The following is a 144,179-nucleotide window of genomic DNA, read 5'->3' as shown; positions in this document are numbered from 1 at the left end:
CAAATCCTGCAGAAAACAAAAGCTTCTCCACGGCTTTACCTAAGAAACACACACACACACTCAAATCGGTTTTACCCACTGGAGAGATTGTGTGAAAAGAAAGACGGAGCACAGTACAAGAGTAAATAGAGAACTAATTCAGACCAGTTTTCAAAAGCAAAAGAGCTAGTCATCATGTTAAGTTAGAGTTATTGCTTTTTATAATGTTCAGTGTCATAAAATATATCACAAATGTGTCATCTCAGGAAATGGTGTATTTTTGCTGAAAGTTTAGAGATAATTATGTATTTTTAATAATTTAATTTAAATGATTTATCACTAAACCTTTAAGAAATCATATGTTGTACCTCAGACCCAAAATCTCTCCCCATATGCATCCCATATAGTATTCAGATTAGTGGAGAGCAAATATGGGTTTTGTGCTGTACAGTACTTCACCCTTGTCACAGTAAGTTTAGTCATATGCTTATAATTTTGTGTGCCTTGTAATAAATCACAAACTAAAAGTATTGAAAAATATTCATGACATTCTTCTTCCAAAACATTTCTTTGTGTCAAACCTGATAGAATGTATAGGCTGAATGCTGCAGGTCAGAAGGTCCAAAATGGTTAACTACTATACTGCTTTGTGCTGTGTATTTTTTCTACAAACTTTTATCATCCACCTGGTATTAAAATGAATAAGTAAGCAAGCCATTCAGGTGCAGGTAACATTTTCACCACAAATGCGATGTGGTCAGAATAAGGGATTCAGATCTCACCAAAACACATGGATTATGCTGGAAATCGCTAATGCCATCCATATCTTTTTTAAAAAATTGTTTTGTTTGTTCGTAGGCCCAGCCCGATCGCACGGCAATACGTACATATTTTGTGAGGTGGCTAATTTGTACGATTTCATATGACCTCACTCGTACAAATTAATTAGATTTTTGCCAAATTGTACGTATTTTACGAGTTGCAAAATTCGTATGAATTTGTACGAATGACCTACACCTAACCCCGCCCCTAAACCTACCCATCACTGGGGTTTAGACAAATCGTACAAAATTGTACGAGTGAGGTTGTTCGAATTCGTACGAATTAGCCACCTTGTAAAAAACGTACGAATTGGTCATGCGATAGCGTCGGTAGGCCTCGTATTTGAGCGGCATGTGATGTAGGGTGTGACAAAATAAGAAAAAATAATGTGTTGTAAATAAAACAAAGAATAAGGGAGTCTGTTTTACAAAGAAAATACTATTCCTGTTATTCTGTTAAAAAAATTAATGTTTAATTCAAAGTTTCTTTGTAATTATGTGCGAAATGTAGTAGGAATTTCTGAGCGAAAATTGCTTCAAAATCCTCCACCATTTTTTTGTGATTTTCATAGAAAATGCCTAAAGAATTACAGAAGAATGCAATATTAAAAAGTAAATGTACAAAGTACTTTCAATAAAAGCAAATTTAAGTTAGATTTATATATATTTTAAATTCAATATAATGAATAGTGTAACATTGATGAAAGGGGGCAGTTTACCAATGGCTAATTTTCATTTCAAATAATGTGACGGTGTCTTGTTAATTAAATGTTATATTAGTATATTAGCATCGCATAGCACCCAAATGGCTTGTATTCTGAAGAAAACCCTCCTATATTTGTTTCTCATGACTCACTGACAATGAAATACGCACATTAGGAAAAATGAGATACTTTTTATTTCAGCCTAATAGGTACAAATATACCATCTCAAAAAATATAAATTATGCATTCATCAGAATGCTAAGCAGAAATATACTGCAGCCCTTATTCAAACAGAATAACAAGAACATTCCCTTGTATTTGTAGATTAAATTTCTGACTTGCCAGACAAGTTTTCCCTGGAGAGAGAGGTGCTTCGTAACTTTGGACTGTTCCCACTGAAAATGTTCTAAATATGTATGTGTGTGCTATTCATGAGCCCCTGAAGGGCTGTTTCGGTTAAGGGGCCACGATTGTTTTTACACTCTGTCAAAACCTCTTTTGCCATATGGTTTACAGTGACCCAAATGTGGCTGTTATTGAGCAGCCACTTTTAAACTAATTCTGTCCTTGTGTGTATGTGCTTTGTCAGACCCCCATAGTGGCGCGTCCCGCTGAGAGGTAGAGGTGTCACAGATTGAGTGACAGGTGGATTTTAAACATCGCACACCCTGTTTCACCAGAAAGCTGTTTCTATTCCAGAGATTTTACTGTAGCTGTAAACCGCACTGAATGTTAAAAACAAATTTTTGCACTCCAAATGGACCAAATGATCCGGACGGAATGGAGAGATGAAAGAAAGAACAAAAGTATGGAAGCTGTTTCAACTATGGGATAAAAAAAGGGTAATTTTCGACTTTTTATCTCACAGTTCTGACTTTTATTCTACCAATTCTGAGTTTATATCTCACAATTTAGAAAAAAAAGTCAGAATTGCGAGATATACACTCACCTAAAGGATTATTAGGAACACCTGTTCAATTTCTCATTAATGCAATTATCTAATCAACCAATCACATGGCAGTTGCTTCAATGCATTTAGGGGTGTGGTCCTGGTCAAGACAATCTCCTGAACTCCAAACTGAATGTCAGAATGGGAAAGAAAGGTGATTTAAGCAATTTTGAGCGTGGCATGGTTGTTGGTGCCAGACGGGCCGGTCAGAGTATTTGACAATCTGCTCAGTTACTGGGATTTTCACGCACAACCATTTCTAGGGTTTACAAAGAATGGTGTGAAAAGGGAAAAACATCCAGTATGCGGCAGTCCTGTGGGCGAAAATGCCTTGTTGATGCTAGAGGTCAGAGGAAAATGAGCCGACTGATTCAAGCTGATACAAGAGCAACTTTGACTGAAATAACCACTCGTTACAACCGAGGTATGCAGCAAAGCATTTGTGAAGCCACAACACGCACAACCTTGAGGCGGATGGGCTACAACAGCAGAAGACCCCACCGGGTACCACTCATCTCCACTACAAATAGGAAAAAGAGGCTACAATTTGCACGAGCTCACCAAAATTGGACGGTTGAAGACTGGAAAAATGTTGCCTGGTCTGATGAGTCTCGATTTCTGTTGAGACATTCAGATGGTAGAGTCAGAATTTGGCGTAACCAGAATGAGAACATGGATCCATCATGCCTTGTTACCACTGTGCAGGCTGCTGGTGGTGGTGTAATGGTGTGGGGGATGTTTTCTTGGCACACTTTAGGCCCCTTAGTGCCAATTGGGCATCGTTTAAATGCCACGGCCTACCTGAGCATTGTTTCTGACCATGTCCATCCCTTTATGACCACCATGTACCCATCCTCTGATGGCTACTTCCAGCAGGATAATGCACCATGTCACAAAGCTCGAATCATTTCAAATTGGTTTCTTGAACATGACAATGAGTTCACTGTACTAAAATGGCCCCCACAGTCACCAGATCTCAACCCAATAGAGCATCTTTGGGATGTGGTGGAACGGGAGCTTCGTGCCCTGGATGTGCATCCCACAAATCTCCATCAACTGCAAGATGCTATCCTATCAATATGGGCCAACATTTCTAAAGAATGCTTTCAGCACCTTGTTGAATCAATGCCACGTAGAATTAAGGCAGTTCTGAAGGCGAAAGGGGGTCAAACACAGTATTAGTATGGTGTTCCTAATAATCCTTTAGGTGAGTGTAGTTGCAATTACCTTTTTTTTCTTACATTTTTATTCCATGGCAGACATAAACTCAGATTTGTGGCTGGTTTATATATCTTAGTTCTGTCTTTATATCTTGCAATTCTGATATTTTTCTTCCAATTCTGAAAATTGTTAGAAAACATTATTTTTTTTAAAGTCCTGTGAAAAAACAAGCTTCGGTATAGTAGTGTAAAAATTAAAAGTTGCCTTTTTTCAAATTAATTAAAAGAATAGTTGTGATCCCAACCTGGGCTGTCATTAGCTAACTATGGTCATTAGTTCTATTAAACTCGGTAACGACGGAACTTGCGATCATAGTTGCTTTTGGAAAATGCACCCCTAAAGGACTTTATTTCTTCTGTGAAATACATAAAAGAAGATTTTTCTTAAAGTAGCTCTTCTTAAAATGTTTATTATTATCATTATTATCAATTATTTATTTATTTGTTTGGTCCGTCATTGTTTCTTTGAATGAATGAAAAACAGAAGAAACAACCTGAATGATTTGATTTCTTCTGTGAAACACACAAAAGAAGATTTTTCTTAAAATGTCTTTTGTTGAAATGTTTATTTATTTATTGGTCTGTCATTGTTTCATTGTATGGATGAAAACAGAAGAAAGAAAATGCAAGATTTACTTGTGGGTAAATGATGAGTAAATGATGACAGAATTTCCATTTTAGGATGAATTATCCCTGTACACAATCATTTTGAAATTTAAATCCTGTATGAGAATACGATATTATGTATGGCTTGTCTGTCCTATGATTAATGAGCATGTTTTGTTAAAGGCCTCATTGTTGTAGTTCTGATGACCGTCTGTTTTACTCCCGTAAGAGGCACAATCATCATCCTGTTGAGTACAATGGCTTCTGCTCTTATTGTTAACAGACGCGTGCTAGCATGTGAATTATTGGCACTGCGTCGTCTCTTTGCACGTGTGTGTGTGTGTGTGTCATGGAGTTCTTAGCGCTCTGTGGGCAGTCAGTAAAACATAACAAACAATCTGTAAGACCGTGCAGACACTGACAGCCGGTAGCTGTGTTTATGTGTACATGTGTTCGCGTGCTTGTGTTTGTTCACTCTAAACTTCCTTATCTTCATGTTAGTCTTTTAATCAAGCGCTGCAGCCAGAACCAATCAAGAACTGGCACAAATCACTCTCCTTCCACTCTGGTCTTGTCCTTCTCAGAAAATCGCCAGTCTACTCAATCCTCTCTTTCTTTCTCTTCCTTGTATTGCTCTCTCCTTCTTTAGCAGTTGAAGGCCATAAACAGCCCTTGTGAAGCATACTTTTGAAAAGTTTGCTTATTACAGAAATAATTTACTTTTAAAAGAATATACTTGAGTGTGCACAATGCATTATGGTTTAAATGTATATTAAATGCAATTTTCTGAATTTTAGAATGCTTTTTTGACCAACTTAAGTAGGACTTAAGTACATCTTTATATTTAATGTCATAATTACTTTCATTGTCGTTGCAATATTGTTCAAATGTACTGTCGAATCAAGCATATATATATATATATATTTTTTTTTTGACTTACAAAAAAGAAAGTATGAAGTATCTTAAGAAACAAAGCTCTCTTTTAGTACACATAAGTGGCCTTTTATTTCATTTATATTATATTATATTATTATATTCATATATACTTTTAAGACTTGTATTACACTACTAGTAAACATTCAATCCTATAAAGTGCACTTCTTTTTCACAAGGGACGAGAGAGTTCTTCAGCATTTCCGTCTCAACAGCGGATTCTAATATTACCTTCTTTATTTATAGATGATTATAGCACATACACACACTGTCAGTACAGGATAAAAGGTTATGGCTATTATCATACCAAATCAAGCGGATGTGGAAAAGGGACAAATACACACACATAGTTTTTGGATGCACATTTTAAAAAATTATGCTTGTATGGAATCTCAATCCCGCCTTTATCTCACAAAATGTGTCATAATTGGAACTTTTTTTTTTACTTACAGTCGGACTATGTCAGAAAGTGACTTAATATCCTTCCAGCTGGCGCCTGATGAGCTTCAACATTCAAATGTGGTTAAAACAAATGTCAGGTTTCAGTGGCAAAAGAACATTAAAACAACATTTAATGCTCAGTGGTTTAAAAAATTCTTATAAATCAATATTGAAAATCATCGATGCATTAACAACATTGCAATATCAATGTTGATTCGAATTGCAAAACTGAAACAGCATTCAACAGTGTTTCAATCTTTATCCATGATGTTGATTGACTTGAGATTCATCCAGCTTTTTTTTTTTTTTTATCCCAATGTCACATTTTATCTCACGTGTGACTTAATAGGTGCCAATGTTTTGCTTAAAGTACAAATAAATACTTGGTTTATATGTTATTATTTGTGACCCTGGACCACACAACCAGTCATAAGTAGCACGGGTATATTTGTAGCAATAGCCAAAAATACATTGTATGGGTCAAAATTATCAATTTTTCTTTTATGCCAAACATCATTAGGATATTGAGTAAAGATCATGTTCAATGAAGATATTGTAAATTTCATACCGTAAATATATCAAAACTTAATTTTTGATTAGTAATATGCATTGCTAAGAACTTAATTTGGGCAACTTTAAAGGTGATTTTCTCAATATTTAGATTTTTTTGCACCCTCAGATTCCAGATTTTCAAATATCTCAGCCAAATATTGTCCTATCCTAACAAACCATACATTATTTATTCAGCTTTCAGATGATGTATAAATCTTAAATTTAAAAAATTTAGTTTTGTTATCCAGGGTCACATTTAAAGCAATGACATTCCTAAGAGTGTCTAAAGTGACGGACACATGCACACTCCAAAAGGCCAAGTTATGGTGTGTAACAGGCTATTATTGGACTCTTTGGCGCTCTAAAACAGACAGAGGTTACTCTTTTGGAGCACTTTAGACAGACCCTCATGTTTATGTCTGCCTGCTGCTGGTGAGCACTGACAAACTGCCCTTTAACGATGGCACATGGGCTCAAAGTCAATGTCAAAGCCATGTGTATCTCATAATGCACAATAATAACAGCACTGGTCACTGTGGGAAAATATTTGCACTAGCTACTTTCACCAGTCAGTATTAGCATTAGAGCTCAGGGTCACTAGAAGACAGAGTTAACAAACTGAAGAAATGTCCCCAGAAACGCTGATTTGAAGTTAGGGAAGGAAAAAAGAAAGGTCTCCATACACACAAATACACACACTAACAGCCAAGCAGCTGAGCTCCATCTTCTAAACGCTGACAGCTGCAGTACACCCATCAACACACACACAGACCTCTGTGAGCCTTTTTGTTTGATTATAAACAGATTATTTCTTAGCTGGGAGTTTCACTAAATAATGTGTACAGTGTCCAAACTTGGGCACTTTTGGGACACTTAAAAACCAAACAAACCTCTTTTTGTGATTGGTTTTTGGTTGAAAACCTTATATTTTGTCATATAATTACAAAATACATAGTTTAAAGTGTGTTTAAGCTTCTGAAATCTTTTGAGATCTGCTGTACATTGTTATTCAAAAGTTTGAGGTTTGTAGAATTGTTAATGTTTTGGACAAAAGTCTCTAATTCTCACCAAGGTTGCATTTATTTGATCAAACTAATTTGATCAAAAACAGTAATGTTGTGAACAATTATTAAGTTTTTGTTAAATAAACATTTTATATTTGAATATATTTAAAATGTAATTTATTCCTGTGATGACAAAACTGATTTTTTTCAGTATCTGTAAGCTTTCAATGTCCTTCAGTAATTATTTTAATATGCTGATTTGCTGCTCAATAAACATTTCTGATTGTTATCAATGTTGGAAACAGCTGTGCTGCTATTTATATATATATATATATATATATATATATATATATATATACCAATGATGCATTCTTTTTTCAGGATTCTTTGACAAATAGAAAATAACTAATAAAAAAAAAGGCTGTCATTTGAATCAAAAATCTTTTATATGTTAGAAATATCTTTGTCACTTTTCATCATTTTATCACGTTCTTGCTCAATAAAAGTATTACTTTCTTAAATCAAAACCCCCCCAAACTTTTGAATACCACTGTATTTTTCTGTTAGGGTTAGGTGTAGTTTTAGGGGATTGAAAAAATAACCTAAATATTTGGAAAGTCCCAAGCATGGCTTCACAAAGGGGTAACAAACAACATCATTTCCCATTGACCATCCTTTGTGCATCTGTTTCTGTGTGGATTTGTGTGCTACTCTGTGCTTTATGTCCTGTAATCCAAGTAAGCTTTTAATGGTCCATGACTAGGCCTGGTGGTCTCAAAAAATCAAAAGACAGAGGGAAGGAGACAAAGAATGTGATAAAAAGACTTTACTGATGGATGTAAAAGATTCCCAGTGACAGGTGAGTGAAAGAAGAACTGACTTGAGCTCTTAAAGAAGCTCTCAGCAAACAACAAGAACAGACTTGCTGAAACTAACAACCTCTGCTTCTGCTTCACCTTGCTCTTCACCTTGCTCAGAGGTTGCCCTTTCATTGACACATCAACTTTGAATAGTATGTTTCTGCTTATGAGAAAGAAAGAAAAAACCCAACAACATATGAGACGATTGTTAACATGACTATATTTTGCTTTATTAAAAATACTGTGCTGAAACTAATGCATGTAGCATAGTCCAGATTGTTGAAAACTGAGTTCAGACTGAAATCTCTGATGTTTGATAGCAGAGTGTTGTACAGGTCTGAGCACAATGTGTGACGTTCTGAAACTCTAGATGATATGTGAGATTACTGAGGCCTCAGGAAAAAATAAATAAATAAATCTAAGAAAGCAAGAGACTTCAGTAAAAAAAATCTCCAGTTGCATGTGGCTTAGGAGAAATAAATGAGATCTTATTTGTGCTTTTATTATCATTTTTGTTAAGATGTTCTGATCTTTAAAATATAGAATGCATCATCAAGAACATTTTCGATCTTCAAAGAGTCACAGATCAGCTCAAGAAGACAAGATATTTTTGCTGAGAACCATTGAAGAACCATTCTCCTTAAAGGAATACCGTAGTTCACCAAAGACTGAAAATTTGCTTGAAAAATGTACTCACACTCAGGCCATCGAAGATGTCGATGAGTTTGCTTCTTCATTGGAACAGATTTGAAGAAATTTAGTATTATATCACTTGCTCACCAATGGATCCTCTGCAGTGAATGGGTGCCGTCAGAACCCATACAGCTCATAAAAACATCACAATTATCCACAAGTAATCCACATGACTCCAGTCCATCCTCTCTTGTCCTCTTACATCAAAATTATTCTCTCATGATTCAGACAAGATGACTTTTCACTGAATAAAGTAATATTATGGGAAAAACTTACAAACATGCATCTTTTCACTTCACAAGACTGATGGACTGGAGTGGTGTGGTTTACTTGTGGATTATTGTGTTGTTTTTATCAGCTGTTTGGACTCTCATTCTGACGGCACCCATTCACTGCAGAGGATCCATTGATGAGCAAGTGATGTTTTGCTACATTTCTCCAAATCTGTTCCAATGAAGAAACAAACTAATCTACATCTCATGTGGTATGAGGGTGAGTATGTTGCAGCAAATTTTCGTTTTTGGGTGAACTGCTCCTTTAAGAGTGTATGAATAACTTCTTCTTTATATTTTCATGCTCACATTTGGTCACAATGGCACTCTTCACATGTGTTTTGACAGCAGTCAGACCTTCATGATGGGTTTATATTAGAACTCAGAAAAGAGGCAGATGTGCAGACGATTACAGGATATCGCTCCCTCTCTTACACTCACTGAGATGTTATTTTCCTGCATCTTAAGATGGAAGGAGTTTCCTGTGGCAGTTCTGCCTGTTGCTGATTAGGCATCATACATCATACATCTGAAAAAAAGGCTAAAGAGCAGGAGAGAGACAGACAGAGACCCTCCCTGACCACGTTGCCTTTCCGTTCATATAGTAACCACACAAAACACACATACACACACACACACACAAATGTTAGTATATGTGGTTTACGGGGACTTTCTATAGGTGTAATGGTTTTTATACTGTAAAAACTGTATTTTCTGTCCTCTTCGCCTAACCCTACACCTAAACTTCACATAAAACTTTATGCATTTTTAGATTTTCAATAAAACACAGCTTAGTCTAAGCTATTTTGTTTGCTGGTTATAGTTTGGTTTACTATTTGGTTTAGGGCTTCCTAATAAACCATATAAACCTGTACACACACACACACACAAAGAGATATTTCATCCCCATAATAAGTGGTTTTAGGGCTCATTTCAGACAAGATATTGGACAATAAACAATAAGAGACTGAAATATTTAACCCAGCACAATGGTTAATTGTTTCTATCTGTCCATGAGTTGTTAGCTAAATTTATCAGCCAAAGTGATCTCACTCTTACTAATAGTATCCTTACTAACACAACTATTGTTCATAAATGAGTACCTGAAGCACACACACACACACACACACACATACATACTTATCTTGGAACAAGGAGAGCTCTTTGAATGGAAGTCGATGAAGAAGTTGACTCTTAAAAACACAGTCATACTGCTCCAAACCTGTATGACTTTCTTTTTTGTGGAACATTAAAGAAGATATTTTGAGAAAATTCTTAGTGTTTTGTGTCGATACAATGAATGTAACCAAAATTGTTTGGCTACCAAGATTGTTCTTTTGTTTTTTGCAGAGAAAAAGAAAGTCAAAAATCCTTGAAACATCATAAAGGTGAGAAAATGATCTCAGAGTTTTTATATTTTTTGGGTGAATTATTCCTTTAAATAAACTGATTTTGTAAAAATTAATTCATATTGTAAAAAGTTTTGAAATATTAAATATTAGATGTGATGTGTGAAGAAGAGTAAAAAAAAAAAAAATCCATGTAAGGTATTTTGATAATACACTTTAGACATTGTGCTGTTTAGAGTTAACGTTGCAACTTCCAGTCATTCGAGTATTAGGCCGTCTGCTTAATATATGCTAACACTTCATTTTGATGGTCTCCAAAAGACATTGTGTTATTTTGCAAGTATGTCAACTTATTCTACTAACCATAACGTTAACCCTAACAGTCTAATACTCCAATAATTCTCTAATAAGAGTAACTTGACATGTAGTTGCAAAGTTACTTAAAGTGGACTATCGAAATAAAGTGTAACCCAATTGAAACATCATGTGAAAAAATGTGAAAAATTATATTTCCACCACAGTTTGTGCTGACTTTTTCCAAAAGTCCACCTGGCCAGACTTGGCCAGACTTGAAGAAGCCCATAAACACAAACACCTCTTTTACTCACACAGCAAATCACAGTTTGTCACTTGTGCACATTCTCATAATGTGTCACAATGAAATAGAGTTTAGGGGTCAGTGCTGAAAACAGGACAGAACCCCACCTCAAGGTATTGTGGGAACAATGGCAGGATGGGAGAACTAATTGCACGAGAGAGTTACAATGTGTGTATGTGACAGAGAGAAAGAGAGAGAGAGAGAGTGGTCAGAATCCGTGTGTTTTGTCTAGAGATGTGATTGGGGTATAGAGTGATACATTTGTGTACGTGACTCTTACAGGGCCGCTGCTGGCCAAATGGGTGCCCTAAGCAGATTAGTATCGTTGTGCCCCCTTCCTCAAAAAACAACAACAAAAAAACACCTACTATAAGGGGTCAAAATGGAACTTTAATAAAATATAAAATTAAACTGTATTTAATACAGTTGTCTGAATGATTTTATAGTCTCAAACATTCAGAAATCACAAAAAAAAAAAAAAAAAAAAAATTAAGCAGTTTTACTACGACAAAGCCATGGCTAATTTTGGTAAGGGTTGCGATGTCCACATATTTTTGTTGAAGAAATTAAAGAGGCTGTGTCATTTCTATCGCAAAAAGGTGGCCAAAAATAAAACTAATTAAGTGGACATTTTAATTAAATGTTTGGTCAATATTAAGGATTTGATCATCCTGTAAGTGCAACAACAGCAATTACCAGGCCTTTGGTGCCCTTTGCAAGCATTTGTAATAATGCAAATTGATTATTTTGTATTGGCTACATAATGTATTTTAACAGTGTTATTCAATGAAACCATATGATTATTATTAATTAACCAATCATTATTGCCTCATTGTTTTTATATAATGCATTTTAAGTCATGAAAACTAGAGTATTAAGTCAGATGCGTTGTTGGTGGTGGTGAAATTATTACCGACATTCGTTACTAACACCAACAGTCAAAAAAGTTTCATCACTTTGAAAGTGATGCACGGTCTTCATCTTGGGCTTTTTTCTTTTTATTTTCTCTGCTCCAGACTGCGCTGATGTCTTTTCCCTAATATAAAATAATTTTTTTATAATTATAAATATATAATATATATGTTAATATTTAGTTTTTTATTTATGTATATGTGTATGTTAATATTAACACAGAACGAAAGTTTCCCATTTTTTTTTGGAGCAACTGGGATGATGCACCCCCGGGAGTTGGTACTGCTCTGTTATATATGAATTTCTGTGTGTTTTGATGTTCATATGTGTGTAGGCATTACAGCTCTGTGAAAAAAGGGCAAAAGTTGATCTTGAAACGTTGACTTTTCTTGTTTATTTAATCTGTGAAATCATTACAGAATGAGAAATTGTTCAATTATATTCAAATTGTTAATAAAAATATATATAATATGTTGGGGGTACTTAGTTTTTCACAACTCTGTGTGTGTGTACGCTGTGCTGATTTTGCAGGTTATAAATGACAGTAGATATGCACAAGAGGGAAAGTGTGTCACAGTTCACTCTAATTCAATAAATCATGATAAAATACTTTCACTTATTGCAATTTATCACTGTTGTACTGTCATTTCCTCTCTGTCCTCCCATGAAGCTGCAAACAAGCAGCTCAAGTTTTCCTCTCGGTCTAAAGCAATTTTTCTAGGAGACAAACAGAGGTGAAGAGAGAAGCATCTTCCTAGACGATAATAAGACACAGTTTTTTCTTCACTGAACCCAATTCTCAGAGTGAGAACTGAATCCGCTATAGGTTGTGGGACAGACATGCTATGACCTGTAATCCTCCCCCGAACTTCTCTTTTTGACGCAGGTTAATGAAAGTTTTCAGCGAGACGGAGAGCTGGAGGGCAGATTGGCCTCAACTTTGTCACAGTGTTCAGTGTGGTGTACGCCACAATGCCTGCAGCTTATGGGGTCATCCCAACACACACAGACACACACACACACACTGATCTGAATTCTTTTCTGTTGTATTTGACCCTTCACCTGTATGGTAATTTGTAACAGGAGGGCAGAAAATGGGGCCCCAAAGACAAGCCCCAACACACCTGCTGACTCTCTGCTGCTCTCCCTCTGACTGACTTAACCTTTGGGTGTGTGTGTATGGAAATTGCTTGACACAAGTGACTTATTAGACTAAATGGTGACGATGATGGTGCTGATGATGTGTTAATGTTCTCTCACTAAATAATGCAAAGGAAAGCAGAAAACACGAAACATGCTGTGCAGTATTACTTCTCAAGGAAACTGCTCTTGTTTTAGGGATGTTTAGGTGTTTTTAATGGAAAACAAGATAAAATACTGATTTAAGAAAATGAACATTTAGTGCACAGACAGACCTCTGCAGATGCTATATGACCACACACAGAGCCAGAGTCAAAAATGAACAGGCCTGTCAACACACAACGCCATGTGTGTCTGTTTCTCCACACACATGCACACATTACATGAGCTACCACTTCTTCCATGTCAGCCCACTATCTTATGCATAAGGGACCAATTTACTGGTTTGGCACAAGTCCAAAAAGAATACAAAAAAGAGTGAGAACGTGAGAGAGAGAGAAGCAGAGTTGGAATGAACGGAAGAGAATTGAGATACTTAATTGATATTAAATTGTCGAATTTGTGTGTAATTTCCAAATTACATCCTCTTTTGCCTCAATGTTTCCTGTGTAGATTTATATATAAATTAAAATACATAAACACATTTAGAATGATTTACAGAAGTTACATAAATAAGTAGATCATAGGTTTATTAAAAAGAATTAAAACAAAGTATTAAAATTCAAATAAGGGAAGGGAAAGAACAAAAAAACATTCACAATGTATAATAACAAAATAAAAAGTATAAATTAAAGCCATCAACTGGAATAAAATAGCGTGCAATGATGTAAAAGATGTAAAGATTGCATAATAAATCAAGTCTACCATGCAGATCGTCTCACTGTACTTTAATGTTAATAGCTTCCAGTCAAAGTCTTATTGCAGCATGTGTAAACCAGATATATTGGGAATGGGAAAGAACCCTTGGTGCTCCCTCTCAGTGTCGTTCATCTCTTTTTCCCGTGGCCATAACTCAACCCTTGACTTCCTTTAGGAGGAGAACCATTACACTCGAAGTACACACCCATACCCTCCAATACTCTTCTATTACACAGTTCTTACACCCTAATTATAGGAAATGCACACTCAAAAGCACACTAACTGCATACTAGTATTACAATTCCACTACAAATTACTCCTGGAAGTCTTTAAGTGCCCAGTTGAGCCCTGCAGGCATGTTTGAGATTATGGAAACACTACAAAGGCTCTTGTTTAATCCGGATCAATATTAACTTCTCTTACTTAAGGAAAGATTATTTTAAAACCACTTAGTATATCCTAGTCAGTGCATAAACATGCACTAAAAACAGCTCAGAATACCCAAGCAATCACAAAGCAACGCACTAAAACCCACTCGGAAGACTTTATCAACTGCATTGCAATGCACTAAAAACAGCAACAACAATAAACACCCTTCAAAACAACATAGCAACAGAAAGCAACACACTAGACAGCACCTACAACACTAAAAAACACTCAAAACACCCTAGCAACTACATAGTAACACACTAGAAACCACCTGCAACACTAAAAACATTCAAAACACCCTAGCAACAGCATAGCAACAAATTACAAAATACACAGAACACCATAGCAACTGCATAGCAACAAACTAGAAACCACCTACAACAATAAAAAAACACCCAAACCACCCTAGCAACAGCATAGCAAAACATTACAAAATGCACAGAACACCCCAGCAACTGCATAGCAACACACTAGATACCACTCACAACACTAAAACCACCCAGAACTCCCTAGCAACTGCACAGTAACACACTAGAAACCACACACACACACACGCACTAGAAACCACCCACAACACTAAAAACCACCCAGAACTCCCTAGCAACTGCATAGTAACACACTAGAAACCACCCAAGACACTGAAAATCACTCAACACACCCTAGCAACTGCATAGCAACACACTAGAAACCACCCACAACACCAAAAAACACTCAGAACACCATAGCAACTGTATAGTAACACTCTAGAAGCCACATACAACACAAAAAAACCCTGAACACTATACCTAGCAACGGCATAGTAACACACTAGAAATCATCTGCAACACTAAAACACTCAGAACATCCTAGCAACTGCATAGCAGCACACTAGAAACCACACACAACACTTAAAAAACACCTAGAACACCATAGCAACTGCATAGTAATACACTAGAAACCACCCAAGACACTGAAAATCACTCAACACACCCTAGCAACTGCATAGCAACACACTAGAAACCACCCACAACACCAAAAAACACTCAGAACACCATAGCAACTGTATAGTAACACTCTAGAAGCCACATACAACACAAAAAAACCCTGAACACTATACCTAGCAACGGCATAGTAACACACTAGAAATCATCTGCAACACTAAAACACTCAGAACATCCTAGCAACTGCATAGCAGCACACTAGAAACCACACACAACACTTAAAAAACACCTAGAACACCATAGCAACTGCATAGTAATACACTAGAAACCACCCAAGACACTGAAAATCACTCAACACACCCTAGCAACTGCATAGCAACACACTAGAAACCACCCACAACACCAAAAAACACTCAGAACACCATAGCAACTGTATAGTAACACTCTAGAAGCCACATACAACACAAAAAAACCCTGAACACTATACCTAGCAACGGCATAGTAACACACTAGAAATCATCTGCAACACTAAAACACTCAGAACATCCTAGCAACTGCATAGCAGCACACTAGAAACCACACACAACACTTAAAAAACACCTAGAACACCATAGCAACTGCATAGTAATACACTAGAACCGCACAAAAAACTAAAAAAACACCCAACTCAGAACACCCTAACAACTGCATAGTATCACAATAGAAGCCATCTACAACACTAACAGCTCTCAGAACAACTTAGCAACTGCATAGCAACACATTACAAAATTCACAGAACATCCAGCTTCATAGCAACACACTAGAAAACATCTAAAACTCTAAAAACACCCTGAACACCCAAGCAACATGCATATCAACACACTAGAAACCACCTACAACACTAAAAACACTCATTACATCCTAGCAACTGCATAGCAACACACTAAACCACCCATAATACTAAAAACACTAGCAACAGCATAATAATACACTAGAAACCACCCACAAGCATAAAAACCAACCAAGCAACAGCATAGCAACACATTACAAAATACACAGAACATCGTAGCAACTGCTCAGCAACAGAAAAAAAAAAAAAAAATAACACACTGCGACATTAAAAGTAATAAAAATAAAATAACACACTGCGACAAAAAAAAAAAAAACTTTAGCAAATGCATTTTTTTTACATGAAAAAGTACATTCTAACAAGGAAAATGTCAATGACTAAACTCTAAACTCTGTTTAACATTTATAATATTATATGTTTAATTTTTATCAGATACTTTCTCAATTTTTGTCCTTTTCCTCTTCCATTTCCTCCTAATCTGTGTGTTTTATCTCTTTAGAGGAGGTGTGGGCCCCTCTGATGACATCACAGAACTGGCTCACTGCCATAGCAACATCTGTGCAAACCTGAACCACACGAAACCTGACATCTAACTTATAGCCACAAACTTGTTTTCCCACACACGGTTGTGTAAATTATCTTGCCCTGCTCACTGTTTAGGCTGCAGGCTGAAGTGTGTGATGGGATTCTTCCTCTGGGGAAAGAGACGGTTTGAGGGAAACCTCCAATCGTACGAGATGGAACCCTCCGGTATCACATAACACACAACTGTGTAAGTGTGTATTTGTGTAAGTGTGTGCTTGTGTGAATACATGCAGTACAAATTCATTTTGTTAACCTCTAATGGCACTCTACTGATTGACATCAAAGACAATTTCTCTACTGATTGCAATTTGGGCATTGTGTGGGGTATGTGTCTCAATATGGTCATGTGTGCTTACAATCTGTGTGTGTGATGAAATCTTATGCGCAATTGACCTCAAAGCAGTCAAATATGCACACGCTGGACCCACATGCTCAATCAAGGTTTGCAGGGGCATATGCCTATAATTAGTGGGAAAAAAGAGTAACGGGTTTTATAGACAATCTGATTATAACGGAAGTGTACAAGAGGCAGAGCGCACCTGTGGACACATCTTGAATCGCCATAAAATTATGAAGCTAAATGACCGACCGGATCAGCACATCTGCCAAAAAATATTATTATGAGCATATGGGAAGGATGCTAGCAGGAAACACCTTCACCTTTTCACCATTAAATCTTGCATTACTCTAAAGTACTCATATGCACACAGACATTTGTTTTATTATAGTGGAAACTTCCCATTGACTTCTATTGTCTTAATATTAAGCAGCTCATAGCTGTTCCAGATAATGAGCAGCTTCGATGGCTGTCATGACTGATTTGGAACACTCTCCATTAAATATAATTATACAGTATATAAATATAAAAATTAATTATTAATAATTGCTATTATTACAAAAGCAATAAGATACGAAATTAGAAAAATAACACAACAACAACAACACAATAATAGTAATAATATGAATAATCACAATAATTTGATAACATTTTACAATAAGATGTCATTTGTTAATGTATTATTACTGTATGAAATATTTTTGCACACATGCACAAGTATTATATATATATATATATATATATATATATATATATATATATATATATATATATATATATATATATATATATACTGTATATATTATATATATGCTGTTAAGTTCTTGTCACAGAATCTATAAAACATAGCAAGTTGAGCAACACACACACTTTGCAAAAAAAAAAAAAAAAACTGAAATCTTTGCAAAAAACAGGAACTCTGAACAATGTATCGTCAATGTCTTTGGGCGTCTCACACCTGTTAATTTAGATACTAGTATCCTCTACTGTAAACCAATCCATATCAAATGCACAACACACCTTCCCCAAAACAAACAATCGCAGGATGTTTCATTGATTCAAGGACCATTTTTTAAACAAAACATCTTTAAGAAGAGGAGCCAGTTGGGATGAGACACTTTGGCTGCTTGTCAATAACTGCAGTCAGATTTAGTGCATCTGCATTTAGTGCACAGCATATTTCCTATTCTCACGAGCCACTCTATTTATTAATACATACACAGACACACTCAAGAGCGTCTCCGTACCTGTCACAGCCCACTCAGTATCCGCTCTGCCTTCCCAACAATGCCACTGTGGTGACCTTTGACCCCGGTGGGTCTGAGTTTACTTCCTCTGTTATGTGTTTACTTTGACGTGACCGGAGGACATCTCTCTGCCAGCACAGGAGACTAGTACAAGCTTCCTACTCTTCAAACACACACACACACACACACACACACACACACACACACACACACACACGCACGCACGCACACACACACTCACACACACACACGCACGCACGCACGCACACACTCACACACACACACACACACACACACACACACGCACAACCAACAACACAGGATAAAGTGGTACAATTTGTGCCACACTGGTAAAAGCTCAAAAAAGGAAAAGAGACAGTTGTTTTGCATCCTACAGGATACAGCTTTTTTTGTATATACAGCTTCTACACTTTCACTGCACCCTGACAAACATCCCATCCCATATGACGGATATTCACTCTGAATAAGATTTTTTATTTTTTTGTAATACAAAAGGAAATTGGTGAATGGAAAAAGAATAAATGTAAGCCTGGGAAATTCCCTTCCACATTAAGTAATACTGCTTTAAATTAAGGAGATTGTAGAACCATCAAAACGATAACGTAAAAAATATTATATTATATTATATGATTTTTACATCATTACACACACTCTCTCTGTGTGTGTGTGTGTGTGTGTGTGTGTGTGTGTGAAAAGAAGTCTCTAATGCTCACCAAGGCTAGTTTTCTTTAATCAAGAACTGTTTTCTATTGTAATATATTTTAAAGTATATTATAAATATTATTTATATTTGTTTTTTTACAATCATTTTTGCACTAATAACAGAACCTTCATGTCAATTTTCAAAACTCTAGGCACAAAATTCACAACAGATGATCAAAATGCACATTTTTCAAATCACTTAACACTTTTTCCAAATGCTTGGATACAATACACATGAACCGAAGACCTTTTCTTCATTAATCTAAAATCACCAGTTCAAAATGACACAACTTAACATTAAAGTATTACTATTTCAAAATGTAACTCATACATTACATCTGAACTGAGTGTCTATTCATTTCATTACAATGATTTAATTATGATTTCATCTACAATACAGTTTTTCTCATTTGCTAAGACAGGCTTAATGAAACTGGGATCCACTTGATCTTCATCATCACCTTCTTAGCACAGCAGAAGTCTTCTCTTGCAAATGCCTTAACACTATTTCATGTTTCACACATTTTTAACACCCTTTGTCAAAACAGTCACCACAGATCTCATAGAAAACCCCCAAACTCTATTGGATTCACTGTGTTGAACAAAAGGAAAACATCTATTCACAGCTGATAGAAAGGACTTGCATAATTATGAATCTCTAATGCACCCGTGTGAAACTCGTTCGCACAACTCTTCAGTCAGCAATCGGTCCTCGTCCCTCTACAAAAGATTCCACCTCTGTCCTGCTATTTGCAATTATGGATCAAAGAGGCCAAATGTATGCAAGGAGAGAGACCATGGCAGAGGGCCAGAGAAAGAGAAGTTTGCATACATGGTGGAGGAGCTGCATTACTGAAAAAGGAGAAAATACAGCTCGAGTTTCGAATGAAATTCAGGCAACAATTATTGACCATGTCATCAATCATAGTTGGTCCTTTAGAGACGCTGGACAAAGGGTCCAATCTATTCTGGGTTGGAGCACTGTGGCATCTATTGCCTATTTTTCACTATTTTCAAAATGACAACAGGTAAGCCACAATGTTATGTATACCACTGTGTATTGCTTGCCCTGTTAGCAGAACAAACTGTCTACAGTAATGCAGATGTTTCATCAGTCCAATTTATGTGTTTGTCATGTTTTGTTTGGATTTGTTAAAGTAATGCATTGTTATACCATACAGTTACACTTCCCTTTTTCTTTTTTTTAAGAGAATAATGTACTTGAAGCTGAAGGGGCACATCACAAATGAATTTGTGGATGAAGCCAGCTTCAACCTCTGTAAAGTGAGGAGACGTGGGAGAAACATTTATTGGGCAGAGGGTCACTGTTGCAGTGCCAGGTCAGAGGGGCGCCAATATCATCTCCAATGATGGTATCCTTAGTTGCCACACAAACTATCAATTCAATACAGAATGCCTCATCACATTTTTTATGCACTAAATGAAAGACTGGTTTCAAAAAAGAGAGGGCTGTTGATGGATTCCTGACCCCCACCCATTGAATGTAATTTTGGGGGATCCCATAGCAAAACCAGTGCAATGAGCCCAAGTGCAATCATGGTTTCAGGCCCATTCACAGTTTATCACCTTGTGTTTACCCCCATACTCCCCTTTCCTTACTATAACCCCACTGAAGAATTTATATAGAATATAGAATAGAAATGCCAGAATAATAGCATATAAAAAGAACAGCATTATATATATATATATATATATATATATATATATATATATATATTTTTTTTTTTTTTTTTTTTTTTATATACATATTTTAAAAATATTTTTTTGTAACATTTTGAATGTCTTACTGAATAAAATTATTACTTTTTATTTGTATTTTTCTGCCCCAAACTTTTGAATGATATAGTGCATATTTTGTAATATTGTAAATTATTGGGAGGATGTGCCCCCCACATAAACACCCCCACCACACAGCATCTTTGAGTACTAACATACAGGCTAGAGTTACTGCACGGAGTCTCTTAAGGGAGCATGGAGACAGGATGGGGAGACGGGGAGTTTGAGCACACATCGGGGTGTCTTCTCTGATATCTACCATATGTGTGTTACTCATCACCTTATAGAGTACACACACACACACTGAAAAGTTACTGATGTGAAGCTCTGCAGCTAAATTATAATCAGTTCATTTCTAGAAAATATTTGACTCATAACTTTAAATAACTAGCCTAAGGCCTTATGTGTGAAGATGTCAGTGCAGGTTTTTGGAAGCCTTTGGCGCTGATGAATTGCTTTATTCAGGACATCTGCTTATCACTTCTCTTATCTGGCACAGTCAGACATGATGTCAGAGTCCAGGAGCTGCCATGCTGTGACAACTCAAGCATCCAGTGTCAAGCTGAAGACTGAGACAGTCATGCTTTTAGAAAGAGCTTTTGAGCTCTGCTCTTCATGATGGGGATTCATATTCAGTTCAAAGTAAGTCAGATGCAGCTGAATGGACAGTCTCAGCCATTAGCATCCTCTCTTGTAGACTTCTGCTAAAACAACATTCTTGAGAAACATGCAGAGAGAGTTTAAAAAGCAATACTAACAATAAAGAATCTCAAAGAATCTGAAATCAAAGCAAGGTTTTCAGCATGTGAATATATTTTTATGTCTGTCTGTCAGTGGGTTTTAACACCAAATAAATAAAGGATCTGAAAACTAAATATTAGTTTTCAATTTGTGCACATCATCATCAGAGATTATAGTTAACATAAATGAACAATACTTCTACAGAATTTAGTAATCTTAGTTAATCTTTATTTCAAGCATTACGAACACATTTTTAAACTCAAAAAATGAGTTTGTTAAAATGAGTTAATGCGCTGTGAACTAATATGAACAAACAATTATCAACTGTTATTTTATTAATTGACATTAACAATGATTGTTAATTAAGTGTTGTTAAGTGTAATTATTGCTCATTATTAGTTAATATATTAACTAATGTTAACAAATTAGACATTCTTATAACAATAACTAATAATAATAATTTAACATATAAAGTAATACAAATTATCATGAGTTATGTATTCCATAAATACAGCATATTTTATTATTTATATAATTGAATAATAAGCTAGATTAATAAATGCTGAAAAAATGTTAAATGTTAGTTTATGACAACTAAATTTATTTATAAATTTAACCTAAATGAACCTCACTGCCATGTGTTCCCCTTATTATTATAAAATCTCTTTAATTTATATTAACTTTCATAAAACTGATTAAATCAGTCAGACATTCATATGTAAACTATTACAGAGCAAATAGTTTGAAAATACAATAATGAAATTCCAGGGATTCTTGCCGACTCAGTGTTTAGTTTTCTAGCTGCTTTCTTGCATCTGATTGTGCTTATCCCGCTCTCTGCAGGAGTTTGATTAGTTGGATCAGGTGTGTTTGTGTGGGGAAAAAGCCAAAACCTGCAGCCCCCAATTCCCCCTGCAGAGTACAGACCACCCCTTCTTTGAGAGATAAAAATAATAACTTTATATTCCGACCATATCTCGGTTATTACAACATTATTTTGATCTCAGGCAATGAGCCCACCCAAGACAAGAAAGAAAGAACAGTTTCTTTTCAGTATCATAATAAAGATTATTTTTTGACCACTGCATTGTGAATTGCTTCAGTCGCCAACTCCAAATAGTTTTACTGGCCAAGAATCCTGTTCTGTCCAGCAGAAGTCCTGATTTTTGACTGACAGACACCTGATGGAATTTATTAGGAGAGCTGAGTGTTTTATGTGAGCTGAAAGAAAGATGCTTCTTTTTCAGATTTTTATAGACACAGTGCTTAAACTTCATTTTCATGCAGTTTACAGTGATTCTCAAACGTTTCTTTTACAGCTAGTGTTCCTGAAGCTTTATCTAGTGCTGAAAACTGATCATGCTTTTGAACTGATCAATATGTTTAAAATTGTAATGTTGAGAGTGATGTTTTCAAGACAAATTCTCTTCAGTGTATTCGTCATGGTTAATCATGTTGATATATGAAATCCTTTCATGACGTGTGGAATTTAGAATTTTTTCCTCTGTTCCCTCAGTGCTGTACAGCTGCTCGGCTATCTGTCTGCAGGCCAAATCGGCCAGAATGAAGAATGGAGCTGTTTGAATGGCGCCTGTGCAAATGAGGACCAGTTGATTAAGTCAGACCCACAGAAATATGTGGTATTATCCTGAGGCATGTCTATCTTTTTTCACAGGTAGGAACCTGTAGCACCTTAGGGTGAAGTAAGAAGTGTCATACCATGATACATAGCTTAAAAATGTCTTTTTCTCACCAGCCCACAAGTTAGCCTGTCAAATATTAAATTAATTAATATTATAGATTATCAAACCGTTATTGTGATTTCTGAAAGATCGTGTGACACTGAAGACTGGAGTAATGATGCTGAAAATTCAGTTTATTCAGACTATGTGAGTATGCATTGAACTGATCATCAGCACTAAAACAGCAGTTTATGTAGAGCTGTAGTTTGACCTCAGACAGGCAGGCAGTTGTCACTGGTAATTTGTGACCAGAGACATGGGTTTACACCTCCGACAGAAAAAAAAGTAAGGCGCTCTCTAATTTGCTACTTAGCACAGGCCATCGCAGATGACCCAGAGCATTAAGGTTTCATCTTACACCAGCCTCTTTGATGGCTTTCCTTACGGTAATTGAAGCACAGCAGTGACAGAAAACAGACACGTTCTGTGACCCAGTGGGACACGGCGCCTTCGTCCTGCGCATAAAACACAAGAACACTTTCACAAGATCTTACTATAAGTGCTTTTATTTGTACAAAATCTACATATAACAGGCGTCAGTCAGTTGTTGAGGATTGATTATATATTAGACATACAAATCAAAGTTTTTGCCAAAGTAATTTGTAAGCATTAGTTTAGCATTAACAGCGCTCCCATAATCTCAAATTATAAAATGCATCTGAAAATCTGACAGATTAGAACATTTCAGATATTATTAAAATGTAACGTAAATAAAAATGACTCCCCCAATAACATGTAATCACATCTGTAACCAAAATAAACAGCACTTTTAACTGTGTAACACACTTCTCTTCTCCCAATGTAACAGGTTAACATCTCTGACATTTGAGCAAACAAAATGAATCATCTGCAGGGAACGTGCGCCACCTAGTGGCTTGAGATGAAATAGGTTTACAGTCTTAGTTTCTTATTTTAGCAACGAAATAAATACATCAGATGTGTTAGAGACACTCCAACATCACATCTACTATGTTTGTGACTCCAACATTAACACATAAGAAATGTTTTTGTTTAGCTATGAAGTTTATAAAAATCAGAAGAGAGTATTCAGATATTTCTTTTTTATAAACAACAAACAATCACAAAAAAAGTGTGAAAAAATTGTACAGCTTGTCACTGGAGAAATATCCTTAATGGGATAAATTTATACCTTATTTACACCAAAATGGCTCTCAAAGGAACTAATACGCACCTCTTAAAGGTACAAAGTTGTCATTTCAAAGGTACTGCCCCAGTGTCAAGCTTTAATACACCTAAAGATAATTCTTGCACTTTTTTTTTTCCTGAAAAGTAAAGTTCAAGGATACTTCCACTTCAATTGCTTCTAAGAAAGATTGTAGATTGACAGACCTTTTTTCATTTCACTCACATTTGAATGTAGTTACTGGTAACAGACATGATGTTGAAACACAAAATGCTCCTTTGCGCTTATGACAGTTATACATTAAATGGTTTAGTGAAAAAAATACAAAATAAAAACTTATAATAGTGGCAGTTGTAAGTAAATGTAAGACTGTTAGATTGGAGATTCATCCATTATCAACTCTTGCATTGTGACCTAATATTGGTAAGCAGTGAATAACACGATAACTAGCCAAACATCTTTGATTATAAAGTCTGTTCTGCTTATGATTGAGGAATAATGGAATAGTCAGATTTTTTGAACACTGTAACACAAAGACTGTGGAGTCAATTATGGACCAGCAAAGAGAAAAATGGAGGTTTGTGTGCAAGGACACCTAAATAAAGTCTTGGAGGTCGTGAAGTCATTTGATCCTTGTCATTAAGCTTTATATATTCTTGAATTCTTCACACTAATGAGCGCAAGATACTGATGACAAAGATTCTTGTCAACTCACCCAAAGAAAATCTAAATACATTCATCGTTTTTCCTCCCATCTTGTTCTCATGCATCATGTTCCCAATATTGTTTTCTCCCTGAATGCTGACCTGGAAAGCTACAGGTACGTGTCTTCTGAACCCACGCTCTCACATGAGTTACGTAAACCAAGAACTTTGGGAGTAGCGGCCGAGTTGCCGTTCACAGGTATGTCATCTGGAAGAAGCGGAGTGGGGTCTGTAGTAGGTGGAGGAACTGTCAGGTGGGCTGAGTTGTTGGTGTTGCTCGAGTCTTTAGTCAGAGAGAGTGGTTGGACGGTGACTGCAGGGATCTCGGTCGGATGTGTGGGTTTGGGTTTTGGTGAGGGTTGGGGAGGTGGTGGGGTGCGAGAGAGATTTGGGGACGGTTGAGGTGGTTGTGGAGCAGAGGAGGGTGTGTTTTTGGGTGCAGTGAGGTGGGATTGCTGTAGTGATGGAGGGGGATAGTTGGACTGATTGCTTGAGGCTGTCTCTTGTTTTTGATTATTAAGAGCGGCCGATTTGGGGTCTGTAGGCAGGGCATATGGGTTTGGGATGTACAATGTCGGATTGGGGGCTTTTCGGATAGTGCTTCTCTTCTTGTCGCGAGTGAATTCAGATTTAGTGTCTGAGGGTAGGGGGTACTGGACGACGATGGTGGGCTTCTGACGGAGGTCTTGGCGGGTGTGTGGCTCAGCAGACATGATGGCGTGAGCACCGTGCATTCTGGGAGGGGACTTGTAGCTGAGCTCGCCGTGAGTTTTCCGCCAGCGTTTGAGCTGCATGCGGTGCTCTCGCTCCACATTCCGAGAAGATATGGGCAGCTCTAATACCTGCATGTGCAGAAGATAACCTTCATCATCGTCATTGGCCTTGTTGTTCTGAACACCAATGTCATGCTCATAAACACTTCTACATGACGCAAATAAAATGCATCGATAAGTAAAAGTTCCAGTTTATTGTGAGTTATTGATTTAATATCAAGTAATGCAAATAAATGGCACCGTCTACTGAGTCTTTAAAGAATAGCACCCAGCAAAGTTCATAGTTAAAGTAACTTAAGGCATAGTTCATGTTAATAACATTACAAAATTCTGACATTTATGCATTTTTAATTATTATTATTATGATTAACAACAAAATCAGCTTGAGAAAAAGTCTTCACATAATATGACTGTATGAATATTTGATTATTTAGTTGTGAAGGTTAGGTTAATAAACCTAAACCTTTAGTTTCACATCATTATACTTATACAAAGTTGTAAATTTGTTAAAAAACAACAACAAAAAAAAACAACTTATGCTGCAATAATGCCTAAAATTGATCAAAAGTGACAGTAAATCCATTTATAATGTCACAAAATATTTCTGTTTAAAAAAATGCTGTTCTTTTGCACTATTCATAAATAAATCCTGAAACAAATTTATCAAAATATCCTATTTCCACAAAAATATTAGGCAGCACAACTGTTTTCAACATTTAAAATAATACATGCGTCTTGAGCAGCAAATCAGTATATTAGACTGATTTCTTGATATCATGTGACACTGAAAACTATAGTAATAGCTGCTAAAAATTCAGCTTTACCATTTAATAAATTCAGTTTAAAAAAAATGTTCAAATAGAAAACAGTTATTTTTAAAATTGCATAAAATATTTAAACGTATTTATGATCAAATTATTCTAGCATTGGGGAGCATAAGCTTAATAAATTATTTAAAAAAAATAATCAAACTGACCTCAAACTTTTGCGGTAATGCTTTTGAGGAACAATGTGTGATTATTAAAAAAATTCCTAAAGCTGTAGTTTTATTGCAATTATTATTTAGTTAATAATGTGCAAAACAAGCAATAATAAAACAATTAATAAATACTTGGTTCAGGTTTTAGTTCTAATCATAAAAATTATGACTTAAAAAAAATTACACTTATTAAAAAAAAAAAAATTTATCAACTCAACCCCCAAATGCAGTACAACAGATTGAGAGCATGTGATACCTGATTTACGAGAAAGCCCTCCTGCATGTATTGTGGCTCCAGGGCCCTGAGAAGCTCCATAGTCTCGTACTGACCAGGACAAGCCTTCAGTTTCTCACGAGATCCCAGCATGGATTTCAGCAACACCAGCCCAACACGGAATATTATCTTCACTCCTATTGTAACAGCAAAGAACATACAGTCAGAAAGAAGAAGACAAAGCTGCATGTGTGGTAATATGTGTAAGTGAATCTCACCGTCACACAGGAACATGTCCCACACTCTGAGCACAGACGCCCAGGGTAGAGTTCTGGAAAATGCACACATGAACCACTCCGTCATGTAGAGGATAGGCTCTATCTTGTGTTTCTCAAGATGGCGATATGCCGGAGGGCTCACACGCTTTAATAACGCATTTAAGATCTCTCCATCCAACTGTATGGCCTCCTAAAAACACAAACAACACCGGCATTAGGACGGCATTTTTCTTTGTCTAGGAGAAAACAGTGCCCTTCTTTTCAGATTATATAACTCACAGGTTATATTAATTAATTAAATGAATTAATTAAATTAATTTTGCCCACAGCTATTTAATTTACTACCCTACATTTGTGATACTTACATCACCTTTGAGCAAAAACAAAAGAAGCTTTGTTTTAATTTTACTGGCACCTACAGCATATTTTTCTCGTCTCAGGAAACATGACTCTTTGAGATTGAAAACGGGAACCTCAGATATGAATGCTATGAATAGAATGCAAACTATGAACCTGAGAACGTGTGTGAGGAACCCAGATAAGGTTTCAATTGCCTAAAACTATGAAGTTCATAATAGTTGGTCTTCGTTCACGATGCACATCATTCAAATGCTTTATTACATGGTTGTAAAGTGTAGGACTTTAATAATGTCACCAGGCAATAGATAATGAACCTTTACACACAATGTCTCCTAGATCTCACTTCCTGTTTCCCCTTTTTGGATTAGATTTGAGAAATAGTAACATTTAGAGGTCTTACCAGGCCTGCACTGTAATATCCAGGGAGGTACTTCTCACAAATCTGAACCAGCCCCCAAAATGCATCCTGAATACCAATAAAACATACAAGAATTTAACATTTTAATCATTACTTAATCAATTAAGCATTACAGCTGCTGCTAATGAGAATGTGCACTAGAATAAGCATTGCAAACAACTTTATAACGCACTGTACCTCAGCAGGCATGTGCATCAGAAGCACCGCTGCTACAGGAGCCTGAGCCTGGCAGTAACCCTCATCCGGTCTGTACAGGGTGTAAGCCTTCAACACCCGGAGCAGGTCCTGCTGCCTGTTCAAACAGACAGACCAAATAAAATATAATTTAAAAGACAAACAAAAATGACATACAACAAAAATATAGGTCACGCTTTATTTTAAGGTCCAATTCTCGCTATTAATAAACCATCAACTACGATAAACTACTAATTTGCTGCTTATTAATAGTTGGTAAAGTAGTTGTTAAATAATAATAATTATTTCTTGAGCAGCAAATCAGCATATTAGAATGATTTCTGAAGGATCATGTGACTGGAGTAATGATGCTAAATTCAGCTTTGAAATCACAGGATTAAATTACATTTTAAAATATATTCAAATAGAAAGCAGTTATTTTAAATAGTAAAAATATTTCACAATATTACTGCTTTTGCTGTAATTTTGGATAAAATAAATGCAGGCTTGGTGAGCAGAAGAGACTTCTTTAAATAACATTGAAAATCTTGGTAGTGTATATGAAACTGTGTTGACTAACCCATGACCTCCTCGGGACACAAACATCTCATGGAAGGGGAACTGTCTGTGTAGATCTCTCTCTATCACATCGACCCACTTAGGGTCTCCATCCATGCTATCCAACTCCTGTTCAACAACGACAGAAACACAGGTTCATCTCATTCATAGTCATAAAGTGTGTTTATACAGGTTTAACACATGTATAAACACTTTAAAAAATAGTGGGGCTGTGACTAAGTTTGAGGAGCTTTACAGTAAGAGATGAATAATGATACAACAAGCTCTAGAGTGACCTCTTCAAATCAGCTATAATCATGTGTACACCTGACTCACATTGAACTTTCCGCTGTTCTGTTCTCTTTTCACTTTCCCACCCGACAGGTAGAGCCAGGCTCTGCCTCGCAGTGATGGCGGGATTCCTTTCTGACATCGCAGTCGCACCTGTGGGTGACAGAGGTCTGAACGTCACACAGTGATGTGGAAATATCCAGATAAGCAGGGACCAGCATGCGTTCACTGTGATTACACAAACCTGAGACTGGGCAGGTAACCCAGACGTCATTTTCAAATGTTTATTTGACACATATGTCAGTTTCCCTTTACACAAAAGCCACTTTATGATTTAACATTTAAACTATGCTGGCTCTGATTCTACGTGATGATTTGGGTTCCCTAAAGATTCTTGTCACACAACACTGGCTGCATTGGTTTTGTTGGTACATGTGACCAAGATACCAGCAGAAAAATTGATTTTCTGTTTATTGCCTTTGCATTACTTATTGGATGCACAGTGTGAAATAAAGACATTCATTCTGAACGTGAGTTTTAGTATCACTATTATTATTTTTTTTTTAAATAACTTTAAAGGTTAATAATAATGCTCCCAAAAATGAAAATTATCCCATGATTTACTCACCCTCAAGCAAACCTAGGTGTATGTCTTTCTTCTTTCAGACAAATACAATCAGAGTTATATTAGAAAAAAGTCCTGGCACTTCCAAGCTTTATAATGGCAGTGAATGGGGGGGGGGGGGCGCGCTATCTAGTGCTCCACATGGCTCCAGGGTTAATAAAGGTCTTCTGAAGCTAATCGATGCGTTTGTGTAAAAATAATATCCACTAATTTTTTATAAACTGTAATCATTAGCTTCTGCTGACTGTCGTAAACTCTGATGAGAATATGCTAGTCTCAAGAGTACCAATTTTTGTTTACAGCAAAGGAAAACAAGACTCCTCTTGGCTTACATAAAAATAATCATAATCTATGACAAAAATACTATTATAAACTAGGTTAGTGGATAATTCAGCAGCAAAAGATACTTTAGAAAAATCATTTGTGCAGAATCATTTTATAAAAACTATTGAAACATTTTTATTTACAAATAAAAGAGAATAAGTGTAGGACTAAATCTGGTAAAATGGTACACCTTGCTCTTTGTATTGTTGTAAAATATACATTCATGAAAAAACAAGCAAATGCATTTATATATAAATATATACTATAAAATTAAAAAACATTTATTTTAAATCTATAGCACAGTAATGAAGGCAGCAATATATGATAGATAGGACAGAACAAGAAATACTATTCATAATCTTTCATTGCGCAAAAGTATTATAAAACGAAAGGCTCCGATACAGAGCGGCACAAAGCGCTTATGAGCAATTTCCTAAAAAGTAAGTTGAGAAAACTCAAAAATCTGCTGAAGCTGGTTGCCTTAAAATTGTAAGTTGGCTCAACTTTTCTTTTTTTTTTTTTTACAGCGTAGTATACGCACAATATCGGATTTGGATTGGTTTCGTCTGACCGATACCCGATCCGCAGAAAATGACCGTATCGGAGCCGATACCGATCCTGAGTATCGGATCGATGCATCCCTAATCAAAATCCTCAGACATTTTTCTTGACAAATCCTCGTTTTGCACTTTCACAATTTTGATTAGGGATGTTTTGTTTAGCTCTCTCCTATGCGCTTCCGCATTCGTCACTTCTCACCGGAGCGTATGCTACAAATATGTCTCTCATGAACGTGTGTAAGACAGGAGATTACAGTTTATAAAATTTTAAATATTAATATTTTTCTTAAGCAAACATCTTTTCACTTCAAAAGGCCTTTATTAGTCTGTCTTCACGACTCATTCGCATCGTTGTACATTGAAACATTTGTTGAAAGATGAAGCGGTACTAGATCTGACTGCATTAACCGTAAGCAAATGATTTCATATTGCTTTTTCTGGAAATGACCGTTTTGTTGTCAAAACACTCACATGCAATAGCAAGGGGGCACTGAAACGGTTTCCTATGCAATGACGTTAGCCAATCGTAACAGTGGCCGATTACTGCGAAGCCTTAAAGGATCCGCCCCTTAAAAACAGCATGATAGAGGTTCAGAATGAGGGTTGAAAATAATAATTTTTCCAATTTTTTTTGTGTGCAAAAAACTTGCATTAACATTATAAACAAACCTTGAGGGCTTGAGGGTGAGTAAATCATCTTTGGGTGGCTTTAAGCAAGTGTAAACATGATGAGCAAAGGTAAATACAAAAATAGGTGAAAACGAGCATGCAGTTAAATATCTAATGTGTCAATATCAATAAAAAAATCTCTAATATCAGCCAATAACCTTAACAGCAGAGATATATCTTGCATTATTTTTTTTTTTATTTTATTTTGTATGGGATCTTATATTTAGTAAGAGTAATTTTACATCATAGCAAAGAATAAATAAATGATCTACTATACTACAGGTACATCTAAAAAAATTAGAATATCGTGAAAAACTGCATTTTTTTGCAACTTATTTCAAAAAGTGAAACTTTCATATATATATTTTAGATTCATTACATGTAAAGAAAGACATTTCAAAAGTTTTTTTGTTTAATTTAATTACAGCTCATGAAAGTCAAAATCCAGTATCTCAAAATATTTGAATATTTCCTAAGATCAATAATAAAAAAAAGGATTTGCAAAGCAGAAAAGTTCAAATTCTTTAAAGTATGTTCATTTATGCACTCAATACTTTGTCAGGGCTCCTTTAGCACAAACTCCAGCATCAGTGAGGTGTAGCATGGAAGCGATCAGCCTGTGGCTCTGCTGAGGCACTATTGAGCCTTCAGCTCGTCTGGATTGTTGGATCGACTGCTTCTCATCTTTCTCTTGAAAAAATAACGTCACGGAGTCCCAAATCATCACTGACTTTGGAAACTTCACACTGGACTTCAAGCAGCTTGGATTCTGTGCCTCTCCACTCTTCCTACAGACTCCAGACATTAATTTCCAAATGAAATGCAAAATTTAAATTTATCTGAAAAGAGGACTTTGGACCACTGAGCAACAGTCAAGTTATTTTTCTCCTTAGCCTAGGTAAAATGCTTCTGACGTTGTCTCTGGTTCAGAAGTGGCTTGGCAGCCCTTTTCCTGAAGACGTCTGAGCGTGGTGACTCTTGATGCACTGACTCCAGCTTCAGTCCACTCCTTGTGAAGCTCTCCCAAGTGTTTGAATCAGCTTTGCTTGACAGTATTCCCAAACTTGCGGTCATCCCTGTTGCTTCTGCACCTTTTCCTACCCAATTTCTTCATTCCAGGCAACTCTGCATGTAATATGCTTTGATACAGCACTCTGTGAACAGCCACTCCTTTCAGTAATGACCCTCTGTGAATTACCCTCTTTGTGGAGGGTGTCAATGATTGTCTTCTGGACCATTGCCAAGTCAGCAGTCTTCCTCATTATTGTGGTTTCGAAGAACAAGAGATACCCTGAATTTATACTGTAGAGATGGTCGTTTAATGAAACTCAAATATAAATATTCTAATATATTGAGATACTGGATTTTGACTTTCATGAGCTGTAAGCTCTAATCATCAAAATTAAAACAAAAAACTTTTGAAATGTCTTACTTTACATGTTATGAATGTAAAATATATATGAAAGTTTCACTTTTTTAAATAAGTTACAAGAAAAAAAGAAGTTTTTCACAATATTCTAATTTTTTTTTAGATGTACCTGTAAGTAACTTAACAGATTGATGCACCAAAATAAAAAGATCAAGTTACAAAAGAGCATGGTGCAAACAGTGTTGTAAAAAACAAACAAATAAACAGACAGACAGACAGATAGACAGATAATTATCATTATTGATTATCATTATTATGGATTTGCCATGAAAATGTCCTGAAATTCATCTGGTTTCAGTAACAACCAGTTCTCACTTCCCAACCCTAGACTTGCGTGTCATTGCTTTCAAAGCCAGCATGACACAAGGATAAGCACACACAGTTACAAAGGCATGCAAACATAAAGGCCAACAAAGACTGTTAAGAAATCCTTTGGCATGCTCTTCTGTTGTCTTTACCTGAAGATGCCTCACTCCCAGTGAAAGCTTTATACAGCTTGAGAGAAAAACAGAAGTGAACACTCAGACTAATAGAAACACACATCACTGAAGACCATATAAGGAGAGCCGATGCAATATTAGGCTTGCCCAGACAGGGCTGCGTTGGAACGACTGTGTCATGGTGTCATTCTGCTGAGGTTTTTAATTAACCCAAGCAGCAGTGGGACTGTCTGAGCAAGTCAATGAGAGGAAAAACGAGAAGGGGGAGAAAAGAGAAGGAAGATAACATTTTAATTGAATAATTTAAAGCCCTAAGCCCTGATATATGGAAATGATTTCCTCATGTTTTCACAGTTTGGTGCACCTATGCCTCCTCTCTCAGTTCTAGTGCTTACATGCAAGGCATTAGCAAGCATCTTACATCATTGATCTGATCCTGGGAACATGCAGTGGAAAAGAACGCTAGTGAACGCTGATCGTATTTAGCTATAGCTCCTACCTTCTTGAACCTTTTACTGATCCATTTGTCCCAGTGGCTCAGCATATCCAACCATTTGGCTTCCCTGTGCCTTAACACTTCCAGAGGCACATCTTGAGCCCTGTGTAAGAGACAATGAAAGAATAAGAACTCAAAATGTTTCTTGTCAAAGAAGATGGCAAATGTTATTAGTTCTCATAACCGACTACAACACGGCAAGATGAAATATGCAGAACTGCAAATGAAATTGGAATTAAATTGAATACAAATAGACTTCTTTAATAATACTTCTGTTTTTTAATATTAGCGAATGGAAAATAGCTGCGTAAACATTCTGCTTAACTTCTCCTTTTGTGTTTCAAGAAAGAAAGACATGAAGTCATAAGGGTTTGGATATGAGAGGGAGTAAATCATGACAAAATTTTTATTTTTGGGTCAACCATAAAACTATAAAAACATACTGTCAAAAAAGACTGAGCTATTTGCAGGAAGAACTACAGCTACTAAACCAACAACTAAAATAGATTCTTGTGAGCTAGTGACAATGTCATAAACATGTCACTCATCATGATTTAAGTCCTTCATATAAATTCATATGCTGTTAAGTTTTTTGAAGTTTCCATATTTTTATATGGTATAATAAATTTACTGTAACTTGCATAAGCAATGCATGGAAATCATGTAGTCTAATATGAGCGCCAATATGAATTACCCATTCACACCTTCTGCATTTGATAATAAGTCAATAATAAAGGCATAACAAACCATGAAATGTTTTTCATAAACTACCGGTCAACTATTTGGGGTCAGAGAAATATTTTTTAATTTTTTTTATTTAATTAATTGTTTATTTTATTTATTTACTTTTTTTTTTTTAAAGAAAGTAATGCTATTGTTAAAAAATGATGCATTCAATTGATCAAAAATAAGAGTAAAGAAAATTATAATGTGTATGTATGCATGTATGTATGTATATATATATATATATATATAAATAAAATGAAAAAGATTATAAGTTTTCAACATTGATAATTGTAATCATTATTTCATTGATAATAATTGTAATCATTATTTTTGAAGGTTCATGTGACATCGAAGACTGGAGTATAGTTGAAAGGATCTTAATTATCTGAAATATTAGGGCAGAATAATCTGAAACAATTTCATGACTAATGTAAATAGCCATCCAGTAGATGACGAGACACTATCATCCAGGGAGAATCTCCCTGGGCTGGACCTGTGGTGAACTACTCTGCCTAAGGCTACAACAGTGATGAACAGGCCTGTTATCTTTCCCTTTTGGGTTTCCCCTATTCAAATTTGAACCCTTTAGCTTGTGGCCGAGACATTTAAATATCAGTTTGCCAGCATATCAACCACCAGCTAGCTTCCCCTTTACTCAGATACTGATCCTAACCACTAGAAATTTGTGATCTGAAAGCAATTTTTCTTTAAATATTTTTCCTATTAAGCTATAACTTGCAGGTTTTACTTCCTTTTCATTTTCCAGAGCAATTTGGACCAAAAAACAGAGGAACCTAGAACAGTTTTCATGAGAGTTAGGTTTGGGGCCGCTCACTTTCTCTCCAGTATTTGGCACTCCCATAAACCACAGGAAACGGAAAGCGGCTGTACACTCGGTACAGAGGGACAACTATCACTTACTCATCTATTCCATGCTCTTTAACAATTCACAACGAACAGCCAGGCCTGCTGCCGTCTCAGGCTACTGTTCAAAACCGTTAATTCTTCACAATGGAGTGCAAATCCAGGCGTATCTGTAAACAACATGAACATGTTCTTCTCTGTAGACTTCAGTGTCTTTAATAAAGACGCCTACCTGGGGCAGACGCCTCGCTGATAAAAGACAGGAAGCTTTAACAGGACTGCAACTGACTGCAGAGCAAGTAAGCATGAAACACCCTGACGCGCCATTCAAACCACATCAATGAAAACCAACATTCAACTTTTTAAGCCCATTTTCAATGAAAAGAAAACTGTCAGTTTCATACATCCGTCAAAACTGGTTCAACGAGTTAGCCACATAAAACAGATGTGTAAAGTCTGAAAACACTTGGTTGCATGCTACAGTTTGTTTTGATTTTGTTTGCTTTAGTTTGACCAGCCATCAACCTCCCATTTATTTATTTTAAAAGGGAGGAATTGTGCGGCCTTGCAAAAAGGGTGTAGGAATGTATTACACACAATTACTGTTCAATTACTAATATCATGTGAACATTACACATGGCTGGTGTAAACCGTCACATGACATGAGCTGTATACGGTATATAATTAATTACATACAACAGAAAACAGATATTAAATAATTTTGTAATTCACAACGGTATTTTACGGTAAAACATAATTTATATAGAATTATCATCATTTGATATATTTAAAAATATTTTCAAACAAAATAGAACAGATATTAAAATAGAAAACAGTTATTTTACAAACAGTTTTTGTAATAATAATTGTAGAATGAATAAATGACAATATACACACACAAACATTAGATATTAAATACAGAATTTTTTAAAACACACAAAAAAAGGCTTTGATGATTCCAAACTTTTGACTGCTACTAGTGTATGTTATTATTATTATTACATTAAGGGTTTAACTACAAGGCTACATGTCTTCTACCAGGAGTATATATATATATATATATATATATATATATATATATATATATATATTTACTTTCTGAAGAGATGTTGTTATTTATTTATTTGCATTGGGCTACATAATGAATAATAAGCCTGCACAACATATATAATGCATACATACAGTATGGCAGTGAATAGGTTAAGCAACAGTAATTCATTAACACAGATTCTTTAGTTTTGAATGCCTCTGTTTAAGTGTGTCACGAATCTAAAATATGCTGCTTTCTTACTACTCACACACATCCATTAAAGTCCAAACATGCAGTATTTTCTGCTCCACGCTTCGTCACGTGACCTCGATCACACAAAATCAAGCAACACAAACAGGATCTGATGGGAATCCACATTACAGCCTTGCAAACCAGTGCACTTACGATTCAACTGAATACTTCTGGGCTCCTCCGATGAATCCATACTTGTCAATTTGTCTCGAGCTGGGGTACCCGTTGATTTCAGAGTCCGATCCGAAAGAGCTCTCCTCATCAAACTGACTGCCCAGAGTCCTCACACTCATAGTGTCCTCAGACGACAGACGTCCATTCTCCTGCTGAGCCATCATGATCCTCTAACACACACCCGATGATAAGTTCACTCACAGGTCATCACCGGCACCCGTTAAACATCCCAAGAGAAAACGCTTCAGCTCTAATTGATCCCAAAACAGGCCAGCCAAATCTACACAGTCCCAGCACGACTTTAGTAAATCACTTTAACTTTATTGTCCGTGTTTTGTAACGTTTGTGCGTCTTTTAAAGCTACAACGTCTTCTAAACGGATTATTGCGCGTCTAAATCGCCCGAGTTAAATGCTAAATTAGCTTAGCGCGCAACGTGTCACTATCAAACCCACAGTTAAACAAACAACGATCACTGAAAATGGACTTCACACGAGCAGAAACGTCGTCCAAAAAATGTGTAAACAACCGGACGAGCGAAACTACGCCTGAATTTCCTGAATCACATTTTTCCAGCCCAACGGCTTCAGCGGACTGTTTTCATTCAGCACGCAGAGGTTTGAGGAGGAAACCCGATTATATTCCCTGTCGAGATGCACCAGCAGTGTTGTTTTCGTAATTTAAGTCGAGGTCCCATGGTTGAAAGGTAAATAATAAAGTAATTGACACATCAGTCGAGCCGTGTTTTTAGTGTGGTGATGATGACGACATTAGCGCCGAGTTTCCAGTCTTTCGCCTTTGACAGTTCTGCACACTTCCGTCTGTGTCACTTCCGGAAAACACAGGTTATCAATTTTTTTTTTTTCTTTTTTTTTTTTTCAGGTTATCATATTTCTAAGGAATGGATTTGGGCCGTTTTTGAGGTTTCATTTGAATGATAAATTTAATCTTTATGTGACACGTGTCAATCTTTTCTGTTTCAAAGCTGTATGATTTGTGATCCTGGACCACAAAACCAGTCATAAGGGTATTTTATTTTTTATTTTTTTAAAATTGAGATTTATACAACATCTGAAAGCTGAATAAATAAGATTTCCATTGATGCAGGTTTGTTGGGACAGGACAATATTTGGCCGAGATACAACTATTTGAGTGTGTGAGGGTGCAAAAAAAATCAAAACATTGAGAAAAATCGCCTTTAAAGTTAAGTTTTGATATATTTACGGTAGGAAATTTACAAAGTATCTTCATGGAACATGATCTTTATTTATTATCCTTATGATTTTTGGCATAAAAGAAAAATTTATCATTTTGCCCCATACAATGTATTGTTGGCTATTGCTACAAATATACCCGTGCTACTTATGACTGGTTTTGTGGTCCAGGGTCACATTTTCTTTCTTGTTTGTTCCATAGATTTTTTTTTTCAAAACAGACAAAATTGCTCTGTTGGCTGTGGAGTCAAGACATTTGCAAATATGATTAAAATATGAATATGAGACAAAACTACAGAATGTCAGGTTTTATTATTAGCAGTTTCAACACATACATGTTTTACCAAATAAAAAGAACAGCACTTTTAGAGTTCATCCCACTCATTGATGTGAGCATAAGTATTGGGACAGTTGAACATAAGGCAGATATAAAAGATTAAAAGCTATTATTTAGTTGCAGATCCCTTGCGCACAATCACAGCAGTGAGTCTGTGACCCATAGACATCACCAGACTCTTGGTCTCATCCTTTGAAATACTTTTCCCAGCCTTTAATGCAGCCAATTCCAATTGTTGCTTGTTTTCGGGATTTTCTGCCTTTACTCTCATCTGCAGCTGGTGAAATTCATGTTCAATCAGATTTAAATCTGGAGATTGACTTAGGCAATCTAAGACTTTCAATTTCTTTGCCCTTATAAATTCCTTGACTGAACTGGCAGGGTGTTTTGGGTCATTGTCCTGATGCAATATGAAGCACTTCTCAATGAATCTGGTGGCATTTTCTTGAATATTGGTAGGCAAGAAGGTTTTGTACCTTTCCAAATTCATTCTGCTACTGTCATCATACATTAAGTCATCAGTAAATTGAGAGGGCCTGTTCCAGAGGCAGCCATGCATGCCCATGCCATGACAACACCTCGACCATGCTTTACAGATGAGCCTGTATGCTTGGGATCATTGCAGTTCCTTTTTTTCCTCCACATGTTTGCTTTCCCATCACTTAGATAAAGGTTAATCGTTGTCTCATCGGTCCATAAACACAGTTCCAAAACTCTTCTGGCTCACGTTTGTGCTTTTTTGCAAACTTTAATCTTGCCTTTCTATTTTTGGTGCTGGTCAGAGGTTTGCATCTTGCTGTGTAGCATCTGTAATTCTGTGTCAGTCTCCTGAGGACAGTAGATTGTTAGAGCATCACCCCAGCTTTCTGGAAGTTGTTGGTGATTTTACAGACACGTCTTTTAGGATTCATTTTCATAGCTTTTATGATTTGTCTGTCATCAACTACTGCTGTTTTCTCAGCCGATCAGGTCTTTGTTGGTTGCTGGTGTCGCTGGTTGTTTCCAAACTCTTGATTTCTTCATGCTCTTTGTTTTTGCTATAGCTCTAACTGACTTCCTCTTTTCTTTTAGCATCCAAATCACTTGCTTTTCTCTCAGAGTCAGCTCCCTCGTCTTCATCCTGGTTTGTGTGTGTCATCATCGAATGCAAGATTCAGAATGCAGAAGTAATGGATATAACCGATACAATACATTCCCTGCTTTTAATATCTGAAGAATTGATGCAACAGGACACAGCTGATCTCTTAGAAAGACCTGTGAGGCAACTGTTCCAATACTTATGCTCACATCAGATAGAGGGATGAAACTCTAAAAGTGCTGAACTTCTTAGCTGGTAAAACATCTGTGTTTTGAATCACCCGATAATAAAATGTGACATTCTGTAGTTTTGTCTCATATTCCTCTTTTAATCATATTTGTAAATGTATTGACTCCACAGCCAACAAAGCAATTTTGTGTTTACTGTTCCAATACTTTTGGAGGGCACTGTAAGTAAACAGCCAAAAAGACAGCCATTCTATGAATATGGCAAGCAATCACTTTCATTGTATAAAAATGGCTATTATATATCATTAATGCCACGGTAGCAGTAAAAATAGTGGACATATATCTAAGACTGGCAGAATGCACATTCTAGCACACCATTTTTACAAATGCACTGAAAAAAGAGACATTTGTTTAATATAAATTGCTAATACATTTCTCAATTAATTACAAAGAAACAGCAAGTACCACAATTAATTAAACATGAAAATTTAGACTGAAACTATTTTCTTGTGAAACGTACTGAAACAGTCTTGGTAACACTTTAGGGAACATTCACTATTAACTAAGAGTTTTCCCTCAATAAACTCCTAATTTGTTGCTCATTAATAGTTAGTAAGGTTGTTAAATTAGGTATTGGGTCAGGTTAAGGGATGTAGAATATGATCATGCAGAATAAGGCATTAATATGTGCCTAGCAAGTACTAATAAACAGCCAATATGCTAGTAATACATGTGCTAAGTATAATCGGTGTTATCATAATCTTTGTTTTATTTACTACTTTGAAAACTCGTTTTTCACACTGTTGCAACTCTTTTGAACAATGAATCTTCAGTGACATTTAAAGAGGTAGTCCAAGTAATTCCAAGCTTGTTTGCATTTCTTTCTGAACACAAACATTGATATTTTGAAGAACATTCACTTTTCAACAGAAGAAAGTCATAGGTTGAGTTTATCATCTTTAAAACACCTCTCACACATAATACATTATTTCAGCTACATTTGAAAGAACTAAACAAATCATAGCAACTGTGTATAAAGTTTATTAGAGGTTTGAGAAAATGTGTCCAAAAATTCAAGGGCCTCACAAAGTTCTAGTTACTAATTGCAGTTTAACAAACTGTCTGTGGGGGGCAGCAATTACAGACAGAATTTACAAGTGAGCAAATATCCTACCCTTGTGGTCTTCTCTAATGTTCAGTTAGTTATGCTCAGTATATTATGTATGTATTCTGCATAATGATAATGAAAATGAAATTTTATAAAACTGAGCTAGCCTTCATATCATGCAATTTGTTCTGTTAAAAACTTATGAAATTGTGTTGTCTTGTAGTGCACTGCTCCTAACAGTACAATTACGTGTGACAGCAAGCAATAGATTTCCTTGCCTTTATTATATCTAGCACTACAACAAATCTTGTTTTGAAATGCAAAACAAAGGTTTTAATAATGAAAGCTGTTGATATGCCTGAGGGGTTACATGAACAGAATGCAAACTGTGGAAGTTCAAATGAAAGATTTGTCTTTATTCAAGACTCCTCCTTTTCATCGCCATGTGTGATAATGTAGCAAAGTGATTTATAGTCAATATTCCCAGCCACATCTATTGGAGCCACTGCAAAAGCCTGGTCAACCTGAGAGAGAATCAAGTAGATTAGAACATCACTAGAACAAGTGATTCTGTAAAAAGTACACATTCTTATAACAGCACCTGATAATATAGGCTATCAAATGCCCATTGTTTGTGAAAGATGGGGAACAATATCTGTATCTATTGATTTTTAATGCATTTTGTCTGACAAATTTTTTTTTTAAATGCTATTAGTATTTATGAATGCAAATATTAACCTCTTCTGCTGTGAATTTATCAGCTTGGTTCATTAGCAGCCTCCTGAACCTGAAACAAAATGATATCCATCAGCTGTTCTTAAAAATACAGTAACGATTTTTGATCTGTTTTATACACTTACTCATCCTTATTGACAGCTCCTGTAGCATTTAGGTCAAACAGTTTAAAAGCAGCAAGAATGGTTTCTTCTGGGTCTGTGCCTGTTTGGAGAGAGGAATATTGCACAAATTATAATAAATCATCTTGTCAAATCCATTATAGACTTGTTCATATTCATCAAGGCCTTAAAATCTTGAAAGTGTAGTTGTCATGCCATTGAGCTTTTCTCCGAAGAGAGTGAGGAAGACAGTAAAGTTGATGGGCCCTTTTCCCTCTGCTAACATCGACTCCAGCTCTTCATCACTTACATTCAGCTTTCCTGCACAAATACAGTACTCAGTGCTTATCTAAGAAGCTGTCTGCTTGTATGATGTTTCAGATGCATAATGAACGTATTCTAAAACTCTCCAATGTATTTTATATACCTAGTTGTGCATACGTTTCCTTCAGATCAGCTTTGTTAATAACTCCATCCCGGTTCTGATCTATGCAGCCGAATGCCTGTAAAAAGCATAGTTGCATGATAGTTATTATATCTAAGCAATCCAGCCTGATATCAACTGCTGCTGGTGTCTATATGTGATTTTTAAACAAATAAAGTACATTTTATTTGTATAGTGCTTTGCACAATTCCCATTGTTTCAGAGCAGCTTTAAAGAAAATCATTCTTTAAGATCTTCATGTTAGTCCCACTTAGCAGATTACAGCTGGACAATAAATTAGTTGACATTATGAAATAAACAATCAAGCAGATGAGATTTGCTATATATACAGTATATCGCTTTGCATGAGTATATTGTATGTATTAATTTGTTATTCATTTTTGAATTTTATTTTTGGTTTTAAGATAATATAAAGGCTGACCTCTTTAAACTCCTGTATTTGTGATTGCTCGAACATGGAGAAGACGTTGGAGGAGCCCCTTTGAGCAGTTTTACCCCTCTTAGCTGCAGCTTTCTTACTAGCCTGTAAAAAATAAAAATAATAATAATAATTAAAGCACACAGTAGAGTGTTTAATCCACAGTATTAAATATACATATTTAGGCTCTTTAAAATTACTTTTTTTAAGATGAATGTCACAGTTTGATAAAATATTTATGCTTTTTAAATTATATATATTATATTATATTTATGCCTATATTATCCATCAATATTAATAGATAAATTACTTTTTAAAAAAGTGTATAGTGCTTCTAGTTGCATTATTATAAATCCATTATAATACATTTAACATTAATTGTCATTATAAAAAGTAGCTCTGTTCACTCACCATGTTGACTGTCTCTGTGTTTGTGCTCCTGGGTCAGTGGTGTTGCTAATGCAGTCTTTAAGTATGAGGACTCTTATCACTCATTCCTCTATAAATGTCCGCAGTGCTTCTGTTAGTCCCCTACATGGGCACCCAGAGCCTCCTAAATACAGGAGCCCTGATAACTGCTTAAGTACTCAGATTCCAATGGGGTGGAAAATAAGATAAAGTGACTGGATAGGAAGGGGAGACTAAATGGGGAACTATTTAAGAGATGAAAATACTGGATGGATGCAATGAAAATGAGAAAGAGGGAAGCAAAGGCCTGAGGCAGTGGTATATGTGAGTTTACGTGATCTGGGTGGCAGTACAAATGTTACATGTCAAAATTAGGGCAGCTCATGACCTGGAGAAGTACAGAGCTCGCGTATCAACATAGTGTCCTTGAGTTACACGCACAGTCCTTGTGACTATTATATTTAGGGTTTGCCTGGATTGTGTTGAATTGGGTACAGTGTGAAGAAAATAGACTGTGCTGTGTGACAGCATTGTGCATGTGGAGTCATTTTCAAGGACTAACCCCAACTTAAAAAATGAATTACTCTTTTGAGACAATTCATTTTATGAATGGGTCAAACGGGTTAGCAAAGATTCAAAATTCAGTTTGAATAATTTGGACAGCTCACTTGTGTACTGCATAAAGCAGTGTCTTAGGGTCATTCACACAGAAAGGGTTTTCACCTTTAAATACATATGATGCATGACAGTGGAATAAAAATGAAAGAAAAAAGGATGCGCTGTTAAGGACTGGCATTTTTGCCAGAAGCAATGTTAAAATGTTAAGTTAAAATACCTTAATGGTGAATTCGTTTTTTAGTTTTTCACTTTACAAGATGGTAACTGATGGACTGGGGTCGTGTGGATTATTTTGATGTTTTTATCAGCTAGCCTATTTGGACTCTCATTCTGATGGCACCCGTTCACTGCAGAGCATCCATTGGTGAGCAAAGTGATGTGATTATTAAATACTTTATTAATCCTTCACAGGCAATTACAGCAGCAACCACAATTTAATCCATGCACACAGACATATACCTAAAACACCTAAATAAGAATCTCACACACACACACACACACACACACACACACACGCACACACACACACACACGCACACACACACACACACACACAAATAAATTATTGCATATTATGTGTAATGCTACATTTCTCCAAATTTGTTCCAATGAAGAAACATCCTCATCTACATCTTGGACAACCTGAGGGTGCACACATTTTCAAGTAAATTTTCAGTTGATCGCTCAAGTATTTATTCATGCAGAATGCTAGTAGCTGTTCCTCAATCAGCAGGGCATTTTCAAACCATGATGGGCATTTTCAAAAGCTTTATCAGTAGTCATATATACAGTACTCTTGTTTGTTTAACTGCCTCACATTTAATAATAGGAGGACAATGGAAGTTTCTGCTTTGAACATGTGGCTACTAAATATAGCCAATACATTAACAGTAGTGTTAGCTACTTTGAAAAACGTATAGGCTATATTTAGTAGCCACATGTTCAAAGCAGAAACTTCCATTGTCCTCTTAGAATTAAAATGTTTTATGGTTTCATAACTAGGTACAATAGCTAGGGTATATATATATATATATATATATATATATATATATATATATATATATATATATACTAGAAGCTGGGTGTGTTCCCCAATAGGAGTAGGTCTATATAGACTATTGTACATTTATTACAAGTCTTATTAATTATATAGGCTATTATAAGGCAAGGTGTGCAGTTCTTCAAAGTAGCTAAAACGACTGTTAATGTCTTAATATGAAAGATAATAAGTAAAAGAAATGTAAAAACTTAATACTGATCTTCATGATGTTAACGTGCTTGTTAACTGATCAGCGCCGCACTGGTGAGATTAGTTCGCGCTGCGCTGTCTGATCGGTGGCGCTAGCAAACACGCCCTCCCTGTCCAGTCCATCACGCAGCTCGGTCCATTCTCTTTAATACCGCACTGTTTCGTCCCACTTTTAGGTTGTTTGGCTTCCCATAGATAAACCTGAAACTATAAACGAAGGATTGGAGATGCATTTAATTTACAAATAAGGTATGAATGTGCATACTTTTAAATTGACACCTGCCACGGTGTTTTCCTCTTTGAGTGTGTTTTAAAAACGATGAAACATTAGCATATTGCCCGCCCACTTGTTGCGCGCGCAGACCTGGGAAAACTTGATTTTCGTGTTGGTCTGAATGAAAATGCAGATTCATTCTTTGCCACTAGTTGCCGTTTTCGGAGCGTTAAAAACTCACAAACACTGCTTTAAATAAAATCCACCAATCACTGCAGATTAGCGTCACGCAAAAGAGGGGTTTGGAAAAATAAATCGTTGAAGAATGTATTGGGAGTGGTTGTGCAAATAATGTAAAAAAAAAAAATAACTGCATATTTTAAGAAAATGAAATAGTTGTTTTTGACCTTGAATGCATGTCAACCTGTTGTTGGTGACTCCCAAAAACAAAATATGAACCTTTCATAACCCGTAATAGGTGCACTTTTATCTCTTTAATTATCACAAAATAGCTAGACTATGTCTCTGTCACTCTCATAAACAAAAGATTTAGGCAGGAACAGGCTAAACTGAAGATCAGTTTTCTGGTATTTAATACTCATTCAGGAGAATGAATGATTACCTAATAAAGCAGTAATCAGGGAACAAGAGATAAGGCATGGTTTAGCATCAAATCCCACGTCAGATGATATGCTGTCAACTACAAATCAATGTATAATCAGATCAGACGTGCCATGTATGAAGTGCTCACTTATTCCACTTTCACAAATGTTGTTGGACCTTTGTTAATCGAGACATACCCAATACACTTCTGGAAGGTTTATTCAACACTTTAATAACATTTAAAATCAATGCATTTAATTACAGTCACTAATAATACACATAGCAAAACTCTCTCTCTCTCTCTCACACACACACACACACACACACACATAAATAAATCAGTAAAAGCAAAGAACAGAGAAATAATAAGATAAAGTCATATGCATACTGTATGTGAGGCGGTTAAACAAACAAGAGCACTGTGTATATGACTACTGATAAAGCTTTTGAAAATGCCCATCATGGTTTGAAAATGCCAGCTACTAGCATTCTGCATGAATAAATACTTGAGCGATCAACTAAAATTTACTTGAAAATGTGTGCACCCTCAGGCTGTCCAAGATGTAGATGAGGTTGTTTCTTCATTGGAACAAATTTGGAGAAATTTTGCATTTCAAGCAAAATGCAAAAATGTATTTGTGTGTGTGTGTGTGAGATTCTTATTTAGGTGTTTTAGGTATATGTCTGTGTGCATGGATTAAATTGTGGTTGCTGCTGTAATTGCCTGTGAAGAATTAATAAAGTATTTAATAATCACATCACTTTGCTCACCAATGGATGCTCTGCAGTGAATGGGTGCCATCAGAATGAGAGTCCAAATAGGCTAGCTGATAAAAACATCAAAATAATCCACAAGTAATTCACACGATCCCAGTCCATCAGTTAACATCATGTTAAATGTGGAAATTGTAGGGATACTACTGATGTTGATAGGCTAGATTAAATAAAAAAGACTTCACTGATGCTAAATCCATAGTTCTAATTTTGTGTTGAGCAAACTGAAAAAATCAGTTATATTGTTAACATTCCTGTATCTGACTTGTTTTTGTTAAAATTTCAACATTGGTTCCGCATTAAATGAGGCCAAAAAAGTGATGATGAAACAACATAATTTTGTAATGTTGATTCAGTGACATTACCATTGATTTTATTGTTGAAATTTCCATTGTTTCAACATCATGGCGCAAAAGTGATATTGAACCAATATCAATTTGTAACATATATTCAATGCAATTACCATTGACACATCAGCACTGATTTGCCAGTGTTTCAGTTGTTGCTTGCGATCTGGGTAAAGTATTTGCAGACAACCATTTTTTAAAGAGCATATATTATTATTTTTTTAAACCTTGCAGTTTAACTAAAACACAAGATGCTTACATGAGTTTGGTAATAATTCAGTACAGTCAGAGTACAGGCACTGTCATTGTAATTTACTATTTAGTTGTAATTTATACACTTAATGCAATTTTACATGAATGCTATGATACATAAATTTACCAAGCAGTGTTTGTCGTCTAGGATGCAAAATAGGGCAGGATGAGGACAGCTGTCACATGGCCCATGCCTTGTATAAGGGAGAGATTCTCTCTTTCAGTATCTGTATTATCTTTAAAAGCTGATTTGATAAGAAGTTGCAGCAGTGAACTATGAATCCTTTGTTCTCGGCTATAAAAGGCATTCTCAAGGAGGCTTTGTATCATCACATGACCATTTTAACTTGGCCCACAGTTAAGCTTTAAATATGACATCTCATCTTTTGTTTTAATTATCATTGGCCTATATAATATTGAATAATTTCTCTGTAATTCCATACTACAATATGAACTGTCCTACTGTCTATGAAGGTTCAAGTTAAATGAACACATAGACTGTCACTCATTTTCACCAAACAAGACTCATACTCCTCCAATGTTTTCCTAAGTAATTTTGCCTCATTTAACAATTTCCCTTTGGGCACTTAACCAAGGGCAAGCAAAGTATTTTCCATATCAGTAGTGTGTGGTCTTCACAGATATCCAAGGTGACGAGTTTGCCACAGCAACAAGAAGCAGCCTGCAGCGTAGAGGGAGACAGGTGTGGGTATTTTTCTACAAATATAGGAGGAAACAGTCCTTTTGTTGCCCTAGATACAGGGAGTCAGGGAGGGAGAAAATTATGAATGAAACCCTTTTTCCTCTACAGAGTATTAGCGTTTCAGAGGAACACGAAACCCTGTTTCTTGTTATTTTTTAAGTTAAAAGTAAAAAGTTTACTCAATATTGTCTCATTGGGTCAGACAGCTGTAGTGGTGCAAGGTAAGCTGGTCGAGCATCCTTTGTTGATACAGCTCTCATGCCGGACAAGGAATTGGTGACTTTCTGAAAAAACTGGAATGAAAACAAATTTAGACTACAAAAATATTTGGATTTTGGTTTTGGGACACGTCTTGGATGATTGAAAATGGACCACACAAAGGACCATCCAGTGTGACTGACTATTGCAATATCCAAAGTTGACCATGAAGAAGGTTGGAGAAGTTGATTGACGGTTTATGTATAAATATATTTTTTACATTTAATTTGAGCCATTTGCATTGAGCTATTGTTCAGGAGGAAAACCTGCACCTTCTTTAAAATGATGCATCCATGAAGAAGACACACCATGGACCTTCATACCACGGATAAGGTAAAATATATTTTATTCTCTCTTTTTTGTATGGTCAGCATGTGTTGTCTAAATTGGCGTATGCTTGATGTTTATGAAGCTTTACCTATAATTTACTTTCTTTACTATGTAGCCCACGTTGTCAAGAGCACATTCTTAAATCAGATATCTTTTTATGACCTATACTTAATTGCACCTGGTTTCTTTCCAAGACATTGCCAGGAATGTAGCGTTTATCAAAGCCTGCTGCAATGTCCTGCAAATATCTCTTGAGCTTGCGTTGGTCCTCCCCCTCACGCCACAGTAGATGTCTTTGTTGCGAGTTTGCTCTATGACAGTCTTATATGGCTCATGACCTTGGACAAACTCCATGTGTGTGATTTGTTTCACTCTTGCTGCATGTTTAATTCATGGCATGATTGCACAATTATGTGATGGCCTGCCAACTCAATCGGCCTGCATTTTTATAATATAACAGTGCTTTGAATGTGTACCAATAAACAGTTCTTATGATAAATAAAACCTGATAACGAGTGATTAACTCTAGCTAGAGTTGTCACGCCCTCTCGTAAAATGATTAAAATTTAACATACTTTTTTTTTTTTTTTTTCTGGAATAAGCCTAGACAACATACAGAAGCCACAGCTGTAAAAATATTATGATACTGATATCTGTCTGTCTTGATTACGTTAGGCTGAGGACGGGTCTTCTTAGAATAATGTAGGCTAGTGCAATGTGTGTTTAATAACAATGAATCATTTGCATTCCAATCAATTACATGTCATGTGTTTAAGTGTTTTGTTATCCATGTTATGATACAAATTCATATGATTTGTATGATAAAGATTCTAGTGTAGGGAAGTTTAACAGTGTTGGAGAGTATGATTAAATATCACTTCTTTAGTTGAACTATTTAAAGCAAGAATAAATGATAAATGTCTCCAAAAATAACGTTCTGTTTGCACTGATAAGCACCTTTCGCAATGTTAGTATATTGTGTCCGTAACTCAGCGTGGGAGTTCAATGGGTATCTGACCATCCAGAACACATGACTTTTTAAGGTCTTGATATGCATACACATAAAAAAGGCATTGTTTAAATATGTAGCACACATTTATATATTATAAAATCTGTGTGTGTGTGTGTGTGTGTGTGTGTGTGTGTGTGTGTGTCTGTTAATGAGTGCAAATGACATGATCATGAATTGTGGTAAGTAATTTGTAACATTAACATTTTAGTAATATAATCTGACTACTTTCTGATTAATTTTAGATTACGTTTGATCAAAGTTGATTATCACATTAATTCGAATAGTATAATCTTGTCCCATATATAGGGGCTATTTAAATTAACATATTAGGTCAAAAAAAAGTTTGGGAATCCCTGCATTCTTGTAAGTAAAATGATTTCTGCAAATCCAGAGGTTAAATGCTGTGTTGACTATCAAATTTCTGTTTAATTATGATAGTGGCTGGTCTCTGTTTGCAATTCCTACTGTACAAACTATATATACATGACCTGCTTTTTTAGGAAGTTTAAAAAATAAAAAAGAGAAGTATTAGAAACAATAAATTATGAACAATTTGCTGCCAAATAACATACAATCCTGCAAATAATAAAAAGTAACTGCATTATGATTATTATAAAACAATCTACTTACAAGAACACACATAGGCTAAGAAGCCTATTTATGAAATATTGTGTGTCATCAAGCATGATGACACACAATGATGAGTCTGCAACCTTTACTCAGGTTGCAGACTCAACCTGAGTAAAACAAGCAAAGTTTCACAAAAGTAAAATATTTCATTGTTTTTGGGGCAAATATCTGCACTCCTTGAATGCCGAATTTGGGGGCTGTAGCTAACTGCTGTAATCACTGTAAAAAAAAAAATACATTGTTGTTTCAACTTAAAATAATTAGTTACCCCGCTGACTTTATAAACTAAAATATTCCAGTTGTTCCTTAAATTAGCATTGAGTAACTTAAAATTTAAAGTTGACTAAAAGTTTTAAGTCAGCGGGGTAACAAATTAAGCTGAAACAACTTTTTTTTTTTTTTTACAGTGTGTAAATTCACAAATACATACAGTATAATGTATATATTGAAAATGGTCATAAGGAAATTAAATATAAATCTGTTCCTTAATAATACTTATGTAACTAACCCAAAAAAGATAACATTGTGTATTGGCAACATATGAAGCCAAAAACATGTGGATATTTGGCCACACTTTAGTTTGGGGACCAGTTCTCACTATTAATTACAACTTTTGCTTCAATAAACTTCTAATTTGCTGACTATTAATAGTTAATAATGTAGTTATTAAGTTTAGGTATGGGGTCGGATTAAGGGATCTAAAATGCGCCAATGTGCTTTACAAGTAGTAATAAACAGCCAAAATGCTAGTAATATGCAAGCTAAGCAACTAGTTAATACTCACAATAGTTAATACTAGTAGTACATTTCTGTCTTTCGCCTATACAATTGTAATGTCTTTCTCTTTGATAAACTTGATAAAACTTGCCATTGGTGACAAATTCTTTTTTTTTTTCTTATACTATTTTTATGCTTCTTTAGCAATTTAGGACCTTTTTAACAGACTTTTTTATGCTGTCTGACAACTTAGGTAACTCTTCAGAGTGCAATAAACTTTTGATGTTTGGACTTTCCCTCGCATTACATTCCTGCAGACCTATTTCTGGAAAAATTGTTTACCTTTGTAAACCAAGTCATCTAAATTTAGTTCAGTGGCTATTTTTAAATGTAACCTAAATCCCACTTTTAAAAATCAAATTCTCTAATTACAAAAAAATAAAATAAATAAAAATAAATCTATATAATGCAATAGTATACAATATAATATAATATCACTCAAAATTTTAGTGGCAAGATTAAACATTTGAGGAAATCCACATGCCAATTGTGCATCCTGGTATAATGTGGTTAAAATGTATTTATTTATTTTTCATTGTATTGCACTGCATCAGAATGATGCTTGTGTTAAAAAAATATACTCAATATAATATTAAAAAATATAATAAAATATAATAGTACTATAATATAATATATTCATTGTTGTTTCATATATATTTATTTATATTATGGAGATTACATTGTGTCAATCTCATTTTGAATTTCCCATGGAGGCAAAGGTCAGGTCATGTTCGCTGTGAAGTGCGTGATCATGCCGAGTGGCCTTGACAGCTAGGTTTCCAAGGTGATGGGTGAGATTACATGTGCATCTGTGTGTGTGTTTGATCAAGATGTGTGTGTACTGTGTGTGTGTGTACACAGAGGGCAATGATCTTTCTGACCACACCTCCCCACCTCCTTCACTGGAGCATAAAAACAGCTGAGCATCTTCATGCACCTCACACACATTCAAACTTTAGCAAATCAACACTCATCACACACTTGTTTGAAAAGACTTGCAAAGATGCCGTGCCTTACTTCAGCTCGCAGGCAGAGGATGCAAAGTGACTTTGAGTCAGTATTGGAAAGAATTATCATGGTAAGAGCCAAAGCAATTAAACTGTATATATTAGACTGACATAAATCATAATACATGCTTTTTTGGCAATTTTATGATTCATTGGCACTACTGTGAGTGTTACAAACACATTCGAGATCATGCTAATATCAAATTAACACTGTTTAAAACTATCCACTTATTTGAATCTCTCTCTTTCTGGCATATTCTACAGGTGGAACAAATTCTGTCAGAATTTCTGCTGAGCAAAGAAGATCTAGAGGAAGTGATGAGGAGAATAAGGAGAGAGATGGAGAGGGGACTGCGAGTGGAGACACACGATGAATCCAGTGTTAAAATGCTGCCCACTTATGTCCGCTCCACACCTGAAGGCTCTGGTAAGACTTCTGCTCTGATCCTCATGTTGGAAAACTACATATTGATATAAAGGGTAATCACTGTGTTTCATATTTTTTGGTTGGTTGAGTATAACTTATATGTTGCATTTTCTAATTTATTGTTTAAAAATATATATTTTATAATAATAATAAAAAACGTTTTGTTCAGGACTTTTATGTTGTTATTTTATGTTGCATCAGACATCTGATGCTCTCATCTGAAGCATATATTCATGGTAAAGTAATAGTTTGTCATCTGTTAATTCTGCCAAAACAGAACTGACTTTCTTATGTGGAACATACATTTTTTTTTAAATAATGTACTATATTGTGCTTACAATGAAAGTCAGTGAAGTCTAAAACAATATTGGACCCCACTGACTTTCATTGTAAGGACAGAAAGAATGCATTTTTTAAAATATCTTCTTGTGTTCTGCAGAATAAAGAAAGTTGCACAGGTGTGGAATAACATGTACTAAGTGACATAAAGTAAATATATTGCAGTGTCTAATGAGTTTAATCAATATTAGCTTCTTATTAGGTTAGTTTATGTAAATAACAGATGAGTACATTGACAAAAAGCCCTAATGGGCTTTGTTTCCTGGAATCAGGTGTTGATATGACTCATGATGTTGCTGATGCTTATTCGTGTGACTCATGTCAGAGGTTGGTGATTTCCTGGCACTGGATCTTGGAGGAACAAACTTTCGAGTGATGCTGGTGAAAGTGGGTGAGGATGAAGAGCGAGGCTGGAAGGTGGAGACGAAGCATCACATGTACTCCATCCCTGAAGACGCCATGACCGGCACAGCTGAAATGGTGAGATATCAAAAGGTCAAACACTCTGTACATACACATATTCTGACCGTTTAGTTTCATTGTACCCCCTTTTCTTAACATTTAGTTGTTTGACTACATTGCCGGCTGCATATCTGACTTCCTGGACAAACATAATCTGAAACATAAGAAGCTTCCACTGGGATTCACCTTCTCTTTTCCAGTTCGTCATGAGGATTTGGACAAGGTCAGTGTCTGTATGCATATAAACATGAGCCTCTTAACGGGATAGTTCACCTTCAGTTGCTGGACCCCATTGACTTGCATAGTGTTAAGTAAATGGGGACCAGCAACTGAAGGTGAGCTATCCCTTTAAGGTTAAATCACTGATGTTGTGGCAGATGTGTGCCTTATTTTTTAAAACTCATTTCATTACAAAGTGAAGTGAACTTTTTAATGTTTTAGGTTAACAGACGTACTATTTTATGTTTAATTTTAACAGGGCATTCTGCTTAACTGGACTAAAGGCTTCAAGGCATCTGGTGCTGAGGGCAATAATGTTGTTGGTCTACTGAGAGATGCCATTAAAAGAAGAGGGGTTAGTATACATGACCTGTCATACTAAAAATTCCCAGCAGAAATTCTGTTCTTGGATCTTGCCTAACTGGTAATGGAAAGGTTAGGAAGAGGAACAGAAAGCTGCTTTCACACCAGACACCTTAAAAGCTAATTTATAAAAGGTTTAAACCGCTGTCCTGTAAAAGTGAATAAATAATTCTTTGTTCAGGACTTTGAAATGGATGTGGTTGCCATGGTGAATGACACAGTAGCCACCATGATCTCCTGCTACTATGAAGACCGCAGCTGTGAAGTCGGTATGATAGTAGGTAAGAGTGACCGCACACACTAAGACCCATGCAAATATAATTAGAGCAAGGACATAAACTTTATAACAGGAAGATGGAATATTTTAATAACCATTCAGGAAAAAACAGTACGGCAATAAAGCAATAGGCCTGAAGCTTTTAGTTGAATGTTTTTGTTGTCTCTCTCTCTCCCTCTCACTCTCTCTCTCTCTTTCTCTTTCATTTTTTCATGGTTTCTCAGGGACCGGCTGCAATGCGTGTTATATGGAGGAGATGCGTAAGGTGGAGCTGGTGGAGGGAGAAGAGGGGAGGATGTGTGTGAACACAGAGTGGGGAGCGTTTGGGGACAATGGTGAACTGGAGGACTTCCGGCTGGAGTATGACCGTGTTATTGATGAGACTTCACTAAACCCTGGACATCAGCTGTGAGTGAGCTGTAAAAATTTCACAACAATTAAAAAAAAACAAAAAAAGAAGGTGGTCCAGAAGTCTGATACCACTTTAAAAATCCCAGGATCAAATTCATTTTTAAAATACAATTTAAAATTTAAAAAACAAAGAAAGGTTAAGAGGGAGGTAATTCAATTAATAAAAAAAATACAATAAATCTTACATATTTAAATATGACTTATTGCTTACAGTGAAGCACAAGATGCTCTTCAGAACATTATATGATATGCCATAAAAACATTTACTACATTATTAAAAAGTAAATTATACACATTTTTAGTGATCTCAGTATCTTCAGTAACTACAAAATATTTTGGATACATAATAGCGGTATTAACAAAAGTATACATAAAGTAGTATTAACAAAAATAAGGAGTTATGCATCTTTTTTTTTATATTTTAGGATATTTTGATGTAAAACAATCACATGAACATTATTTCCGTATCTCAACTATGAAAGAAGTATTTGATGCATATATTTAGTAATATGAACAATGCACTTAATTGCATTGAATGTGTACTCATAGTGTACTTCAATTCTCAAAAATACATTAGAAAAAAATGATATATACTTTGAGATAATGTATTAATGTAATATAGGCCACTTAAGTGTACTTTAACTGTTTCTTTCATGTTTCTTAACACGCTTAAGTACACTTTTAAATTGCATTTTATAATATTAGCAAATTGAAAGTGTTACTTTAAAGTACATTTTAACTCATCACAAAAATATGGCGCTATGCATCTTTCTTTGATATTTTAGGATATTTTTATGCAATTTTCATACAGGAGCATTATTTCAACTCCTCATCTATGAAAGAAGTATAAGACATCAGTCTATGTTATGATATCACATACTGTATATCCTATCATAAAACTCTTTAATAAAATATGAAGATGCATGCACAGTTTCCTCAAATATCACATCTGTAACTAGATTAGACACTTTAGGAGCAGCAGTGTGATCAATGTCTGAATCTGAAACGCCGATGTCCTTACATACTTGCTTCTAGAGCTTAGTTAGACGGCAACCTGGAGCTCTTATGTGGTCTCCAGGTGACGAGGGTTGTTTTTCTGTACATGTGGAGACACTGACGGTAACCACGTCAGTGCTGGAATACACAAGACTGGATTAATGGCCAGGGAAAGAGATCATTAGTGAAGCTGCTCGCTTAATGGGTATTTACAATGTATTCTAGAAGATACTCAATGGGCCGCTCCTCTGTCCACGTCACTTTAGGCCATTTATATTTCATGATTATCCTCAGGCTTTTACTAGCATTAAAATCTTTCCTTTTGCTGCTGAAACTGACTAGTTTGTGGCAGTGTTTTAGCTTTGAAAGATCTATATCTACATGTTCTTTTCTCATTACTCTAGGTATGAGAAGCTGATTGGTGGAAAGTATATGGGAGAGCTTGTGCGTCTTGTGCTGCTAAAACTAGTGAATGAAAATCTGCTGTTTAACGGCGAAGCCTCAGACCTGCTGAAAACACGTGGAGCTTTTGAAACTCGCTTCGTCTCCCAGATTGAGAGGTATGACTGATGATTTTAAAAAGAGAACTGTAGATTTTGTTTGTTTAAACATTCTTCAATCAAGATACATTTGCTTGAGAAGCAAAGTGACATAAGATACAAAATTTAGCTTTCTGAATATCGAAATTAAGTGTTTATACCGAAAACGAGAAAATATCTGCCAATGGTGTTCTTGTTTTCAGCATAAACTCACTTAATTTTGAGCACTGTTTTCAGTGAAACAAGGCTTTAAAATCAGAAGCTTCAAAAACCTTGTGAAAAAGAAGTGCACACTTAATTGCATTGAATGCACATTTCAGTGTAGTGTACTACAAAAACTGTAGTGTACTACATAAACTGTACTTGCAGATAATATCAATGAAATTAAAGGTTACTTCATTTCACTTAAAAGTACATTTAACACACTTAAGTGTTTAACTTTAAAGCACATTCTAAATCATTGATTTAATAACCTTTTGTTGTGCTTTAAAGAAATCGAGCATAACAGTAGTTCTGGCAGGCCATGTTAGTCAAGCTCACATCAGCTGATCCACATCTACCTATAGGATCACAACACCAATCATAATTCCCTTCATAAGGTCCCTTCAGTCATTACTCAGCAGCTATCTCTTCGCTCAGGAACTAATCACCCACCTCCATCCCCAGCTCCTCTCATCCAGTCAGGACTTGGCAGTGAATATATCATTGAGTCAGACCACTGAATCACGTTGTTAAAATAATCACGTAGAACATTAATGGTATCTGCTACATTTATCATTGATGTTGGTTCTGTTCTGTTACCCTGGGGGGGTATTCTGCTCTCCCTGCTCCTATCCATACTAGGCTGCGTTTGCCCAGAACAGAACCATTGCCCCAACCTAAAATGTATGCTAATCGTAAGTCATATTAACGATAGCGGTCCTGACAGAAACACACTTATTTAATATCAATTTAAACTAGTGTGGTTAAACAATTAATCACATCCAAAATAAAAGTTTTTGTTTGCATAATATATGTATGTGTTCTATGTATATTTATTATGTATATATAAATACACACACATACAGTATATATTTTTAAAATATTTACATGTCTATATTTATATTCACATAATTTATATTATAAATAAATACATATATTTAATATATAAAAAAAATTCTGAAATATATAAATGTATTTATATATACATAATAAATATACACAGTGCACATACATATATTATGTAAACAAAAACTTTTAATTTGGATGCGATTAATAATTGCAAATAAGTATCTGAAAATCAGTTCACACTTCAGTATATTAATCTAAAGTATATTATATCTGTAATAAGTACTAAATCTATGCTAAAGCATACTTCTTTTTCACAAGGGAAATGCCAACGATGATGGAAAGATGATAATACTATCTCAGCAAGGTTAAGAAAATCAGAGTTTATATAAAAAACATGCTTATACTTAGGCTACACATTTGATTTGATTAATTTCAGTGACACGGGTGACAGAAAGCAGATCTACAACATCCTAAGCTCACTGGGAATCTTACCATCGGAGCTGGACTGTGACATTGTGCGTCTGGTCTGCGAGAGCGTGTCAACGCGAGCCGCTCACATGTGTGGGGCTGGCCTCGCTGGCGTCATGAACCTAATGAGAGAACGCCGTTGTCAAGAGGAACTGAAGATCACTGTGGGAGTCGATGGCTCTGTCTACAAACTACACCCTCAGTGAGTACAAGACGAGTGAGAGGGATTATGAGAAGGCAAACAAAGAGAAATGAGGGGGGAAATTAAGAGGAGACAGATGAGTAAAGGATATAACACCATGTCATATAAACACAATTAAAATGCTAAATTTTCCAAATTCTCCCATTCAGTTTCAAGGAGCGGTTCCATAAGCTTGTGTGGGAAATGACTCCTCACTGCCAAATTACCTTCATCCAATCAGAAGAGGGGAGCGGTCGGGGCGCGGCTCTCATTTCTGCTGTGGCATGCAAGATGGCCGCCTGCATTCTGACACCGTGATAAACCACGATTCAGCCTCGTCAGGTGGATCTCATGAATCACAGCTGACCCTCAGTGTTAGAGCGGCCTCTCAAAGCCTCTCCATATGGTGAAAGTGCTTTGCTCCTTTTCAACACTGTGTTGTGTATGTGAAGTGGCCGGCTATGGGGTTGTTTGGCAATATCTATTAACCACATGCATGCAGCCCATTGAAATGTTTAGCATATGTATAGTTTTATGCCATAAAGGCAGATGTTTGCAGTTAAATACGCTTTTAGAAGCAACATACATCTTTTATTGTTAGCTATTGCCCTGAGCACATTCAGGTAATGTTATTTGCACCTTCATGGCTGTTTGGAGGTCAGGAGAGACACGGAGGGAACTACGTATATGTGTTTGTAAATATATGAACTGGTCAGGTTCAGCAAGGTAATTGTGCACTGTTTATTGCTTGTTTTATTTATTGACTTTTAAATTATGTTTATATTCAGTGGTAATCAGAACTGTTAAATTATCTAATGCAGGACTTGAATATACTTTGTACATGTGATTGATTATTGTAAATAAAGCTGCTGTATCTATTGAGTGACTTGAATTGTTGTTTTTAGAGGTCTGTTGTAATTTTATTCAAATATAAATTAACATTATACTCAAACATAAAGGTAAAAGTATAAAGACATTTATCACAAGGGATTCCGTTACTGTATCTAACCTGGTCCAGCCTTTTATCTGGAACAACGAGGCTAAAGATGAAGGACCCATTGATTTAAAATACAATAAACACAATAAAACTTTAAAAATTATAAAATTAAATTTTAAAATGATAAGAAGGAGGCATAGATTTAAAATAAAATAAAATAAAATGTACTTCTGCATCTTACTCCATGAGATTGGCCTGACATTTAAGGGATTCTCAAGACCTTGTGAGGGATTTATTCAAGACCTCATGCAACAGGATGGATCATGACAAAAGTTTGAGAAAGTGTGGAATAGTTCATTAAATTACAATAGTCACAACTTCTGCTGGATTTTGCCGGAACACTACTACATGCATATATGTTTATGATTAAAGTTGCATGCTGTTATGGAGCAGAACTTTATGACAGCACTGAGGTGGATGACATAAGAAGGGATGTGACACTGCCACCTGCTGCTTCTTACATGCAAATATGTGTTTCCTGATGCAAGGGTCAAATGGGCCAAAATATAAACTATGAATTGTTCATTTTTCATGTTTAAACATAAACCTCACAAAATGTTCTATAACAAGAAAAAAACATATTTGCTTAAAAACTTAATTAGGTTTGACACCTTGTCACCATGACACATTTTTTTGCTTCTTAAAATGTTTTTTTTTTTTTGTTTTTTGTTTGTTTCCCCTGGAAAACCAGACAAAAATACATATTTGTTCTTCCTCTTCTTCTTCTTTTTCTTTTTATTTGAAGTATGCAAACGTATGCAAGTCATCTGCACGCACTGTACTAGAAAATGGGCTTGTTTTTTGTGGTCACTGCAGGCTGTTGTTCATAACGGATGTGGCTCTAACCAAACAAAAGTTAAAGATGATCTTCATAAGACAATGACAGTGTTGAAAAATATAACTCACATCTTGGGAATATGTTGCAATTATGTAGCAGGTTTGAAAGTGAAGCTAAGTATTTTATCCTGAGTTGTCATGAACTGCTAAAAAGGCAGAACCATATTATACACTCTCAGAAATAAGATACAAAACCGTCACTGGGGTTATGTACAGCTTAGGTACTAATATTCACTTTTAAAGTACTAATATGTACTTTCAACATAGCTTTTAATGGTAAATAAGGTAGGAGGATGTACCTTTTAGCTTTTGTACAGCTTTGTACCTTATTTTCTGAGAGTGTGACCGTATCTCAGCTAAAAACACTATACTTCTTTAGCAAGAGAAGGGACATAATCAATCGATGTGATTGATGGATGCCCATTCAAGCTTCACTGATCAAACTAGCTGTTCCATATTTTAAAATAGGCTATCCACTCGTTCAGGAATATTTCTCTAGTCCATCCATCCACAAAGTAATGCTAACGTTACTCTGTACATTTTGAGGGGCATTGTTTAACCTCTGAACAACCGGAGAAAAAAGCTTCCATGTTTACATGCTTGTTGCACAAGACATAAGCAGAGGCTGACTATTCTACATTTAGCAATGCTAATTGCAATCTTCAGCAGGGAGAACTAGTAATTTTGGCCATACATAATATTGTTGCATGTGTATAGGCTATACGTCACTGAGAGCGAAAGCCTGTGGTCAAGGGCCATTTCTCACTCTTCCATTTCTGCTTTTTTCTGATGTCAGACCATCATAAGCAGAACTGCTTTGAAGTAAATTGATGTAATGGGTTAATTACAATTAATCTCTCTTTGCATGATGGTGTAGAGCAGGTTTTCTCATCCCTGGTCCTCGAGGGCTACTGTCCTGCAAATTTGAGCTCCAACCCTAATCAAACACACCTGAACCAGCTAATTAAGCTGTTCAGGATTACTAGTAAACCACAGGCAGGTTTGATCAAGGTTAGAGCAAAACTCTGCAGGACAGTGGCCCTCCAGGACCAGGATTGAGAACCCCTGGTGTAGACAGTGTGTCATAATCATTTGCTTGATGTCTCTCTTAATCATTTTTTTTATCAAATTTCTGAATAATGAAAAAAAGAAGTTAGACAGGATCCATAACAGGAGGTCATACTGCAGGGCGTTCATTATTATTATTATAATCATTATTATTATTTAAATATATAAATATTTTGTAAATAACACTAGTATCTAATTTTAATATAATAAGTTATGTTATTAAAGTTAAATGCAGTAATCAGTTTTACACAAAATGCACCAGAGGGTTCCTGCAACACGATGGCAGTGTAACACAATTAAATGTAACATTTCAAATGTAGCACATTGTATTTGAAGTGCTAAAGGGATGTTCCACAAATGATGTTATTATTTACTCAACTTCATGTCACTGGTGTTATTTATATAATCAATGGCGTCATTCATTCATTCAATTCAATTCAAGCATGTCAATACAGATTATGAACAAAGTTTTGTACAGTTGATAAACAAGATTATCTGATTGATCGGTTCTGTTAACTGTAGAGGCGGATGGCCGACTGTTGCCCCGCCCACGAGCTATATTTACCCCGCCCACTTTAAAAGTGAGCCAACGGGGATTTTACATTGGTTTGTTTGAGCCTCATTCGCAATTTTGCTCTCTTTATTCTGGGCGACTCGTGATGATCACGGGAGGAAACACAAACACGCGCTGAAACATGTGGACGGAGGTGGGACACAACAACAGCTCTGTTCATGAAGAACCACAGGACCACAATCTCACACAGGTACAAGCAAACACTCGAGAAACAATGCAATGCAACACTGAACTCTACTGCAGGGAATCTGGTATAAATGCTCCACCTGTTTACAAGCTCTCAAAGACAGAACCTTTTTTTAAGATAAGGAAAATACAGTTCTATTGCAAATGTTGAAATTAGGTTGGTGTATCAGAATGACACTTTGGGTTTTTATTTTTTATTAGTATTTAGTGAAGTAAAGTTACATTTTGAGAGACTGCATTTACAGCACAGCTCAAATGTTTGAAAAGCAAGACTTCTTGGAAAACAGTTGTTCCCCTCTCTCTCTCTCTCTCTCTCTCATTTCCTGTCTTCCAGCATGTTTTGGAAACTTTCAGTCATGGCATAGTTTCTTATCTTTGTTAAACAACAGTGCTGGGACATGCTCCCCTCTCTCACTGTCACATTTCAGTGCTTGGATGGGATCTACAGAGGTACAAGTAACTTTAAGAAAACTTTTGACAGATAAATAAAAAAATGATGCACACTTATTTGACGAATACTTGACTTTACATAGGGCAGGTCCCCCGTCATGGGAGCTGCCTGGAATCACATGACTTTATCTTTATTACCAGACATTTTCTGTCACAGAATATTAATCATAAGAGAAAAATATACCTGTGGATAGGTAATGTCTACGATGACATCTGTATCAAAAATCATTGTTGTCTTTGGAGTTATCCATCAAAATATAGCCACGCTTCTGAAACAACTTACTTTTTATGTTATGTCACCTTATGCTTATTTATTTAACCCTTCCCCACCAATCATAGTTCTCTTATGATAGCCTTTTTGAAGGGTTAGTTCACCCAAAAATGAAAATTACCCCAGGATTTACTCAACCTCAAGCCATCCTAGGTGTATATGACTTTCTTCTTTCAGACAAATCAATCAGAGTTATATTAAAAAAATATCCTGCTCGTCCAAGCTTTATAATGGCAGTGAATGGAGGTCAAAAAAGTGCACCCATCCATCTTAAAAAGTGCCCCCCCCCCCATGGCTTCAGGAAGTTAATAAAGGGCGTCTGAAGTGAATTGATGTGTTTGTGTAAGAAAAATATCCATATTTATAACTTTATAAACTGTAATTTCTAGCTTCCGTGAAATGTCGTACTCGCGTTTAGGAGAGAGTGGCGTTCAGCAGATGACGTAGTTTGTAGGCGTAGCATAAGATTCAAGAGTTTTATTTGTCACATACACAATTATACAGAGTATAACCAGCAGTGAAATGTAGGTATAGCTAGCATAAGAGAATATGCTAGTCTCGTGAGAACCAAGTTTTGTTTACAGCAAAGGAAAACCAGTCTCCTCTTGACTTATGCTGAAATCCTCCAACGTTTTCCTTTGCAAATGCTTATTTTGTACTTCTGATTTGTGACCAGTGTTTTGTTTTTTTAAATATGGATATTTTTCGTACAAAAATGCATCATACGATTTATAAGGTCTTTATTGACCCCCCGGAGCCGTGTGGAGTACTTTTTATGATGAACGGACACACTTTTTTGGGCTTTAAAATCTCGACCACAATTCACTGCCATTATAAAGCTTGGAAGAGCCAGGACTTTTTAAAATATAACTCCGATTGTATTCGATTGTATATATGACTTGAGAGTGAGTAAATCATCACTTTTTGCAGTTCATTCAGTTTCTAAATGATAAAATCAAGCCCCACCCAATATTTTTCACTGAATAACCTGTTGTTTTCTCTTTCCAGATAGTTTCCCCAGTGTCTTCATGGCTCCCCTCCATCTCATATAGAAATGGTAGTACATCAAACAGTTAATGTACAATGTTAATGATAGTTTGTAATATTCATGCTTTAACATCATCTCCATTGTCTCTAAACGCTCAGCAACTACCAGTCCACCCCCTCTTGCTGAGACTCCCATGAACAGAGAGAGTGGAATCATACCAGGTACTATCTCAGTATCAGTTTTGACGGTCACAACAGAGTGCAACTACGGTGACGCATTGCTGCCGCAGACATAATATTTTTTCCACTTATTCTTTCAATTATGTCGTAATAACAAGATCTTTTCTTGTTAAAACGACATCTTTTCTCGTAATAACAAGATCTTTTCTCGTTAAAACAACATCTTTTCTCTTTATAACGACATCTTTTCTTGATAAAACATATTTTCTCGTAATAACGACATCTTTTCTCGTTAAAACATCTTTTCTCGTAATAACGACATCTTTTCTCGTTAAAACATCTTTTCTCGTAATAACGACATCTGTTCTTGTTAAAACATATTTTCTCGTAATAACGACATCTTTTCTCGTTAAAACATCTTTTCTCGTAATAACGACATCTTTTCTCGTTAAAACAACATCTTTTCTCGTAATAACAAGATCTTTTCTCGTTAAAACGACATCTTTTCTCGTAATAACAACATCTTTTCTCGTAATAACGACATCTTTTCTCGTAATAACGACATCTTTTCTCGTAATAACAAGATCTTTTCTCGTAATAACAAGATCTTTTCTCGTAATAACAACATCTTTTCTCGTAATAACGACATCTTTTCTCGTAATAAGATCTTTTCTCGTAATAACAAGATCTTTTCTCGTAATAACAAGATCTTTTCTCGTTAAAACAACATCTTTTCTCGTAATAACAACATCTTTTCTCGTAATAACGACATCTTTTCTCGTAATAACAAGATCTTTTCTCGTAATAACAAGATCTTTTCTCGTAATAACAAGATCTTTTCTCGTTAAAACAACATCTTTTCTCTTTATAACGACATCTTTTCTTGATAAAACATATTTTCTCGTAATAACGACATCTTTTCTCGTTAAAACATCTTTTCTCGTAATAACGACATCTTTTCTCGTTAAAACATCTTTTCTCGTAATAGCGACATCTTTTCTCGTTAAAACAACATCTTTTCACGTAATAACAAGATCTTTTCTCGTAATAACAAGATCTTTTCTCGTTAAAACGACATCTTTTCTCGTAATAACAACATCTTTTCTCGTAATAACGACATCTTTTCTCGTAATAACAAGATCTTTTCTCATAATAACAACATCTTTTCTCGTAATAACGACATCTTTTCTCGTAATAACAAGATCTTTTCTCGTAATAACAAGATCTTTTCTCGTAATAACAAGATCTTTTCTCGTTAAAACAACATCTTTTCTCGTAATAACGACATCTTTTCTTGTTAAAACATCTTTTCTCATAATAACGACATCTTTTCTCGTTAAAACATCTTTTCTCGTAATAATGACATCTTTTCTTGTTAAAACAACATCTTTTCTCAATACAAAACATTTTTTATTTTTGTTCATATTTCGATTTGTTGTTAAATCAAACTTCAGTCATTCAAATAAAGAAATATTCCAAGCCTAGAGTCGATTATTCAAAAATAACTGTTTTGATCTGATCGTATAGCCTAGAAAATTATATTGTTTTTACGACATAATTTAGTGGAAAAAATATTATGTCTACGGCAGCAATGCGTCACCGTATGCAACCGTGACCAATCACTTTTTTTTTTTTTCTTAGCAACATTACCATTCAAATGTTTGGGGTCAGTAAGATTTTTTTTACATTTTTATTTATTTTTTAATACTTTTATCCAGCAAGGGCACATTAAACTGATGAAAAGTAACAGTAAAGACATTTATAGTGTTATAAAAGATTTATTTCAAATAAATGCTGATTTCTATTTCAAATAAATGCGGTTGTTTTGAATGTTTTAATCACAGAATCATGAAAAAAAACTTAAATATTAAGCTGTTTTCTACATTTATGATGATAGTAAAAATATTTTATTAAACACCAAATCAGTATATTAGAATGATTTCTGAAGGATAATGTGACACTGAAGACTGGATTAATGATGCTGAAAATTCAGCTTTATCGTCATAGGAATAAATTATATATTAAAACATATTAAATAAAAAAGTTATTTTAATTTGTAATAATGTTTAGTTTTTTTCCTGTATATTAGATTTTTTTCAAATGTAGCCTTGGTGAGCATAAGAGACGTCTTTGAAAACATAAAAAAAAAAACTTGCTCACCCCAAACTTTTGAACAATGCACATTTCTCAATTAATTTTCTCCTTAGGCATTTACAAAAATACTTAATGAGTTTTATGCCATGAACCAAACCATCCAGCTCTGAGATAAACCACATATTACAACAGAAATTACAGCCTGAACCTGTCAGTGATCTTTCCAGCCCTTCCTCATTTATTATTATCTTCCTCACTCTCGTTCTGTAAGTCTTTGCCCACCTCTCATCAGTCCTACCTTGTTCATTATCTATTTATTTACAAATTTAAGTACATTTATAGTTGGTTTTTTTTTTTTTCATATCTTTCTTATCAATCCATCCAAACTCTCCTTTGTTGACTGAGATTTTTTATGACTTAAAACTTTGTTTTTGTGTGATTCTCATATGACTTATTCCTCCTCCTCCTCAAAAAAAAAAAAGTCCTGTCAAAACAAAACCTTTGGAAAACATGATTTATCTCTGACCTTTGTGCTCTTTCTCCAGTGGATGACGTTTGTCTTTTTCTCTTCATGTTCTGAGAAGAGCGGAAATCAAGTGTGAAATTAATCATTTGATTTCTCAACTTGTTTGACCCTTTGCCGGGAAGAAACGGCAAGGGTTATTTTGTGTAAAAAATATCAAACTCAGTGATTTCTAGAAAAATATATAAATTGCATATAGATTTCTAGAGAAATCTGGTTGTACTGAGAAGTGTTTGAGGGTGTGTGGGTCTGTGAGAAAGGAAGCTGTTGAATTGTTATTAAACACTTGGGATTTCTGGACAGAGTGTCAGAGGATAAACAGATCATTTATTGATAATATAAACACAGCTGTTTACTAAATGTTTGAGAATGTAGTTTATTGACCACACTTAAAATATCTAAATTTCATTGCATTACAAAAAAAAGAAATAAAATAAATAAATGAATAAAATAAGAAAAAAATGAAAAAGAAAAAAAACAACTAACCTGCATAACTTTGCTGCTATATAGAGATAGAGATATCTGACAATCTCTTATTCAGTCATGCATAATTGATCTGTCATTAGAGATTAGTTGATATGGTTTGCATCATGTCTTCTGACCGTGCCCTAAATCCGGTTTTAAAGAACTAATCTAAAACGCAAGGTGTGGAAGAGAAAGTGAATGCTGAGTGTTCAATCATAGTTCAGGGTTGATTTTCCGTGTTTCAGCTTCTCCACTCACAGGCTCAAACAGGTTTCCAAGTCATCACTGGAATTTTCCACCTCCCCAGTTCCCTCATTACATCATATATCTCTTTAAACATACACTGTTTATGTCTATACAGTGCCCTCCAAAAGTATTGGAACAGTAAGGCCAATTCCTTTATTTTTGCTGTAGACTGAAAACATTTGGGTTTGACATCAAAAGATGAATATGAGATGAGAGATTAACATTTCAGCTTTTATTTACAGGTATTTTCATCTGGATCTGATACACAACTTACAAGATAGCACCTTTTGTTTGAACCCACCCATTTTTCATGTTACCCAAAGTATTGGAACAGATAGAATGAACATAGATTAAAGTGAAAAAGACTTAATATTTAGTTGCAAATCATTTGCTTTCAATAACTGCATCAAGCCTGTGACCCACTGACATCACCAAACTTTTGCATTCTTCTTGTGTGATGCTTTTCCAGGCTTTCACCGCAGCCTCTTTCAGTTTTGGGGGGTTACACCCTTCAGTCTCTTCTTTAGCAGGTACAATGCATACTCTACAGGGTTTAAGTGTGGAGATTGACTTGGCCAGTCTAAAACCTTCCACTTCTTGCCCCTGATGAACTCCTTTGTTGTTTTGGCACTATGTTTTGGGTCATTATCTTGCTGCATGATGAAGGATCTCCCAATCAGTTTGGTTGCATCTTTCTGTAAATTGTCAGACAAAATATTTCTGTAGACTTCTGAGTTAATTTTGCTGCTGCCATCATGTGTTACATCATTAATGAGGATTAATGAGCCTGTCCCAGAAGAAGCGATGAAAGCCCAAGCCATTACATTACTTGTGTAATGTCTACTATAATGTACACCTGTGTACTCTGTGTTTCAGATGAGCTTGTATGTTTGGGATCATGAGCAGATCCTTTCTTTCTCCAAACTTTAGCCTTTCCATCACTTTGGTCCATAAAATCAGTCCATAAAACCTTGTCCCAGAATTTTTGAGGCTCTTCTCCTGTTCTTCTTACTAATAAGTGGTTTGCATCTTCTGGTGTAGCCTCTGTACTTTTGTTCATGAAGTCTTCTGCGAACTTTGATAGTAGATTGTGATACCTTCACTGGAGGTTGTTTCTGATGTCACTAACAGTTGTCTTAGGGTCTTTCTTTACAGCTGTCACAATGTTTCTGTCATCAACTGCAGATGTTTTCCTTGATCTACCCGTTTGAGGTGTGTTACTTAGTATATCAATGGTTTCTTTCTTCCTCAGGAGATTCCAAATGGTTGTACTTGCTATTGCCAGTGTTTGTGCAATGGTTTGATTGATTTTTCATCTTCTCTCAGCTTCACAACTGCTCGTTTTTCACCCATAGACACCTCTCTGGTTTTCATTTTGGTTACACGTCTAACTATAAATGCAGTCTGCACGGATCTGAAACTGAACGCAGACATTCAGTGCTATTTATTGTTTGAATAATCAATTAATAGGACACACCAGGGCAACAAAACACACCTGTCAGTCACATGTTCCATACTTTTGGTGAGATGAAAAATGGGTGGGTTCAAACAAAAGGTGCTATCTTCTAAGTTGTGTAACAGATCCAGATGAAAATACCTGTAAATAAAAGATGAAATGATAATCTCTCATCTCATATTCATCTTTTGATGTCAAAACCCAAATGTTTTCAGTCTACAGCAAAAATAAAGGAATTGGCCTTACTGTTCCAATACTTTTGGAGGGCACTGTATATGTCTTGATTCTCAGGGTTAATCTCCTTGATGAAAAACAAGCTGACTGTTCTTTTCCATTTAGTGGGACCTTCGACCTTTCACATGCCTGAGATCAGTATATAATGCAGCTGTGGTGTTTCATAAATAGATGTTTACTTACAGTACCAAAGTGTCCAGACTGCATTTTTCACTGGAAATACCAGTGATTTTGAGGTGCAGACAATGAAACTGCAGCCTGTCATTCTGTCATGCTCTATATCAGTGTTACTGATCTCATCTCTGGGTAGAGGATACAGATTATGTGCCTCTGTGAACAAATGTTTTTCAGACAGCAGTGTAACAGGTGTGTGTGTGTGTGTGTGTGTGTGTGTGTGTGTGTGTGTTTGCAGGTGCGATTGCCGCAGCAGTGTTCATAGGCTTTCTGTTAGCCCTCTATGCTGTTCTTTGGAAATGCATGGTTACGCAACCAAAAAGGTATGAACTAAACGCAACTTTCACAAAGTGCAAGTGCAATGTTGTGTTTTTTTGTTACATTTTGTTTTGCCTTTTTTTTTTTTTTTGCTTTGTGCTTTTTACTTTGTTTTGCTTTTTTATATTAAGTATGTACTACATTTACATAAATGTTGTTTTTTACACTACTTTTTTTTCTAATTTACACGTGTATTAATTTTCTTGGTTACACAACCAAAAATGTATGAATCAAACAAACTTTTCACAAGGTGCAATCCAGTTTTTACTTTTTTTTTTTTTTTTGTCTAAAAGTATCAGACCACATTTAAAAAGTAAATTAATATTATAGCATCAAATGAATATGGCATATTCTTTCAACAACTATGTTGTTCCCATTAAAAAGGGAGAACAAATCAAATTCTATGATAGTCAGAAATGAATGACAATTTGTCCATTCAATCATCAATAAAAAAAGTTAACTAAAATTCTAATACTATTGGACCAATTGTAAATGCATATAAACCAGTGTTTAAATACCATGTCTCTGTGTTGTTTCACTGTGTCTGTTAGGAGGAAAAAGAGAATGAGTTTGAAGGCTCGTGAACAGAGGTCTCTCACATGTTGACCTCTGGACGGGACGTCTGCCGAGATTCTGAGTTACGGATGTTAGGACAGAGCTTCTCCTGCTATGTATAAGCACCCTTATGAACTGTGTTTAGATCTGAATACACAGTTTAAGACAATATTTCATGCATGAGGGAACTAGATGATTTAGTTCTACATGGTCATCAATAGATCAATATCTGCTGTGTTTCAAAAGTCACCCATCAGTTTCTGGATTGGTCCCTTTGACAGTCAGACCGGGGAGTTAAATTTTAGAAAATGGCTCTTAAAATGTGAAATTTAGTCATTAAACTGAATGATTTTGTGAATATTATGTGTATATATAGGGGATAGCAAGCCCAAATGTTTTCTCGAGGTGTGCATGAATAGTTTACTTTTGTCACAGCACCACAAATGTCCACTAGATGGCAGAGGGCTCAATGTGTTTTTACTTGATGGAACAAGGAAATCAGCCAAGATACACGGTAGAGTCTTTCAGTTTTACAAGTTTATATTTATAGACTTGTGTTTGGGACATTTATTTTATTGCTGATAGCTATGCTAATTAATACATAAAAGATATAATACATTTTAGACTCGGCTCTTGTTTTTCTCCAAACATCCCCTTTGACCATAGTGAACTCTGCACCAGTGAATGAGTGCATGTGTGTGAGTGAGAGAGATTTTCCTTATGCGGCAGTATTGACCAGAGAGCAGCAGATTTCTAGGTTAAAGTCTTTGGTTACGTGCGCGTTTGTGTGTGTGAATATAAGAATTGCACATTTTTATTGCAGTTGCTTCGTTTGCACAATTGTTGGACTGTTATATATATTATTTTTCCTGCGTGTCACTGATTTCAGTGGATTTCATTAAGATTTGATTTTGGATTAGAATGTGTTAAATCCCTTTTAGTCTAAGCAGTGTAAGTTAGACTCAGTAGTGTGCCTGTATAAAACTGAAATTAATATTAGTTTGCCTACAATCATACAGCCAATAAACTGCTGTAAAAGTGCTTTATGGTTACTTAAACATTAAACGGTAAACTTTGAATGCAAAGTTTGGATATTGAACTATTGAGATAATATTGAACATTGACAATATTGAATTTATACAGAATGTAGAAATGCACACAGTGCATTTAATATTATTACAGTAATGCTTATAATACAAGAACAGGTCCTCTTTATACTGGAGTGTTATTTGAGTTGCATTGCCTGCTTTTCAAAGTTACGTGTTTCTGTCCTCAAGACAGTTAAAAGCATGCAAAAATGACAATATCAAACCTAAACAACAACAAAGTTAAATATAACATTTAACAAATATTACACAATAAAAAAATTAAAAAATTCTAAACTATTGTCCTAATTTCCTTATTTCTAACACAGTGGAATTGAGCTCTTCATTTGTATGTGTTATCACTTTATGTCAGGTGTGACCACTTACGGAGGCATAGAGCTGACACAGAAAGATGAGATTCTTATAATATTTCTGAGTGTGTAATTGGTTGTTTTTCCCTCAGGTCTCAAATGCAGCAGTATAAGTAATGGCAGGTGATCCCTTCATTCGGAGGAATCTCTCATACTACCAATTCAGTGTAATAGTAGAGATAAATTAACTGGAAGTAAGCGGGAGAGCAGTTTGTAAGAGGTCTTGAGCTACAAAATGTCACTTTCATATTCGTTGGGTTCTTGGGTGGTCTTGGGGACAGTATCAGCCTTTACTGGATATGAGGGCTCTGTGGGGATTTCCCCATTTGACTTTTCATGATTTTCAAAGCTAATGTTGTCATATGTGGCTTTGCTGTTGAGTTCCATTTCCTTGGCTTTCTTCTCTTGAATCTGTAGCAGAACAGCGTTGTTCACACCAGGACCTGAGCAAAACAGACAGATCATGAGAAGTTTTGTTTAATCAAACCTTGTTCTAATACACCATAATTTATTTGGTTGCTTCAAGTGTTTAGAATGGAATACTAGTGCTTGCTACAGAGTCTTTTATTATTAATTGAATTTACTGTTTTATTGTAATTGAATATAATTGATTAAGGCTGCAAAACCATTAATCACAATTAATCACATTCAAAATAAAAGTTTGTTTCCATACTATGTGTGTGTGTGCTGTGTATATTTATTATTTATATATAAATACATAAAAAAATGTATTTATATATATTTATACTTAAATTATATATAAATACAGATATTTTATATATAAATCTGACAAATCTTTCATTAATATATACATGTATGTGTGTATTTATATATACATAATAAATATACAAAGTACACACACATAGAGTATGTAAACAAACTTTTATTTTGAAAGTGATTAATCGGGATTAATCATTGTGCAGCCCTAAAATTAATACAAGTAATTAAAATAAAGCTAAAATAAAATATAAGATGAAAAAACTTGGACATCAAATAAGCTGAAGTTACTACTAAAATGACAAAAAATTAAACTAACTAACTAAATGGAAAAATATGAAAAAAAATGACAAAAGAAACTATATTTAAAATGGAAATATAAAAATAAAAGCTTCAAAATAAAATATTTTAATAAATACCACCATATTATATAAATAATACATAACACTGTATAACTATTATAATGTCAAAATGTATTTCTAAATAACACTTAAAACTGTAACTTTTCAAACTGTAGAATGCTACATGCTGCATTGTTGCTTCATTATGTTGCATTTATTTCATCAAGTGGTCTGTGGTAATGTTAAAACAAACAAAAAAAAACTTTTTTGTCATCCTTCATGGATCCAACTCTTGTTCTGACATGTTTGATTCCTCCCTCTCCCTTATCTGTTCTTACTGGATGTTTCCTATATATGTTTCATAGTCTGTGTTTTTAGATTTGAAATGCAATACACATTTTTGGTCAATAGTTTAGTTTAGTTTTGTGTATGTGGTTTTTCTATAAAAACTTTTACATTTTGGCTCACAAATAAATTTTGTATTTGCATTTTGGGATACTTAAAGGGGTCAAATGATGAGATTTCAAGTTTGCCTTTCTCTTTGGAGTGTTACAAGCTGTTTGTGCATAGATAAGATCCCTGAAGTTGCAAAGACTAAAGTCTCAAAACCAAAGAGATATTCTTTATAAACTTAACCTAAGACTTGTCCACACCCACCTAAAACAGCTCATTCAAACATGCCCCCACATGTCTACGTCACGATGTGGGGACATTTTCATAACACAGCACAAATGTATATGCAATGAATGGCGTGATTTTTATTCTCCCTGTGGTATTATTGCTGTGTCCATGTCCTGGAGACGCTGTGAAAGCGAAACTTTATTTGGGCTTCCAAAAGAGGACACAACTAGAAATCAGTGGTTAAGTTGTATTTACCAACCCAAATATTAAAGTGTGTGCAGCGCATTTTACGGAGGACTATTTCCTGAACCTGGCAGGAGAGTAGCCTACAATGCTGGCTTGCTGAAATTCCAACTTTGCAAGGACAGTCTGGTGCTTCTGACTCACAGCATGTACGTTTCTGCTACTGACGATTCAAACGCGAGTTTTGAGCTGTGTAGATTAGCTCTTGTTGTTTGTCGTTTCTCCGATCACAAAAAAGACAGTATAAGTAATTATGTCCCCACTGGATGCAACAAATGCATCGTTTGTAATGGGTTTTTATTGTTTTAGTCTCGTCTGTGTTAGGAAACGCCATCACAATACGGTGAGGGGAGTAACATTTCTGTCTCACGCTTGAGGTATTCGGCCAATCACAATGCACTGGATAGCTGGCCAATCAGAGCATACCTCGCTTCTCAGAGCGATGAGCTTTGTAAAAATCGACGCGTTTCAGAAAGGCGGGGCATAGAGGAGTAACAATAATGTACAGTATGTGGAAAATAATGTGTTTTTTTACTTTAAACCACATAAACACGTGCATTACACCAAATACACAAAATATTGTTCTTTTTAGCAACGTCATATGACCCCTTTAAAACCATTACAATTTTAACTAGTCTCTTTGAACTTAAACTCTTTGGGATTGAGCACCATGTGCATAAAGACTGCACATTTTAATAAGAAGCTACACATACCTAAGAAACTGAGCAGCACGGGCAGAAATATGAGGCCGTGGGCCATGCCGAGCAAAGTGATGACCAGATTGAGTCTGAAGAAGAAGATCTGGATGAGCTGTGCTTTAGCTAATGCCAACACCACTATTCCAGGTAGATTGGTCATTGCAACTCCAGCAAACACCTGGGAAAGAGAACATAAACACTTATGGAACAACACAACAACTGGACATGTGAACTAATGCATAACTGAGGAAGCTTCAATACGCTTGTGTTTGTGGTACTCACCGCGCTGCCCATGTTAGCTGTGGCTTCCTTTGCCCTTTCCACCTTCGTGGGGCGAATACTGAGAGCAAATGAGCGTGTTAAATGCGACACAAACTCCACTGATATACCAACGGCCTGAAAAACCAACCCACAGTAAGATGAGAATGTTATCCTGACTACCAGAGGTATGAAGTGCAAACATGTAGACCATACAGTGTTTCTCTGAACCACTCACCGTCACAAGGTTGATAAGCGACACAGCGTTGAAGTCGATGCCCCACAACGTCATGACGCCAACCGTATCCACAGTGATCATCACTATGGTGAGCAGGTTCAGAAAGCCTGATCTCAAGTCCATGCCGAGCAGGATACAGCACACAACGAATGTAGGGAGCAAACACAAGGCGACGTTGAACAAACCCTCATTCACGATGGTCAGATATTGTTCGTAATACACATAAGTCACACTGCAAAATAAAAGATCAGAGAGTCAGTGCTGAGAGAAAAGTGCACTTTTTAAAAGTAACCTCTCTTAAAGTACACTTAAGTGGTCTTTTATATTTTCTGCAAGTTCAGTTTATTAAAAATATAATTTTGAGATTTAAAGTCCACTACAAAGTGCACATTCAGTTCAATTAAGCACACTTTTTTCCACTGGTGCCACTTTTAAAATAGGTGCGTGACATCCCTGCTACACACAATAGTGTAGTATGCAGAAAAATATGAAGTAGCTCTAGGATCCATGATGCTGTTGTGCAACTTATGAAGTAGCTCAAGGACACGTTATCATTCAATAGTATTACATGAACTGATTATCGCTTCTTATCTTATCCGGGAAAAGCAACAAGGGTGAGGATGGCAAATGTCGAAAGATAAGGGAGGATCAGAAGTGGACACTTACGTGTATGGGAAGACCTCGAAGTCTTCAGAGGTGCCTGTGACGTTCCTCATGGCCAGTGTGATGCTATGTGCCAGTTCTCTGGCCTTCTCCAGTGCTCCCGTGAACTCCTGAGAGTTGGCCAGAGGAGTGTGGTAGGCCATGAACCGAGACGCTGAAAAGCGGAGAGATGTCATAATGAATCTGTGTTTTATACGGAGTCTGTGGCTTTGTCACATTTTATTCTTTAACATAAATTACAGTCATACCTCAAACATTGTGAACAAGTCACTTAAGGACTACAACTACCACAAGGATATGAGTTTACTTGCTTGACAGCAACTGTTCTAGTTGTTGTGGCTTGGCAAATTTTTTGCAATTTCAAGAGTTACGTTTGAGATATGACAGTGTTATAGAGCAAAACATTAACGTTTCATCTATTAATATTAACAACAGGCTTTACTCATAAACCAGAAACTGCTATTCTTAAATTTATGATGAAAACCCATGCAAAACAGCCTACAAATTGATGTACCCTGAAACCAGCATATGCTGGTATGTTTGAGCTGGTTTAATCTGGTTCTTAGCTGGTCTTGTGCTGGTCCTAAACCGGTCCTAAGCAACTAGCTCCTGCTCATGACCTGCTCAGGACCAGCTTAAACCAGCTCAAACCAGCAGCCATGCTTCTAAACATACCCAACCAGCATATGCTGGATTTTTCAGCAGGGTCATGACTGAACAATTCTATTAAACAATGATTCTCAAGTGTCCCCATTGTTCACAACAATATTTAAAGCTGCAGTCTGTAAGTTTTGCCTCTTTGTCGCCATCTCTGTTTGAAACTGGAATTGTAGTTACTTGAGGAATTGAGTTGGCACAGCTCCAGCACGGATGAATCTAATGTTTTGAGGTGAATGTGTAGCTGTCAGTCACTGCACCGGTGTGGATATTTACTGTACTTTGCAATCACAGATTCTAGCCTATGTCTTGGAATATATGACCCAAATATTTTCACCAGATATTGCCATCTGAACAAGTAAGTAACACGTCTGCCACGTTTGTTCTGACCAACTGAGAAAAAAGCATTACAATAAATTGCTCTACCAATGGTCTATCTAACGATCAGTTAGCTCATATCACATAAACCATGCAAATTATTATTATTGTTACTTTATTCTCAAATTATTAATGTTAAAAACATCAGCATTGCGTTGTATTAGCGTGTAGATTTCAGTTTCTGCACAGTCTAATCTAATTGTCATGCCATTTGAATTTCATATTAACAAATTCTTCTAATCCAAAAAGCAAATTATGCTCCCTTCGAATTGGCTTTCTTTAAAATACAAATATTGTGTAATCCCAGGCTATCTGTAATCAGAAGCACATTTAAAACTGGAATATAATTTAATTTCATTCACATGTGTTTCATAAACACATCCGTTCTGGATTACAATCCGCCATCAAAATGATACATTTAATTATTCCAGCTGCTGTGAGAAAAGGCTAAACGATCTGCAGGATTCTCACACGTGATAGCCAAGTAGCCGGGACAATTTCTTTATGTTTACAGACGTGACGTAATGACGCAGTGCCATGCTTGAATTTCCCGCGAAAACCTACCCGTACCACTCAAATTAGAAAGCATTACTATAAACTAACCGCTGTGAATCGGGCTAAAGTAAGGTGATAGTTTTGAACACTGGCTGGTTATGTATTTTCTCAAATATTGATTTTGGATCATTTTTAACCAAAAAAAAAAGTTACGGAATGCAGCTTTAAGGCCCAATGACTTTTCCAGCTGTTCATAGTTCACTGGAGAATTAAGGATAAGGAATATATTTCATGCTTGGCATAACTAGAAAAATGTATATTCATAAAAAAAATGCCCAAGGACTTTTTCATAGACCATTTCCAGGTCTAGAAATCATATTATTAAAATTAAACTACTTCATATATCCAGGTTTTCCAAACCGTGGGAATCCTGGTTCTTTAAGAAAAAAAGCATTTGTTGAAGGGGTGACTTAAAATAAGAAATAACCTTGTTTTGTCTTACTTTAAATTAGTTAAATTAATCTTGGGGGTCCCTAGTGGGCCCTGGTCCACTAGTTGAGAACCACTGCTTTAGAAGGTGAATGCAAATTGTTACACAGACAATTCATTCATGTATCTCACCTATTATTTCCCCAGTTTCCTTGTCTCTAATCACAGCTTTATCATAAGCTCCCAAACCACTGGAAATGAAAGCATATGGACATGTTTTATTCTTAACATTCATTCTGTTTAATCTTTCAGGTGAGTGGTTTAGTTGCTTTTCTTACCCTTTTGGACACTGTAGATCAGGTCTGTTGCTAAGAAAGTCTGGCAGGAATCTGTTAAAATCTTCAACACTAGGTCGCAGAACCCCATTTTCGGGTGCCCTCATACACTTCTTGGTACACATGAAGAGACCCGCTGTCAAAATAAGTTTATATTTAGTTCTCTAAAAATGTTGCATGGAAACACACACGCACACACACATGCACACACACATAATAAACAACAAGGATTTAAGTGTAAACTGCTAAATTATATAGAAACACTTACTCTCATTGGCAGGACAAAATTCATCTTTGTTTGGCCCAGCCGTATAGATGCGACAACATTTGGATCCAGGGTTCAGCCAATCAATATAGTCATCCACCCAGGAGGATGCTGGGATAGCCATGTACGATCTAGAGCAATCAGCAAGATTTTAGTTTTAAACGGCAGCTTTATATATATAGTGATTTGTTCACTGTAATTCATTGTAATACTTGGTATCTTGACAGGACCGTGTCACTGTGAACTTTTAAGATCGATAACATATCTGTAAGTTCAAGGTTTGATGTGATTGGCATAATGAGGTAAAGAGTAGTGATGTACTATACCAGAACACCAAATATAGTGTGTTGGTGCTCACACATGCTTCTTGTATTTAAAGACTATAATTAAGGCCAATATATATAAAATAAAATACATAAACAACTTTAGTTCTATTTAAGTAATGTATATATTACATTTTATATAGTTTGTTTATATATTTATATATACTTTTATATAGTGCTCACCGCTCAGGGTACTCAGTGGCGTATCGGATCTTCTGGGTGAAAGAGAACTGGTCACATCCCACACTGGAACATACTGCGTTTATGCCCTCCTCACTGGTGAAATTGAACCCTTTGGTCGTGATAAAATATGTGGGAACACCAACTTCAAAATACTTATAGAGGTATGCGAAGTAGTCCAACATGTAGGAGTCCTGATAATATTTACACACAGATGAAGAAAGTTAACACTGCAACTAATTATTTAATAACTGTACGTTTTTGTCATTGGCATTTTGGCATATTTGGTCATTTTTGTTGCCAGGCTAGAAGAGTGTTAAGTATTTCTGTACTTACAGATGGCATGGCCAGTTCCTGATTTAAGCCCACTTTTACATGGAACGACAGGAACACACAGGCAAAGAACATCGCAAGGAACACCACCATCTAAGAGAACAAAACATAATAATAATAATAATAATAAACTATTACTAATAGTTATATAAAAGCATATAAAGGACAGAAAATATCCCATTTCAATCAACTTTTTTTATATATATAAAGATATAAAACAAAATTCTGTGAATGAGTGTTTCTTCAACAATGGGCACTTTTAGCCACATTTACTAGTTTTACATTGTAAATGTATATTTATTGAAAAACAATGTCTTCCTTTGTTCTGTTGAAGTTATCTTTAAGAAAAAAATATAATTATTATTATTTTTTTTTATTATTACAGCTTTTAATAACTTTATTTAGTGGCAGGTTGGCTGTTTTGAAAAATATGCTAAGGACAACTAAGGAACAGTACAAAATTGAACACAATATTTTTTCAAATTATTATAGTTTTTGAAATGTATTATTTTATATCTTCACAATGGATTTTCATATTTTAAAACTAAAAGAACTCTTGAACTGGGACAAAGGTAAGTCCATCAAATCTATAAATAAGACATTTGAAAAGCAGTAATTCACTGTAAATTAATTTTCCAAGTTCTCCAAGTTTCTTGTGAAAAGAAAAAAATATCTTGAAATCTTTTAGTTAATAAAAATCCACCCTGGGACCTGGAGTGCATTTAGTTGATGAAGCACTTTAATACCATTGTTGGTGAAGGAGGAACGTACCACTAATACCCTGCTGACAGGGTTGAGCAGTGCAGGGGCGTAGTATTTTTTCATTAATGGGAGCAGGATGCCCTGGTTGGGTTCGGACGGGTGTGGAGTTTCAACAGTAACGCAGCAAGCTATCTCACAACGATTTGCATCTTGTCGCCGCGCGTCAAGTGAGAACAGAGCCACAAAGGCAGTCATCTGCAGAATGAAGTCCATGAGCACAGCCAGTGCTGCGTATAGGGCAAAAGACCTCACTGCTGGCATAGTGCTCAAAGCACCTGAAAAGAGACAACGAGAGTGTGTTTAATCAGCCGTATATGTTTCCTCAGTAATCTGAAGCTAGTGACTGCATTATATGTGACTCATTCGGGAGCCGAAAGTACATTATTGCTTGTCCTAAACATGAATCATATCTCTCTTTAATTGGGATGGTACAAATCTACTGCATCATGTTTTGCTGACATGCACCAGTGAGTAAAGGTCAGGCAATATAATTAACGTTCCCGGTTTCTATCCATAAATGTATTGAAATATTTTTTCCTCTTATATTTGTGTTTTATGGGTTGAAGCAGAGTCAATAGGAGATTCTCACCCAGGAAGAAACAAACAGATTCAGACAAACTGCAAAGCAGCATGCTGGGAGCCACATTTCCAAGAACTCTCCCAATGTGTTCCTCCCTCGTCTCTCCTGGTCTGCGCATATCTCTCTGATAGAGAATAAACACGGAAAAGACAGAACGTAAACATGTTTTATGAAATTATAGTCATAGTAGTAGAGACATAAAGTAATCTTTAAGTTCAAAAATAGAGTGTAATTGTAGATATACACTACCATTCATTTAAAAGTTTGCGGTTGGTAAGATTTTTAAAAGATTTTTTAGTATAATGTATTACAGTAAAATATAGTGAATAAAACAGTAAAACGGCAATATAGAAAAATTGTATTACAATTCAAAATAACTGTTTTCCTTTGAATATATTTTAACATTTAACTTTTTCCTGAATTTTTATCATCATTACTCCAGTCTTCAGTGTCACATGATCCTTTAGAAATCATTTTAATATGCTGATTTGGTGCTCAAGATACATTTCTTATTATTATCATTGTTGAAAACAGCTGCTTAATTTTTTTAGGACAAATCACAAGGATACTCATATTTAGGCGATGAAAAAGAAGTTCAAAATAACAGCAGTAATTTTAAATATAATTTTTTGTCACTTTTAAGTGAATGCTTTCTTGTCCCTTCTAATTTTCTGAAAAAAAAAAACAGTAACGGTTGCTAAGAAATGTGAATTAAGAGTGTGATTAAGAGTATCCAATGTGATTAAAGCTGACTAGAAGTGTGTCAAAAGATAATCAACAAAAATGAAGAAAAATAAGAGTGAAGAAATAAACTCAACAAACCTGATACTCCAGAACAAGAATGAAGATGTTATCAGCTCCCACAGCAAGCACAAGGAAAGGTACAACCTGCAGAATGACCAGCGAGGACGGAACCCCAATCCAGGCATAGAAACCCATTGAGGCTATGACAGAGCAGCCGACGACCAGAATACCACCCAGACCAACCAAGAACTTTGAATCTACCTAGGAAAGCAATAATATGACCTTATCAAACTAGGCCAGTTTATCTGAAATACTTTTGCAAAGTGGACATATCCTGAGGTCTGATATGCTAGTGTACAGTACTCCATCTAAAACTATTTTCTAATAATAATAATAATTAATGCAAATAATTTATTTGACTTATCAGCGCCTTTCACAGACACTTTTATAAAGCTTTTATGATTATTATTAATGATGCTTTTATGACCTCATATCATAAATATTCCACATCTGTAAATATTCCACGTTATCTAGTTTTGGCAATATTTAAAATGACCATTTTAAAAACATTAAAGAAGATAAAAAAAAATCTTTAAAATAGTTAAAAATGGTCACTATGTATATGACATCAGAAGTGTATTCATATTCATGTTAAAAAAATCTATTTTATATATTAAAAATATTGTTAAGAAAATACATTTCTATAGCTAATAAATCTGTATCTATTTCATTTATTTATTTATTTGAACTGTTAGTAGGCCTAGACTATTTTTAATTGAGAATGTATTGATTCAAATGCTCATAACACACTTAAAACATCCTGGAGTTTCCATTAGCCATTATTGTGAGAAAAGCTTCTTCCTTTATTCCCGTTATCAGAAACAAGGAAATTCCCAGGAAGCCATTAAGCACTCTGTAATGCACTCACCAGGATACGCTTGAAGGATGAATATTCCCCAAGAGCCACAGCTATGTAGAGGAAGATGACAGCATAGCTTATCATGAATATGGGGATATCCTCTGCAGTTGTTCTGTTTATCTCATCCTCCAAGGACCTCTGTAGAGCACCAGACAGTTTGATTATGAGACTGTTAAACACTGACATCTCTGATCATTACAGCATATGGTCAGCAGCATCTCACCTCAGCCATGTAGGCAAATGTGAAGTTTGTGTTTGGGTTTTTCTGATATTCCTGCACGATTTTAAGGAACCTACTTTCCCACTCTTCAACCATCTTAAATTTAACATCAGTTCGTGCATAATTGTTCAGGGAGAAGGTAAGGATCAGGGCCTCAGCAGTGGTGTATTCCTCGTCTGAAAATATAATGGAAAGCCAAAGTCAGCCCAGTGACTCTTAAAGATAATGGTGAGATGTTAGCCAGATTTGTGTCTTACTCTCATATCCTCCTACAGCCAGGAAGGGGAAGACAGGGCCGCCATAGTCTGCCATACAACTCATGCCAAGAGCTGTGATGTCTTTAAATGATAATGGAGAGCTGTGGCCAAGCAGAATATAATTATGTTATGTGTGATAATATTTTTATAGAGCAGTTCAAACAAGAATAACATAAATAAGCAACATTTCCACCAATAAAAACACTTCAAAATTAAGCCACACTCAATAAGTGGCATTTTATTCCTGTATGAATCGGCGTTTTAGAAATATCTAAATGGTTAAGTGAATGTTTCAATGACTCTCAATACAGTAACTGATTTAGCATAGCATACTACTCTTAACAATTCTTTCATATTATATTAGATAATAGTATGCTATTAAGCTAAATATGAGCCAGTCACTGGCTATCTGAATAGGCATAGTACGTCCAGATTACATTCACACTACACACATTCATTCTACATATAGTAGAGCACACCTTTTTTAATATTTGCAAGGTACATACTTATTCAAAAGAAGTACCTGGAGAGTATGTGATTTTGGAAAGACAGTGACTGAATTTAAAATGTAATTGTATGCTACTCTTACTATTTCTGATGTATAAAGCTTTCATATAGATTTTATATTCTAGTATTAGTATACTATCATAATAGTATGCTACAAATTTTGAATTAAAGGGTTAGTTCACCCAAAAATGAGCCTGTGTTTTACTAACTCTCGAGGCATCCTAGGTGTATCTGACTTTCTTGTTTCAGACGAATCCAATCGGAGTTATATTAAAAATTGTCCTGGCTATTCCAAGCGTTATCATTGCAGTGGGTGGGTGTTTCTATTCAACAGTCCAAAAGACGTCAAATAAAATGCACGCATCCATAATAAAACGGCTCCGGGGCATTAATAAAGGCCTCCTGTAGCGAATCCATGCTTTTTTGTAAGAAAAATATCCATATTTCAAACGTAATAAACAGTTTTCTCTCACTTCCGCTATCTGTTGTACACGGAAGCCGCTCTGGGCAGATGATGTAGGACGTATACGCTAGTCTCGCGGGTTTGTTTAAAGGAGCAAAGGAAGCAAAGTTTCCTTACTTTACCAAAGTAAAAGCTTTCCTGTAGCTCAAATAGTAGAGCATGGCACTAGCAACGCTAAGATCATGGGTTCGATTCCCAGGGAAAGCAAGAGCTGATAAAAATGTATAAACTGTAACTTGAATGCAATGTAAGTCGCTTTGGATAAAAGCGTCTGCTAAATGCATAAATGTAAATGTAATGTAAAACCAGTCTCATCTTGGCTTATATCGAAATCCTTCTACATTTTTCTTTACAAATCCTCGGTTTGTACTTCTAATTCATGACCAGCATTTTGTTTTGTTCTCTCTCCACCTTCGTCACTAATCTTCATCTGGAACGGCATCCGCTTATGACCGTTAGATGAAGTGAGAGAGAAGTGTTTATTATGTTTGAAATATGGATATTTTTCTTACAAAAACTCATGGATTCGCTACAGGAGGCCATTATTCACCCCCCGGGGCCGCGTGAGGCACGTTTTATTATGGATACGCACACTTTATTTGACATCTTTTGGACTGTTGAACTGTTCGACTGCAATGATAGAGCTTAGAAGAGCCAGGGCAATTTTTTTAATAACTCTGATTGGATTTGTCTGAAATAAGAAAATACACCTAGGATGCCTTGAGGGTGAGTAAATCACAGGCTTATTTTCATTTTTGGGTGATCTAACCCTTTAAGCCAGTTCTTATTTAGTTCCTGAATGAATCCGTTTTGTTTTTTTAATGGCTAACTCATAAGGAGTCCCTTGACGCCATCTACTGACTTAACAATGTAACCTACAACCTGTGTGCTTGAAAAATCCCACAGGCTGAGCAAGTGATAGAAAAAAGTCCCAGTGCTTGGAACTTGTTCAGTGGAACCTCAAAAAGCTGGAAATATCTCTGTGCAGTCTTGGTAATGTGAAAACTACAGATATCTGACTTACTTTACGCAGTAGATGAAATGGTCCCTCCAGTCCACCTCCTTCGTCACGCCGAGCTCTGTCATGTTTGCTTTGGCGTTCAGGTTGTCGATGCTATTTTGGAAGTACTGCGGTAGACTGTTGACAGCACAGTCTGTTAACGAGGGGTTGTCTGGATTGAGTGGCGCATAGCAAACATCTTTAAGACTTGCAGTGCGGTTAAGTTCATCTGACCAGAATTCAATTGCCTGGATTTTCTGCTGAAGCTCCAGCAGCTCTATGATCAGATCTGTGAGAAAGAGACGTACACAGTATATTTTAATATGACTGAAGAACAGAAAATTCTCAAAATTGGAACATTTCTACATAAAAAAAGACCACAAACACTGCTCCACGCAATAAAATCCACCAATCACCGCAGATTAGCGTCACGCAAAAGAGGGGTTTGGAAAAAACAAATCGTTGAACGAATCGATTGGGAGTCATTGAGCAAATAAGGTAAAAAATAAATGCATATTATAAGACAATGAAAGTGTTTTTGACCTTGCATGCATGTCAACCTGTTGTTGGGGACTCCCAAAACCAAAATATGATTATTTCATAACCCATAATAGGTGCACTTTAATATTGTGATTGTGAACACATGAAACAGTGTCTAAATATGGTTTTAACCCATCTCAAAATGTATCATTTCTAGTTTTAAATCTATAGTTTTTATAATTTAAGCTGACTTTTAATGACAAAAACGTGTATATACAAAAAGAAGAGTAATACTTAAGCCCTCTCAAAAACATCAACAAAACAAGAGCTACAATCCAATGAAAGAACATACACTTCTAAGTCTAAGACAGAACTAAGTTCCTGCTATAAAATTTTGGTCTTTTTCTATATTCTGTTTTCTCAGGTGAACATACCAAAGAAATGATCTGTTACTACACATTGTGAGAGTAAACCTAAATAGTATGCTTTCAACACTTTTCATGAGAAATACATTTTTAATGTTAATGTCACCTTTAGATATGATGCCGCTGAAGTTCTGCTCGCCAAAGAGTAAGGAGTCATAGTAGTGACTGGGCCGGTCTGGAGCGATCAGGATCAGCTGATTGGTGCGGTAAAATGGATCAAAATGTGTGTCATGGAAGGCCTTCTCACGCATGGCACGACTTTCGGGCGCTGACCAAAGCTGGACAGGATCTGTGGTGAGCTCTATGTCTTTTATTCCCACTGCAAATGCCAACACAACCACAAGGCAGACTGGGAGTACTATCTGAGGATATCGTGCCATTATGGTTCCCCATGTCTGGAAAAGAGACCCCAGAAACTCCTGCGTGGCAAGACTGGCTTTATCAGAGCACGTAACATCTTTAGGACTGATTTTATATTCAATCTCATTTTCATTTTGGTCCCTAGTGCTCTTGCTCTTCTGAGTGCCCTTTGACTTTTGGATGTGGGTAATGCACTCTAAAACTACGTAACACATAATAAGGAAAAAGATGCAGGAGAAGATTATGATGCTGATGACAAGGACTCCATCTAGTTGACCAATCATGAACGGTTTTGGTAAAGGCGGTGGCTGTGGTACAGCTGGACAGGATTGTTCGCAGTCCTGACAGGAACAGGCCTCACCACCTGTTGGTGTCATCTCGTTACAATTCAGCGCTCTATCTGCAAACAGAACCGCTCCAGGTGGGAGTCCAGCGGTCTGACTGTCTGACAAAAGCATGAAGTTAATATCCAGAGGAGCCAGTCCGTTGCTCGAGTCACCCTGGAAATCTAACCAGCGTTGCGGCGTACACAGTGTCGAACCATAGCGGCCGCACATCGTGGCGATGGCGTAGCCTCCGGTAGCTGGGATTCGTACACTTTTGCAGGACCTAAACGATGCATCTGAGAAGTTTGTGGATATGTAAGCCTCGTAACCCACCACAGCTTCCTTGACAATGCCAGAGGGTTGCGTGATGTTTGCGGTTTTGGTAATCTTTAAAATCTGACTTTGGTTGGGACTGCAGGTGGTGGCGCAGTGGATATACGCAAAGTTGTCGGCGCAGGATGGGCAGCGGATCAGCACGGCTTTGGACAGCGTGAGACTGCTCTGTAGAGCTGTAAGCTGTCTGATGGAGCAGCAGGCCAATGTTTCACCCTCACCATGGGCCAACATTGGGCACACGGATTTCAAAAGTTCATAGTGGTCTCCTGTCACATTCACAGCTTTTCTATAGTCCTTACAGGGTACCCTAGGGGGGATAAGAGCTCCCTCCACTGAAGGGTTTAGGCCACAGTCCTCATAGAATGAGCAGTAGCCTGGTTCATGCTGAGCACTTGCGAGACCCTTCAATAAACAGAGGTATGACATACATAAATATGTTTAGGTAATCCTTACAATATCTTATAGATCTGCTGTAGTAATGAATCTTTAGTGCATCTCAGAACTCAATTTTTTTTTTCCGAGTTCAGAATTGTACAGTTTCTCTGCATTTGTATATTTTTTCTTCAAAAATGAAAGTGAAATGTTTTCTTTATAATTTGCAACAATAATTTACCAGAGTGATAATATACCATGTAATATATATTAGTCATAACTCTAATATATATATAGTCAATAACTCAATTGTTTACATTTGCTATTCATAATAATTTATCCTTAATATAACAATGAAATGTAATATAATTATATTGTTAAAAACTGTCATTTCTTTTTTCAGAGGCCCCACATATTTTAACCAATAAATTTACATAATGTTTAAAGATGTTATTCATTTTTATTACTTTTCCATGGTTGGAAAAGTAATAATAATATACTCTTCCATGACTGTGGAGGAATTAGAAAAGCTTAATATGCTTAAAAGCTTAATACTATCATAGTTTTTGCCCAAACATGATATTTTCTAAGTCGCATGATACTTTTGTCTTTTTCTGCCTGGCATTCCATAGTAAGAAAAAGTGTGGATGTGATCAAATCAGGTGGTATTTGTTTCACATTCACAAAATTAGATAAATCTGAGGTGATTCACAAAAATTGTGAACTAATAAACATAAATAAAATGAGATAAGCAAATATACAATTAGAAATCTATTTTGTGCCACAATTAAGGCCATAAAGTGTTTAATAAAGCTAGAGATTGTTAAGTCTAGATGTATATCAATGGAAAACTGATTTTAACCATTGGCAAAGACCATAAATGTTTAAACTTGAACTCTTCATTTTTTTATTTACAGACAACTGTCAGCAATCTGTTGCAATCCATACATACTTCAATATGCCATTATTGTGAAAGACTTTAATTACGTTTATTTACATTTATTTGTGGATCAGTTTTCTGTTTGTGAAAAAGAAGCAAGCATTACTCCGACTCAAGTTATTGATCCATATCCCACAAATTAAGCATAGAGTATAACTCAGTCACAGCCAAAACCCTTCACATTGTAATGTCAACATATAAAAGAGTTTCACATATTTTGTAATGAGATGATTCTGTCACTCAGAAAAATTGCATCTAGAAAATCAAAGACTCACCATGCAAGCAGCAAGTGTAAACAATAAAACGGACCAAGTCCAGTTCTTTCTTTGGAAAAGCATTTCTCTTGTTGTCTTGCTCTTCTGTGTGTATGGAGTGTTAGTTCCAGTGGGGAGATGTAAGGAGTTTCTGGTAGCAGAGAGATCTCTGCTCGACCTCTGCCTGTAATGATATACTGTAGACAAAGACAGTAGGAAATGAAAAGCTTTCTCACTCTCATTGGATAAACATAGTGATTCTGATGATGATTAGAGTCTTATCTGGCCTGATGTTTCCACCGCCAACCAGAATGGATAAAAGTCAATCCAGCTCACTGATCATTAACTAGATGGGCAGACCAAATCAAAGGTGTGTTACTGATGCTATGGAACTTCGAAGGAATAAAACACACCTACCAAAACCTGATAACCCCCCGATGACTCTCATTAATAAATATGCATTAAACTATGGTCTGCACGAGTGCAAAACAACTTCAGTTTTTTTCCATTAGTACAGTTTATACAATATATAACACAGTACAGTCAATATTCTGTTTAGTCTATATTTTATTTGTGCTTGTTCTTGCTTTATATATATATATATATATATATCAGCAAAATTGGTTTGAAGTGCTGTTTTTCTTTTCTTGCAGTGCAGTCACCTACTGTAACTGTTTATTGATAGAGAGCGAGCCTGCTGAAATACATTAAATCAAGACCTCAGGAGAAGCTGTCATTTGCACTGAAAAATCTATTCAGACAGGTAAGATTTATGACACAAGACTGAAGAAGTATGTAGGTCTTGTTTGGCCGTAAATTTTTGATGCTTTTTAAAGAAGCCTTTAATGCTCACAAAGGCTGAATTTGTACTGCATCATTACTAATGTGAAATATTATTACAATTTAACATGTTCTATTTGGATATATTTTAAAATATAATTAAATCCTGTTGATGCAAAGCTGAATTTTCAGCATCAGTACTTCATGATCCTTCAGAAATCATTCTAACATGCTGATTTTAAATATTTCTTATTTTTATCAACAATTTAAACAGTACTTAATATATTTGTGGAAACTTATGCTTTTTTATGGATACTTCGTTCAGCGAGGAGGGGAGAGGATGGAAAGTGGGTGGGCACAGTAACTCGTTTGGGGGGGCACGGCCCGCGAATGCCCCCCCTTGGCACCGGCCCTGTAACAAAAAATGTATTTTATATATAAAATGTCCTGCAGGTATAGGTAAGAAATCTGCAGAATCTGTGTTGTGTATTGTAATCTTTTTTTCTTTTTCTTTTTTTGCCATCCATTGATGGCCAATGAAAAGAGATTTCCACTAGTGAGGATGTGAGGTTCTAAAGGCAAGGGCTAGTGCATGCCACTGTACCACAAATTTATTTATTTTTTTCTTTGCAAAAACATAATTAGGGGTTATATCCACTTTCCTTGAACCAACACCAGATAGGACAAAGGTTTGCATAATTGTCCTTCAGGATTGTCAGTTAAAGAGTCATATAAGGTTCAGATTGTTGATAAGATTAAACGTGCAACTTGATAAACTGATACTTAATGTGCCAAAATTAAGCTTGCGAACACATTGGAATCAATTAGGATTAGTTTAACACATACAGTACAACATTTGTATTCATATAGTTTGATGCTGATATCTGTATCTATAATGTTTGAATATAATTTGATCGATTTTTGGATTCTGCACATTATATAAGTAGAGTAATATTAAAGGGATAGTTAAAAAAAAATGAAAATTCTGTTATTAATTACTCTCCCCCAGGTAGTTCCAAACCTGTAAGACCTTCGTTCATCTTCGGAACACAAATTAAGATATTTTGATCAAATCTGAGACCTTTCTGACCCTGCATATATGAGAATACCTTTTATGTACAAAAATAAAACAAAAATAACGATTTAATTCAGCAGTTTCTTCTCTTCTGTGTCAGTCTTCAATGTGCACAGTCTTCACCAACTCCTGTGTCAGCAGCACCACATGCATGCATCGTGAAACTCTCATGAACACAAGGCGAATACTGTAAAAGAGAAGAAATTGTTGAATATAGTCATTATTTTAGTTTTTTTTGTACACCAAAAAATTATTGTAGCTTCAGAAAATTAAGGTAGTTGCGTTGCTGTCTATGCAGGGTCAGAAAGCTCTCGGATTTCTTCGAAAAAATATCTTAATTTGTGTTCCGAAGATGAACGAAGGTCTTACAGGTTTGGAACGACATGAGAGTGAGTAATTAATGACAGACTTTTATTTTTTGGGTGAACTATCCCTTTAAAGTTGTAAAAATGATAACTGCAATTTAGAAATAACTGAATTGGATTTGTTTTAGTTAGTTCATATTAGTTAGTTCATAATATGTATAATCCAAATGCATTTGTTTTAGTTGTTTTTACCATCAATACACATTACGAAATAAGTTTCACCCTGCACATCGCGAGTAGGATAGTATGTTATTTGAGATATTTTTGGATGCTGCACATTGTATTAGTAGAGTCATATTCAAGTTATCATAATGATACTGACAATTTAGAGCTCATGCAGTTTGGATAATTCAAATATATCAGTTATTTTTTCCATAAATACACATCATACTACACGAGAGAGTATATATTATTAATTTATATATAGTATACTTTTCTGATAAACAGAATAAAAGAGAAAGAGCTCTGGAATAATTCATAAATGTTGTAAATTTGCCTTGTAATTACTATGAAGATAGAAGAATATACTTTTGAATGCCTAATGTCTAAACAGAGAAAAGGCTAGACTGAAATTGCATTATGAATCCAAAATCATCTGGCACCATACCTCAGCATTTTACACAGACATTACTGTCATTCTGCAGACTAACAATGACATAATAGAAACTACAAAAGAAATGTATAATGTGGCATCTTACCATATTTACTGCTATTATAGTTTAGACCATCAAAAATAGTTACATAACTGTTTATGTGTTTATAATGTATTCATTACATGTTATAATTAATAACAGTTTTACTGTTATGTAAGCTAATTAGCACAGTGGGACAAATTCTGCAACATTTAAACATCCAAAGTTTTCTATGCACACAGTGTATAATGAGGACAACAGGTTCATGTGACCAAAAATAGGTGATTATGATAATATTTTGTTTGTGTATAAAATTCTTCAAGTATATTTTAAGTGAAATTTGGAATGTGGCCGTAAAGGATGTGCGATTGTGCATAATCAAAACAAATAAATAATAAGAGATGTTTGAGTTATTGTTATTGTTATTGAAGGATATAGGATATGTCCTATAATTGGGGGAAGTCGTGGCCTAATGGTTAGAGAGTGGGACTCGTAATCCAAAGGTTGCGGGTTCGAGTCTCAGTCCGGCAGGGATTGTAGGTGGGGGGAGTGAATGTCCAGCGCCCTCTCAACTCTCAATACCATGACTGAGATGCCCAAAGCAAGAGCAAGGCACCAAACCCCCAACTGCTCCCCGGGCGCCGCAGCATAAATGGCTGCCCACTGCTCTGGGTGTGTGTGTGTGTGTGTGTGTGTGTGTGTGTGTGTGTGCACGTTGGATGGGTTAAATGCAGAGCACAAATTCTGAGTATGGGTCACCATACTTGGCAGTATGTCACTTCACTTTTTCACTTTATATGTAGGAATAGTGAAGAGTTTGGAGACAGAGATAAATGTGTATTATCAGACATGAGAGAATATAGTGAATGGGAATGGTGACTGGATCCATGAAAATAATTCACATCTAAATTTCAGTTAATAGAATAGTGCTCAACAAAAATAACAATCAAAAATCAGAAAAATGCCAGCACACTTTTGCTCCCAAAACACTTCCATAGATTTGAACTAGAACATAGCCAGACTTGTGGCTTTCACTCCATTGTGTCTCTAGACTGATTAGTCACAACCACATAGATTTTTTTATATAAAAATATTTTAAGTATTTAAAAAGCATGCCAATGTTTTTGAGCTCCTGTGTCTCTGATTTGTAATAGTTTGTGTAACTCTGCATGAGTCTCAATGTGCTGAATTATCCTGTAATTTGTTTATCATAAACTTTTACCAAAGATTAATTTTAGTGATTAAAACTGCACAATATTAAAAAACTATGAATTTCAACATGAGAACAATCAAGAATGAAGAAACTCTTTATATTTGAACTTCTTTTTAATTTTAATGCTTTGAAAACGAAATATCCCTCAACAGAACATTTATCCTTTTATTTATCCATATTTCTTATGAAAAAGCTTACTAAAAAAAATTGAATTCTATCTTCATACGTACAGTATGATGTATCTTCATGACTGTAAAACATGTAATCCTTTATAGTTGTGAATGATTACCTGCCCTGTCCTTGAGAATCCAATTAATTAAGATTAATGTTATCAGTGTGCTATAGGACTGATAATACAGATACTCAGGACAGAGTGCCCATTGCAATAGCAGCAGGAAATATAAGCTGATCCATGATCATTCTGAAAGTCTCTTATGAAAGGGGTTATGCTTTTTTTTTTTTTTACATGGCTTGGTGTATAAATGCATTTACTCATTACACTATGTCAACTGATGAATAAACAAATATATCAGGTACCAAATAAGTGTTTTTAGAGCTTCATCTGACTCACTTTCCACTTCCTGAAATTCAAACTACCAGCATTGTCATGTATATTGCAACCATTAAAATGCTTAATTATGTCAGTTTTTTGATAATATATGTTAGTTCATTTAAGTTGTACAAAAGTTGGAAAATATTATTTGAAAGGAATGACTCTTTCAATTGCTGAGTAATGAAAGGGATTTTCCTAGCAAAAAGGGGTCTGAGAAAGTAAAAGTGAATTAGCTTCACATTTTAGGGGTATTCCAGCTGTGCTGCTTTCTGTTTTGTCCCTTTAACAGTTATTTAGATCTTCAAAGGCATGATACAGAAAGCAGAGTACTTCAGCAAACAGCTGTCTGGACACTGAAGATTGGACACAATAACTTTATTATTTTAGGTGTGGTGTCACAGTGATTATGGTTTCTGGGAGGGTGTGTGAGAATGTTTTCTTTAGTGTCTCACTGTTTGTTCTTGTGTCTCAGAGTCTTATATTGTGTATATCACTGTAAATGCTGTACTTAATGCACTTTAATTGTGCGGAAGTATTCCTTAAGTCCAACTAAAGATATACTGAAGTATATTTGATTGTGCTGAAGTGGAAATATTGCAAGTATAATTCAGGTAAATATCTTGCATTTAAAGATCAATATTATTCAAAGATCATGTGATCCTCATCAACAGCGACATAAAACACATTTTAGGCTTAATATTAAAAACATTTGCATTGTGCACAAGTAGTGCTCCAAATAAGTTTAATTATAACTTTTATATCAGTAAGTCTCAAAAGATATGTCAGCAAATATGTTAATAGATTTTAAATATATACTTATTATAAAATAAATGTATTTTATATTACTTTTTTAGTAGGGTATGAATTGCCATGAGATTGTGCTGTCATGTCAAAAATAATGTTCTATTCTTCTAACAACTTGAAACTTTCAGGGACCCACATAATAATCATTTCTATGTACTTTTTCTAATATAATAAGATTTTATTTTTTATTTATTTTTGGGTAAATTTGCTTAAAGGGTTACTCCACCCCAAAATGAAAATTTTGTCATTACCCCCAGAGCCGGATTATGCACAAGCATTCTAGGGACGTGCCTATGCTTGCTCGTCCAAGGGGGCCCAAACGCTATAACGTTTTCCACTGATTAAGAAATGTTTTTGTTTGCTTGGGTAGTAATATTATGCCTATTAAATTAATAGGGAAGGGGGGCCCAAAATTTTGTTTTGACTATGTCATGAAAAGAAGTAAATCCGGCCCCATGTCGTTCCAAACCCGTAAAAGCTTCGTTCGTCTTCAGAACACAATTTAAGATATTTTGGATGAAAACCGGGAGGCTTGTGACTGTCCCATTGACTGCCAAACAATTAACACTGCCAATTAACTTTTTATACTCAAAGAAAATAAAAAATAAGAATTTATTCAACAATTTGTCTCCTCTGTGTCACCGTAGAGCCATTTTAGAGAGATGGTCTTCACTGCAGAACACAAGATCCATGGGGTGTGGTTGGATCTAGATCCAACTCCTCCCACCTTACATTTACCTAAACCTACCCGTCTCCACCCCCTGATCCCTAAACCCACCCATCCCCACCCCTAAACCTACCAATCTCCACCCCCTAGATGTAGATCCAACCCCGCCCCCTGGATCTTTGTTCTGCAGCGAGGGGCTACTGATTTTAGAGAATATCCACTGGATGCAAACTGCGTACGTTGTTCTGTGTCAGCCGCACCACACGGATATGCTGTTTTCGTTCAAATCAAACCATAAATTAACGTAGAAAACGTATCCATGTGGTGCAGCTGACAAGTCTGACAGTCACAAGCCTCACGGTTTTCATCCAAAATATCTTAAATTGTGTTCCAAAGACAAACAAAGCTTTTACAGGTTTGGAACGACATGGGGGTAAGTGATTAATGACAAAATTTGGTAACACTTTATTTCGATAGTCCACTTTAGACATTCTACTAACAGTAAGTAACTTGGCAACTACATGTCAACTAGCAGTCATTAGAGTATTAGTAGACTGTCTGCTTAATATCTTCTAACACTTTATTTTGATGGGTCCGCAACATACAACATACTGACTAGAAGAAACTTTGCAAGTATATGTCAACTTATTCTACTAACCCTAAACATACCCTACTGAGAGTTAGTAGACATGTAGTTGCAAATTAATGAGAATTAGTTGACATGTAGATGACATGTAATTACAAAGTTACTTATAGTTAGAATGTCTAAAGTGGACTATTGAAATAAAGTGTAACCCAAAATTGTAATTTTGGGGTGGAGTAACCTTCAATACATTCTATTTAGAATGTATTGTGGGGAAGTCGTGGCCTAATGGTTAGAGAGTCCGACTCGTAATCGAAAGGTTGCGGGTTCGAGTCCCCGGCCGGCAGGAATTGTAGGTGGGGGGAGTGAATGTGCAGCGCTCTCTCCACCCTCAATACCACGACTGAGGTGCCCTTGAGCAAGGCACCGAACCCCCAATTGCTCCCCGGGCGCTGCAGCATGGCTGCCCACTGCTCCGGGTGTGTGTTCACGGTGTGTGTGTGTGTGTGTGTGTGTGTGTGTGTGTGCATTTGTTCACTACTCACTGCTGTGTGTGTGCACTTGGATGGGTTAAAGGCAGAGCACCAATTTCGAGTATGGGTCACCATACTTGACAATACGTCACGACTTTTTTACTACTTTTTTTAGCTTATTTATATTCAAATAAGCTTAATATAAAAAAAGAAAGTGCCTTCTTCCAGCATGTTTGATGGTTTATTAGTAGTGTCTTTACATTGTTGTGGATTTTCTTGTCCCAGAGTCTTCTCGTGATGAGTTTCTTCCCATACTTTAACTACAGAAAAGTATGGGAAGAAACTCATCACGAGAAGACTCTGGGACATGAATTGAAATGTTCCATGCTAATTCTTTTTTTTTTTTTTTTACGGTGTTGAGTCTTCTAAAGTGAGTGTCTGGATGAAGATTTTCACTGTACAGTATGTGCACTGCAATATTTTACACACTTATGGATAAGCATGTAGATACATGGTTAAGGGCATATAAATTATCTTTTCAATATATGTTGAACTTTATCCAGAATGTTCTGGAAAGTGATAAACTATCAGGTAACTACATCTTTTTCCTGCTCATAATATTTTATCCTTTTGTAAATGACATCTTTTTGGAGTCCAAGTATTTGGCTAAAATTAATAATTTCTTGATTACAGTAATGTCTGCTTTTTGTACCAGTGGGGGGCAATATTACATAGATTTTGACTGATTTTGAAAAAATCGTTTTGGATTATGCTGTGTGTGCATGTTTTTTATGCATGTTTGTGTGTGAGTGTTTACAGTAAGGTCAAAGGTCTAAGTCCACTACTAACAATGTTTTTATTTTTTAAAACCTGTTGATCATGTTCTCCAGCATGATTTGAGATGATCCAAAAACATCTTGAGCTTCAGTGAATGAAGAACTGGAGTCGCAAATTTACTTATTTGATTAATATCCTACAAATAGTTCAGCATTTCAAACTTTTATAAATCATCATCATAACTTTTCATAAGTAATCTTGGTTTTTCATCCTAAAACTTTAAGGTTATCAAGGTTTGAAGTTGATTTTAAGTCTTCGATTTTTCGTGTGCATATGCTTGTATTAGCTCATCTTTGTGAATTAACATGCATGACTATAGTGTGTGCTTTGTGTTGAGTACATAATTGCGTGTATTATAATGGTTTTTTGAGGACATGGAAACTTCAAAACTTTCCGATGTCCTCATGTGCATATGTTCATTGTCATCACACCTACGTAATCATTACACGTCATGAACGAAGCAAAAGGATTTTGCAGTTGTCACCTACATCAAGCCTTTGCCGAGGTGGGACAGATAGCCGCTGTCATGGTTAACCACTGCACTGAGTAGGCTAAGCTTAATGTGATGATGTACTTTGACAGCAAGACTCTGATCTAGAGGAAGTAACCTGCCACAGCCCTATTGTCTGCATTCAGAGCAGTATTTGAAACAACCTTTTGTCTCCAAACATTAATTTAAAGGAATAGTTCACTCAAAAATGAACATTTGCCAAACATTTACACTCACCCTCAGGCCATCCAAGATGTAGATGGGTTTATTTCTTCATCAGAACAGATTTGGAGAAATTTAGCATTGCATCACTTGCTCACCAATGGATCCTCTGCAGACCTCCAAATGTCTTGATAAATTTGTTCATGACATGCTTTCCACTTCACTAGATAGATGGACTAAAATTGTGTGGATTACATACCCCCCCCCCCCAAAAAAAAGAGAAGTTATAGGAATGTCACATTAAATGAATAATAAAAAAATATAATAATTATTATTAAAGGAATATTGAAACTAAAATTAAATTAAATTGAAAAAATAATTATAGATGCAGTTAGTTTCCTGGTAATTCAACCATTGTTTTGAAGCATAAAGGTTATTAATTTCATCCTTATGAATATTTATGTTAATTCAATGGCAAAAACACTAATATTTGTAAAATTTGTCATATGAAAAAGATTATTTGGGAGAGGAAATATGGGATCATGCTTTTTTGACATTTGAATCCATTGTGACTGTCCTCTTCATACATTTCTTATTGTGTTGCTATGGAGTTTAGAATGTTTCTGAATGTATGACATCATAAGGGTACTTTGGCTCTGAAGTGACATTACTAAAGAACACCAAAGATTGACTTTTTATATTTTAAAGGCCACTGCTTACTGGTTCTCCTAATGGCTTTTGCATTGCTTTTCGGCTGGCTTTTGATTCTGGGTTCATGCCCCAGTGTAAGGTCCTGTCTGCAGTGTGACCAGGTGGTTCGTTATGTGCATGAAGACTTCCTGTCCACAGTTAAAGGAATCACAGTCCAGGATCAGATAGAACTGCAGCAAATCATTGAGCATGCTTACAACAACTATCGGGACACCAGCAGACAGTTTCGTGGTGTCATAGGTACTGATATTATATAATCGGCAATGGCTGAGAGCTATATCTGTAAAATGTAGTCGAAAATTAACTGTTTAGATTAATACATTCTCTGAACGGTTATCTACTCATAACATTGACTATGCTGAATAGTATTTTTCTTGGGTTTTTACGATTATGTTAATAGACATTTATGTCTGTTTTCATTACATAACAATTTCAAATTTTAAAGAGTTATTATAGTGAGTCAAAAGTACAATACATAACTTTTCCCCAGGCTAGGGATAATATAGTTAACTAAACTATTAAAAACTTGATGTACTATAATAAATAAAACTATAACTCTATAGACTATAAACTCTATAGACATATAAAAACTAATACAAATGACAAAAACTTTAATTTAAAAATTAAGACAAATTTAAGACTAATTTTGATTGAGAGGAAGGCAACCTTGAAGCTCACATATTTAAAAAAAAAAAGGTTTTGGCCAGTTTTTTGGTCACTGTACATAATGTTTATGTTATTTTGTAGTTTTGATGGCTTTACTATTATTCAAATTTGAAAAATGCTTGTTGAAACTAATACATGCAAGATTGGCCAAATTATATTTCTAAATGACGATGTTGAGTGCTATCTTATGTTTGCTTTAGATCCCACAACTCTCTATCGTGCACGGACAGAATACCAGAGTGAATTCAAGAGGCACTGGAAAGAGGACAGGACAGGTGAGCGCTTGTGGATTCAGAAGATAAGTTCTAGCAAAAACATCAGAAAAACTAAGATGCTTTACATCCGACAACATGTTAAACTATTGTTGTGTTCTTCTTGTTTAGGTTCTATTCAGTGGGATATGATTAATATAGTGGAGAAAGGAAAGAGAATCCTTCAGAAACATTTGGAGATTTTTGCTACCCAAGGTATGGCATACACATAGCAATAACATTTCAGAACATCGAATTCTCACTAATCATCTTTTTTTATTATTATTCTTTTTCAAAGGTCTGTGTCCGAATACATGTGGTAAGTACAGATGTGAGATTTCCGGCAATTCTCTAGAATATTATTCTGAATTTCTTAACAAAAATCAACATTTTGTACACACTTATTCTTCATTTGTACACCAACAACAACAAAATGGTGTCAAAATAATTTTCACTCAGTAAATTTCACAGATAATTACAGTGAAACAGCAATTAACACATGTAATAAATGAAATGTGAAATTGTGTATGTGTTACAGGACACTGAGTGTGTAAAGTATGAAATATTTATTGCTCATTGGGTGTGTGTGTGTCTACGCATGCTTGTTTGCTACAGGGCTGTTGTATCAGAGAGTGATGAACTGCACTTCCTGTCAGTATGGGCTCTTTACGTGTCAGTCTGCCACGCCGCCTCTAGACTGTGGAGGTGAGACAGCCAAACGCCCACGGATACACACACCAAGATGATTTTATCTGACTATATTAACACATCACACTTCTCTTTTGTCCTTCTCTCTTCTTTGTATTCTTTCTCTCACTCTCTGTTCCTATCAGAGCATCATCTTGAGGCAGATGAAGGAGAGGAGGTGGTGCTGGACTGTTTCCTGCCCTGGCACGCTCTTGTAGTTGGACAGACCGAATACCATTACTCCTGGCTTCCTGCAGAAAAGAATGTACATACTCACAGACAAACAAACACATTTGCTGTTCTCAAAGAATCCCGAAGCCATTTTGAATACTGTTTCAGACAACATCAGTAGCATATTGTTGAAAAGAGTCCTTATTACAGTTAAAATACACTTTAAAAGAATATAAATAAGTGAAAACTGACTGTAATGCTTCCAGAAAAACCTAAGTGCATGTTATTTGCAATAGAATGAAAATTGATTATAGTTTAAATTTATATTGAATGGAATTAGCTCAAATTAAGAGTGCTTTTGACCCACTTAAGTATTACTAAGTAATATGCAGTGTACTGCATAATTTACTGCAGGCATTTTATATAGCTTTAAATGTAATATTGAATAACACACTGCAGATAAAATTACAATCAAGTACTTTACATGTACTTTAGTATTCAGCACATCAAAATAAATGCAGCTTCTAATTTAAAAAATGACAAAAATTATCAGAAATATTATTTACAAGGTAAATTTTTAATTTGTCAATATTAATCAAAAGTGCCCTTTTTAGAGGTTTATTTATATGTGTTAAGAAACAGCTATGAAAGTGGTTTTAAATACAATTAAGTGGCCTTTTATTTCAGCAATATCATAAGCAAGTACAATTTTTTAATAAATAAATTGTAAAATTTTACACTATTTGTGCTGTGTGTGTATGTTGGAGAGTAGTTCGCTAAAAGCAGAGAGGCTAACTTAACTAATATTCTTTAGTAGCATCACAACAGCTCAGCAGTTGTTTTTTTTCAGTAATAATCTACTTTTCCCAACAAGTATAGTTATATTATGTAATGTATCTAATGATATATAATTTTATAGTAATGTTAAAGAAAACATGTCCCATTGGATAGCTTTGATAGTCTACCAGGTAGCCTACTTTACATCATTAGCTTTTTGCTTGATAAGCTACAGTTTTAAAGTACACGCAAGTCTTTCCAGACCAGAGTACACTGATTTAAATTTGAATTATTTACTAAAATGTACTAAAACGCAGACTGTTTGTTATTCACTGCAAGCTGTCACATGGCGGAGAGTATGAAGTGCTGGTGGTGACAGAGGAGTCTAAAATTGTCCTTAATCAGCTAAAAGTCAACGAGGAAGGCACGTACTGCTGCCTCCTACATGATCAAAAGGGTACTACGCTGTCCCGCATGTATTTCAAACTGAAAGGTAGGCGATGTTTATTGAATTTAATAACTCATTGTGGTCTTGGTTTGGCCTCCTCTCATCTGTCTCTCTTTCCCTCAGTCAACCCACTGCCAACTACAACCCCCAGACTGATTGTGGCTTTGCCGTCCCTGCCCTCGGGTTATGATGCCACACTTCACAACCTTCAGAGGAGCAGTCTCATCATTATACTGATTTTACTGACTGTACTCAGCATCACAGGCAGCCTTGTCATCATAAGGAACCTCAGGTATGTCATAACAGGATAGTTAGAACATATCAAAAAGGGGCTTTTTAATATAGTTCGATCAACAACAATAACAAGAGCAAAATAGAAAATGGGCCAAATATAGATAGTAAAGAAAAAAATTAATGTGTAATTACTTACATGAACGAGTAATTAAATGATCAAGCAGTTATTGAGCATTTTGTAAAAAAGCACTTGTGGGGCTTCCCTAGATTTTGCTTCACAAAACATTTATTGGATGGCCTAACCGTTTATTAAATAATTGTCTTTCTGTGCATATTTTGTGCTACTATTACTGTATATAGTAGCAGTGTTATATTTAAATCAAATTTAATTTCATACAACCTTCCATTTAAGTGTCATATTTTTATTAATTTTCATATTTTGGAAGACATAAATGAGATATACTCAGGCCCACATGGAATCCGCACCCACAGAAGATCAGCAGATTTCCACAGAAGTGGAATTGAATGCATGTCATTGTTTGTTTATGAAACATCATGGCCAGTGTTGTTACTGTTAACTGTAACTATTACAAATCATTTCCATTACTTGCCATAAAGCTGATATAAAATAAAGTATAAATATTCAATGAAAACTAGATGATTATTGTAAATGTTGCCTTGGCAATTAGCTGAAATAAATGTAAGTACTAAAATTACTCAAACTAAAATTGAAATGGCTAAATAGATCATATGAAAAGAAACAAAACCAAATAAAAATTAAAAAAGCACCTAACACATTTACTAAAACTTAAAATAAATGATTATTTTAATGGAATATAGTATGCAGCTCAGCATATAATATGCATGCATGAGGATTGGCACATGCAGGGAGAGAGAGAGAGAAGGGGGAGGAAGAAAGAATGACAGTGGGTGATCTGTCATGGCATCCTGCTGATTTTGTCCAAAGAGACAACGTTAGGAAGGAAGCGCACTTTGTTTGCATCCATTCTGTCATGTTGCTTTGTGTCGCTCTGATAGAGTGACCATGAAGTGGCAGCAGGAGGAGAGAGACAGCAGGAGAGGAGGAGAGGGGGAGGATGTGGAGAATATTGAGCTGATGAGTGTGACAGAAAGAGGGATGTGATCCAAAGAGATGCATGAATAAATGACTACAGACACCCAAAAGACTGATGAGTTTCAAATGCTACAGTGTGAAAGTTTAAAAGATCATATATTTTAATTTATACTTTACATACACCTTTCAGAATCTGCAAAATAGTAATTACACTGAACAAAATTATAAACGCAACACTTTTGTTTTTGTCCCCATTTTTCATGGGCTGAACTCAAAGATCTAAGACTTTTTCTATGTACACAAAAGGCCTATTTCTCTCAAATATTGTTCACAAATCTGTCTAAATCTGTGTTAGTGAGCACTTCTCCTTTGCCGAGATAATCCATCCACCTCACAGGTGTGGCATATCAACATGCTGATTAGATTGCATAATTATTGCACAGGCCTTAGGCTGGCCAAAATAAAAGGCCACTCTAAAATGTGTATAAAATAATATACACTCTAAAATAATATAACGTCTATATTCACTATATTATCCAGTCTCCGCGGTAGCTCCCGTGAACTACATTCCCAGAATGCATTGGCGCTGTGATGACACATTCCCAGACTCTATTCACGACGTACTTACACAAAGTTCAAATGATTTGCAATAGTCGCTTTGTCGCGTCCAGTGCAGACTACTGGACTGTTGCAGCGCGGCGTGTCCGGTGTAGACACCGTGTGACAGTAATCAAAAATAGCCCATATACAGCGCGGGAAGGACACCATTCGGGAACACAAATGTAGTGATCATCATGATATTACAAAGATGCACTGAAGACGGACACGAAGAGGAGAGAATAGTCGCGCAAGCAGATATAATACTGTACCAGAGAACAAATTCATTGTTTGAGATGCTCGAAATACTGGAATTGGGGTCGGTGTTATTATGAATGTATTTCTGAGGAGAAAGTTTTGATGGCATTTTCTTTTCCTCTTACCTCTGTAAAATACATACAGTATTAAATGAGTGTTTATAAGTGCGGAGTTATGTACAGCAGTGGAAACGCTATATTGCTGTTCTATAAGCGCCACCTGCTGTCAGAAAGAGAATTTGTCTTTTCATCAGAATCAGAAAGATCTTTATTGCCAAGTGTTTTTACACACACAAGGAATTTGTCATGGTGGCAGGAGCTTCAATACAGAAAGTACAGACATAGTGCACACATACATATAATTAAGGTAATAAAACACTAATAATAAAGAGTAATAATCAAATATTTATTCAGCTCGTCTGATGTTTTAGTTTTGTGCAGTTGCTTCATGTTGCAAATATTTTTGTTTGTTTGCTTAAGGTTAGTTTGACCAGTAACAGAGCAAAATAAGCAATTTATAAATGAAAATAAATCAATAGGCAACGAGTATGGGAATCGGCCCATTTAAATGTATAAAAATCGCCAATTGGAGTTGGTCACGAAAAATCTTGATCAGTGGATACCAAAAAAAGTTTGAAATATATGTATGTGAATGGAGAATGTATGTGTGTGAAAGCAGAAATGTATGTGTGTGTAAGGAGAATGTATGAGTGTGAGAAAGAGTAGAAATGTATGTGTGTGTAAGGAAAATGTATGAGTGTGAGAAAGAGTAGAAATGTATGTGTGTGTAAGGAAAATGTATGAGTGTGAGAAAGAGTAGAAATGTATGTGTGTGTAAGGAAAATGTATGAGTGTGAGAAAGAGTAGAAATGTATGTGTGTGTAAGGAGAATGTATGAGTGTGAGAAAGAGTAGAAATGTATGTGTGTGTAAGGAGAATGTATGAGTGTGAGAAAGAGTAGAAATGTATGTGTGTGTAAGGAAAATGTATGAGTGTGAGAAAGAGTAGAAATGTATGTGTGTGTAAGGAAAATGTATGAGTGTGAGAAAGAGTAGAAATGTATGTGTGTGTAAGGAAAATGTATGAGTGTGAGAAAGAGTAGAAATGTATGTGTGTGTAAGGAGAATGTATGAGTGTGAGAAAGAGTAGAAATGTATGTGTGTGTAAGGAAAATGTATGAGTGTGAGAAAGAGTAGAAATGTATGTGTGTGTAAGGAAAATGTATGAGTGTGAGAAAGAGTAGAAATGTATGTGTGTGTAAGGAGAATGTATGAGTGTGAGAAAGAGTAGAAATGTATGTGTGTGTAAGGAAAATGCATGTGTGTGAAAAGCAGAAATGTATGTATGAGAATCGAGAATGTATGTGTGTGTGAGAGTAAAAATGTATGTATGTAAAAGGAGAATGTACAGTATGTGTGTAAAAGTGCCGGAATGAATTATGGCTTGTACGGCCCCTCATATTTTTCCATTTATTTATTTATTCCACTTGCTTTCATTGCTTTTTAGTATTTATATTTATTTGAAAAAGTTGATGGCAATTTTATGGCACATAAATTAAAGAAAAAAAAAAAAGAAGCATCATCACTTGGCAAAAGCTCATAAAGAAAATAGTGACATCATTATTTGGCATGAAGTCATGTGACAAATAGGGACAGGCTCTGGAGGTAGATTTTCATGGGTAATTTATTTTGGGTTTATTTAAGTGGTTTAAGTTATTTGCATTATTATCTGTCCACCAGATGCTGTCGTATGTTTTTCAGTTACACACTGAGTACACACACACACACACACCCTTTGAAAAATGTATCCATTCACTGGAAAAAAAAAATGAAGACACGTTTCAGATGAATGAATGACACGTTTTGGTTGGGCAGACACGTGGGAGAGAACGAGAGATAAAGTGAGAGAGGTAAATCTCTTGGATTACAATGTTTTTCTAGAATTAATATTCCCCTGCCTGCTGGTTAATCCTGGGGATTATCCGCTCTTCTGGCCAGAGGAGTGTACGCTGAAAACTCTCAAACGCTTGTTTTCATATGAAGTTCCCCTTCGGTAACTGAGAGACTGTCAGACTTCCTGTTCAGAATGGCTCCATTACATCTGATTGACAGTTTTTCAGTTCTTTCAGTTACAGTATTGTGTTCTTCGGCGTGAACAGGTGGCTGAAGTCTTTAGAACATATATCAGAAGTCATATTAATCAATGTTATTTGTATAGCATTTTATTCCACAGTATTTCATCATTTCAAAGCAGCTTTATAGAAAATCATGTTTATGATATCCTTATATTATCATGTCACTGGGGATTCTGGGGAAAGTCCTTTAAGTAACAGGAAATTATCCATTTTGAAAGTTCTGCTCAGTTGTGATTTTGAATGGTTTCAGCTATTGTTTACTGTCTTTCTGCATTTTCCTATTGTTTTACCGAGACGAGTGACATCACGGGAGGCAAGAAACACTGCCAGAGTAAACACAGGTCAAATAGTTCTTCCAAAACATTTTTTTTTTAACAGCTTACTATTAGCTTATTTGTTCCTCCAGCTTTCTGGCATGGATGGGTTGATTGTTTTCTCCGGAACAAAACATAGAAAACAAAACAGAACACGTACATAGAATAAATATTGATTTTCACCGGATTACTCATCAACTTCCTTTATGAGACTCTGACAGTTTGATTAAACAAACGTGGAGGAGGCTTCTCTCAAGCAGATATTATTTTAGCTGCATTTGCAATTTGTGATCAAGACGTAGTCATGAGTATTAATATTAGGCTGTGTGGACATTCATGATGTACATAAATTATTTAAATTATTTGATCCACAGGAAACAACTAACGCAGGAAATATTAAAATAAATACATATCTATTAAAAAAACAGCATAATCTACATGTTCACACATCTGTTGGTGATTTACAGATTATTAAAGTGTCAAATATTTAAATTTCATTTGTTTAATTTTTTTTTTTAATTGATTGTATTAGAATTTTTGAAAAAAATAATGTATACACCATTGTATCATATATATATATATATATATATATATATACAATTATTTATTGAGGATATCTAGTCTTTAAAACAATTGTCACAATTTTGTTTTATTGAATTATTTTCAGACAGTAAACAGGCCCTATTTCTAAAGCAACAAAGGACAGCTCTTTTTCTGCCAAGCAGGATGTTGTGACATTACATGGCTCGTTACACTAACCTCAGCCCACAGCACCATCCTCCCAACAGTTTACGCACTTAAAATGAACACCCTCGTCCTGACACCCTCGCAAAACCACATATAAATTATTCAATGCCACACACACACACACACACACACACACTTAATGCAACAGGTGTGAATGCTGAATTCACGTAACATATGATGAAATAAAGAGATGAGAATGGAAACAATGGAAAACTTTTTTATTTTTTATCTACTCATTCTGAGCTGCTTGTTTTTCAGTTATTATGGACTGGCGAGATGTAGTGCCTGTCGTAGCAGCAAGAACATCAACAACAACATGGTATTTGATTTACTGCCATGGTAGAAAAAAAATCTAGATACAGGCCAGGAGGCATATTCTTTTTTTTATTTTTTATGTTTCATGAATGAACATTCAATTAGTTAAAACATGAACAGTTAATCTCATATCAACTATGAAGTGAGTCTTCACTAAATTCTCATTTGAATTGCAGTGTTGTGTTACAAACACAATTATTTGACATGCAAAGACATGCGCTCAGAGTCAAACTAATATGAGGCAAGTACGAACACACAACCTCATATTCTTAAGCTTAAAAGGAGGAGGGGTGTGGGATGGAAGAGAGGCCGCGGTTGTGGGAGAAATTGTAGGGGAAAAAGACGGGGGAGAGACAGAGTGAATGAAGGGAAATTCAAGACTGAGGGAGTGAATGAGAAAGAAAGAAGGACGGAGCTGAACTCAGCTGCTCTTTACACATTCAGGGAAAGAAAAACAGTGCATGGGAGGATCCTCCTCCTCTTCCTTTAACAAAAGTGGTTTTAGTTTTGCTTTGTGATTTTAGGGTGAGCTGAATATGTACAAGTGTTTATTCTCAAATTTTGCAATGTTGAGAAATACTGTATATTTTGGCAGATACGAAACAATTTCAATCAATGCAATGCTACTTTTCATTAAAATATCAAAATGTTTCTTATCGTTTTAACCCTCATGTACTGTTTTTGGTTTCAGAGAATCATGTTAATAGCTCAGAAAAAATACAACATTGATGTATCAGGTTGATGTAACAATTGAAAACCTGTTTTATATATATATATCACATTACTTTAGTTTGGGTTCTCATAGAGCCTGGAAATAAAACATTCAATAAAACAACCAAACACATAATGATAAAGTGTAGAGGTACTCTCCTGCCAACTGTTTAGTTTTTCATTTTTAGTTGTGTCAGTTTGACTGAAACTGAATTACTAAAATCAATACTTGTCACATGATAAGCAAGGCAGTCAAATCTTCAATAATATTTGTCACCTGGGTTTTGGTGAGGTATGAGGAAAAATAAGACAAAGACTTAAATATCTAAATTAATGTAATGATATACATGGACATCACCCCACATGTAAAGTAAAAGTCAGTTGTAACAGATCATGAAGGTTAAGAATAATCTTTCTTATCAGCATGAGGCATAATGATGTCATTTTAAATCACGCTGGTTAAGGTGTTTTTAGTTATCTTATGGGGGTGTTTTTGTGCCATAGCATAAGTCTGAATTCTTGTGATGTATCACTTTAGATCAATCATGAGGAAGCATCATTTCCATTCTCAGTATGTGACTCAGACTCATACATCCTCCCTCGTGTTAGTAGTGCCATATGTTTGTTGTTGTCATTTAAAATAAATAAAAGGTGAGCTCAGACCTGTGGGTGACGTTCCACACTGTACAGAAATAAATATGGGTGAACTTTTTTTTAATTTTTTATCACTGGCTATAGTTTCTACCTTCATTTAAATTTACATTTGGTTACTAGTTTCTGTACTTTCATTTGAACCTACATTTCATTCCTGGCTAATAGTTGTAGTACTTTCATAGCAATTTTTTTACAGTAGTGGTTCTACAATAAATGACTGCATACTGTGACTGCCGTGTGAGCAGGAAATGACTGTGATCAAATGACTGTCAACAATAACTGTAATTGTGTGTTGCTAGACTTCCAAGCATGAATAAATTAATTTTATGTATTTATTTATTTATTTATTTATCTTTCTGTTTGACGGATAATTTATTTTAAAATTATGTTGACTGCAGTGACCAGTGCTAAGTTGCAGTCCCGGTTGACGAGTCATACTAATACTGTAGTTCACCTGACTCAGCTCACCACAATAGCATAAAAATCCCCAACTACTCATTGAGGAATAGTTCACCCAAAATTTTAAATTTGCTAAAAAATTACCCTCAGGCCATCCAAAATGAGCATTACATCACTTGCTCATCAATGGATCCTCTGCAGTGAATGGGTGCCGTCAGAATGAGAGTCCAAACAGTTGATAAAAACATCACAATAATTCACAGCTAATCCAAACAACTCCAGCGTATCAATGGATGTCTTGTGAAGTGAAACGCTGTGTGTTTGTAAAAAACAAATCCATCATTTAGGCGTTCTAACTTCAAGTCATCACTTCTAGCCAAAATAGTCCAGTCCACAATCCAAAATAATGCTTTCTCCAGTGAAATAGATGATCCACTGTTGTCCTTTCACATCAGAATCCTCCAACATATTAGTTTTGAACTGTTTTTGCTTATAAACGGAACTTGATCTGTTCATATTTCTCTCTTGATTCAAAAGCGATGACTTTTTTTCTGGGGAAAACAATATCATGAATAAACGACGTTCTTCTGAGTTTTTTTTTTTTTTTTCATTAAAAAATATAATGTTATAGAAACATGGGTGCAAGTTTTAAACAAGCAATTTTATGGACATTTTGGACACCTTTGTGATGAAGTTGTCCTTGCTTATCCATTAAGAACAGATAATGTGAGATCATAAAGTATAATTACAAACATAAAAATGCTAATTAATAAGCTTGTGTAATTTTTGCTTCATAATAACCAACTGTTCTGTAGCACTATTACACTTGCAAGGAGAAAATGAATTAAATTATAAAAAGGTCCAGCAGCCAAACTGAACACTAATTACATTATTCAAACTGTTATCCCACAATGCAGCACAATATGACTATTATTTATTGTATTTACAGTGGCTTCTTGTGTAATGCCAGACAAGTCTGCACTGATCTCACTGTCAAATTCTTTTTTTTTTTTTTCACTGTCAAATTCTTAATACAGCATTTTATTATAAGAAATCATTTTTGAATCTTGAATCTTGTAAAAAATCTAGCAGTGTGTGATTATAAATTATTCTGTAATATCTTTAATATTGAAAGACAAGCATTCAGACAGATAGATGAAGGTGCATTGTCAAAACAACGAATACAAAATACATTGCTTTTAAAACTAATGATATTAGTCTTTAAAGCTGCAGAGAAAGAGCCAGTGCAGAGTCAAAACAGGGGGAAAGTACAGAGAAAGACAAATAAGCTGTGATAGGAACAGAGAGAGTGTGAATGCAGGGTTTGTGAATGTGACCTCAGATTGCAGACTGCTGTTAAAGATTATCCAGCCTCTTGTGCTGTTTAATTCCAAACATAATCCTGCATCCAGAGTTCATGTTGTTTTTCCACTTAATACCACATGGCCTATTTCTCCACTGCACATCGTTTCATTCACAAGTACAAACCCCTCCTTTATAGCGCTTGTGTGTGGACGTGCATAGAGAATGTGCTGGCTAGACAGAGTCCTGGACAACCACAATAAAGTGGACGCGTGGCAGGCTGTGCTATTAGACTCGTTCATGCATCCAAAGAACAACCTGCTCCTTAATGTCTTAATATGTTGTTTGTTCTTAGGGGTTAAAAATAGACGTACATGCATTTAGAATTGATTTTAGAGCATACTTATAAAACCGTTTAATTACTAAGGAACTAAATACATTGTAGATATGCTTACTGCATAGAATCCTAATAAAAATCTGGTTATAGTTTGGCTTTGTGATTTTAGGTTGAAAATGCTCAAGTATTTTTTTCTCAACAGTCTTCCACAGGCAGAGTAAGATATGTTGTGAAATACTGTATATTTTGTTAGGCGATAAATTATTTCTATTAGTGCAATGATTCTTTTTATTACAACATAAAATATATCTTATTCTTTTAACCCTTGGTGGGGCTTCAGTGTCCCCAGAGCTACTTTAATAACTCAAAATATACTTGATGTTAATGCACCAGGATGATATGTCAGATGTCACATTACTTGTTTGGGGTCTCAGAGACACCAGATAAAACTAAATTGCTAAAACTGCGATACATTTGTCTGTTATACACTCCTGCTGTCTTTAATGTCTTCAATTTTAATGTCTATAAAAACTTGATTTTTATGATTTTTTTTATTTTTATGGGTTTTGATGAGGTCAGATGAATATATTAAAAAATCTGAAGGAAAAAAATGGGTCAATTTTAAAATTACTACTACTATTTTTACACCTAAATGCATTGCAAATATACTTACTGCATAAAGAAACCTCTAAGATTTTTATGATGAAGTCAACTAGAAATGTATGTGTTCATTCCAAAGATAAAATGCCACCTGCAGATGTCAGATTCCCAATCACATGATGTGAAAACGCTATTTCTTTAAACGCTGTTTTTTGTCTATTTGTCATTTTACAGTTATTCTCTGCTGGCAGCTTGCATCAACCACTGAAACTGTACACCTGTATGGAAAGTTGCAGGGCGGTGTATTTTACCCGCACAAAATGACATGGTACGGTCAAGCATGAAAATACATCGTCGCCTTCAGCGCGTGGTTTGAAGTTCCTGATTTAACGTTGTGACCTTGCCCAAAGCCCTCAAGCCAACCACAAAGGTGTCATAGTAGAACGTACTCTAACGTGTGTGTGTGTGTGTGTGTGTGTGTGTGTTGCGGTTGTAAGGTTCGATGGTACTGCTTAAACACGTCACAAAATAAAAAAAACACGGGCAAACCCAACGACCACGTGCCAGTGGGAAAAGAGGGTGAGCGCGTCAAGAGCCATATATGGAATGTCGGTCTTAGTCAACGGGACATATATGGTGCTTCCGTGCGTGACGTCTGTTCCTTATGTGGAAAACGAAGGCGTGGCTGTGGCGGAGGAGAAGCGATACAAATACCGTCTCCAACCCCGCCTTATTGTAGAATCACATCTGCTAACAAATAAAGGACTTTAAAACTAAGCTTTGACGAAATACTCAGCACGAATATACGAAATTGACATTTAAAGACAAAATTATTTGATGTTCATTTTAAAGTCAAAACACACCAGGCCTAAAGGGACAAAAATATTGTTTTGTGCCATCTGTTTTTGTTTCTGTTTATAGTTCTTAATTTCTAGTGGACAGACAAATTCGTTCCAGTATACTGAACGCGCTGTTGTTGATGCTTTAAAGAATATCCGTTTCTCCTCGCGGCTGTTGTTTGTCTGGAGAGGTCATGGGTATTGGCGACCCTCTCGAGATCTCAGGCAGTGAGTTGGTTCATATTTTGCGGACTCCCTGTGAGCTCTTCGCGTCTGGGGGATGCATCGTGCTGGACTGCCGACCGTTCCTCGCCTTCTCCCGAGCGCACATCCTCGAGTGCCGCAACGTCAACTGGAATTCCATGCTGAGACGGAGGTCCAAGAGCTCCGTGGTGTGTCTGGAGTGGCTGGTGGCGGATAAGTCGCTCCTGGCCCAGCTGCGGAACGGAGACTTCTCTCCGGTGGTGGTCCTGGATGACAACAGTCGCTCGGTCAGAGATCTGAAGAGCGAGAGTCTGGCCAGTCTCCTCCTCAGTGCCCTTCAGTCAGAGGTCCAGTCTGCCTCGACGCACATTTGCTTCTTACAAGGTAAACTTCACAGAACTAGACACGTTGTCATTGTTTTTTTTGTTTAGTTTTTTTGCCTACTACAATTTCAAGTTCTATTTTATTTCAAAATGGTTTCGCTGGTAGCCTAATTTAAAAAGCTTTATGTGATAACATCTAAATAAACTGTAACAGTATGATTTAATATAACTCAGGATGACTACAATATCAACGAAAAATTAGAATAAAAGACATTTATAGATGAAATAGCGCTTTAAAGTCACATGACTTTTCTTTTAGTGGCCTGTTTATTAGACTTATATCGATCTATCTATCCATATATATATATATATATATATATAGGTCTATCGTAATATTCTTTACATTTAATTTCACTGGAAAAATGGATGGTTTGGTAACTTCTGATTTGATTTTCAGATTGACTATATTATCTTATATCAACGAAAGTAATTAGATTATATTTATATTGTTAGTTGGAAAATGTAATTTATTTGCATACTGCATAAACAGCTGCTTTATGCACTGTAAAAATTATTTGTCTGGTAACATAAAAATGTGCATCATGTGGTAACATCTGCATGAACTGTTTATTCCGGTCAAAAATAACTACAAACATATATAAAATATTACAAAAGAGAAATTTATCTTGTTTTACAGTGCATTACATTTGCACCATAGGCTATTTCTAATTGAAAATGTAATTTTTGCTCCACTTAGAGGCTTATTACAAATTTGTTGAGATGTTTGCTTGATCTGTTTGTCAAACCCTGTAAAATGAAATGCACAGAATTAACAACAAAATGTTTTCTTTGACCATTTCTAGGTGGATTTGATGGCTTCTTCACACTTTATCCGGAGCTCTGCTTAAGCCCTCCTGTCATGTGCTCAAATCATCCTGCTCTCAGTGATTCAGAGCCAGTAGTTTCCGGAAGAAAGACTCCTCTCTATGATCAGGTTAGCTATGTGAAATCTCAAAATCATTATGAATTGTCTAATGACATTTAATATATCACAATATGTTTTCAATACACTCATTGATTTTTGTCTTTTGTGATTTCTAGGGTGGTCCAGTTGAAATCCTCCCCTTCCTCTTTCTGGGCAGTGCACTTCACTCCTCCAGACGGGAGACTCTGGAGCGATGTGGGATCACGGCTGTGCTCAACGTATCCTCTTCCTGTCCCAACCTGTTTGAGGAGGAACTTCAGTACAAAACTCTGAAGGTGGAGGACAGTCTGGCCGCAGACATAGGCATTCTTTTTCCAGAGGCCATCCACTTTATTGGTAAGTCTTAACAAAAATACATTTCTGAATCCTTCAGAAATATAATAATGACCTAAAAACTAACACACAACTTCATTGCATCTGCAGAATCGATAAAAGAGAGTGGTGGTCGAGTGCTGGTCCACTGTCAAGCAGGAATCTCCCGGTCAGCCACCATCTGCCTGGCATACCTCATTCACGCTCGACGTGTCAGTCTGGACGAGGCCTTTGACTTCGTAAAACGCCGCAGACAAGTCATCTCACCCAACTTAGCCTTCATGGGCCAACTTCTTCAGTTCGAAACAGACGTTTTGTGCCCCTATACTGTACTAGACAGAGAAAACAGTGGCACTGCGTTTTGAACTTTAATATCTTGAACTGGCTCCACTAAATTTCAGAAGACAGATCTTCTGGCCACAGCTGTGACCTCAAAGACTGTGAAAGATCTGCAAAGGTGCTTTCAGGAAGTTTTAGTTTGATGCTATCTATGGGTGTAGTACAAACGAGAGCCATGAGACTCTTAATAAAGGGACCAAATGAGGCACCTTTAAACTACACCGTGGCATTACTCAACTTGTTTGGGTAATAGATGGCATCAGCTGACTACCTCTTCTCGATTGTTTAAGGCAATACAAACTAAACATAGATGAATGGCTTTCTGTGTTTCTGAACAACAACGGAATCTCTGACACACTGCTACACCCAATAGCCCTCGTGGAAAACATAATAATCACATGTCATTGTGACATTGTAGTACTGTGATCTTATAATATCGACCCAAGATAACTTGTATATGAGATACTGATGAACCAGACAAACAGCTTACCCAAAAATGGGTAATAAAGCATTTCGCTTGAGCGGTAATATACGTTTAGGATGTATGTGTGCAGATCATCATACCATGAAATTGTGTTGCATCAGTCAGTGTTCCATTTGACTGATGCTGTGACCATATAAGGCTGTGATGTGTGGTTTGTCTTCTGTCTGCTAAATGTCAAGTTTTTCCATGAAGTTACTGTCTAATTGTCAGTCTCAAACAAGTTTTAAAGGGCAAAGACCTGACAAACTGTGATCTTAGGTCATTTTAAAAGCAAGTTTAATTGTGTCATGATAGGCACTAAGGCCATTTTGTAATTTATTTAATTTTTTATAAAGTGTAATTTTATTTCCTTTCTTTTTGTGAATATTTATTTATATATATTTTCATTCAAGAAATGCACTTTAAATTAGATTTGATTGATAATAAGATCTTTTGTAAGCTATGTGGTTCACTTATTCCAATATGCAAATAAAATGATGGATTCATTTGTTTAATGCAGAAGTCAATGTGGTTGTCTTTGTATCATGTTTTAAATTATTACTCGCTGACAAATTATAGTACCAATTCTTATTATAGGCCACCTTCCATGTGCGATATTAAAGTCCAAGTAATGAGTTTTTACTTAAAATTATAAATATAGTCACAATTAGCCATTATGAGAATTGCACATTATATTTTGTTTTAAAATAATTATCTTATGCTTAGCAAGGCTGCATTTATTTGATCAAAAATACAGTAAAAAGTTACATTATGAAATTAACTATTTAAAATAACATTTTTCTATTGTAATATATATAAAAAATGTAATGTACTGTGATGCAAAGCTGAATTTTCGGCATCAACACACAATCCTTCAAAAATCAGCATGTCTAATATGATGTGCACCCAGAGGGCACATCGATTGGGCCAAAAAAGCTCAATTGGGGTGCTCCACCACACAAGAATATAAGGACAAAAACATTAAAGTAGGCACACCACAGCTCCAGAGATATAGAAGTATTTAATTATGTTCTCACCAGAGGTGATGATTCGAGCTTAAGAGCTTATTATTTTCAGTTGAAAACTGTGATAATTAATGTTTTTGTAACGTTTTGCAACTTTCAGAGCTGCAGTGGTGTCAAACTAATAACATTGTTTCACATTGTTGCAATAGTCATTGGCAAACATTTACTATCTGGCCTTGCTCACTGCTGTGGTAATCACTCAAAAGTATTAACATGGAAATGTAATACTATTTGGATTGGCTGCACGATATAAACAGGTGAAATCTTTTACCACAGCGCCATCTACTGACGAAGTAATAGAAGCTGACTGCACCTGTCAAGCATTACTACAGGAGATCACAAAGTGGCAGTGTTAGATTCAAAATCTGAGTATGAGCAGGTCTCTAACTAACACGGTTTATGTTGATGATTATTACTTAAATCTTAAATTACACTGTAATTGTTGAATGTGTTGAAGGTGAGCAAATACCAGTGAAGTACAGCAAGATGTAGAGGAGTTTGTTTTGTAACTTTGGAGCATTGTGTGGAATTCATCAGCAAATCGGAGATCACCAATTAAGGAGTATGTGGAGTGATTGTGTTACAGATGGTCATTGCTGCCTCCAGCCATCAACATCTACAACTCTTTCATTGTGAGCGTGGGCATGGAAAACACATTTTGTTTAGCTTTCTGTCAAACTTTGACGGAAGTTCTAAACACTTAGGGTAAAGCAGATTGCAGTTGCCCATGTGAGGCAGGTCCTGCGATGACAGCATTGATATGGTCATGCATTAACTCTCACACATCTCCATCAGAACTCAGAACATCCTATCTGGTGTAATGCTATCTGCCAAACGTTTTAACTTACTCAGCTCACTCAGGCAGTTTTAAATTTAAATTGGATCCAGCCTTAGCTGCTTCATTTGTTTGAGTTCCAGTGAGGGCCTCTCTATATTTCTGAAATACATTTTACCCAGTAAATATTTAGTATACATTAAACAAATATGAATACATTAAGTACTCTCTCTCCAGGTTTTATTTCATTAATATTATATAATTTGCAAGCACAGTTGTTTTAATATACTTTTAAGATTTGAAGAACACTGCAATTATGCATTCGATACAATTAAGTGCACTTCTTTTTAGGCAAATTAAACGATCTAATATCTCAGTCACACTTTCTAAAAGTGTACATTTACATTTATTCATTTAGCTGACGCTTTTATCCAAAGCGACTTACAATTGCTATATATGTCAGAGGTCGCACGCCTCTGGAGCAACTAGGGGTTAAGTGTCTTGCTCAGGGACACATTGGTGTCTCACAGTGGATTCGAACCCGGGTCTCTCACACCAAAGGCATGTGTCTTATCCACTGCGCCATCACCACCCCACTTATATGTGTACTTATATATTAAAAACATGAAGACATTAGTCTTTCTAAAAGTGTACTTATATATTTAAAAAATGAAGACATTAAGTACTCTTTCTCCAGGTTTTATTTTATTAATATTAAATGTGTTTTAATGTACTTTTAAGATTTGAAGAACACTGCAATTATACATTCAATGCAATTAAGTGCACTTCTTTTTCACAAGGGTCTGCTAATTAAACAGCCTATCTAATATCTCAGTCTATCACTACTAAGAAGAAAATTACTTCTCTCCAGAAGGAACATCATGACCCTCTTGAAAGCTATTGGGGGGGGGGGGGGGGAGTACAGTAAATTAAATGGAGTTTCCAAAGAGAACTTAATTTTCAAGCGTGCCATGATCCTGAAATGCAGACATTCATGGTGAGAACAAAATACAAATCTGACATGCAGCGGAAGCTTTAACACCATTAAGATTTAGTAATCAAATCACACATTTTAGTCAACAGATCTTAATCAGGTTAGACGCCACACCGAGTTTAACACGGATGTAAACGAGGCTGTGAGAGATATGCAGTCTTTACAGTGGCGCGCAAGGCAGAAACATCCTAGAGTTGACCGTTTTCTAAACATTTTGGTCTATTGATTTTTTTCGGTAAGACGTTTAGTCAGCTGAACAGTTTGTATGTTGTTAAACAACATTTCACTATACTATAACGCATTGTTTTAGTTCTTGTCAAAAAATAAATATGGTGCTGCAATCAATAAGGTCTATAAGAGTAGGCTTAACACGGTTTTGAGTCATCCAGAAGAGTGTTTCAAATAAATAATTAAATTATCAGACAATATCTGCAAAAATTATGGTTAAATAGTCTTGCATTTTGTTGTCCATAAGAGGGCAGACCTCACCACAGGTTTATAAATGCACAACACATCTCTTCACTGCCATCCATCTATCCATCTATCTGTTAAAAACAATCAAATATTTCTGTAAAACCCAGTACTCCACTGAAGAGCTTCCTGTTCGAAATATTGCTTCGTGCAAATATTTATTTCATATATATTTTTTTATTTGCATACTGGAAATGGTGCAACTCATTCGACCCTTTTGACACAACGTCCTGTGTTCTTTACTAAAATCACGACGGTGATACGGGTGATTCAGGATGTAGAAATACACTGATCCTAATGGATACGCTTGAAGAGGTTCTAAATTGCATTTGGGTACATGTTGCACTTTCTCATCAGAAGAGAGCATTAAACCACTTGATCTTTATGAAATGATGCGCGAATACTGTGCGGAGGAAGCGATCACGAGTCATTTAACGCACGAGAGCGCAGTCTGTCATAAAGTTTGAAATGTTTCTAACAGGTCTCTGTTGCTTTTAAAGTTTATTTGCTTTTTATTTGTTGCTTTGTGTTGGGTTGGAGGCAATCAGCAACACACTCAAATGAAGTTCTGAACAGTTACGCACCTTTAACTAAAAACAACCTTTCATTTTGGTGCATTTTACAGTTTGAGGTGGTCATATGCCAATAAAATAAACTTCTCAAACGAATATATAGTCAAATGAATCCTGCCTACTGTTCATTGTGTAAATATCATTATTCAAAATCGTTAAAGCTTTATCCGTTTTGAATACAAGTTGTTTGGATTGTTGACTTCTCCAATGTGTATTATCTGAATTGCATCCACTACACGCCTGGATTTGTTTTATGTTTGACAACAGAGTGTTAGGATAGGTCAGGCTTTTAAGTGGGAGGGAAGAGTTCGCCTCATGACGCCCGTCCTGACATCACTTATACTGGGGTACTGAGGAGAACCGCTGCATAGATATGAAGCCAGAGCGGCTCGCGCGAGCCGCACCGATACTTCAAACTGAGTTAATGCGCGAGGCACGTAGAAGGCATTCAACTCGCTGATTGAGATACTGTCACTAAAATGGGAGAAACACGGAGGGAGACGGACGACAAACTGTGTTCAGACATTATACTTCTTTTTAGTGCTTGGACATACCCGACAAATTTCGGCGTGCCTCTGATTCTTTATTGAGCCGACTTTCTCCACTCAGGAATGTAACAACGACACAACTACATCAGACTCCAACATTTATCAGGGTAGTTGTTGCGCTTAAATTCTTGTTGCAAACTTGTGAAAACTGTGAGGAGAAACTGGCACATCGCCGCGCGCTGCTGCGTGCTCTCTGGAGATTTATATTTAAAGCCTTGCGCTTCCGTGGAGGCTCGTGCATCTGGGTAACCTAGATTTAAGCATTCCAATATATTTGTTTTGTAAGTACTTGTTAAGAATTGATAACGTTTTTATTCCCAATTTAAACTTTAGAATAGCCTATGTAAAATGTTAAAATTTAATAATTGTAACTAATTATTTATAGAAGCACAATATTGCGCTGCTTTTTCTTATGGGAAATTAATCGATCTGTGGCACCGTAGTTTGTATTTCTGCATTGGTTCTGGGTGTTTTTGTTTGGTTTGTTTTGTTTTAGTTTTCCCCCTCACATTATCTGTCGTTTTTTAAATTTTTATATAGATATATTTAAAAACATTCTGAATTTGACAATTTACTGACAGAGCTGTACATTCTAGTTGATCAGAACCGTAAATTATAATTGAATAAATGTAATCTATCCAACAGCTAATTCATTTGATGCCTGCCTTTTAAATTAAGTTGCACGTTTCCATAATTATTCCATTAGCCAGATGACGCTTTTAACGCAAAGAAATAAACTACCATCACTCGATGAGATGTGACATAACAATGGCCAACAGAATCTTTAGCTCAGTGAACAATGTATTCATTCGTTTATACGTAAGAAATTTATAGATATACGTTTATTTCATTTCAAACAGACATATTTTACTAAGTTCTTAGAGGCGAAAAAAGCAGCTAAACGAGATTATTCAATTTAATCTGGCCACATTCGGATAACTAATAGAGAAGATTAGTCCACGTGCACCCTCAGGTGCTGCGCTTTGGCAGTCATGGCAAGCGCGTGCTCTACAGGCACGGGTCTGCATGGCCACAACATCAACGGCACCGGAGGCACGTCTTCACCGACTTGTAACCAGAGCATGATTAAACTCCCTCCGTACACTCCAGAAGCCACAGCAGCCTTTGCAACAGCCATCACGTTGATGATTATTTTTACAATTGTTGGCAATATTCTGGTCATCATCGCTGTTTTAACCAGCCGCTCGCTTAGAGGACCCCAGAACCTCTTCTTGGTCTCCCTTGCGGCCGCGGACATTTTGGTGGCCACCCTCATCATCCCATTTTCGCTGGCCAATGAACTGATGGGCTACTGGTATTTCCGCTCTGTATGGTGTGAGATTTACCTGGCGCTGGATGTGTTGTTCTGCACTTCCTCTATAGTACACCTGTGCGCCATCAGTCTAGACCGCTACATGTCTATCTCACGCGCCGTCACGTACGGCGCAAAGCGGACACCCAAACGCATCAAATGTGCCATTTTGGTGGTGTGGCTGATCTCAGCAGTCATCTCCTTCCCACCGCTACTCTCCATGAACAAGAACAAAGGTGGCGCCGATTCAGATGGGCTGCCACAGTGTCAGCTCAATGATGAGCGCTGGTACATCCTGTACTCTACTATCGGTTCCTTCTTTGCTCCTTGTCTGATTATGATCTTAGTCTACTTGCGGATCTACCAGATCGCCAAGCAGCGCACAAGATGTCCACCAGGGGAGCCCCGCAAAGAGGTCCCAGCCAATGCCTCTACCCCTCAGCACAATGTCCACACGGAGGGTCTACAAAATGGAAGAGGAGATGAAACACCCTCTACCTTGCAGAAAAAACCCAGGCCTCCGACTCTGGCCGTGTCTCAAGTGGAGTCCGCCCAGCAAGCGGCGAGCCCCCCAATCTCCAACAAACATCTGCAACCCCCTTTGAAAACCCTGACGCTGACCATGCCGTGCCCCTCCCCGTCTCCTTTGAATTCATCCGAAATGGCTCCTAATAAACCTAAAGCAGGGAAAAAGGTGAAGAAGGCCGTGAAACAGCCTGACAATAATAATGGAGACAGCATGAGCTCTGACTCGGACACCGAGCAAGGTGGGAGGGGATTAGAGGTCCCTTGCACCCCAGGCGTGACACCCAGTGGCATCCATTCTCCCGCCACCATCCAGAAATACAGAGACATGATCGCCACTGCCAAAGGTGCCAAGATAGTGACCCGGAAGATGAAGCAAGAAGGAACGCCCAACTCCACACGGCGCAAAGCCATGGTGAACCGAGAGAAGCGCTTCACTTTTGTGCTGGCGGTGGTAATTGGCGTCTTTGTCATCTGCTGGTTCCCTTTCTTCTTCTCGTACAGCCTACAGGCTGTGTGCCCGGAGACGTGCACCCTGCCAGAGCCGCTCTTTAAGTTCTTCTTCTGGATCGGCTACTGCAACAGCTGCCTCAACCCGGTCATCTACACCATCTTCAACAAAGACTTCCGCAGAGCCTTCAAAAAGATTCTCTGCAAGAACACTAAAGGCACATTCTTCTGATGCTCCTGAGGTGGATCTTCTCCTCAGACAATAAATATGTGGTTATTCAGAACACAGACTAAAATAAGCACAATAACGGTGCTGTTGCGATGTAAACGAAGGGCTTTTTGTGCTGCCCAGTGAACTGAGGACACCATGCTACTTAAATGACTCCAGGTTACCGCTTCAGGCATTGGATTCCTGGTATTTGTGTTATAAAATGGGGCTAATCCAAAAATATTCACAGATTTTGACAAATCAAGGCTGAACATAAAATTACTTACTGGGACTATCGTACACCTGCAAGGACAAGAGACATGGAGGTCAGTTACAAAGGTTATTGTATTTTTTTCTGTTATCTCGCCTTTCTAAGAACACCAGGCCTTGGAGGTACTGCAAACACGGATTTCTCTAAGGATTTCAGAGGTACACCATTCAGAATCTTTACGTACAGCTTTTCCATGCTGATTGGTCTACCAATGCCTACACAGCATTACTTCTGAGGAACAAAGACATGAAATACTCCTGTGGAAATCCTTGCCAGGGGCAATGTGTATGAAACAAGCTTATGCAAGTTTCTTCAATCGAACATTAAGGCTTCTAGTTTCAGATCGCCCCTAGTGTAGGACCTCTGGGGAGATTTTCTGCCATGCTGTGATGCAGAAAGGCTCTGTGAATACAGAACACCTGTCATGGATGGAAGCCTTTCTGTCTCTTTGCATCTTGGACTGGTTGCCAGCAGGCTTTAAGATAACAAAATGTTTATTATGGGAACTTAAGATATGTATTCATATCAAAAGTCATTTTCATTTTTAATGTAAGACTCTTTGCGTCATCCAAAATGACTTTAGACTTTGTTGACTGTATCAGATGACACAAACACCTCCTGATTTCCCTGGAGGTGCTCTTTCTGATTTGGTTCTGCACTTTTCTTTGTATAAAAGAACAAATAATCATTTGTTGGTGTACACTGATCTACCGCACCCTAAATGTCTGAGCATTCAGCAGGGTGATACTTTGGGACTAAGGGCTGATAGCAGTGATGCTTTCTATTTCTTTGGTGATTGTCTTTTTGCCAATGATCCCCCGTATGTGTGTGCCGAGCAAATGTTGCGAATGGGTTTGTGTTGTGTCTGACTGCAGTGTATGTTAGGAAATGTATGCTGTGTGCGAGAGGGTGTTCGAATGCTGTTGTGTGGAGGTTTCTTTGCGTGTGTGAGTTCACATCCCTCCCTTGATTCCACTGGCACCAGTTCAACTATATATGTATGTGCTTGATAAATGTGGCTGGTTCGCCATATCTGCCAGTGCTTATGATTCAGCTACTTCTCGCGCCAATGCTTTTACATGTTTTGCTGCTAAACTCATTTAATATCTTCTTCAACCAGAGTTTATTTCAAAATAATCTTTTTATTGCAGGTCATTTTAAAACGAATCATTTTGAGACAATTAGGAAATGAGTCAAATCTAAGATGAGACCTGTAAATTATTATTATGTGAATGATTTTGTATTTATTTGTCCTGCTGTTTTCTATTGTTCCCCCTCTCTCTATATATATTTTTTTTTTGAGGAGGTCAGTTTTAGCTACAACATGATTAAAAATCCTTCTACTGGACTTTTTTTTTTGTTTTGTTTTTTGATGATTTTTTTTGTATGTGTCAGGACGTTGCATTTGGGCTGCATTCTCAAAAGCTTTGCAATTGACGGGATCCTGGTAACTGTATCCATTTTGCCTCCTGGACTCCTCTTTCTTCAATGTAATGTGGTTGGTTTTCCACTGCTCTTGAAAAATAAAACCGCTGAGCTGCGTGTGCCAACTGACTCATTGCTGTCAGAGAATAACTATGGTGCTTTTAGTGCAGATGAACAGATTTTTATCTCGACACACGTCATTGGGACACTTTGAAAATTATGCAAAGAAAATGAGGTTTTACAAATGGCAAGGCTTATGAAAACCATGCATTAAAAATTCATTCTATAAAACAGCTCTATAAAACAGAATTGTCAACAGATCCTTGTTTTCATGTGGAATGGACTACAGTAAACTCACTTTCCTTATTCATTTGTATGATTTTTACAGATTTTAATGCAAATATACCAGGATCTACTATAGATATATAGAGAGGAAATTTGTATTGTAAAGGGCAGATGTTTTGATGTATTAGAGTACAGGATTAGTTGGTGCTTTTGATATAGTTGGATAAACTCTCAGTCTCCCTTAAGGTCAATTTGACACCCTCCAATCCTTTTAAAAAATTAATATTCACCAGCATGATTGCATTAGGGATGGTCATGTTTCTGAACACAATGCATGCATGGGATTGAGAATTAATACTGGATTGAGTTTAATACTTAAAATGCAGGTTCAGCTTCTTTGATGTTAATTGCCTTTTTTATGAAGACAGCACTTTAAAAATAGTGGATTAGAAAAGTTTTAATATTATGTGTATTTTACAAGATAAGAAGCTCTGAACTGATTAATTTATGGTAATTGTAGGAAGATGCTGCATTTAATAATTAATGAAGTCTCCATGTGAAGCGTGTAAATAATTTTTTATAAATTAGTAGCCTATCCTTTTCCTTAAGCATCTACCTGTAAGGTCATGCTCTGGCAGAGCCTCAAATTCTTGATTGCTTTGCTTTGACTCGCATGAGAAATTGAACTCATTCATCCACAAATATGGAAACGTCATTCCAGGGAAACGAATATTTTTCCCAATGCGCCTGGCTGTCTGCTATGTAAATCTTTCAATTAAAAAAATGCAAGTTGTTGGCAAAATTCAGAAAAAAACAAACAAACAAAAAAACACTTCAGACAGAGTCCAGTTAATGCAGGAACAGAAAAGTTTGGGAATATTTGAGACCTACTTTTTAAACAACTGAATCTAGTGGTTGAGTAAGAGGCAGGCACTGCGGGGTTGAAGACATGCAAGCACTTCTTTGCATCCAAAGCCCGCTCACAATTTGCAAAACAAAGTAAATAAGCTATATTTAGTCTCTGAATCCAAATATGTATCTGGAACAATGAACTTGACGGTCATGCAACAGAAACGTATGTCTGATATGAAGCATAAGACAACTTCCCAAAGTTTTTAGAGCTTTTTTTGTAACATTTAGGCCTATATTAATAATAATTAAAAAAATATTGTATTTCCCTGAAGGCATTTACTTAGCAATGTACATTTTCTTGCTTATTATATGGTTATTTGCCATGTAAGTAAATAATTAGACACAAAATGTTAATTGGAGTTGAAATATTTTATTGTCTCACTAAATGCAAAGCTTCCACAAAGAAAAACAGTTACTAGCAAGTGGCTTTGAGGCAAGATGAATGAACAAGTTCAAACAAGACAAATATTTAAAGGACATTGTATTTTACCTGTTTATTATCTTCTAATCAGAATGATGCTGCAAAGAAATATCCACCAATTAGGGAACCGAAAATAACTATTTAATACACACTTACTCCCATGAAGTATTGTAAATTGCACAATCTAGTCAGTCTCTCTATGCTCTTAAACTACTTAAACTACTTAAATATTTTGTCACTTGTAATGCATCATGGGATTTGTAGTTCTTTTTTAACAACAAATACATGATTGGAACAACGTCAGGGTGAGTAAATGATGACAGAATTGTAATTTTCTTGTACCTTTATGTTTTTAACTGATTTTTAAAACTTTTTTGCTTAAAAATTTGGGATTTACCGTGTAGCTGGTTGGTTTAATCTGTGGCTTATAACTGCTCCGGGTGTGTGTTCACGGTGTGTGTGTGTTCACTGCTGTGTGTGTGCACTTTGGATGGGTAAATGCAGAGCACAAACTCCGAGTATGGGTCACCATACTTGGTCGTATGTCACGTCCCTTTCACTTTCACTTTCTGGAAGACTTAAAAAAAATCCTTATGAGAAAATTCAATGGGAAAAGTAGCTGCACTCTATAAATATGACACAAGAAATATCACACAAGCAAGGATGTTGTTTCAAATGATCAGCATGACAGAAAGACATATTAGACACAATATTGTCTATTGTTGCTAAATCGAGTAAAATAGTTCCACATGCATCCACAGAAGAACTTTAATAAATAAGCTAAGTGTTTTTGAACGAATCTTTTGATTGAATGATTCAAACTCAATTAGAAAGGCAGCATCTAAATTCAAAATAGCATACTCATTTACTACTTCTAATATAGCAGAAACAGCAATAGCATTATGTTTGTATGCTATTAAGAATCGTCTCATCTTTAGTTTTATTCCTGTTTTTTTAACAAATGGATTGAATGAATGACTTAATAATGTCTCGCTCATAAAGGCAGCCACTTGTTGGCACTTACTATTCTGTAACCTTCAGGAAAGGTCACTGAAAAATCACAACAGTGTTTCATATATATTTAATGCATGAAACATTAAGACACACATTAAGGCCCGGTTTCACAGATGGGGCTTAACTTAAGCCAGGAGTAGGCCTTAGGTAAATTAAGATATTTAAGCAGCTTTTATAAAAATGTCTTAGAAGAAAACTTTACAGGTGTGCATCTTGAGACAGAATAATGGCACTGACATATTTTAAGATATGTCAGAGCAAGATATTTTCAGTTGAGACAGCTCATACATGCATTTTAGTCTGGGACTAGCCTTAAGCCTTGTCTGTGAAACCGGCGGGTTATGAAGCAACTTTTTTTTTCTTAAAGATACAATTTGTTAGGATTATCTCATGTCCTTCATTGACCAATTGTCAATGTTTTGAGTGTAGAGAGGACAAGTTCAAAAAGTTCAACAAGTTAAACTTCCTCTTAAGAAGTGTCCCTTATTACCCTCTCTGTAACTGACGTTCCACTGTACTAATCTTAAAACATACCATTCAAAAAATAACATAAAATTCACCCACGCACATATGTTTCATAAAACCCATAGAGCTGTCTTTAAAATATCTGTATGATTCTGTAAACAAGAGATAATCCATTTAGGATTTCACAGTTTGACCATTTTGTTTCAGAAATGTCTTGAGTCTGATATGACAGCTCTGCGCCGTGTCCTTTCTCCTCCAGTCTTACCCCTGACCCAAATTCTAATCCGTGGAATTTCTATAATGTTCATGTATTTGGGTGAGCAAACTATTACAGTACATTTGAAAATGGATTAGCAGGACCATGGCTGGGAATGGATGGGAGGAGGGGGGGTTGTTTTTTGGCATAGACAATCAAACAGGAAATACAAAGTGTGTTCAGTCACAGCCTCATCACGTACCACATCTCATCATGTCTAACAACTGTATCATAATCCACTGAGGATAGCTCTTTTAGGACAGTACTCGGCCTCAGTGGTGTCTTTGCTATCTGAGAGAAAAGCTACGTTTTTTTTTTTTTTTTTAGTGATTCTAAATTTAGAAAAAAAATTGTGATTCTGTTGTCATTTCTATGTACAAGAACATAAAAAGTAAGGAAAGGATACAGAAAAGGAGAATCGAATCAAATGAACTAATAAGTGTTATAATGTATTGTGGTTACAATTATTTATGAGATTGTACTATGCATTATAAATTGCAGTAATGCATTAAAACTACTTTTATACTGCATTATACATAAAGGCTTTAAGTAAAGTGTTACCCAGTATTTGATTAAAATTGCTTTATTATTAATATTGCAGAAACTTTTATTTTGCAAAAACAGTCATGTGGTGCGACCAAGCAGAAACAAGACTAAAAGCCATAACATCAAAGATATATGGTTCAACCAACATGCAAAACATGAATAAAAACCATGAAAAGTCATGTGGTGCGACCAACATGCAGAAACATGAATAAAAACCATAAAATCAAAGCCATGTGGTGCGACCAACAAGCAAACATGAATACAAATCCTTAAATCAGAGTTACATGGTGCGACCAGCATGCAGAAACAAAAATAAAAACCTTAAAATAGGAAAGGATGTCATAGAGAGGACCCCTGCAGACTCTCTCAAAGTTAATCTCTTACTAAATCATTTAATTTGATAACACAGTGATATTTCAGGTTGTAAAATGTTATGTTGTACAATCCTCATCCCAAAAAACAATGATGGTTTTGAAAAAAAAAAAATATATATATATAATTTTGCAATTAAATAATGATTAAGTACACTCCCATTTTTACTGACCCACAAGTCACTGTCACCAAGTATCAATGTAAGGCAAAAATGACCAGGGTAGTGGCTAAACTACCAAGCTGAAGTCAAACTTTTCAAGCAGGAGCATATTTGCAACACAGCTTGGAGCAGTGTGACTGATTGTCATATTTGAATTCTACAGAAGTAAATTGTTGGCTGATACAAGGCAAAGCTGTTGGCAAAACATCTAAATTTTCAGCATTTCCGTGTTTACATTTTTAGCAATGAGTCTGGAAAGCTGGAACAGTAGCTTGGAGGGGCTGAACTTGAGCCAAAGCAGCACAGATTGCTGTGAACATCATTTACGAGACGCCTGATTCTCCCATGCACTTATACAAGAAGAGTCATCCATGAATATTTATGCTGTGTGGATGCACCATAACGTTATATAATTTAAAAAATGGCTGTCGCGTTGTGGACAACAGGTGCAAGGAGGGTGGATCTGGAAAGTGTGTGTTTTAATCAGAAAGACTGGATGAGGAAATTTCGGGCAAGGCGAAAAAGTCCCTGGGTGACCATCGTGTGAGATAGGACTCAAAGAGAAAAAAAGACTAAAGAGACATCTGGAGAGATGAGAGGCTTGAGAGAGAGAGAGATGAGAACAAAAACTGGGATGAAGAATAATAGATGGACGGAAAGCTGGAAGTAGAGACAAACGGGAAATGAAATGCAATGGGAGTGAGAGGGATCAGGAAAGGGTTCATGCAGCAAAGATGTGGAACTGAGAGAGCTATATTATGTGAAAAAAATAGAACCATTTTCACTCACAAATAGTTAGTAAATTTCACAATTAATTAAAAAGAAACAGCAAGTAACTCAAATTAACAATTTTGAAGCAGACTGATTTTAAAAAAAACTTTTTGTAAAACATACTCCAATAATCTTTGTAGCAAGAAAGAAAGAAAGAAATAATGAATGAATGAATGAATTTTACTGTTTTTTAACCTTTAGAAATGTTCATAATGAACTTCAGAAGTTCAGTCTGAATAAAATATGATTTTATTTTCTAACTATTTTATATGATGGTTTTTTTCAGTGCTTTTACCAAAATTTGGGACAATTTAAGATCCAAATAAACAAATAAACACATATATACATACATACACATAAATAAACAGACAGACTAAATTGTAAAATGAAAACATTAAACAAATACAGCAGAATGGAATAAGTAACAAGGTTGAAAATATTAATGATACTTATACTATGAATGAAATAAAATATTTGTTTTATCATTTTCTTTAAAAAAAAACAAACAGAAAAATATGTTTGATATTTTTATGAATCCATTTATATAGTTCATTCCAAGGGCAATTAGAAACACATCATTAAACTAGCTTGTGATATATCATACATAATACATCATAGATAATAAATTTATGATATCTTGGGATGCATCTCATGATGCATGTAAAAGTCTTTAAATTGATTATGTACATGATATGCCCTCTGTCCATCAGGATGAGTAATCTATCTGCAGATGGATGAAAGAAATTAAACACAATGTGTATGGAGAATTACAGTTCAATCCTTATTTATTAATTCATTGCTTAATTCATTTATTAATCAAGTCTAGAAAACACTCCACAACTTTTAAAATCTGAATATTTGAAAACACTAGGCATCAAAAACAAGCCTCTCTTTGTGAACGTAGTAAAGCAATGCAGCCCTTTAAGAGAAAAAGACAAGAAGAAAACCTCCCTCTGCAGCTGTCATCTAGAACCCAGTTTGTGACTGTGAAGATGACAAAGAGTCATGAATGTTTGATATGAATGGTTTGTTTGTATGGTGAGGTCATCTGAAGTTCTCCATGTGTGAAGAAAGATGAATGCAGTGTAGAATTTCTTCGGAATCTCCAGTCTTCTGTCAGCAACATCCCAGCCTGTGAACGGCTTGCCTTCTGTCAATAAACTAAAGCCGTTTTTGTAGCGTACTTCCTGCTCCCCACAACATCTCTCAAAGCAGGCTAAAGACATGAATGACACCAGCTAATTAATCAAGTTCTAATACATTCACAAACACAGGCAAGCCAAAATCACTGACTTGTCTTTCACAAGTTTCACTGAGACATCTGCAAGAGCCCAGAATGAAGCTGGTTCCACAAGATGCGTAACTGAGGCGCTACGTTAAGTGACAATGCAAACAAATATCACACTTCCAAACCTGAGGGAGGGATGACAGCGTGTTCGGCATATGTTGTGATTACTTAAGACTTGGTGAAACCATATGGTGATTCACACATCACTAAGTGTCCATACTGCAGTCAGAAGATAGTGTATAATTACCAAGAGCCCAAATGAAAGGTTTGAAAATTACCACAGTTCCCTCAGTGCTGGTACAGTAAGTAATGAGTGTGTGCATGCGGAGGCATCCAAGTGATACAAGTAAGACAATGTTCCTGCCCAGCTACTCGTGTGGAGGTGGACAGGAGTGGCTAATTGCTGTGTTATTGGCCCAGAATGAACGTAATACATAATTAGACCTTTGTGCACAAGAATAAAAAGGAAAAAGTTGATTATATTAAAATTTTTTGAAAAGTATATAAAAATACTACCGATTAATGTAATATTAAAAAATCACTTAGTAATTTTTTGTTGTTGTGCTGGTCGTCTTCAACTTATAGTGACACCTGGGGGTGTGGATGTACAGTAGCATAATACAAAAGCATCGTAGAAATGCTTTGTTCAGAATAGTTCACCCAAAAACGAAAATTTGCTGAAAATTTACTCACTCTGAAGCCATCCAAGATGTAAATGAGATTGTTTCTTCATTGAAATAAATTTAGAGAAATTTAGCATTACGTCACATGCTCACCAATGGATCTTCTGCAGTGAATGGGTGCCGTCAGAATGACAGCTGATTAAAAACATTACATTAATCCACAAGTAAGGGGTGGTGATGGCGCAGTGGATAAGACACATGCCGTTGGTGTGAGAGACCCGGGTTCGAATCCACTGTGAGACACCAATGTGTCCCTGAGCAAGACACTTAACCCTTAGTTGCTCCAGAGGCGTGCGACCTCTGACATATATAGCAATTGTAAGTCGCTTTGGATAAAAGCGTCAGCTAAATGAATAAATGTAATGTAAATGTAAGTAATCCACATGAATCCAGACCATCAGTTAACATCTTATGAAGTGAAAATGTATGTGTTTGGAAAAAAACAAATCCATCATTAAAGCGTTTTAACTTTAAACCGTAGCTTCTGGCCAAAATAGCCATAATAACGCTTTCACGATCCATGATAACTCTATCCAGTCTGTTGTCCGCTCACAACTAAATCAACCAACCTATTTGTTTGGAACTGTTTTGGACTGTTTTCACTTGTAAACAGTATTTGATCTGTACATATTTCTCTCCTGATTCAGATGAGACAACTTTTCAGTGGATAAAGTAGTAACACTTTAGTAAAGGGACCAGTTCTCACTATTAACTAGTTGCTTATTAGCACGCTTATTATTAACATGTTGGCTGTATATTAATTCTTATTAAGCACATATTCCGCATGACCAAATTCTACATCCCTAATCCTACCCAATACCTAAATTTAACAACTTCCTTACTAACTAGCGAACCTGTTAGCGTTCACCAGAGCGACCTCGCACTGAACGCCCTTTGTTTGCATGTGTCATTGTTTTCTAATAGAATAAATGAAACGGGACAAAGTTAATCTTGACAAACTATATATCATTCTGAGGGTCTAAGCCTCAAGCATCGACGACAGATCGCTGTTTTTCGATGGAAAGCTTATAAGGAATGAGTGGCACAAATTTGCTACATTTGTGTAAGCAGTACACATCCAAACACGCAGAGTAAAAAAGCCGTACGTACCTTTATCATTGTAATAACGAGCCACAAACGCGTCCACTGCTGAAATCCCAGTTTAGTTAGAGAGGTAAGGGTCCACAGAACAACATTCCAGCGAGCACTTTTAGTCCAGCGAAACAATAACGTTGTAATAAGGATGAATATTCCTTTGTTTACGTTTCATTTCTTCAGAGAGTTATTGTTCGCGTCCGTTATGGAATAAATTACGCTCAAAAACAGCGTCTTGGTGGTAAAAAAACAAAACGATGTTACAGCATACGGTTTTACAAACATAATGAGACCGTCTACGGAAAAAAAAAGTCTCAGAAAAGCGGAATATAGATTATTTGAATTTGGCGCTCCCTCCAGCCGGCTCTGACGCACGCTGTGACACGCACGCTGTCATCTGAGCGGGGCGTAACTTAGCGATCTGCTTTATCCATAAAAAACTGTTTTTTTTTTCTTCTACATTTTTTTATATGTGTGTGTGTGTATTGTGTGGGGAATGTGGCCGTGTCTGCATGATTATAATATGTATGGACGCACATCAGCGTGTTTATTACCGACTCTATGACGGCTATCATTGTGATTCATTGATCAGCTATTATTGATTATATGGCCCATCTGTATGATTATCATCTGAATGGACACACATCAGCGTGTGTTTACTGACTCTATGACCATGTCTGGCAATATCACTTCACGTCTGGCAGTGATATTTATCATTGTAATAACGAATAACGAAGAATACTTCAGTATACATACTATATACAAAGCATTTTTTTTCTATTTTTTTTCCTTTTTTATTACTCAAATAATTATTTTTGTATTTTTTAGTGCTCAAATAAATCTGTCTATTATTTTATAATTGAAAAACTATGCAGGAACATGTATAATGACTAAAATAGCTTGTATAATTCTGCAATCCATTTGGTGGTTATTTTTCCTCAAACAGGGGGGTGGGGGGACTATAAATAGTTTCAGAAAAAATATTGCAGGAATCTCATTTTTCATGATATCTTCTTCAAATTTGAAATATGCACACATGAGACACATGGCTTTCGATCCATTACTTTTCTGGATTGCTCCAGGACTTATTTCATGTATTTGTATATGAAATAAAAAAACATTCAGTGTGGAAAAATATTTTTCAAGGCACGTCAGTGCCTATAACTTTTTATCTTTTTGAGCATTCTCAACTCTGGATGATAGATAGTAAAGCCCAGAGTCTCTTCTTTCCAAAGATACCCAATTTGTTTGTGTAAGCACACTTTGTCACAAACTGTTACCATTTTAATTTAGGTAGGTTATTTTCACCTGCGAGGCCACAAATGGGGGTGCAGGTAAACAGCAAATTAGGAGTTTTATTAAGGCAAAAAGCGTAGTTAATGGTTTGTTAATAGCGAGAACTGGACCTTAAAATAAAGTGTGACTGAAAAAGTAATATTATGGATAGAGGACTCGTATTTCGTATTTTAAGTTAAAGTTAAAAACTTAACTCTTGATGGATTTGTTATGTAAAATAAAGCATCTTTTCAATTCAAAAGATGTTTACTGATGGACTGGAGTCTTGTGGATTATTTGTGGATTATTGTGATGTTTTTGTCAGTTGTTTTGGACTCTCATTCTGACGGCACCCATTCACTGCAGAGGATCCATTGGTGAACAAGTAATGGCATGCTAAATTTCTCCAAATCTGTTCTGATCTACATCTTGGATGGCCTCAGGGTGAGTAAATGTTAAGCATGATTACATTTTTATTAGTATTATTATTTTCTCTTTAATGAGCATGAAATTACTGTGACAGATAATTATAAGACATTTTATTATAATTAAGACACAGCATGATAAAGAGGGACTGTCCCAACTTTGATTCATGAATGTTACACTTGACATTACCAAATCAATTGGCTTTACTTGCTGTTCTTCTGTAAATGCTTTTGGGATTTTAGACAGCCATGCAAAGTAATTACCAGAGTCAATCAAGTATGCTTAATAATAACCTCAACATTTTCTTGCTTTTGTGCAACTGAGAAAACCCAATGCATCACTGAACTGAGACTTTAAGCAAGACTTAAAGCAATACAATGGAAAATGTATTGCTGTGCAAATTTCCAAGTGCACAGTCAGTTGTGTCTACAACTGCATTACAACATTAACAAATCCACTGAAACACTTTAATACCTCAAGGACCCAATGCACACTGTATCTACTTTTTCATTAAGGTTGCGGAGGAAGATTGGAGAAATTCCAATGCAGCCAGACTGATGTGCTGCCCAGGTACTGCCTTTTGAATGTCAAACTATTGTGTATTGTGCTTGTGCCTCTGATCACAAGCCCCCCTGAAAGTCTTAATCTACATTAATTCTACTTTAAATCATACCGTGTGGTCCAAATGTCTGAGACAGCTAGTGAAAATACTTCTATTTTGCACTTTTCTATTGAAATAGTCTATATAATATATATATATTTGTTTAAAATCATGGTCAAACCATGATTTGACATTCAAAGAGCATCTTGAGCTTCAGCAGAAGAACTTAAATTTCTCCATTTACTGTGAACACAACTTCATTGATTATTTCTCTTTTTATTTACATGACCTTTGGAGGCGTATAGCCTAAGGAATGCTGCTGAGCAGTGGTCTACCATACCAGTCAAACATGACGGACATTGTGGACATAATGTTTGAACAGTGGAAACCATGGAAACAGGCAATCACCGCTGCGGTGTTCAGCTAGAACTCATGCAGAGAACTACATAGTTTACTGTGTGTACTAAAACAAAAGCTTTTCCTATGGGAAAAAGATAAGGTACGGGAAGCAAAAATGACGGACGGACAGAGCAACAAAAAGAAAGAAACCAGAAGAGAACAATGAAAAATTCTGTCAGGTTTATGAGCCGATAATGTGCTACGCAAAATGAAAGTGCTTTATTGGAAGGTTACTAAATGATGTTGACATTCTTCTCTTTAATAGGTGTTGAGGGGCTGTGATATTTTAATTTTGCTGGTGCCTCTGGAATGGCTGTTATGAGTCATCCTTAGCATCTCTTTATGGGCTTCCCACTCACTGGCATCTCCAAAATGTGAATTCACATGTGATTGAGAAGAGCACCAATTATACATGTTTGAGGATGAGTTCTGAGGTCATGCGTGTTTTCAGGTAGTTTGTTATTGTATTCATTGCAAACCTTTAACTTTTACACATTTAGAAAAAATTATAGTAATTCAGTATTATGAAGTAATTTATGTGATCAGTATTTTATATTATTAATCAGATTAATTTTTGTGATTTAGATCACAGTTACTATGGAAGCTTGTTTCTGCCATGAGATAAAATAATAATAATAATAATAAATGTTTATGACTTTTTATCTCACAAATCTGACATTTTCCCTTGTAATTCAGAGTTTATATCTCACAATTTAGCATGTGTTCTCTAAATTTAAAAAAAAAAGTCAGAAGTGTAAGATATGAACTCAAATAAGCTATATGCACTAATCTGATTAGAAAGATCAGAATTGTAAGATATTAACTTGCAATTATGAGAGAAAAAAGGCACAGTTTTGAAATAAAAGTCACAATTACCTTATTTATTTTCCATGGTGGTGGTAGTGGAATTTTAAAAAGTCAGAATTGTGAGATATGAACTTGGAATTGTGAGACAAAAAAGTCTGAATTCTGAGTTTACAACTCACAATTACGACTTCTTTTTTCAGAATGGACAGTTTTTATTTCACAATTCAGTATTTTTTTCTTGAATTGCCAAGACAAAAGTCAGGAGTGTAAGATATAAATTCAAATAAGAAATATGTGCAAATCTAATAGAAAAGTCAGAATTTGATATAACCTGGCAAATTTTGAGAAAAAAGGCTACATTTTTAGATACATATTCAAAATTACTACTATTACTATTACTATTACTATACTAGTTAGTTTCCATGGTGGGGGCATAAATTTAATTGCAAATTAAATTTTAAAAAGCCAAAATTGTGAGATATAAACTCGGAATTGTGAGACAAAAAGGTCTGAATTCAGAGTTTATATCTCACAATTCCGACTTCTTTTCTCATAATTGCCCATGTATATCTTGCAAGTTTTGATTTTCAGATTTTTGAGTAATAATTACCTTTTTCATTGACAGAAATGGGCTTCTATGGAGTTCCACATCATCCAATGCATATATGCAAGTGGTTCATTCAGATATAATATGCACATTGTGTATCTGCCACCTCTGCCTTATTTACTCGTTCACCTTTTCAGCTGTAGCTTATTTGATGAAACCTCGTAATTCTTTGACTTTCTTCTGCCTCTTCATTGGATCATTATTGAGTGGAACACAGTTTCATGAATCAAAATGCTGTTCATTTCTTGCTATATTGGAAATTTTTTTATTACAGAAAGTGTCAGCGCAAGCTATTATTTTGGGGGTTTGTTGAATGGATTTCTGTTCTAGCAAGATGATGTGTGTTGTAAAGCAGTGTCCTCGCTGAGATATTTGTAAAGTGTTGGTCTTTGCGACTGTGGCAGCATACTAAAGCAGTGGTACAGAAAAATGCTTGTGCTGAGTCAGCTCACACGGGTGTGTATGTGTGCATGGACTTATTTGTGATTTATGATTATGCAGCACTTTGACAACTTCAGAAAAGGATGTTAATGCGTATTTGTGCAAAGAAGAAAAAGTGTGCACTTGCATGAGTGGAATTGGGCATGTCTTAAAAACCAAAGTTGAGGAAGAGAGATTAATGCCACAAAGCAAACACAATGTGGATTAAGTGCTAAACTGTATCAAATTTAATTGTTGTTTTGCCCTGGGGAAAATCTGGAATCAATCAATCAATCAATCAATCAAATGGTGCAGTGTTTAAAGGAATAGTCCACACAAGAATGAAAATTTGCTGTAATTTTGCTGTACTCACCCTCAGGCCATCCAAGATGTAGATTTGTTTGTTTCTTCATCAAAACAGATTTGGAGAAATTTAACTAGCTCACCAATGGATCCAACTTGTAGGCTGTAAATTATAACTTGAATGGGATTAAACCAATCTAAAAAGTTGAGCTGAATCTTGTTTAAAGGGCTTGTATTTTGGCTGGAAACAACGGTTTGAAGTTAAAAACATCTTAATTATGGTTTTGTTTGATAAAAATATACAAGTTTTTACTTTACAAGACATTCATTGATGGACTGGAGTCATGTGGATTACTTGTTGATTATTGTGATGTTTTTATCAGCTGTTTGGACTCTCATTCTGACGGCACCCATTCATTGCAGAAGATCCATTGGTGAGCAAGTGATGCTAAATTTCTCCAAATCTTTTGTGATGATTAAAATCACCCTTTTGTGACTTCATGCACTTTCTCAAATCAGATACGTGATCAATCCAATCGAACAAAAGCACAAGTGGTCAAGTGTAAAAAGGCCCACAGAGTTTACCAATATTTTGGTCCAGATGTGTGAATGGTATCCTATCTAAATAGTAAAACATAGAAAGCTGTTGCTTTTGTTAATTTAATTATTAAATAATAATAATTTATAAGGGTTTCTTACCTGTAAGGTATAAATTTAAATTTATTTCCAAAATAAAACAAAAACATTTTACACCTAAAATCCAATTAAACCACTCAGCAATCCACCTTAAACCTGTTCAGATGGAATAAATCTCATAAATGTTGATGTTCAGATGTCACATGTCAAAATAAAGAAAAGCAGAAGAAGTTACTGCAAGCTGAAATATGTTATGCTCACATTTATGGTCAAGTGGAAAATTAAAGATGGGGGGACGTCTTACAGAGGGGTCGTCGGTCTCTCTGCTCTTTGTGTTGTTGTGCTGATGTGATTCAAATTTACATGACACACTCCTCTCACCGGGCTGTCTAGGCTTAACATTGTATATGTCTACTATTTTGCCTGCAGGGAATGTCTGAGCAGGAAGCCTAACTGCAAAGAACCGAAAAAGTGAAAGAAAATGCATGGTGGACAAAAACACTTAGTGATCTCCCTGCTGCACCTGCCATCTCTTTTGTAATCACACAGAAAAACAAGCATAGCTCATGTGGGGTTAATTAAATTAGGCCTCAAAGTTCTCGCTTCAAAGTCTGGCAATTTAACAAAGGAAACTGGGACTATTAGTGGAGAAAAGTCATCTGTCTTGTGGCATCTGATGAGAGGCATCAGCATTACCGTGTGAAGAGAAGCTGAAATGAGCAGTGCGACTGTCACGGTCCCATCTGATAGCTGCTAAATAATTATGCTTCATTATCGTGTCAGTGATGCTAATAAAATAACAACAATAGCTGCAGCTATCATGATCTCGGATGAAGCACATCAGTAGCCATGCGTTAATGTGTGAGGTTTTGCGGTGATAATGTGCCAAAAAACTCAAGTGTTGAATAGACGCTTGGCTTTCGAATTCATACAGTTCATCACAGTTTTGGAGAAAATTTATATTTTATTGCTGTTTGGCTCACAGATACTTTTACTTGCTCATTGGACACAGTTGGAAGGTGTACAAAATCATATTTCGTCTGTTGACAGGCTGTTAAATTTGTGTTTGAAAAAAGAAATGAGAGATACAAATGTACTTTAGGTGGTTATTGATATTTTTCTGCTCAGTTTTATCAGTCATGACCCTCAGTTAGGATTTATGCTTGTCAATAAAGGAAGCAATATCCAGTACAATTTAAACACATACACTAAGCTGCAGGGCAGGGTATTTGTGTAATATTGTTTGGCTTGTGTGACATGATTGAATGATGCAGTGTGATAAGGCACTTTATCGTTAGAGCTGTTTTAAAGTTGACTGATAAGCTGTATTCGACAGGAACATAATCTCCCCTGATTCACCAAACTTGCATTTATCTGCAATATTTATTTATTTTTTATTTTTTTAGATTTAGATATATTTTCAGAAGAGATCTTAAAGGGAAAGGGAAGTGGTGTGTGGCCAAGTATGGTGACCCACATTCGGAATGTGTGCTCTGCATTTAACCCATCCAAGTGAACATACACCCGGGGCCAATGCTGCGGCACCCGGGGAGCAGTTGGGGATTCGGTGCCTTGCTCAAGGGTGGTATTGAGTTTGGAGAGAGCACTGGTTATTCACTCCCCCACCTACAATCCCTGCCGGACCTGAGACTCGAACCCACGACCTTCAGGTTACAAGTCCAACTCTCTATCCATTAGGCTGAAAATTCTGAAATTTTTTTCAATAATTATTCCCACTCATGCCATTCCAAACCCATAAGACCTTCGTTCATCTTTGGAACACAAATTAAGATATTTTTGATGAAATCCGAGAGCTTTCTGACCCTGTGTGGACAGCAAAACTACCACGTTAAAGGCCCAGAAGGGTAGTAAGAACATTGTTAAAATAGTCAATGTGATATCAGTGGTTCAACCGTAATGTTCTGAAGCTATGAGAATAGGGAAGTGAAGTGAAGAAATTGTTAAATAAAGTCATTGGGACCTATCATACACTGGGTGCAATGAAACGCCAGGTGCGACGCAAGTGTTTTTTGCTAGTTTCAGCATGATGCAGTTATCATTTTCACGTCTAGCGCCACATTGTTTATATAGCAAATGCAGATGTGTCCATCTGTTTGCCTATGGGCGTGCTGGTCTGAAAACAAGGTGTGTTCAGATGCATTATTGGTGCGTTGCAATTTTGAGGCAACTGAAAATAATTGTGCCATTGACCAACTAAAATTCGGTGTAAGGTCAATGACGCAGTATTTTTTTTATTTATTAATTTAAAGGGCGCGTTAGTAATATGCGCCTATTGGTGGGTGCACAACACGCATACACTCTGCTTATTACACACAGGGATGCGTAGCAGCACACAAACATGCCATTAAAAATTAATGGATTACAATGTAAAAGATTATTATTGTATATGCTTTAACTTCACGCACAATCCGATCCATTTTCTCTCTGGAGAAGTGTTCAGTCTTTGCTCTTGCAGATTCCACCATGGTGCAAACGCAACTGGCTTTTAAAAGGAATGAGACATGAGACTCTGATTGGTTTATTGCACGTGACGCCCAAAACACATTTGGACATGCCCTAAATGCACCTGCGCCTTGCGCTTCAGACCATGAGCTTAGATTGTTAAAATAGGGCCCATTATTTTTGTTTTCTTTGTGCACAAAAAGTATTCTCATAGCTTCATAAAATAACAGTTGAACCACTGGTGTCACATCAACTATTTTAACAATGCCCTTGCTACCTCTCTGGGCTTTGAACTTTCCATTGCTGTCTATGGAAGGTAAAGAAACTCTTGGATTTCATCAAAAATATCTTAATTTGTGTTCAAAAAATGAATGAAGGGCTTATGTGTTTGGAATGAAATGAGGGTGAGTAATTAATGACAGAATTTTTATTTTTTGGGTGAACTCTCCTTTTAACAATGTCTCATGGGTGTGTAACAGTACATGTACTGTTCATACTGAAAAATTTCAGTACAGGTCTTTCAGTACGCATCTTTTTAATACAGCATTGTTTTAATGAATGCACTTGTGGAACTTCTATGTGTGAATGAATGTATTTAGAAACTTCATTTACATTAAAATTAAGAAAATCTACCAGAGGTGTGTTGTCTAATGCATTTGAGACCTGTTTTCCTCAACATATATTTACATCTTACATTTTTATCCTTATGTATAAATGTTTGAAATTCATGAGTATTTCCATTTTGCAAAAAGGCTTGTTCTGATATTAAATGGGTATTCGTTCACTGAAGAAGTGGCGTGCGAATGCACATCAAACTGATGGAGTGCAATACAATAGTAGCATAATAATACTGACTAAAATATACATTTTGCTAGATATTTTGCATTCCAAAAGTGAAGGAAATTCATTTGAAACCGCCAGGCCCAGTTTCAGATCAGTGAGTGTGCTTTTGAAAGTGTTTTAACTTTATGGTGAGAATATGATGACAGACTTTTCCTTTTTGGGTGAACTATCCATTTAATACACATCTAATTTGAAATTTTTGTCCCATCCATTCCTATGGTTATCACTATGTAAGTCATTGCAATTTCAAGAATGATTCACTTTAACTTAAATGCTGCTGATTGACCACTGCTTTCAATCAATCAATCAATCAATCAATCAATCAATCAATCAATCAATCAATCAATCAATCAATCAATCAATCAACCAATCAATCAATCAATCAACAAACAAACAAGCAAACAAATAAATAAATAACAATAAACAGTGTTTAACTAAAATTGCTCAGAGCTGCAAAAACGTTTTGTAAATATAAACCTTTGATGCTCCCCTGAGCTCAAACACAATATGCACTGGAATATAGCTCACACTGCTCAAACTTGTGAAGATACCAAAATATGCTTTCAAAAATCTGAGATTTCAATCAGAACTCATTCAGTCAGAATAAAATGAAATAAAATAATTAAATGAAATTGTGTCTTTTATTTCTCCCCAAAAATGTAGGGATGTGAGGACAAAGTAGGCAAATTATAAAGTTGATACTTAAGTGAAACACATCTCACATGTCCTTTAAGTCTCTTGAGCTTTGAAATAGCAATAAAATTTCCCATGTCCAATCCAAAAAGATCATTTAAAAGAATGTTGACAAGAAGAAAAGCTTAAAGTTGGAAGGCTTTTAGGCTTGGAGGAAAAAGTTCTGGGCTCCTGTTCTGTCAAGGTGTGAGCGGATTAGCCATATCTGACCAAACAGACCTACTTTCTTGCTTCTATCCTCAGTCTTGCTTTTATTGTCACACATATATTTCCACACCACAGAATTCCATCTTTCTCACTTTTTCCCTTTTCTCAAGAATACCTGTAATTCAGCAGACAGATGTGGAAAACATAGGACAAATGACAAGATAACACAGCAAAATCAAATCACGGACAGGAAATGTGCTGTTCATTTATAGAGCAGAACAGCTAAAAGAGAGTTGAACATCTTCTGCCTCCTATTTGACAGAAAATACATCAGTGCCCAAGTGAAAAATATAACTGCACAATTTCCCAAATGTTTCATTTTACCGGTAAAAACATGCTGATGGTAACATTGATTGAAATGGGACATTCTGAACAAGTCGTTTTGCTGAATGTATTAGGATTCTATGTTGGTTGCCACATTTACATTCATATTTTTTATAACCAAACATTTTCATAAGGACTTTCCCATGAATCATTTCCATGATTTTTTGCACTGCATCAGAACTTCTCTCTTCCTCTATATAAATATACTTCAAAAATACATTTAAATATTGAAAAGCAGGGAAAATGCAGAAAAAAATGTAATATTTTAAAATATTATTACAATACAAAATAAATATTTATCATTATAACACATTTTAAAATGCTATTTATTTCTGTGATGGCAAAGCTGAATTTTCAGCATCATTACTCCAGTCTTCAGTGTCACATGATCCTTCGGAAATCATTCTAATATGCTGATTTTCTTAAGAAATATTTAATATTATCAATGTTCAAAACAGTGCTGCTTAATATTTTTGTGAAAACCATGATAGATTTTGTGATGAATGGAAAGTTTAAAAGAACAGCATTAATTTGAAATTGAAATTTTAATCACTTTTGACCAGTTTAATTCTGTGGAATAAAAATATTAATTTCTTTCATGCACACATTTTGCATTTTAAAAGTGGTTATTAGTGAGGTAAAAAGATGTGTTAGGATTTCAAGTGAGGTTCAACTGCTATTCATTAGCACAAGCCTTTGAGTAACTGTAAGAGCAGCTCCTTTTGATTTGAAATAATGTCGATCATAATTTTCTACCTCTGCACCCTTCAAATCTTCAAAACTCTCATTGTAGAGTGAAGCCTCAAAAGATCAAGTGACACCATAATTCATAGCAGCTATTTGTCAGGCCTGCTAATGGCTAAGTGTTTGAACAGCTACACGATCAATAATCTGTAGCTAGCTCATTAAACTGCAGATCCATACCTCAGAATTGATCTTGTAAACTCGCATCACCATCTCATAAAAAGTGCAGTATCTCTAATGAACATTCACATTTCACATAGGACAGCGTGATGCTCTGATTTCAGAAATGTCCATGTCAGATCAAATGTGTCAGAGTCGACCTCATTAGCATTAGCAGTGCTAATTTTCCTCCCACTGCTTTTCCGCCATGTTGGAATATGAGCAAAATCCCAATGTGCTACTATATTCTCTAAACCTTCACATTTTTAATTGACCTTGGCTTATACAAGGTCCAGAGTCAATGGAGGAGTAGTGAAGTCACGCCATGGAAAATGAACAATGACATTAACCTGCTCTTCTGAATGACAGGGGCGGTGAATTTTCATTGGCATTTAATTGTCTGTAATCACATCTCATAAAGCCAGAGTGTCACAGTCGATCAAGGAATGCTGTGGTAATTCTGAATAATTTTATCATTGATTATGAAATAAATGAATGTCTTTTATCCTCTTTCTTGTGTAGGAATAATTCACATTTTGACGAGCTACACAAATTATGCGTTTTTTCATCTGCTTATTCTTCTGCCCTGTATAGTAATGACAGCTCAATGAAGTAAAAGTTGGTGGAGGGAAACATTGTTCCCATACTGCTGTGGACGCTAATCCTATTTGTGCTTATGTATTAGGATTTCAGAAAGTGCAGTGTTCACTAATGCAGCCTACCTGATAAATCCAATCTACAGAAAGTCAGTCATTCTGCTGCTCTTAAAGTCCTGCTTTTATCCATATGGACTTGATTGGATCATGGAAAATCGGCACTTTTTTCATCAGCCAGCTGTTTTCTTTTAGAGATGCTCTTTGCGCATTGGGTGATTGACAAGTGAGTGGGCGGTCCTTCACTGCTGTCCAATGAGCATCAGGTAGGATCAGATAGGCCTACTTTTATATTATATAGTATAGATTCTTAAGTGCGGATCTGATTGCTATTTTACTATCCAATGAGGCCACAGGAGAAGATTTGTGAATGGAAGTGAAGCGATGGTAGGTCACTTAACAATGACAACATGATGAATGTAGTACTTTCTACACACATTCATACGACATATAACTTACTTTTAATGGTTACCAAGTAGCTACTTATTCAAAAGAAGTACCTAATCAGAGAGTATGAGTTGAGGATGCAGCCAAAGTGTGCCACAGGGCCTGAGGGAGAGCGTGCTGTTTAGGATGAAATGATTCCCTGGAATCAATCGATTTCCAAAGCTATGATAAAAGGAGGATTGACTAACATATAAAATGAATCAGACTTACTAGTGCATGCAAGAGAACAGACAACGTCGTTGTTTAGTAAAGAGACTACAAATGTCACATTAAATCTGTAATCGGTGCACATTCTCCATTCATAGAAATAGCAGTTGTGACTTAAGAGCCATACAGATACATAACAGGAATTAAATAAAATGATTACATTATACGTAGACTATTTGTAAAAATACATTTTATAATCTATATTTACACAACAGATGTGGTTATTCTGTTATTCTTCAGTTTTATTTCCACACCATTAGTATATTCTGGCAGTTTTCATTGTAAACATTCCACCTCAGGTGGCTAAGCTAACACAACCTAGCAGCCTAACATAGGGTGACCATACGTGCCATTTTTCCCAGACACGTCCTTGCCATTATTTGGTTTGGCTTTGTTTTCCTGTTTTCATACTAGCTGAGGGTAACGATCGAAAAGTAGTTTGAACAATAACATGCAAGCATTGTACATAATGGACCAATCATGGTGTGTAAGAAGGTGGGATCTACGGTCAAAGTGGGGCAAATACGCATATATATTAAGTGTGTTCGACTTAAAGCGGCGTGGCTCAGACCGATCAGTGTTTGACATCAAAGTACCTCGACAACGTTTTGAAAGTATAAGGAACTGTCTGTATGGTACTTTGATGTCATATCCGTCTGCACACGCAAACAAAGCTAATACCGAGATATTTTAGGCAATATAGAAATCATGGCCAGGACGCGTCTGGGAAAAATGTCACGTATGGTCACCCTACCTAACAACTTCAATAGTCAGCAGTTTGCATCATTTACCTAAAGGCTTTTATACAGCTTGTGTGCAGTGAAGCGATTTGTCTCTGTTAATTAAATCTAAATGTTCTTCATTTCTTCAGAGAGCAAGCCTGTTGTGAACCATCAGTAAGTTCTGAGTAATAATTTGACATTAAGGTCAGTCTTACTTCATCATTCATAATTAGCCCTCTGCTTAACAGCTTATCATCCAGCTTCCTGAAAAGCTCTACAGCCACAGAAGGAAAAGGATTAAACCAGACAAAATCAGGCATGTGGAGTGATGCTCAAAAATCTCAACAGACTAGCCAGAAACATTGACCACTTTGCACCGCAAGACTTCCACCTGAAAACTAATGTGACCACCCAAGATAGATTGTATCTAATTTGAATAACCTCCAGCCTGGAGTTATGGAGCATCCTAGCCCGACAGCCAGAAAACTTCAAATCATGAAACTCATAAGTCTTACTGTAACTGACTTGACGAGCTTACTTGCAGAGCTCACAGTGAACCTGAGATGGAGGATGACACCAGCATCAAGAGCCTCTTCCTCCGAAATCTACATCCTGTAGTGAGTCACCATCTAGGCATCATGGCCTGCCCACGCACAATGCCTTTTTAACAACTTACAGAGAATTCAAAATTTACATGAATAGAATTTGCAAATGCCACTCATATTTGCATTTTTTTACTGAACGACAAACATTCTTCATAAACTGTTTGAATTGCACTGCCGTGCATACAGGAACCAATGACTTTTCACACGAAGCGATTACTGCAGATAGCGCATGCATCACCTGGTTTCGCCATATTGTAAACAAACAACCTTAGGTGGCTCAGCTAACACAACCTAGCGGTCCTTTGGCTTAGCTTTAGGCTAAGCTACCTAACAACTTCAATAGTTAGCAGTTAGCATCATTTACCTGAAGTACATCTTGTGTGAATGCAGCGTAGAGTGATTTAACGCATTTCCTCTTAACCCAATCCCTGGTTTCTGACTACACACTTTCTCTTTCCCTACCTTTATAATTCTTCTCAGCTCAACACAACCTTACAAAATCACCATTATACAAAACAAGGGAAAACAATACAAAGATTGATTTGGATTACAAAGAACAGATGTTAAGACATACAGGACCTGAATCAACTATGGTAAGCAAGAGCATTTTAAAACCAAGGTGGCATGACAGAATATAGGAAAACAAACATTGAACATATAAGACAAGAAAAAGCAGTGACACTGCTTCCTTGTTCTAGTCCTCTTCACTGCTTCAGCCTCCAGCACAAGGGTCAAAACACAATTGGAATCATTATAAGCTCCATGAAATGAGATTTATTGGGGATGCAGTTGTGTTACTATCCTATTTTCCCCTGTTATTTAAATGTAAATTGAGTTATTACAGCCATAAGCTGGTTTCTATTCTAGTTCATTCACTCACTGGAGTTCACATAATCTTCACCATGTGAAATTCTGTTACCCATAGAGACCTTTTCCTTTCCCATCCTCATGAGAAAAAAAAAAAAAACATACAACTACAGTGTGCATTTATGCATTTTATTATTTGAAGAGGCCACCAACCTTTATTATCTCTCTTTATTTTAGTTTTCTACACACACACACACACACACACACACACACACACACACACACACACATATATATATATATGTATATATATATATACACTAGTCAACATTTGAAGTGGATAAAAGCCTTTCATTAAAGTTGTCCTAAAACCTAAAACCACGATGCATTCTTGTCTTAGGACAACTTTGATTAACTTTTTTGATCCACTTCAAATGTTGACTACTATATATATATATATATATATATATATATATATATATATATATATATATATATATATATAATTTTATTTTTGCTTTATTTTACAGAACCATGGTCGAGAATAGTATGCCCCCCACTGCTAATTTCATCCCTGCTTAAGCTCATTAAGCACAGGGATTTCTTCTCATTAAGATTTCAAAGTTCCCTTTTGCTCACTCTGGATAAGTACAGTTCTTGGAGACTGCGGAGGGTTGTACTAATGATTTGCTCAGCAGTCCGGACTACCTTCTGTAGTCTTATGTGGTCAGATTTGTAGCTGAGCTGAACCAGACAGCTAATGAAGTGCAGAGGACGGATTCAATGATGGCAGAGTAGAACTGTTTCAGCAGCTCCTGTGGCGAAGGAATCACAATAGAGTCAATGTGATTGTCCCACTTCAGGTCCTGAGAAATGGTGCTGCCCAGGAATCTGAATGACTCCACTGCAGTTACAGTGCTGTTCATGATGGTGAGTGGGGGGAGTGCAGGGGGGTTTCTCCTGAAGTCCACGATCATCTCCACTGTTTTGAGCGTGTTGAGCTCCAGGCTGTTAAGATTGCACCAGACTGCCAGTTTCTTAACCTCCTGTC

At 36.0% G+C, this 144,179-nt stretch overlaps 8 protein-coding genes across 10 annotated transcripts; 5 read left to right on the top strand and 3 right to left on the bottom strand.

Moving 5' to 3' along the window:
* Positions 1 to 23,724: 23,724 nt before the first annotated feature.
* Positions 23,725 to 37,545, bottom strand: LOC306849436 (TBC1 domain family member 10A-like). The gene is made up of 9 exons (XM_079384454.1): positions 36,703 to 37,545; positions 33,681 to 33,780; positions 29,180 to 29,287; positions 28,866 to 28,972; positions 28,289 to 28,403; positions 28,094 to 28,159; positions 27,334 to 27,523; positions 27,098 to 27,252; positions 23,725 to 25,931 (listed from the first exon to the last, which is right to left on the bottom strand). Exons 1-9 carry the CDS (start codon positions 36,885 to 36,887, stop codon positions 25,200 to 25,202), a joined length of 1,758 nt encoding a protein of 585 aa, XP_079240580.1. The 5' UTR covers positions 36,888 to 37,545; the 3' UTR covers positions 23,725 to 25,199.
* A 2,117-nt stretch (positions 37,546 to 39,662) lies between these two features.
* On the bottom strand, positions 39,663 to 43,213 carry LOC306849859 (myosin regulatory light chain 2, atrial isoform-like). The gene is made up of 7 exons (XM_079385225.1): positions 42,758 to 43,213; positions 42,350 to 42,451; positions 41,911 to 41,986; positions 41,700 to 41,804; positions 41,508 to 41,586; positions 41,386 to 41,434; positions 39,663 to 41,171 (listed from the first exon to the last, which is right to left on the bottom strand). Exons 1-7 carry the CDS (start codon positions 42,758 to 42,760, stop codon positions 41,067 to 41,069), a joined length of 519 nt encoding a protein of 172 aa, XP_079241351.1. The 5' UTR covers positions 42,761 to 43,213; the 3' UTR covers positions 39,663 to 41,066.
* A 1,387-nt stretch (positions 43,214 to 44,600) lies between these two features.
* On the top strand, positions 44,601 to 58,144 carry LOC306849461 (hexokinase-4-like). Of its 2 annotated transcripts, none has more exons than XM_079384499.1 (10): positions 44,601 to 48,105; positions 51,793 to 51,955; positions 52,620 to 52,774; positions 52,860 to 52,979; positions 53,235 to 53,330; positions 53,520 to 53,619; positions 53,840 to 54,023; positions 55,427 to 55,582; positions 57,048 to 57,281; positions 57,431 to 58,144. In XM_079384499.1, exons 1-10 carry the CDS (start codon positions 48,082 to 48,084, stop codon positions 57,576 to 57,578), a joined length of 1,380 nt encoding a protein of 459 aa, XP_079240625.1. In that variant the 5' UTR covers positions 44,601 to 48,081; the 3' UTR covers positions 57,579 to 58,144. The 2 variants fall into 2 exon arrangements, with proteins under 2 accessions (XP_079240625.1, XP_079240624.1); XM_079384498.1 differs by lacking the exon at positions 44,601 to 48,105 and adding an exon at positions 51,104 to 51,599.
* Positions 58,145 to 60,633: 2,489 nt separating this feature from the next.
* On the top strand, positions 60,634 to 71,005 carry LOC306849463 (uncharacterized protein). 2 transcript variants are annotated; one of them, XM_079384502.1, is made up of 6 exons: positions 60,735 to 60,926; positions 61,257 to 61,372; positions 62,652 to 62,700; positions 62,790 to 62,852; positions 68,241 to 68,325; positions 68,872 to 71,005. In XM_079384502.1, the coding sequence occupies exons 2-6, from the start codon at positions 61,358 to 61,360 to the stop codon at positions 68,924 to 68,926; spliced, it is 267 nt and encodes an 88-aa protein (XP_079240628.1). In that variant the 5' UTR covers positions 60,735 to 60,926; positions 61,257 to 61,357; the 3' UTR covers positions 68,927 to 71,005. The 2 variants fall into 2 exon arrangements, with proteins under 2 accessions (XP_079240627.1, XP_079240628.1); XM_079384501.1 differs by lacking the exon at positions 61,257 to 61,372 and having other exon boundaries at positions 60,634 to 60,926.
* LOC306849460 (NPC1-like intracellular cholesterol transporter 1) lies at positions 70,560 to 86,635 on the bottom strand (the record flags this gene model as incomplete). Its single annotated transcript, XM_079384497.1, has 19 exons — positions 86,472 to 86,635; positions 83,969 to 85,286; positions 82,982 to 83,246; positions 80,988 to 81,088; positions 80,734 to 80,906; positions 80,520 to 80,648; positions 79,670 to 79,852; positions 78,857 to 78,971; positions 78,277 to 78,542; positions 77,509 to 77,598; positions 77,176 to 77,366; positions 76,673 to 76,800; positions 76,408 to 76,540; positions 76,262 to 76,320; positions 74,114 to 74,264; positions 73,448 to 73,679; positions 73,234 to 73,347; positions 72,967 to 73,129; positions 70,560 to 70,774 (listed from the first exon to the last, which is right to left on the bottom strand). Exons 1-19 carry the CDS (start codon positions 86,532 to 86,534, stop codon positions 70,560 to 70,562), a joined length of 4,089 nt encoding a protein of 1,362 aa, XP_079240623.1. The 5' UTR covers positions 86,535 to 86,635.
* Positions 86,636 to 95,815: 9,180 nt separating this feature from the next.
* Positions 95,816 to 100,173, top strand: LOC306849886 (izumo sperm-egg fusion protein 1-like; the record flags this gene model as incomplete). Its single annotated transcript, XM_079385262.1, has 9 exons — positions 95,816 to 96,035; positions 96,662 to 96,736; positions 96,845 to 96,928; positions 97,011 to 97,031; positions 97,328 to 97,417; positions 97,546 to 97,664; positions 98,687 to 98,840; positions 98,919 to 99,087; positions 100,068 to 100,173. 9 exons carry the CDS (start codon positions 95,816 to 95,818, stop codon positions 100,171 to 100,173), a joined length of 1,038 nt encoding a protein of 345 aa, XP_079241388.1.
* A 9,032-nt stretch (positions 100,174 to 109,205) lies between these two features.
* LOC306848883 (dual specificity protein phosphatase 2-like) lies at positions 109,206 to 112,456 on the top strand. Its single transcript, XM_079383665.1, has 4 exons — positions 109,206 to 109,898; positions 110,701 to 110,831; positions 110,939 to 111,158; positions 111,246 to 112,456. Exons 1-4 carry the CDS (start codon positions 109,505 to 109,507, stop codon positions 111,497 to 111,499), a joined length of 999 nt encoding a protein of 332 aa, XP_079239791.1. The 5' UTR covers positions 109,206 to 109,504; the 3' UTR covers positions 111,500 to 112,456.
* Positions 112,457 to 116,146: 3,690 nt separating this feature from the next.
* LOC306849668 (alpha-2B adrenergic receptor-like) lies at positions 116,147 to 120,634 on the top strand. Its single transcript, XM_079384861.1, has one exon. It carries the CDS (start codon positions 117,314 to 117,316, stop codon positions 118,838 to 118,840), a length of 1,527 nt encoding a protein of 508 aa, XP_079240987.1. The 5' UTR covers positions 116,147 to 117,313; the 3' UTR covers positions 118,841 to 120,634.
* The last annotated feature ends 23,545 nt before the right edge of the window (positions 120,635 to 144,179 follow it).

The sequence above is a fragment of the Barbus barbus genome (genome assembly GCF_936440315.1).
Source record: "Barbus barbus genome assembly, chromosome: 29".
NCBI lineage: Eukaryota > Metazoa > Chordata > Actinopteri > Cypriniformes > Cyprinidae > Barbus > Barbus barbus.
The sequence above is the reverse complement of the archived record's forward strand: the minus strand, read 5'-3'. Positions and strand labels throughout refer to the sequence as shown.

Bases quoted from the DNA above. Each gene is read 5' to 3' on its own strand.
- LOC306849436 (XM_079384454.1), bottom strand. From the start codon at position 36,887: ATGATGGCTCAGCAGGAGAATGGACGTCTGTCGTCTGAGGACACTATG. The intron at 28,404-28,865 runs GTTAGTCAACAC...CTGTTTGAACAG, and splicing joins GTGTCCCGAGGAGGTCATGG to GCAGCAGGACCTGCTCCGGG. The intron at 27,253-27,333 runs GTGAGATTCACT...CTGTTACAATAG, and splicing joins GGACATGTTCCTGTGTGACG to GAGTGAAGATAATATTCCGT.
- LOC306849859 (XM_079385225.1), bottom strand. The intron at 41,987-42,349 runs GTCAGCCTTTAT...TGCTTTTTACAG, and splicing joins AAATACAGGAGTTTAAAGAG to GCATTCGGCTGCATAGATCA. The intron at 41,172-41,385 runs GTTAATATTTGC...ATTCTCTCTCAG, and splicing joins ATAAATTCACAGCAGAAGAG to GTTGACCAGGCTTTTGCAGT.
- LOC306849461 (XM_079384498.1), top strand. From the start codon at position 51,453: ATGCACCTCACACACATTCAAACTTTAGCAAATCAACACTCATCACAC. The intron at 51,600-51,792 runs GTAAGAGCCAAA...CATATTCTACAG, and splicing joins TATTGGAAAGAATTATCATG to GTGGAACAAATTCTGTCAGA. The intron at 51,956-52,619 runs GTAAGACTTCTG...GACTCATGTCAG, and splicing joins CTCCACACCTGAAGGCTCTG to AGGTTGGTGATTTCCTGGCA.
- LOC306849463 (XM_079384501.1), top strand. From the start codon at position 60,858: ATGTGGACGGAGGTGGGACACAACAACAGCTCTGTTCATGAAGAACCA. The intron at 62,701-62,789 runs GTAGTACATCAA...CTAAACGCTCAG, and splicing joins CTCCATCTCATATAGAAATG to CAACTACCAGTCCACCCCCT. The intron at 62,853-68,240 runs GTACTATCTCAG...GTGTGTTTGCAG, and splicing joins AGAGAGTGGAATCATACCAG to GTGCGATTGCCGCAGCAGTG.
- LOC306848883 (XM_079383665.1), top strand. From the start codon at position 109,505: ATGGGTATTGGCGACCCTCTCGAGATCTCAGGCAGTGAGTTGGTTCAT. The intron at 110,832-110,938 runs GTTAGCTATGTG...TGTGATTTCTAG, and splicing joins AGACTCCTCTCTATGATCAG to GGTGGTCCAGTTGAAATCCT. The intron at 111,159-111,245 runs GTAAGTCTTAAC...TTGCATCTGCAG, and splicing joins AGAGGCCATCCACTTTATTG to AATCGATAAAAGAGAGTGGT.
- LOC306849668 (XM_079384861.1), top strand. From the start codon at position 117,314: ATGGCAAGCGCGTGCTCTACAGGCACGGGTCTGCATGGCCACAACATC.